The sequence below is a fragment of the Sylvia atricapilla genome, chromosome Z (genome assembly GCF_009819655.1).
Source record: "Sylvia atricapilla isolate bSylAtr1 chromosome Z, bSylAtr1.pri, whole genome shotgun sequence".
In the NCBI taxonomy this organism is placed as follows: domain Eukaryota; kingdom Metazoa; phylum Chordata; class Aves; order Passeriformes; family Sylviidae; genus Sylvia; species Sylvia atricapilla.
Genome location: NC_089174.1, coordinates 10387167 through 10530108, shown reverse-complemented (window position 1 = coordinate 10530108; position 142942 = coordinate 10387167). Strand labels below are relative to the sequence as shown.

Below are 142942 nucleotides of genomic sequence, written 5' to 3'. Positions count from 1 at the left end.
TCATGCGACGACGAACCGTATCAAAAGGGTACGAGGTCAAACCAGCGACAGCAGTGACGGTCTGTGCAATCATCCAGCTGACAACAATGTGGGTGTTCTTTGGGTCTGGAAGCATGCCTGCAGAGAGAGGCTTTGCTGAGAACCGCAGGTAAGCCACCAGCACTATCGAACTGCGCTACAGGCATGTCACAGCCCAGCATCTCCCTTGTAGTGGCATTTTCGTCAACCTACCCTTCGCAGTGTCGTAGATACCAAAGTAGGCGGCTCTGTAGATGATGATACCCTGGACAGAGACACTGAAGCCCTGGTATAAACCCCTAATGCCATCTGAGCGGAAGATTTTGACCAGGCAGTCACCGAGCCCACTGAACTCCCGGTCGGCCCCGGCTTTACCCACATCCGCTGCCAGGCGGGTTCGGGCAAAGTCAAGGGGGTAGACAAAGCAGAGGGAGGTCGCGCCGGCGGCACCCCCGGATGCCAGGTTACCGGCGAAGTACCGCCAAAACTGGGTTCGCTTGTCCACGCCGCCCAGGAAGATCTCCTTGTACTTATCCTTGAAGGCGAAGTTGAGGGCCTGAGTGGGGAAGTACCGGATCACATTGGCCAGGTTCCCGCGCCAGAATGAGAGGATGCCTTGCTCCCGCGGGATGCGCACCACGCAGTCGACGATGCCCTTGTACTGCTTCTCGGTGGAGATCTGCTTGCTGGCGTGTTGCACCTGCAGGGGCCGAGATGCCGCTGTCAGCGCCGCTCCCCCGCGAGCCCCCGGCCCACTGCCGCCGCCCCCCTCTGCTTACGGACACCCGGCCGCCGGCGCTCACCTGCAGCAGTAGCTTGACCCTCTCGATGGGGGCGACGGCGGTCTTGGAGATGGCGGCCGCCACCCCGCCGGTAAGGAAATCCTTGGCGAACGACACGGCCGCATCGGTCATGGCGGGAGCGGAGCGAGCGGGAGACGACGCCGGGCGAAGGAGGCGGGAGGCGACGCTGAGGGGGCGCCGCAATGGCCGTTAATATAGGGGCGGGAGCGCGAGCGTGGGCGGGGCGCGCGTCCCGCTCGCCCATTGGCTGCGGTAGTGGGCGTGGCCGCAGCAGGGGGATGGGGCCGCCGTTGGAACCGGTTGGGGGCACATGGCCGCGATGCCGGGAAGGGGTAGCGCGACACGCGGAAGCCCCGGCTGGAGCTCCCTGGGACTGGACATCCTGGGATGGAGCACACTGGGAGGGGGCATCCCGGCATGGAGGATGCCACCAGCACCGCGGGTGGGACGTACATGCGGCCTCGCCACGGTGACACCGCCTATTCCTACCCCGGGAACCCCACATGGCGGTGAGAGGGCCATCCGTGACCACGACCCCCAGCCCCTCTGCGCCATCCCAATACCATGGCGAGAGCAGCCGGGCACAGCACATCCGCGACGCAGGCTGGAACGGGGCGGGCTCTGAGGCTGCCTCATCTGCGGGCACGTACAGGCCCCCATCTCTCTCACACGTGGCCGAGACCCGCGCTCACAGAGCCCTGGGGATACCGTCACCCTGCACACGCAGGGCTCCCGGAGTGACAGAGCCCCTTCTGTAGTCACAGTGCTGAGCTCAGCTGAGATGCTCAGACAAGCATATCCCAGCAGATACTACCTGCCCTCCTATCACACAGTGGCATCCAAACGTCACTTGAGTAGGACTTCACCTATCCAAGAGTTTACCCTTCCTACTCACTGATTCTTCAGGGTCACACACCATTTCACATGTTAGTGATACACTGATGAAAGGCTTTCTCTCAGTGACATCTTAAAAATTTTCGTGCTGCCTTCTGGGGATTTATGAGGTGTATTTGTGATTACAAAGGACAGGCTTAGTTGATAAAAAGGTTAGCTAGCACTTGACAGGTCATAGGAGTGCACTTTAATACAAAGGTGGTTAGTAGCACATCAGAAACAAGTTATCTCTAACTTTTTGACTCAACTCTTACAAGGTTTGAAGAGCTGATCAGACACTCATATGTACCCATTCAATCTTTAAAATTTAGAAATACAGTGTTAGTAAAAAACATACAGGTATGCTTGGGCAAGGCAAGAAATCCATTCCTCCCCAACATGCTTACAATTCACATCTCCACGTTCACTGAGTCTCAGTATTATTACCTGCACTGTGCCCACGGGAAAACTGAGGCACAAGAGAAACATGGTCACTAGGCAAGTTGATTAGAATCAAAAGCACTTACAGCCTCATGTGATGCATGAGCCACCATATCTGCTTTCCACCACCCTAATTTTTTGCTATCTATGCTTGCATTTCTTCACTGAGAAAAAAAAATCAGTATGAAAGCATCACTGCAGCAGAACAGAGCAAGTCCATTAAGAGAGATACTTCAAGACTTCAGCTGTAAGATGAACAATGAGTTCTAGGAGCAAGGCAGGTGTTAAAATTATCCCACATCTTTCTGCAAGTTTCTCTCTACAGTTACGGACTGTTCCTGCATGGATTTGCCAATGCCTCATCCTGCTGTGACATGTTCTAACCAAGCAGTTTCTGAAATTTACTTATTTTCACCCATCAGGGGTTATAAAAAGTGCAAAAACACAGATGAGGAACAGTGTAAAGCAGCAGATGCTGTGCTGAGCCCAGGCTGCTGCAGCTCAGGCTGGAGCTAGTGTGCACACACCTTTGTGAGCTGTGATTCTCATGCTGCCAAGGGCACAGCCAGCTTCCCACATGGACATGGGGTTTGGGATTTATATAAAAAGGCACTGGGATGGGGCTGTTCCATAGTTAAACTTCTGCAAAGGAACTGGAGCAACACCACATTTCCTCTGGTATAACTTGAGATGATCTTTTGCTGTCCAAAAGCTCCCAAGAGGCCCATTTGTTGCAGTGGCACTGGCAGTAACCTGGTGCTCCTGCAGAGGTTCCTACCTACAAGATCTGTCTGCAGCCCCTGAAGCACATGGTTCAAGTGGATCAATCAAGGTGGTGTGCTTGGTGCTACTCTGTATGCAAATTCAGAGCAGCACAGTAGGCTTAGGCCTGTGCACTGGGACTAAAAAGTGCTCTAATAAAAAAATAGAGCTTTAAGAGTACCTAAACAACATGACAGAGTTTGTGGCTCTGAAATATCTACCACTTTTAAGAACTGCATTTTCCAGGAAGTATTTCAGTTAGAGAACTTCAGGAAAATTATTTTTTGAAATGTGAAGTAATTCACATACATGCAGTAACAATGCATGAGAAAATTGGAGGAATATTTTTGAGTATGCAAGTTTGCAAGATTGTCATTCCAGTGTATTACAGTCCATTTTGCACATTACAGTTCTGTCTTAGCAAAAGCACATTGGCAGCAGCATACATTCATCTTTATGCTGGAGATTCAGACAAAATTATTACTCTCCAGTACATCTCAAAAACTGAGGAGCGTATTTAGGAGTGTCACTGAACTAAGACTAATTCTGACTCTGTAGAATGACATGTTCACACAGTATCATTAAAAAATGGAGATTTCAGTAGAAATTCTCGCATGTTGCATATATTTTATTCTGTTTTATTATTTCTGGCTGACTTCGTATCTCAGATTGCTCTTTTAAAGATCCATTTTCTTAATGTTTTTGAAGACAATTTATACTCTCATCTCTATTCTCTTGCCTTTCTGCAGCTGGTTTAATTTCAAATGGCTATTCTGTATTAAAAAGCACCTAAAATGATGTCATTTCAAGTTCCAGTAGTATAGAGTATAGTTGCATCTTTCCTTTTCAGTATGTGCTTGCCAGTCATATTCTTTCTATCCATTCTGCAAATGCAATACAGATTTATTCTTTCCCATCACAAGTGTCTCACTACAGGAACCATGCAGTCCACTGAGATGTCAGTACCTGTAGCTCACATGTCTTTCTTGTGAAGTTCCTTAAGAAAGGTATTTGTATATCTGCAGTGGTCATTCTGATGTCAGTTTTCAAGTGCTGATTTCCTTGGCTCAAAATTTTCCCTCCGGAGGAGCTTTAACTCTCTCAGTTCTTGTGGGTGTAAGCTCTGGTCAACGCCGGGTGTTAGCTTGTAATTTAAAGGAGATTCAATATAACCATTTCTATACAGACAAACTCGCTTGCAGAATTCAAAGGTGCTAAACATAACACCGAAGTATGGCACAATCTGATAAAAAAGCAAGATAAGAAAACATAATTAAACTCAATAGTAGCATCCATAGTTTATATGTTTTAAAAACAGGGAACTTCTAGGATTTCAGATCTGATCTGCTAATAGACCTTGTCCTCATTTATATAAAATCAGAGCCTCATCTCAAACTATGCTGGCAGTTGCAGAGTGCTAAAAGTAAGAGTTTATTGTTGTTATGTAACTAATTATAGCAATATTGTGAGGAAGAAGGCCTACACTAGCCTATAGATCACCAGAACTTGTCAAATACCCAAGTACATCCTAAGCAATCTCAGCAAATCCTGTCAGGAAATGTGGAATTCATTCTACATACACTAGAATGACTCCACAATTTTCTTGTTTTACCCCATGCAGAGCCTGCAGGTACTGGGTTTGTATTAGCCAAGGTAAGGCCATCACAGGCAGGCCATCACAATCAATCCCACTGTCACTCAATTAGCACTCATTAGCTGACCTGTAGTACTCTAGTAGGTAATCCTCATCACAGCACTACAAAACATATTTATGTAAATTAAATTACCTTCTGTTTAAGCTACCATGCTTTATTTCATGTTTTCAACTCAGCAAGGGCCGCAGTAATTGATTCACATGCATTAAATAGCTGGCTGAAAGCACTGCTTTGGACTTCTGAGCAAGTGGCTAATACAAGCACACATTTTTTACAGCTCACAACAACAGGTCAAATTACTGAACCTCAGGTCAGAAGGAGAACTTGTTTAGCTGTCCTAAGTGGATTGCTTGCAATCCCCCATCCATTCCACACTTTGTGGGTTAGGAGCACCCCCTTCTTCACAGACTTGAAATGAACTTTCAACATCTAGAAGCCAAGCTTGCATTTGGGGAAATACAAACCAAACAAAGTTCCAAGGCTGGTTTATAACCTATTTTGTAGTTGATTCTGTCATGTATAAGCTATGAAGTACAAAACAATGTCATAAGCTTTCTATCCCCAGCTGTCCAAAACTGCCTTGATTCCTTCAGGACAGTTTGACTGGAATGAAAGCAAAACCTCACCTTGAGCAGACTGGGTGTGAGTCCACTCCAAAGTCCAAGCACACCTTTGTTCTTCACAGTTTGCCGGAAGCAGTCAGCCATGCCAGTAAAATGGACATCAACTCCTCCATAGTGAGGAAGCCAAGGGCTCTGGGCCTGTCAAGAGACACCCAGGAAGAATTATAACAAGCAGAGAAAAATGAAGTAATTACTTTCTCCATTCAGGTATATAAGTCAGCACCAGGCTTCAACAGATTGATCTTGATTCTTCCCAAAAGTATTTAATTTGCATTTAAATATAAATTTAAAAGGGCAAGGACTCACCTTTTGATAGATATGAAAGTGAAGAGTAATTTCACACACTCAACAGTAATTTCACCTCCTTTTGTGCCATTGTCGTAACAATTAATCCCACCATTGTGAGGACAAACCATCCAAACCAGAGCCACATATCCCATCAGCCCCATGCCAGCTGCTCAGGTCAAGGTAGAAATTTTTCACATTCCTGGCATGGAACACTGTGAGAGGAAAGTTCAGAGCCACACTGCCTTTCCTGTAACTCTGACCAAACCAGCTGACTTGTCTCTGGCTGCTGAGGCTGTGTCTGCATTGCTGTGAGAAACAGGAACCACACTACAGGCTTAGGAGCAGCAGCACAGCAGAAATGGAAGGATGGAGATTTCAGCCCAGGGTCTTCAGGCTACCAAGGGCTGAAGGTGAGCAGTTGGTGCCTATGCTCCCATATCAATGTGTTCAGTTAATAGAGACTAGTTAAAGTTAGCTGGGGAGAATCCTGTTGGCTAGCAGCTGAACTTCCAACTGCAGTACAGTGTATGTTCACATGGAGGAAGTGTAGTTGGTAATTTTTAACAGCTAAATCCTTTCTTCATTAATCTCCTACTGAGTTAGCACAGACAGGATAACCTGACCTTGAATAATCCCATCCTCATCCATCTGTGCACATGCAGCCGTGGATTTATTTTGCATCAACAAATCAGGGTTTCACTCAAACACATGGCAAGTGACACTTCAGTGTCAGGGGCCCCAAGACACAGGTTGATGACTTGCAAAATGATCATCCTAAAGTAGAAGTTTAATAAAAATGGGTCTTTTACAGTTAACTGATTGATGAACTTGGGTATCAGGATCCCCACATTGATCTGAAACACCGTACAGTGTAATGATTTTTCTTTCCTTGTTCAGACTAACCTGTAGCTTCTCAGAGCTGCTAACCCTATGACAAGCCTCATCAACTGACAAGTGGTGATGACACTTTCTAGATGCCTTAGTGGTAGCATTTCAAGTACTTGGCAACTGAGATGCTGGAAAGGCAAACAGATCAAAACTCATGCTCTAAGTACGTAAGAGAAATTGCTAATCAAATAGTTACTGGCAAGCCTACTGTTAAAATTTAAAGGCTGAAAAAAATCCTCCTGATTACCCCCCACACAAATGGCATAGTCTTCTTTGTCTAAAAAAAAATCACAGATCATGATTTTTTTTTTCTGCCTCATTGAAATGCATGTGAAATACCTCTTACTGCAAGTAACAGGTAAAAATCTTCTGCACAAAGACTTTCATGTCTGTACTGCAGAAGACGCTGAATGCTCTGAGACTTCAGAAACCAGTTCAATAAGAATGGTGATATTAGCACCAGCAATGCTTAGAAGAAAACTAAAATTATTAAAATGTCACTAAAAATTGCAGTGGCAGTCATAGGAGAACTGCATCCAAAACTCTGTTCTGCCTTCTGAACAGTCAGCCAGGTTCCACGAGTTTGGTTTTTTTTTTTTTTTTGTTTTTGGAAATGAAGTTATTAGCAGCCAAGCAGTAAAGAAAGACAAGTCTCTGAAATGTTTCAGGAACACAGGAATGCTATTAACATGTGATTCCCTTCCTTTTTCAGTCCCTTTGTGGTGGGCAGGGCATGGCTTGCCAGAATTTACCTGGGTCAGTTTGACTTAATCCCCTTCATTACTGTACACTCTGCAAAGGCACAGATCAAAGTGGGTTTTTTTACAGTACTCTTGCCTGCAACACCAAAAGAAGTGACAAATACAGTGCAGGTTTCAGTAAACATCTCCAGAAAGCAGTTCAAAAGGAACAGGTAAGTCAAACCTCTAGATTTCCAATCTGCCCACTGATACTGACCTCTCAAGAGATTTACTGAAATTATTACTGAAACCATTCCCCACAGATAGAGCTGTTTCTAAGACTTCAGTCTGTGAAATGAAGTATGTGTTGCCAGCCTTTCTGATTTACAGGAGCTGTATGCTTCTAGGACCCTACACACAATATGTAAATAACAACTGTCCACAGAATCTTAGAATCACCTACTGCAAGAGGAAAACTAAAAGCTGTATCAGTGTGTAAATAATGCTTCAGTATTTTGGAATATAGCTGAGTGAAGTTGAAATGTATTAATAAAAGAATAATACTTTAAATGTGTTTCATTTGGCACAAACGTTCATGAAAAACATTTGCCGTGGGTTTTGGTGGTTCCTCATCTAAGCATGTCTACCACACTGCAACCCTCAGAACCACCCTATATGGCGCCAGAGCCAGAAAACAGAAGCAACAAAAGAGATCAAACTGGTTTCTCTTGTGCAGAAACCTACCATGACATATAAATCAAACAGCTAATCTCATTCCATAAAGGGAGGGTTTAGGACAGAGAATTTCATGCACTTCAAAGCAGCTGAAATTCCTTGCTTTTGACACCCCTTGACACTATGGGTTGCTGCATGGAAATCTTTTTCTTAGGAACTCTTTTAAAGACTTTCTTCCTCCCAGCTGCATCTGTCTCAAACTGCAGGAAGCTGGGGACACAGCTCCCTGTGCTGGTAACAAAGAGCCAAGGTGTTGCTCACAGTAGTAGCAGGGCTAAGTTTCTTATCTTTTTACCTCTGATGGACAGTGGGTTCTCTAAACTATTAAAGCACATCAAATGCAGAACTGTCTCCTCTTGCTCTCTCACAAACACAGTATTTTTATATCCAGAGCTCACCAAGTTGAATATGTCAGTGTAACACATCCACAGTTCTATGGCAACATTCTAAACCCAAGAGAGATGTACAAAAAAATTCCCAACTACCTGCACTCATAATCTTTGAAAATAAACAAAATATTTAAATAAGGGTGTAGTCTCATGACTGCAGGTTAATTGTCATAGTTAATTGTTACCTGAAGACTCTTCAGCCACTGTCTCTCCCATTTTCTGTATTACAAGGTGACTGCCAGAACAACATAATCCCGTTTTGGGAGCTGATCTCACAAACCTTTTCAATGACCTACCTCAGCCACTCTCCTGTGCAGATAAAAACTTTTCAGTTGCTTTTTGTGACATTTTGGTTTGCAATTATTTGTATTCACATGTATCAGAGACTATGAATTCATGTATTTAATTCATGTACTTCCCTCCTCTGCCCTGCTTATAAAGTTTGTTGGTACAAATATTTGCTATTAATTTTTTTAGTATGCAGTACTCTTGGCACAGAGAATAGAAGACAACAAACAATGAGAATAGCTACCATAAGTGGTATGCTTACCCTGATGGTGGATAGAGTAAAATTGCTTGTTATTTACATACTATCAACAGATTCAGGTGTCATACACATCTGACCACTTTAAAAAAAAAAAAAAAGAAAAAAGTACAAGAAGACACTTTACACACAGCTCAAGAGTTCACACTCTTAATCTGGAAGCTAAAAAAGGAAGTCTTTGCAGTCTGGGTTAATAAGGGCACATGCTACAGGCAAGTGCAGTTGTAGTTTAACGGAAACTGAAAGTCAAGGACTATAGTTTTTATTCAAGTTAATACCACTCCAGTCAACAGAAATATCATTGAAGTGAAGACTGGATGCTTGAAAGAGTGTTTCATTCCCCTACAATGAAAAAAAATTACAATGTAAATATGTGTTAATATTTTGGGGAAAAAGGCATCCTCTTGGGCTTAGTCAATCCTTCATTCTAAAGGTCAGCCTTATTCAGCAGTCATTCCCTGTCAGTGGTTTGGTAATGCTGATTTACTCGTGGTTAAAGTCCACCCAAAGGTATTCAGGCACAGAGGAATGTAAACCATGGCACACTATCAGGATACAGTCAGTTCAGAGCAGTACAGCACAGCTGACCTCCAGCGTCCCGCACTCCAGGAACACCCTGTCCCTTCCCCTGTAAACCTGAACTGGGGCCAAGTCATGCCTTCTGGGAAGAATGCCACCAACTGAGCAAAACAGCTTCATGCTTGGTCAAAACCTTGACTCTTTGCTTTAAATATATATCACCAGGCCTGTTGTACCCTGAGACTCCACAGTTTGTGAAGAATCCATCCTTTGCTGCTGAGCCTAAGCCTCCTCTGTGCTTTGACACCTGCTATGTGAAGAAGTCTTTAATACAGAATATAGAAGTCTTTTTCCTCAAGGCAGTGCAAACCTCTTGCATGGGCAACTCTGGGTGGCTTCCAAAGCTGTCATGATGGTTCAGCTCAAGCCCTACAAATGGGTGCATCATTTTCATGCATATTAGCACTAATTTATTTAAAGGTGCAAACCCTTAGGCAGACTGGCTTGGTCCCACACGTCATACAGTGGATGGCAATGCTAGTTCCCGCATCTCTTGCTGCCTATCTAGGAACTGAGGAGAAAACTAATCTTTAACAGGATTGTGGCTTTTCACAGGTAATAATTTCATTTACCTTGTGTGGATGAATTAAGGATTTACACCAAATAAAAAAAAATCACCTATAAAAGAATCACAGAATGAACTAGGTTGGAAGAGACCTTTTGAGATCATAAAGTCCAACCTATGATGTAACACCTCATCAACTAAACCATGGCACCGACTGGCACATCCAGTCTTTTTTTAAACATGTCCAGGGACAGTGACTCTACCACCTCCCCAGGCAAGACGATTCCATTGCTGAATCGCTCTTACAGTGAAGAATTTTTTCTGACGTCTAACCTAAATTTCCCCTAGCACAGGGGAAGTTTAATTTAGTCTTAAGACTATGTCCTCGTGCTCTGCCAGTTGTCACCTGTGAGAAAAGCCCAACCCCCAGCTGACTACAACCTTGCAGGAAGTTGTAGAGAGTGATAAGGTCAGCTCTGAGTCTCCTTTTCTCCAGGCTGAACAGCCCCAGCTCCCTCAGTTCCTCACGGGGTTTGTGTTCCAAGCCCCTCACCAGCCTCGCTGCCTCCTCTGGACATGCTCAAGTGTCCCAATGTCCTTCCTAAACTGAGGGCCCAGAACTGGACACAGCACTCAGTGAGGCCTCACCAGTGCTGAGTCCAGGGGAAGAATGACCTCCCTGCTCCTGCTGGCCACACCATTCCTGATCCAGGCCAGGATGTCATTGGCCCTCTTGGCCACCTGTGCACACTGCTGGCTCATGTTCAGCTGCATTCACCAGCACCCCCAGGTCCCTGTCCTCCTGGGCACTGTCCAGCCACACCATCCCCAGCCTACAGCATTGCAGGGGGTTATTGTGGCCACAAGAGTGTCGATCAAGTTTTAGCTCCCTGTTCATGGAATATTTTCCATAATTAGTCACCTCACATGTCATAGGCATATCACTCCAAGCACAGACAAGTGGATACAAGACAATCCTGTAAAACTGATGCAAAAGTACCCAAGTCAGGGTTATCAGTAATAGCTGTACCTCCAGAGACATTATTGTCTCCTGGCTGAAAGTTATGTCTGTAATAGCTGTGTGTGAAGAGCAGGTGAAGCCAGCCTGTGTCAGGTTCTGTTTGCTGGGTGAGTTTATGGAGTTTAAAAATGTGGGCTGGGTTAACCCATCTGATGTGTCCCAAAGCAGCTTAAAGAGTTCTCACTCACATCACACTGATGACAGAACTGAGGCAGCTGTAACAGGCTGGCAGACATGAGCAGCTGGCACTACCAGATCTCAGATTTCAGGCATTGTGGCCACTTTACTGTCCGGGAAGATCATTTGAGAGAATTGCATTCTGCCATCCCTCACACCTCCTGCACTTCAAACAGGTGCAATGTGTTTTCCAGCTTTTCTTCAGCAGGCCACTGTGTTACAGTGCAAAGCTAATCTACCCCAAGGTGAGTACTACATAATTATCACACCACAGCTTCTTGGATGAACTGGTTTAGAGTCAAGGCAGACCTCACAGTTAAAGCAGCCCAGTACTGCTTCTAATTCTTGATCTACAATTTCTTCTTCTTATCCAGTTTTTCTACTAACATTGTTCAGTGTTTCAGCTTGACAGACAATCAGCTCTTATGCTTCTCTCCTGCAGAAGTCTGGGGATCTAAAGGAAATGCTTCTGAGATTTGTTCAGATTTATAAAAGCTGATTTAGGCTGTTACACAAAGCAAAGCCTACATTATGCTCCATAGCTTTTTTGAGGCTTTGTCTTGACCACTTACCAGACCAAATACTTCCCTAAGCAGTAGAGCAGTACTCTGCAACAGCTTCAGAAAGTGGTATAAAATATCTTTGCAACAACATCAGTGAAACAATAAAAATTGCAGGTAATCCAAAGTATTCAGATATAGTAAAAAAGAGAAGAGAAGAAGGGATTTTACCACAACCAGAATCTGTCATCTATTACCTATTTGCTGATAATCAGAGGAGCCAGGCCTGTCTCAAATTCAAGTACCACTCAGGACACAGGAACCTGGCTGATGCCTGAACCCCAGCAACAAGAAGAAGATGAATGTGAGATCACAGAGAGAAGTAAGAAAAGTAAGAACTAACACTACAGCCTCCCCCTTAGAGATGAGACTAAATATTTCACCTATCTGTGCACTTGTTCTCACAACACTTGATCGAAGTTCATATCTCTGAAACCTCCACTCTTCTGTCAAGTTTACTTGAAGCTGGGCAGCAGAAGCTAAAGTTATTGGAGGCAAGGACAAGGACAGACAGCTAGCAACCATATAAGCCTCACTGAAGAAATCATATTAGAATTGGTAATACTGCTCATTTGTTTCCACACTATGGAATTCGTGTGATCAGATGGCACAGTTTCTGAAAACTTTTGTTTCATGCTGTTGACTATTAAAGCATCTTCCTGCCCAATGTCTCAGAGCACGTATGCTTTTGAGATGATGTGTGAACTACACGACCCAAGAAGAATTCCTTAGACCAGGTCATGTCTCCAGTAACTTTCATATCAGAACACAGATCTCACCCCCAGCAGTGACACTACAGATTGTGAGCTCCCGGAGGCGGCACACCAGCCCAGTGACTGTCTCAATGACAGAACTCTGCAAGTCACTCATGCTTAAGCAAAGCAGGAGCACTGCTCGTTATCTCAGCAGAGAGAACATTCATCATTCTCTTTTTCAATACTTTACAACCCAGCCCACTGGGCTCTTGCTAGACTGACTTTTACCATGCAAGGGGAATATTTTTAAACAAATATTTAAATAACAGTATTCCTTTCAAAAGAGAGGCTTTTACTGTGAACAGGGTAACTCACAAAAGAAATTACTGTTTAGTTTTCTTCACATTATTAATGCATAGCATTTCCATAACTTACAACAGATTTCACATTTGCAGAGCATCTTGTGTTCCAAAGAACAAAATAACCCAACAAAAAACCCAAAACACATTGCAGATTTATAGGCAGCCTAGGCCAAACTGATTGAATTTGAAAAGAGGCCACTTCTTGAGTGATGCATGGCAACAACCTACACTAGCCAAAATCAGTAAGCCTGTTTGTTTGCAGGAGTGAAGCAAAGTCAAAGCCTGCATTTTTGAAACAGAAAGATCAGCACTGAACAATGCTTTCCCCACAGAGATATCCTCACAGCTCGAGGATGCAGTGCAGTCAACACCAAAAATGAGCTGAATGCTGCACTTAATTAACAGTGTATTTATTCTGTATTATAAGGGTTTGATGGCAAAGCTATAACTGAGTAGCATTTACTGGTGAAGGAGAGTTTAAGAAAGGTTTTAGTCAAAGATATTAAAATACGGACACAAGGCTGAGCTTCTGAAAACCATGCCAAGTTTGTTCAAGCAAGCGGGTGAGGAGTAGTTGTGGAGTATCTATGAAGCTTTAAGGACATCTCTCTGCATTTTGCTTAAAAAACTACTAAGGTCACAGGTCATTCTGGGATGGAGGCTGGGAAGTGCCACTCAGGGCACTGAGCCCACCTCTGCATGTCCTGAGCACAGAGAGATTGGGTTTGCACTGACCATTTGCGTGTTTGTATGTTTTCAGTCCCATACATAGCCTGGGATGGATGCCATTCTAATAATAATCTTCTGTACAGCCTGTAACAGCTTTAAATTCATCTTCCCTTACTGAAAAGCCACAGCTCAGTCCAATAGGCACTTAGGAAGGTTATCACTGTACACAAACAAGGAAAAGTAGAAACATTATCAGTGCTTCCTTAGACTCAGAGTCATAAAAAAAAAATTTCCCTGCTAAAGGTAGAAAAAACTTGAAAAAGAAAAAAGTGTTCTTGTATGCAAGTCTGCAAGGTAAAAAGGGCAGCACTTGAATATGGCTTAGAAATTGGATTTAACAAAGAACGCTACATTGTGATGTAAGGAAGGAAAGCCAAGAATAACAGTCAAAATGATATAAAGATCAGTAAGTTTCTGTTCAGAAACTGATACATGATAAAAGTAACTCAGGAAAACACTTAATATAGAACATAACCCTCTTTTTCATTAATCCCCTTCTACAGATGTATAATAAAAGCCATATTTCCATGCTGAAACATGCATACAGTACCTCTGAATTCTCTAACATGCCAATCAGGAGCAAAGTGAAAAAAGGAAGACAAAGAAATAAAATTAGGATAAGCACAACATAGAGGACTCAAATATTCAGTAAGATTCACTCATATTAATTAACATTTCTTTTAAGAAAAACATTCAGATGTATATGCAGCAAACACAGCATCTTAAAAAAAAAAAGAAAAGGTTAACTGGCAAAAGCTAATTCTAACAGCAAAGGCAGAAGAAGCCATGGTTACAGTGCAAATCTGACATCATAAAGCATCACCAAAACACAATTCTTCCTTAAGAATTGTTCACTGACAGTCAGCTCCTACTCCCACAGCTGTCAGTGACAGAAGCAGCCAACGTCAGAAGTGTAGGATTTCAGATATGTCAAGTGAGAAAGGATGAAGCAAGATTATTACAATGGAGATAAAAATAGCAACTTATCCTTCCTCCCATAACAGAACTGATTTCATAGTCTATGCAAATAATTCAAGCATTGTCCAGATGAAGGGATGAATGGAACTAACTCTTCTAAAATTGCATAGCATATCAGGTAAAGATCTGAACTGGGTGTCCTGGTCTCATGTTTATACTCCACCCCAGAATCAATGGAGATTGCCTTCTGTCCTAGTTTCTCAGTTTTTGAAGCTTCTGAGATTGTTTTACAACTCCCTGGCTCCCCATCACCAGCAGCTTCACTGGAAAAATCTTCTTTAGCAACATACTCCCTCCATTTGTCAGACTGGTGGGACAAAAGGCGGGGAAAAGGAATCTTACACTGACTTCCACAGTGTGCTGGGTTCCTCTTCATACACCATAAATCCAGCATACACTGCTTCAAAAAAGCCCTGCATGTCTCCATGTGCACTGCAGAGAACACACAAGGCCCAGAGGTAGCTGAAGGCTTTGGTAGCCTTCTTTTTCTGTCAGCCAGAAAGTTGAATTACTAAATAGAGGCTGTTCAGAATAACATGTCTGAGAAAAACTGTGATCAGAAGTATGTGCTCCCCCATTTTCTACAGAACTCTGAAATGTCCTGAAGTTCTTTTCCTTTCCTTTATTATCCTCCATTCTAGGTCAATTCCTTTGCATGATACTTTTCCTGTCGCTGTACTAGGCATTTCTCTCTTCTGACCAGCACCCCAAAAACTGCACTGACGAGCAAGCACAAAGCAGAGCTGATCTCTGCAAATCTGGGCCATACCCTGGTGCTAATCGGAAAACCCAGATTTCTTGGATAACCTTGCAGGAGTTCCAGTGCACTCTTGGTAGCAATGTGGGTGCAATTTTCAACACATCTCTTTCCTGGACAACTCTACATGAATTAAGTAATTTCCAGTAGCCAACAAATTACAGGATTTTGCACCTAGGCAGCTCGTTCTTTTGAAATACCTTTGCCTCTTCCATGCCTCCAGAGTAAATCACTGAACAGGTGTTTCTTTAAGCTCAGAAAATCACTATTCGGTGTTGCAATGCACTTACAAGGAAGAAACCCTCTCTGTTGATAAGCCTTTTGTTTTCATGCAAAGTATTTTCAGCCTCTCCACGTCCTACATATTTAGGCAATAAATCCAGCTCCTCTATTGCTGGAAGCACCAATCAGATGATTAAGCCTCTTCGGTGGAAGAGCACGGCCTACTGGCAGGAAAATGAAACACGGAACTGCCCCACTTCTTCACATGCCTATCACCCGTCACGACGCAGACTGACACAAAACATCACACCAGTTACAGCCAAAGCCTGCTTTTGAACTGATCACAAAATCAGAATGTTCAAGTAACTGTTGCATCGACAGAAAATATTAAAAGGGAAACAGCACAGTAAATGCCCTAATTTTCTTTTATTCTTCAGGGCAACAGTATTGCTGTGAGACTAAGGATATAAAGTAAAAGAAGGCTTGTAAGAGAATTTGCTTTTCATAGACCCACTGGTACAGCTGGATAAAATGACCAACTTTTAGTGCTCAGAATCTCTTTCTTGTCTGAAATATTTTATAAGATACCTGATGAAAGCAATTACTCCTTCTGCTGAGGTTCTCTGCTACAAGATAGAAAGGGGGCAGGGAAGGCTACTGTGACACAGCATCTGAGCCCTGAAAAGGGAGAGCAGGAGAGGGAAATTCACAGTTTCACTGACCTTTTGCTACCTTGTGACTTGCCAACCAGGTTACCACTTGATGAAAGGGACAGGGATTTACATAAGGCTGCCACAGTAAGTGACTGTTTTTCTAATAACATCACAAAAGCTTCCCTTTGTGATAAATAAATAATAAATCTGCATTTCCAGGAACTAGGCTGAAAACCAGACTCATCTGCTCCTGCCAGAGAATGAACATATGATGAAAGATACTCACTGTCTCCCTGCTGATGAAGTTCTAATGGAAAGTCCACAACAGCAAGTGAATTATGTCAGTGAGATGGAAGCTGTGGGATAGTGGTTGTTTTGTGGGGTTTGGGTCTTTTTTTATATCATTATTTTAAAGTTCTGGAGAAAGGATCAGGAAGATATCGTAACTCTCATTCTGCTGATGCACCAGGAAAACAGCAGCACCCGCAGCTGGTAAGTCACTTGTTAACCAGAGGAGTCAGAAGTAAGAACAAGGACAATTATGATTCTTCAGACAATACTGAGGAAGTTTGTTTTGTGGTGAAGCATAAATGGCAGACAAACAGGCTCTGAAAATAATATGATCTCATTCATCCCACCTATCACTAAGGGGATTTCTTCAGCTGGCAAACTTACAGCCTGTGTTTATTTCATCGAAGGTTTGCAATCTGAAATGTGAGAATTTGATGGAACTGCTATGAAAAAGGAAAAAAAAATAAAGCAACAGAGATGGAGTCTGAGAGCATATACATATCCCATGATAGTACCTGAAATCACATTAAAGGTATAACAACCCATTTGTAGCAATGATTTCCAGACTCTAAAAACAAAACAATAAACAAAACAATAAACAAAACCCCACAAATGAGAAAAATGCCCCAACAAACCCCAAACCATAGTCTCTGTAGCCTACTGCTAAGAAAAATAAAGTGGCACCCATGATCACCTAGCTAGTCTTGTCCCAAGCTCTTGCACCAAGCACCTATGACAAAGTACTGGTAACTTGAATATTCTGTACCTGCATCTTCCTCTTGACAGTCTCAAAGGGGAAGGAAAGTGTCTGTGCCACTCCAGCTGCTACACAACCATTTATGAAGTTCTGAAGAGGAGTGAAACGAACTATGGGTTCTTGCCAGATTTTGTCCAGACTGATGTAAACAAAGAATGAGCCTGCAGAAAATGGGACAGCACCTACAAAGCAAACCAGACAGGATTATATCAATGCATGGTACACTAAGAAAAGAGAGCTGCCTATCACATCTAGAAAGATGGGAAGAGCCATTGCCAATTTACACCTCACAATCCACAAACCTAATCCAGATTTTGAAGAACTTTACTCTTTAGTCCCTGGTTTACCACGAAACACCCCTATTGTACCATCCAGACATGCTGATAGAGGCATACATTTACCTATCAGAATGTGCATGTTGTCAGAATCATTAACTGCTATAGTCTCATGACAGTCAGGTGTTTCTCCAGGTTCTCTCTGTGACAAGCTCTTTCCCAGTCCAACTCAACCCTAGCATCTGTACAGGTAAACAGTCAGACTGACGAGGGATACTTCTGGCCTCTTTTGCTTGTTTCATGCTCTTATAGTTTTATAGTGTGATTATACATTTATTATTATTGTTGTTGTTACACATTTTATTTAATGTTATATTGTGACATTAAATTGACTCAGTTGAACGGCATTTTAAAATGCTCTGGAGAGTAAATAAATAATTAAAAATTAATTTCAAGTAAAGAGGGAATATAATTAATCTTCACTTTTCACACCTACTATACACTACAGCTCATGTTGGTTTCACTGAACAGCTCAGGAGATACTCTCACACCCAACAGGAATTACAAGCAGTGTGTGCTTATCTATATAAATGTTTTTTAAGAGTTTAATGGTGAAAATTGTGCATCCAAGAGTAATTAGATCATCTATAAAAGAAGGAAAAAAGTATTTTGCTGAACACTTAACCAGATATAAAATGCTACACACTTGGTCCTAATTTAAAGTAATAAAGCTGCAGCAAGGGTTATCAGTATTGCAGCACCTTGCAAATCTCCACATCTTCTAGAAGAAAACATTCCTATCTGCTTTTGAAACCAAGTGAGCAAGTAAACACCTTATACAGCTGCAACAAAAACCAGGCAGTGAGGTGATTTCACCCCAGTATGTCTTACCTAATATGGCAGGTGAAACACCACGATAGAGTGCACGGAGCCCTTCCTGATGATGAATCTTGTAAAAAGCGTGAAAAATTCCTTCGTAAGATGGTTCCAGCCGGTTCTGCACGATGAGCCGTGTTTTAATCACATCGGTGGGGTACGTCACGATGGTGGCAACCATGCCAGCCAGACTTCCTGCCATGATGGCTCTCCAGTGGGAGATATGGCCCAGCTCATCCATGAAAAGGGTAACAAGTCTAAAGTAAACACAAAAAAGAAGTACTATTAATGACACTACGAAGAAAATGCATGAAAAATTAGGGTGGATGATTCTTGGTGCAAATGTTCTTCTGTCCACGAGCCACTTTAGCAGCAGGAATTGAAATTTTAACATGTGATTCATCCAAGATCTTATTATATATAACACCACATAAGCATCCATCTACTGGATGAAAATCTTTATTTTATATTTCCACATACAGGATGAAAATTACCATAACTTAAAATACATCTGCAAGAAATTATCCTATCATCAGTTTAAGACATTGGTCCAACCTGCCACCAGTTAAGATTATCATGTAAGAGGAAATGTTGATAATTACATCACAGGCCTTCTGAAAGCAACTGAACCTTCATCTGTTACTTATGTTGGGACAGGAAGGTTGACAGGGACACGCCTTTGGAGAAGACTTATGTCCAAGCATAATGCTCAGGAGTTTAAGTCTCAATTTGAAAATTTGAAATTGTAGTACAGTTTTAAAAGCTACACACAAATCATGCATTTGTGGTGCACTGAAGGACTTTTCTATGACAGGAAAAACTCAGGAGTAATGTCCTGGAGGCAGCAAGAAGCAAGTAAAAACATTTGAGGGTTTTAGGTGGAGGTAAAGAAATATATTATTTTATTTTGGAAGCACTAACTGAAACATCTAAACAGGACATCTGCATTTAACCTGCATGGTGTAACCATGTGCAGAACAAAACAATTTGCAAATATTTACAAGTCACTGCTCGCTCAGTTTATGTTTTCTCACATGAATGTGCATTTTCCACTGCATGACAAATCCCTGCATCTACTTGTCTCAAGTCCTGGGAGTGCCCAGGGCAGAATGCTCAGCCAACAGAAGCAAAAGGGTATAAGCCTTTCTTCCTGTATGTCTTATGCAGTCCCTGAACCCACTCAGCCTAATTTTGCTCTGTGTGCATAAATGCATGGGAAAGGTGGTGGGGCATCTCTGGGCAGTACCTGATAACATTTAAAATGTTAGAAAGACAAAAGCCTGTGCAGAATAATTGCTGAGGGGTGCTGACTGTGCTCAGTCCTGCTCCTCCTGGGACTGCTTACCCAACCTATAATATTTCTCTTTTCGTGTTTCTTGCCTTTATGCACACCATTTTCCCAGTAGAAAATACTTTCAAAAACCTCCAAATAGGGGCTCAAGGATTAAGCATAGGCACCTTGTATTTAATTTCCTGGTAGCCTACTTCCACCTGTAATTCAGAACACCCTGTACAAACTAGACACAATCTTTAGCCATGCAAAAGGAATACACTGTTTCAAGCCGAACAATGAAGTTATTTTGCTAAAAATCAACTGCTTTATATTGGTGCAACACCCTGCCTTTTCTGTGAACTTTCAAGTACATTTAAATTACTGTTTGTGCCTTCCCACTTGCATTATCTCACTCTTTGTTTGACCACTGCGTCTATTACGGCACAAAAAAGCTGCCCAGTTTTAGGGACACTTCATTTGTGGTCTCCTGAAGGGTGGAGGCAGTGATGGGCAGGAGACTTGCTGGGGCAGATGAGTGACAAACCCAGCGGGTTGGCAGCACCAGTGAGGCTGTGCTGCTGCCCAGAACAGAACAACTCATCGCCCAGCTGGGTGGAAATGTCATGTGCTACCATGAGCAGCTGACAGCCATTAAATAAAAAAAAAAAAAAAAAAAAAAAAAAGCCCAGCCCACAGTGGCAAAACATTCTGGTGTGTGCAAACAGTCAGACACTCCCTGCAAAGGCTGAGAGATTCAGAGATACTGGCAGCAGAAGGGAATCCTAGGAAACAGCACAGTTGGCAGAGCTCCACCAGCACTGCTCCATGTTCATCCTGCTGCAGTCCTTCTAGCACCTACCTTAGTTTAATATCTGTATATTATCAAAACCAAGATCTTAAAACAAATAATGTCACATATCAATGTCAAAACCGATCAAATTTACTTAACAACTCCTGCGTGATAGGGTAAAATATCTGATCTATGATTTTGTTATTTTCTTTGATACAGGCAACATAAATACTTGAGAGTGCATGAATTAATTAAACAAACTGGCTGCAAAGAACAGATGCGACAGCCACACCTGCAGGTTGCAATGTTACTTCATTTCTAAATGAACCCAAGCAAAAAGAATTTTAACAGACTATCGACTCTTCATCATGTAAAGAATATTCATGACTTTAGAAGCATTTGCTGGCATATCACCAGGCCCTAACAATCGCTACGCGCTGAATAAATTAGGTAAAAAAAATTATAAACAAAGGTCCGCGTCTTTGGGGAGAAGGGGCGGCCATCCAGCTGACCAGCGGCAGAGGCATCAGACTGAACTCGGCACTCTCCATCGCTCCCTCCGCTGTTACGAAAGCCGCGGATCCCCCGCGCGGGCCGGTCGCTTACCGGCGGGAGGAGGCGAGCTGCAGGGCGCTGTAGGGGCAGAGGCGCAGGCAGGCCGTGAGGTTCCCCTTCCAGAGGGCTCGCACGCCCTCGGTGCGGCACAGGCTGAGCCCGGCGCTGCGCAGCCCCCGCCGGCAGTGCCAGGTGCCCACCTGCGCCAGCACCGTCAGCAGCTCCAGCGGCGCCGTCAGGCTGAGGCTCAGCGCGCCCGCCAGGCCGGCGCAGCCCAGGCGCTGCAGGGCGGTGACCCGGCCGTCCCGGCGCAGGGTGGCCATGGCCCCGCCGGCCCCGCCGGCGCGGAGCGGAGCGCACGGAGCGGCCCGGCCCGGCCCGGCCCGGCGGGGCGCGGCCACAGCGGGGGCGGCGCCGCCCGCCACGGCCGCCGGGGGGCGCTGTGCCGCAGGGCTCCGCGCGCCCCCGGTGCGCGCTGCGGAGGCGGAAGGAAAACCCGGAGCGGATATCCCGAGTGGAACGGCCCTGCCCGCGGGCGAGCTCGGACTGCGCCCCTACCCCTATTTGCACCTGAATTTATGGATTATTACATTATTCCCATTTATGTAGGCGGAAAAAAATACCCTCAGTGACCCAGCTGCACTCAGGACACACCCGTTTCTCCTTACAATTAAACGTAGTTCCACAGCGAATGCAGCAACGGCACAACTACACAAAAAAACCCTTCGTTCTGCTTCTGAAGCCCTCTGTGTTGATGCTGGAACTGAGTAACAGAGTGAACCTAAGATTTACGAGGTCAATTAGTTCAGGTTTTCTTGACGTGCTGCCAGAGGGGGAAAAAAAAAAAAAAAAAAAAAAAAAAAAAAAAAAAAAAAAAAAGACACAGGGACGGGAGAGACGTAAGCGGAAAGGAGATACAAGTTGAGACCAGAATCTGTGGAGCGAGGAGATGACAGCCAGTACGGAGGTAGTAACACAGATTCGTTCCAAAACAGGATGTTCTGTTCCTTGTAATATAAAACTCCAAACAAAAAACTCCAATCAAACTGAAAGCTGTATTCAGTATCTTCTTACAGTGCATCCCACAGAACAGTGTCAGATGACTTTTGGCAAGAATGCTCTACCGCTGATCCAACAGACTATTCCCAGATCAATAAAATACCTAAAAGACATCTCTCTTGAATTGCATCTCTCTCCAGGAACTCAACTACTTATGGTGTTGTATTTTCTTGGTGAGAAGAAACCATTCAACCATTAAGAAGCAGAAAAACAAAAATAAATGTTTATAACTTGCTATACATTAATAGTGCTTGCAAACAGAATATTGCAAACCTTGCTTTAAGAATTCAAAGAAAAGGGTGATATTTCTTCCAGGGTTTTTCTTTTGTTGCTCATCTGCACAAGACAAGACTCAACTTAAGATTCTTACTGAGCACTGGTATTTTCCATACAGTCTTCCCATTTTCATTACTCATTTTGTGGCAAGTTTATACCTACTTCTTCTGGCTGATAAAAAGAATCACCAGATGACCTAAACCTCCCACAGCAATCCTTGGAGAAGAAGGTGGTTTGTGTGACTCTCTGTTGCTTTTTTTCCCCCTCTGTTGTAAAGGCACCTCCCAGAATAAAACCAGTCATACATTAAAAAATTGGACACGTTCCGAGTCAGGTTGGATAGAGCTTCGAGGAACTTGATCTAGTGGAAAGTGTCTGTGCCCATGGCAGGAGGGTTGGAACTAGATGGTCTTTGAAGTAGTTTCCTTCCTTCCTTCCTCCCTCTCAGCAAAATCATCCACTCACATACAAAGTGTTTCTGAAGTAACCTTCTTGCAGCTTAAACCTATCACCATACAGAATGATTAGAAAGTCTGGACGAGGAATTTAGACACACTGAAAAAAGCAAACATCACCAGGTACTTTCTAATATTACCTTAAACACATATAAGCTTAACAAGTTTTCTGTACAGCCAGCTAGAGGATGGCAGCATTCAACCCATTGTTCACTTGTTCCTTGCTAGAAAGCGATCGTGTAGGTGAGCTGCCTCTCGCTCAGTAACTGATCACATTAGTATCTAAGGAAAGGTTATTTCAGACAGTTTCCTGATTGAAACCTGCAATGACAGCAAACTGCAGTAAGCAAGGTCGTGTCATTGTTTTTTATGAAACAAAAGTATGTGAGTTTTCTTACTGTCTCTTGGAACAGGTCTTAGTTTTCTATTTCAAAATTAAATACAACTCTGATGTTTGGGTTTTCCTACAGACTGTACAACCTAGAGGCAGAGGACCTGTACCTATATTCTCAATCAGGAAAGTTGTCTTAGCTTTTAAATTACTTCAGTGGTATGTGACATCCAGATGTATTTCCTGGAATGACATTACCAAGCCACAAGCAGAAACATAACCAAGAATATTCCTTTTACATGTCTAAACAAGCTTTGTGTTCAGAGTTTCTTCCAACCATCTTCCTCCCCAGCCTAATCCTGAAGCTTCCAGAAAAGTTTGTCTATCTGCCCTGGTTGCCAGGTTTTAAAGCGAACTCGTTTGGTTGTGATCTCACTCAGTGCATTCCCTGACTCCTTTCCCAGAGGAGCCCTCCATATACTGCTCCAGCTCCATGCTCAATCCCAGCAGGCAGGGTATTACACAATGGAAAAAGACAACAGTTTACAGTGGCTTGCTCCCTGAAATATAGAATATAAAATAGATTGTATTGACACATAATTTGCTTAATCACAGGCAATGAGCTGGTTTTCTGCATCCAGGGGGCACACTCTCAGATCTTGAAAGAAATATCTTTGTATGGCTACATTAAACCTTTTATTCAAGGGCTAAAACATTAAAGTTTCTCAACTTGTTGCAGGTTTGGAAAAGCAGTAGGGGAATATAATGACCTTGCTGCTGCAAACTGATCTCAAATGCCAGTTTTCCTGTTTGGGTTTGGAAAACTATGTAGAAGGAAAAAAATCACATAACTTAGAGAGACTATATTGGAAATTTGTATCAGCGAAGCACAATTTTATCTTCTAAGATGAAAACCCTCAAACAAATGTCAGCACATAATGATTCCTAGGAAATTTTTCTAACACAAGCAACAATAACTGTAGAGAAGGCAACCAGACACCAGAAGGCCATTCATAGGTAAGCATAGAATCTTCGTCTTATCAGCTTGTATAGTGAGAAAGCACAGACATACTTCTTGGCGCACAAAATTCTAAAAGAAATACACTCCCACAGTAAATCTATGTGTAACCCTTGGTCTCAGGCTATAATAGCATACATAACAATTAGACAATTGCAGAGTAGAAATGGTTGGTACACCCCTTCTGCCTGCAGCCCCTAGCCCTGTGTGTATCCCACGATCATCACCTATCCTAGCCATAACTATATAGGTCCAGGAGAAGAGGTAAAGCGTCTGTTTTTAACAAGATGGAAGGACATAAAAGGGGTGTGTGTGTATACATATGTATAAATGTATACACACACACACATATACATAAGGTTGTACAACTGCATTTAGAATAGCACAAGAGACAAAAAACCCAAACTGAAACCTGAGGGAGCATTTGAAAAACTGGCTACCCTGCCTTGAATCCCCTCTGGGATGCTAAACAACCAAGGAAGTGAGGACAGTACCATCAGCAGCAATGAGCGAACACTGCACCACTGGGAGACGACAGCCGTACCATACAGACACAGACAGCGTTTTCCCCCCGAGAAAACACCTACAAGGCAGTACTAAACCAGGGAAAGGCTGGCATAAAACCTCACACACTTATCACACGTGAGAAGTGGTGGATGAACTACCATTGCTACAGGAGAAAGGAAAACACAGTATTGCATCACAATCAAGCCTTTGCTCCGCCTGAGCGAGGCATCTGCCGAGGAGTAATTTTTGGCTTATTTTTAATACAATGCCCACACACGATGCCCACAGGCCGAAGATGCCGGCAGCAGGCGGCTGCAGCCAAGGCCGGCAGTGCAGGTCACAGGCGAAGGGCCGGGCAGGAGGAGCAGCCACCGGCACCCCCTGGGCCTCGCCTCATGAGTCGCTCCTGAAGAAGGCCCGCGAAGGCCCGCAGCCCGCACAGCGGGGCGGGCACAGCGCCGCGTTCCGCAGGAGGCGAGGCGGCGGAGCCGCGCCCCGGGGCGGGTCTATGGCCGCCGCCGCGCTCCGCCCCGGGGTGGTGGCCGCAGGGCCGGCGGAGCCGCGGCGGCCGGAGGTAAGAGCGACCGGCCCCGGGGAGCGGGGCGCTGCCGGCGGAGGGCGCTGCGGGCCGGGGTGGGGCGAGGCGGGCCGTGCCGGGCCGTGAGTTCTCGCTCCGCCAGCGAAAGTTGCCGCGGCGGCTGGGGCGGCTCCCGGCGGCTCCGCTGGGTCTGCCCAGAGCCCGCGGGCCTGCCGGGACGGGGCCGTCAGCGCTCCCTCTGCTCCGGCCCCGGGGCGGCGGCGGGCTGGGCCCCGGCAGCCCGGCCCGTGAGGAGGGCCAGGCGGGCCCGGGGGTTGCCCGGGCCGGGTCCGCACCTGCCCGGGGCTCGCAGCCGGGGTGGGGGAACGGGGTCGCGGCTCCCGCTGAAGCCTCCGAGGGCTGGGCCTTGCCCGCCGGGCTGTCCTCGGCCGGCTCTGCCCGCGGCGCTGCCGGAGCTCGGGGACCGCGGCCTTCAGTGGCTCCTTCATTTGTTTTATCCTCACCTCAGACAGCGTGGGGCACAGCGGTGCTGGGAGTGTTCCCTTTTAAACGCTCTTTTATTGTAATGTTCGTGAGAGCAGCCCCATTTCTGATCATCACTCCTTTTCAGTTACTTTTGTATAGAGCAGGCTGATAATCTCATTTGTTAAAAATCAGTTTAAAGCTCTTCTTTAAACTTCTGCAAGTGACTTTCTGGTAAGTGCTTGCCGTAGAATCGCTCGGGTTGGAAAAGCCCTGTGAGATCCCCGAGTCTAACTAGTAACATTTACTGTGATTACCGCTAAACGATGTCTCCAAGCACCATATCCACAAACCACTTGAAGACTTACAGGGATGGCGTTTCCAGCCTCTTCCAATTCCTTATCACTATTTCAGTGGAGAAATTTTTCCTCATATCCAATCTAAGCCTCCTCTGATGTAATTTGAGGCCATTTCCTCTCACATTACTTGAGAGAGGTGGCCGACCCCCACCTGGATCCAGCCTCCTTTTAGGAGATTGTAGAGAGCCATAAGGTCCCTCTGAGCCTCTTTTTCTCCAGGCTAAACAACCCCAGCTTTTTTTCCCCTGCATGATAAACTCTGCTGATGTGGATCAATACATACAGTTGCCACACTGCATTAGCCTGTAGTGCTCCTGCATACCCGTCTCTGTAGAATTAAAATATTTCCTCTGGTTCAAGCTTGCCTTCACCTCTGCTGGTGGGACTGCCCAGGGGCTACACTGTCTATGAGAGCAGGGAAACAAAATGTCTGAAAAGTAAAAATAAAATTGCAAAATATGATTTTTTTCCCCCTCTTCAAGATGACCGTCTTTCCTGACTTGGTTGATGGTATGGTCCCTGAAACTGTTGTGATGGCCCAGGCCCTGGCATGAGTGACCAGCTGGGAAACTGGGGATGGTAAGAACTGTTTGAGCTAGCAGTACAGGGAGCAAATGAAGTGAAGGGTGCCTTTGGAACAATTATTCCCACTACTTGCATCTTGCTCATATGGACTGTGTGAGTGTTTCAGGTTGGATATTGCCAGGTTGTTAATTTTTCCCTAAAATTTTTGTTTTAAAGTATGAACTCAGATGACACAATTTAGGGTGTTGTAAGATAAGGACAATTCAGCCTGCAGTTATTGTAGTAAATGCTAGTGCAAGGGCAGATGTGTTCCAGATATTTTTACTATGGCACAATTGCCAAAAGGAAATAATAATTTGATAAAGGGGTTGAACCTCAAATTCCTTGTGATTTGTCAGTTGCAAAGGTTAAAGTTAAGGTAGTGGCTTAGTGATATGTCAGGATTGATTCCAAAAGTCCATGCTGCTGAGCAGCAATCCAGTGGATCAGTAAACAGTACATAATTCTGTGCTTTGTACACAGTTACATAGTGAGAAATAAATTTCTGATGCTTGAAGAGCTCCTGGCTGTGAACACAAGTGGGGAAGAGCAAGGCTAATGGTGTGCACTAGCAAATCATATAGCTTACTCAGCTCTTTGAAGAGACTTTAGGGCTTTTAGGTGATTTATTGTGGTAGTAGGAAGATGGTTGCAGCTGTGATGCTGTAAAGATATATGTGAAAGAAGATTTGCATGGGCAGGATAATATATCAGTTGGTTTAATACAAGATGTACTTGCAAAACAGAACAAGATATTGTGTACACCAGCTGGTCTGCAAGCCTGACATTCATATATCTACAGGTTGTAACAACAGTGTCCTGGTTGTTTTAATCTGCTGCACCACAAATATTACTGGGGTGGCAGAAGTTTGGCACTAACTTGGTGGAAAGCTTTAGGAAGCTCTTTATCTTGGTGCACAGTGGGCAGAAAGGACTCTAGAGATTGCTCACTGCTTCAGTTTTTTAGAAAGTACTTTGTGTATCTACTTTGCTTAGATGGGACACTGAAGGTGTGTCTGTATACATACGCAGCTATGTGCAGCAATTAATCCTGAGAGATTCAGCCTTGCCTGACAAAGTTACAGTTAATCCTGAGTGCATTTGGCAGCAGTTCCCCAAGAGAAGCGATTCAGTGCTGCAGTCTGTGCTGTAGCTGCTGCTTCCAGAGATTCCTGGTTATTTCATGTTAATTGCACTAGCTTTTTCTCCAGTATGTATGTGGGATTTTTTCTTCGTCATTCTCAATAAAATGTAGTCACCCTCATTTATCAAATAGTTTCTGTGCTTTTCTTCCCTTGTACATTCCCATGTTGAAAGCAAAGAGGCGTTTTTCAAGTAATAATGGTATAGTTTATAACCTATGAAAACCATCTTACAAACTTTTTTCATGTTTCTTCAGCAGAGGCCTCTGTGTGGCCCTCTTGCAGTTGTCTTTGTATATGTATCTTTTTTCTCCATTTGATTTAGTCTGTATTTATGTTAAAATGGTGCCTATAAAATAAAGAAAAATATAGCATATGGACAGCATTAAAATACACTTAGCTTTACTTGTAATTTGGTGCTGACACTTTGTGGAAGAAACTGGCACAGAAGTTCCGAACTTCTGTTTCTTTTTCCTTGAATTTGGGCTAAAAAGTCGTTGATAACCAGTGGAGGCTTCTCTGTAAACTTTTTGGACAATTAAGGATGTGAGGGGCAAAAAAGCCCTGTGTGATTATCCTGTTTATACTAGATGTAGGTATACTGGTATATGGAGTTTCGGTGTCTGAACTTAACTCTTTTAATCAAAACCAGCATTATACTGTTTTGATTTCTTGGAAAGTTTCTCCGGGTAAGTGAAAGGTTGTCAATATTTTCAGTGTAGTTGGCACTGAAACTGGGAGTGATCTCAGGAACTGATGAGACTCTGAAAGATACTTAGTTTCTTATTGTTAAATATAAAGTAGTTGTAGCAGCTGCAAGTGATTCTTGGCTAGAAAATGGTACCTATTCTCTTCTCTGTACCTTTTGTTTAAGTGTAATGAGAGATGAATCCACTGAAGTGTTATCCGTAGTGTTGCATTATGAAAGAAAATGTGCAAACTGTAAGCCTCATTTCAGCAGCCTATTGGTTTGCCTCCATAAGCACTTATTAGGGAGTAATAAGCTGTTTCATTTTTTTCTCCCAGCTGGTAATTTTAAAACTGACCCTGAAATATCCCTCTGTGTTGGAAATAATACTTCCTAATACTTATTTTTTTCAGTATAGGTTGACCTCGATGCAGCTTGCTTGAGTGTTTTGTTTTCATGTGCTCAGTCTGGGCATTTGAAGCTGATGAAGTGCACCACATATCAACAGAATCCATCAATTTTTAAGCAGGCAAACAAGCATTGGATCCAAAAGATGTTGCTCTAAGAGTGAGCGAACTCTAGTTTTTGCAGATGCAGCTGCATGTCTCCTGCAACTAGGAATGCTATGTTGAACATGCTGAACTTTGAGTCCCCGGAAAAGCCTACCAGCAACACGCTTGGTCAAAGGTGTGATGTGAGATTGTGAGCCCCTGATGTCACAGCAGGAGGAGAGGTTTGGGAGAGAGGAGTTTGAGCTCAATTGACAACCCAGTATGATCTTCAAAAATTCTGGTGTGTCAGGGTAGAGAGAGGCATTCTCGTGAGTGTAGTGGTATTTTGGTAGTCACTTGGGGTCTCTCATTTGCTCAGCGGGTTGTCTGTGTTTGTATAAGTACACAGCAAACTGGGCTGCTAAGTCTGGTTCTGCTTCTTCTGTGACAGGTGGCTTTTGACACAACCAGATTTTTTAGTGATGGAGCCATAAGACAGAGAAGCTTGGAGAGACTAAAGCTGCAAGAACAGGAGCAAATTCAAAAAAGGGAGAAGAAAAGAGAGAGGTTTGAAAGGTGAGGGTATATTGAGAGAATGTCCCATTTTATTGAAATTTGCTACACTTCCTCATACCAAGTCAAATACAGGAAGAGTGACTGTGTAAAAATCCTGGCTTTGAGGAAACAGAAGTTGGAGAAATTGGAACAGTACTCTGCAGTTGTTAATTTATATATTAGAAAGAAAACCATAATGATAATTCTGCATGTAAGGCATCAGATGCAGGGGTCTGGATTATGAAAAAGGTTGGACTGGAGATATGCCAAGGTCCATTTCAGATTGGATTATTCTATGATTCTGCAGCCTACAGTGAAATCAGAGAGCTGTTACTCTCAAACTGTTCTGAGGATTGATTCCTTAAGGTTTTGCACGTGGGCTTTTTGTATTGCTTTATGCTGCAACATCTTTAATCAGTGTCCTTATGCCCTGAAATAAAAGTAATGTGATGTACATTTCTCAGTGCCTCCCCATTGACTGGAAAGTCCAAAGCTATGAAATGAATACTTTTTTGTCTTTACCCATATTTGCATGTTATTTTTTATTGTTGATATCTTTAGTGCAGTGTTCTTAAATTTGAACATAAGTAATAGTAGTATATTGAAGTTTTATTTCTTAAGATAATGTGTTTGGATGGCATCCTAAACTGTCACTAGTAATCAATCATGTTATGCACTTTCTTGAAAAAAATGGATACTCAGAATGCAGATCACAGTCAATCTAGTGCTAGGTCTCTAAAAGCATTGCTATGCTTCTGTTGCTAATTCTTCCTCATTCAGATACTTCTTAAAACACTAATTTGTGTGAACACTGTTCCTTGAATTTTCTGGAGGTTTTTGTGATATATCACGTTGATTATTTGGTAGAGCTACTTCCTACAGGGCAAAGTTTCCAAAAAGTGGTGATAGCCTGCTGTGGTTTTAGCCCAGCTGATAATTAAATCCTACAACAGCTGCTCACTCCCTCCGCTCTCCCCAGTGGGAGAATAGGAGAAGAATCACAAAGGCAAAAGTGAGAAAAACACCAGGGTTGAGATCAAGACAGTTTCATAGGTAAAGCAAAGGCCAAATGCACAAGGAAAGCAGAACAAGGAATTCGTTCCCCACATCCCCACTAGAGCAAGGCTCCACCCCACATAGAAGTGGTTTGGGGAGACAAACACCATCACTCCCAAGTGCTGCTCCCCTTCCTCCTTCTGCTCTTGCTTTATTGCTGAGCATGAGGCCATATGGTCTGGGATATTCTTTGGGTCAGTTGGGATTAGCTGTCCTGACTGTGTCTCCTCCCATTTCCTTGTTCATCCCCAGCCACCTCACTGGTGGGGTGTGTGAGGAGCAGAAAAGGCCTTGGCTCTGGGTAAGCCTTGCTCAGTGATAACCCCTGAATTTCTCTTGTAATACTTCTTAAATGGGACCCTCATGCTAATCTGTAGAAGAGATTTGTTAATTTAAGAATTAGATCCAAATTATTAGTCTGTAGTTGTGTCCTTGGGGACAAACAATCATGTGATGCTGTTATATTGGCAGTGCTTATAAAAACTCCCAAGGATACAAACTGTTTGAGAAGAGAACTTTCTGACTGTGGGGATCAGTTGGGTGTGTGTAATTTACGGTTTTTTCAAAATGTTATTTGAGCAAATGAGATTCCTTGTTAGTCACATGTGATTCTTGACGAGTGTTTGCTTATTATTAGCACTTCAAAAACTTGCATCCAGTTCCCCAGGACTCAAAATGTAAAACGAGTGTCATCTAAATTGTCCCATATTGATAATTACCTAGAAAAAGACGTGGTGATGAAAAGAAGTTCAAGAGAGAAAAAGGAAAGCTAAGCGCAAGAGGAGAGAAGAGAGGCAGATAGATGGAGATGAGGAACATCCCCCAAAGCAGCAGAAGGCACCAGCTGAAGAACAGCAGTGGCCAGAGAATATGCCTGAATGGGAAGAAAGGAAATCCCTGCTAGCTCAGAGAAGAGTGGAGTCTGTCAGACTGCTTACAGTGCTGTTAAATCGTGTGAAAGTAAGACTGCTTTAAAACATATTTTGAATTTTTAAGGATATTTATTAGACCTTGAATAATTCACTAGACATTTGATATCTGGATGCTGTTCAGAGGACTGCTTTGGGGCTGACTTAACACTGAGAAGGCCTGAGGCCCATGTCTTGTGACAATCTGCTCTCAGTCTTGCCCTGAGAGCAAACATAGTGCATTTTCACCCAGAAACTTTGCCTTTGGTACTTGTTCGAGACTTTGTCTTTACTGAGTAAAAAATAGGGCTGGAAAGGCAGTATTAGCTCTTATTAGACTTGATCCAGTGTTGCAAGCAAGGAATTTTAGAGTGGGGATGTAAGTGATGCTCTCTCTGCTTGTTTTCGTCTCAGATCTGTAAGTGACTGACTTAAACTGGCACAGATTATACCAGCTGCATTTCTAATTGCCTCTTCTTTTTCTTGGCCAGCACTCATTACAAGGCTTATTTCAGTTTGACTCTGATAATGTCTTGAGAAAGTCAGCAGAGAAGTGATAAAAATTTGAATGCTTTGCACACAGATTCATGTTTGCAGGTTTAGCCTTGTGCTTTGGGCAAAAAAGGTTTCGAATGAAAACAGGGGTTTTAATTTCTAATATGCCTTTGTCTCCTCTATTTGTAGAGAAAAATTTGCTTGTAGCTTTTAACAAGTGTGTATTTTCCCCCATCCTTAATGTACAAAATTTTTAAAGGACTGTAATTTACTATGAGCTGAAGTTAGAAGTTAGAGGCTACCTTTGCCATTCTGCATGAATTTTAGGGCCCCATTACATCTGACATTTGCCTTCTTAATTGCGAACGTGGTGTGTTAAATAAATTTCTGTTTTCTTGGTTTCACAGTTGGCAAATCAAAAAGTGGATCCTTCACTGGATATAAAGAAGGATGATTCATTTTCTAAAACAGCATTTAAAGACATACAGCAGGAGCTGATTAACTCCCTTTGTCGTACGCACAAAGAGCTGAAATGTAAGGAGTTTAAGTGCCCGTTAACCCAAAAAGGTAGTAGTTTATGTTGTGAGGAAGGAGATGTGAGTAACTTCCAAGCACCTACTTGTCACCTAGTCAGGACAATTTTAAATGATCCCTCTCCAGCCCCGAGCTCTGACGGACTGCCCGGCAGGGATCTGTGCGACTCCGAGGGCTGTGGGCCCCTGCTGATCACGGTTACCCCGGACGGCAGGGTCATCAAACCTCTCCGTGGGAGGCACCGCACACCACTGGATCTAGTTCACATGCAGACAGTGTCTGAGGAAGATGATTGCAAAAAGCAGAAGGTTTATGAGACTGATGAATTCATCCATTATTTACTGAACTACTACCAGACACCACACTATGCACGTGTTTGCTTAGAGCCAAAAACCACTGCAAACAAGTCCCGATGGAAGCGAGTGGTGTCTGATGATGGTAGTGGGTTTGACATCAGCTTGAGTAACAAACGTGGTCAGCACTTCAGAGAAGTGAGTCCTGTACAAAAGCTCCACAAGAGAAATTGTAGTAGTGATAGTAATTTTAGGCTGGTGGTCACTCTCGGGGAACTTGAGTCAACAGAAAAAGTGTTAGAAAGCAAGGTCCATGGGGGCAAGCTTGCAAAAACGCTGCAAGTGCAGAGGAACGACTCACTAACTGTTGATAACTTAGCACATGCTGGACTGAATCATTCTTTGGAGTTCACTACTGTTACTCATAATAAGGAATTCAAAAAAGAAGATGGTAGGCATGAAGGCACTGTACCATATGGGACATGTAGATCTGCTTGCAGATTAAAGGATTTATTGGAAGAGCTCAGTGATTCTGAGTACTTTAGAGAGGCATGTGGCGGCTCAGTGAAGAGAGCAGAAAGAAGGTATGAAGAAATTTACAGCAGTTGCAATAAAGGGTGCTTGTCTGCAAGAGCTGGGGAAAGAAAATTACTAGTTTATCCTAAAAATGTAGCTCTGAAAGGTCAAGAGAAGGAAATCAGCCAATGCAACTCCTGTTCTAATTCTGCCTGTGAGGGTTTGGCAAGGCAATGTGAACCTAAACTTAAAAAGTCATACAAGAGGTCTAGTAGTAAATTAAGATATGAAGGAAAGAAAAGTGAGATACAATCCAGGGAAAAGGAGAAAAATGCTCATAAAATGAAGAAAAAGCAAAAAAAGCATTCTTCTAATCTTTTATCTGATGAATGTGGCTTTTCAGAGATGGACAGTTGCATGCAGCTGGAATCACTCAGAAAGATACAGAGAAAATGTAAGAAAATGTTGCACAAAAAAGTGAAATTCAAGACACATCACACCTCTATGGCAGGACCAGATGTTTCCCCTCATGATGGCTCACCCCTTCAGGAGACTCTTCAGAGGAGAGGTGAGAGAGTGGGACCCCACAACTAAGGGGACTGAATTTGAGATGTCTGTAGCAGATTAGGTTGCTACAGTTCTTATATTGATGAATGGTTTTAAAACGTATAAGCATGGCATTAAAAAAACCCAGTGCAACTTCTCTGCAGTTAAGGGTTTGATCAGTTTAGCTCTGAAACAGAGCTACAGCTGCTGCTCAGGAGTAATATTTGTCTACTTAATTGAGTAGCACAGTATCTTCCCTGGCTGTTAGCAGATGGGTGGTTATTCTGTTAACAACATGCTTTAGACAACTAAAATATTAATAGACAATTCAATGTGTGGCACAGGCATGTGGGATGTACTGTCTCAGGTGAGTAAATTTTTTACATAGCTACAATACATCTGATGTTCATACAGGATTGCTACTGGCTGTTCTTACAGCATTTTTTACAATTTACTGTGCTTCCAGTTGGTTGGTGGATACCCTTACAGCCACCTCCCTTTTGCTCCCTGTCCACCTGACAAAATCATTTCAAGAAACGTTTTTCTTACCTACAGGAGATGAGAGGAAATTAATGTTGAGAAGAGAGATGGATGCAGATGTCAGAGGATGCCCTCTATTTCCTCTTGAGATAATTCAGACAAACCCCTTCTCAGATACTTTTTGTGGAGGAGAGCCCAGAAGAGGATGCTGAACAGCTTCTGTATTATAGCTCTGAAGTTTTTATAAAGAAGTGGGAGAAGAAAGCCCTTTGATTATTAAAAGGTATATGAACTACCTTGTTGTTGGGTGTTTGTTTTTTTTTTTCTCTTTTTTTTTTTTTCCCTTAGGTAATTCCTTTGGTTAGAATACCTAAACTTGTGTAGTGAGTCACAAAAGCAGAATCTGTATTTGCCTTTTGGATAACAGGACCAAAACTTTGCAACTTTCCCCAGAGCTAGAACAAACTTTCATGGAATAGTGGTTAAAGAACTTGAAAGGACACAGACATCTTGGAGCATTACACTTTGATTGAATGCAGAGAATCATGTAAATTACAGTATTTACTAATAATGAGTCATTGTGAAAAAACATAATTGTTAATCCTAAAGCAAGCATATGAAGTGCCTCCTCTATCAGAGTGTTACAAGGACGGACCTGGAAGGTGAGGTGAATTTATACTCAATTTTGAGAAATAATAGATTTTCAAATGTGAAAAAAGTGCCATCTTCTGTAAAATCCACACTAAAAGAATCCTTATTTTCTATTCATAATGCTAGAAGTGTTTCTGAAACTTGCTAGCCTATGGGAGGAAGGATTTCACTGAACTGATGCTCAGTGTAGTGCTTCCAGGAATCTGAATGATTGTCTTAAGCAAAGCTCTGCGTGTTAGATAATGAAAGAGCAGCGCATGCCAGCCTGCTGACAGTCCCCATGTAAATGCAGGTTGACAATTCACAAGATTTTGAAGGCACATACAGTGAGGTAGCTGTTTAGTATGAGTTTCTTACAAATGCTTTCCAGAGGAATTGCGAAATGTTGCTAGAGTTGTGCTGCATGTAGATAAAAATGTGAAATGCAGTCTAGGAGCTTGAGTTACATCCGTATTTATTCATCTGGCTGTATCTAAAAGACAGCCACAATTGCTTTTGGACAAAGTCCCTCAGCAAGAGGGAAGTTCAGAGTTGGAAGTTCAACGCACTGATTATTGCAGCTTTCATTTTATGCTTTATTTATTACATGTTAGTAGATGAAGTTAATGTAAAAATGTTGCCTTCATTGCATAAGATCTTACCCATGTTTGTAACTTCTGCTCTAATAAATAGTAATAAAAAAGAATAATTGTAATTGTTCGTGGTAGATAGGTTTTCCCCATTTTTCAATACTGGTGATTTCCTACAGGCTTCAAAGCCAGGTTTTATCAGTCTTTCTGTTCATATGTTCCGATGTTGAGTGCCTTTTTAGGATCATGAATGACAAATGGTTGCTACTCAAAGTACTGTTAATCTATTACTTTTATCTGAAAAGATGTTATTTTCTTGACAGAAACTGACTATTTTGGAGAACATTTAGGCCCCTCTTAAGCCTCCAATTTAGTATTTTATACAGTTATAATGAAGAGGGACTATTGTATTTGTTGACTGTGTGAAATGTTTTGAGTTGCACTTGTGACAAACCAAGGGTGTTTTTTCTCTATGCAATATTTGCAGATTAAAGTCCTCTCTGTCAATCTATAGACAGTTTTGTATCCATGAGTACCCATTTCCCATGGACAGGCCTTTCGGTGACAGGTGAGGAAGTAATTCTTTTTGTTAATCTGGGGGAGAAGGAACTAAAGATTTCCTTCAGTGTAAATTTCCAGTGTTTTATCAACATGCTGTCACAATAACCAATAACAAATAAATACTCCATTTCTGTAATAGTTCCATGCCTTCACCTGTATTGACTGAAACTGATAGAGGATTTGCTTTATCTCCCAAGTTCTCGTTCCATGTAAAACATTGTTAGTTAATAAAATGTGCACGCACTTTAAAATGTGAGACATTATTGTAATCTTCATACCAAAATAGAACTTCCGTGTTTCCTATTTGACATTATGTAGAACCTGATTTCAAGTGTTTAAATAATGATTTTACTTTTCACAAAATCATAGAATAGTTTGGATTGGGACCTTAAAAACCACCTTGTTCCAACCCCCATGCCAAGGGCATAGGCACCTTCCACCTGCTCCAAGCAGTGTCCAACCTGGGCTTGAATATTTCCTGGGATGTGGCATCCACTTTCTTCTGGTAACCTCTGCCACAGCCTCACTATGCTCACAGGGAAGAATTTCTTTTTCTTGTCAGCACATTTAGTACGAGCCCCACCTTTTCATACACTGGACTGTTTAATATAATTTTATTATCCTGAAGGCTGATCTTTAGATTCATGTAACAGCTTTCTTCAAAACTTAAAATGCATGGCTTTGTAGATTGGATTGTAGTTGTTATAAATGTCACATCCCACATATGAAAATTACAGAATGTTTTGGCAATTAGAACATTTATTAGATTAAAAGATGCATTAAAAGCAGCATTTATATAGTTCCACAGTGGAAATATGGAACATTTCTGACATAATTTCACACCTTTTGTTTTGAACCTGACGTGCTCAGCTGCTGTTTCAAGAGGCTGTGTGCTTTTTATGGAAACAGTTTACTCTGACATGTATGAAGTTGGACCCTGAGACTGCAGATCTTGCTATCAAATCTAATTTTCTGTAGAGAACAAGTGAAAAATGCCTTGTCATAGAGCTGCTGTGAAGAGAAGTTGGCTGAACAATGCTTTGTTGCTGAAAATATGTGACCTGTGGGTTTTACCTTGTGCTTAATACTGAAGTCAAAATCCTACAGGCTGGTTTTAAAACAGAAATACACTAGGCCCATTATTAAATCAGTCCATCTGCTTGAAATACAATACAGCAATTATAATATAAAGCCCTTTTTTCTTAATCCAGGGATTCCAGGCAATGCATAGAAATGCCTCACCTTTCATAAAACCCCTTACATAACTTTCAACAGAAGCATTCAATACTGAACTTTCTCTTGTTTAACTGAAACAGCAGGACATAAGAGCCAATAAAGGTGATTAAGGGCAGGTGATGTCCAGGTTAAAGAATAGCTGAATTTTACAAAGCAGTTAACAGTATGAGTTTTTCCTGGCTGGAAAGAAGATATGACTCAATTGTTTTGATTTATCTTGAAGTAGATCTTTCTGACAGGTCTTGGACATGTCAGATGAGGGAGATTAGTGACATTTTCTGCATTTAATTGGTCATCATGTCCTACCTGATTAAGGAACAGACTCATAAGCTGCCTGATATGGTTCTTTTTGCAGTCATTGCAAAAAGACTGCAAAAAGAACATTGCACTGTTGAAGCAAGGGTTCAAGTTGTAATGAAAAGTCTAGAAAGGAAGCTAAAAATACATCCATTTTCTTCAGCACTTTGGAAGAAAGTAAAACTCATGCCTGGTGCTTTATGAGCAGCTTTTGTGACATGCTTCTCCTCCTTCTACAAAAAATTCTCTGTTTTCCCTGAAAAAGTAACAGTCTTACTGAAGTGTCATACCTCCTCCCCAAGAAGTATTAACAATGAGCTTTGTCTTCTGTTACTGCCTGTTTTCTCCATCATTTTTGTTACTATTTTTCTTTATGATGCATAACGTTCTGATGAACAGCTTAATACTTAAAATAGTGTTAGTTCCTCAGGAGACCTTATGGAGTAACTTAAGAGTCAGGGGTTGGGTCCACTGAAGGTTAGGTTACCCAAAGCTCCAGCTTTTGCTCAGTATTAACAATTACTTGGGTTTTTTTTTCTGTCTAACAGTTTTTGCAATAGAGCGTGTTCTCTATTTAATATTCTGTTAAAGTTTTACCAGCAAACTGCATTTACAAGCATTCCATTAGAACATATTTTACTCAATCTATGCATTGGATAATGTGACACATTGGAAAAGGACAATAGAAAACTTGAAACATTAGGGAGTATTAAATATAACATTTGGTTGCAGTAAATAAAAACAAACACCACTGTTATGCAAGAGTATTTTATTTTCTGCCTTAAACAAATAAAAGCACATTTCCAATTTGAGGTAAATCATTAGTAGTAGTTTGCAAGGAGTACAAATGTCTTTAAAAATAAAATAGTGACACAAGGGTCATGACAAGGTCTACACATGTCTCTAGACCTTTGTTAGGTAGTTCATACAGTACCACTTTACACAAGTTCTCTGGCTCTAACAACCTCGATCTTCATCAGAAGTGCAACCAAAGAAAATCCCAGGACAGTGTTGGGACTGAGGGAGAGTCAGTTGTTCTCACCACAGATGGTCTCAGGCACTTTAATATGTTGTGTTAATTTGTTTATGAAAGCTGCTGTTGTGCAACACACTCTACTTCTGAACACTTTTGCCTAATTTACACCTTCCTGCTCAGGACTCAGTTCATCATTTTGGTCATGTTGCCAAATAGAAATAACCAGACAGCTGAGCCAGAGAATTGAAATAGAGGGAACTACACCATACAGGCACCCTGGAGATTCTGTGCTAGCTGAATCACCTGGACAAGTTCACAAGTGATCAGCAAATCATTATTTATCTTTTAATCTATAAGAAAGTTTTAGGGAAGTATTTTGGATGATGAACATCTACATTTTTGCTTGGTCATATCCATTTACCCAGCCATCTCTGGTAGGAGGCAGGTCACTTACGAAAAAGCCTAGTAATTAAGCAGAGATAAGCCAAGAGAGCAAATAAGTAAAAAGCAACTCAAAGGTCAGGTCCATGGGTATAGCATTGCTGGTTATGCAGAGAGAGATTGTGCCAGTTCTTTTAATGGCAACATTCCAAACCTCCAAAGGCCTCAATGCAGAAACAGCTTACACTGTTTTATTTTGTACATAACTTATGTAAGTTACATTGACCAGAAATGTTTTTCCACTAGGTAAAGGTGCATGTACAAGAGCACTTGCTAATCATTCCATGTGGAGTCCCTTGTGCAATTAAAGGAATTTCCAGCTGCCTTGCCCTGGAAAAGCGAAGATTACCCCTCCCAGTTATAACAAAGGCTTTGCCCCCATGGCTCCTTGCAAACATTGTGCAATCTTCTCTTTGGGTTTCACAAGTCCATCACCCCCTCCATGGTATCCCCTTTCCCTTTTTTCCCATAGGCTATGGTCACTTGCCCCCTGCCCTGCCCCATCTACCACCCAGGAATCTAGGACACTGTATAACTGATAGAAACCATATGGTCTCTCTCTTTGTCTCCAGATTTACCTTCAGCACATGGAATAAATGCTTGCTGGAAATTGATCTGGGGCTGGGAGCCTTCTGCCTCTCTGCTGACCTAGCCTGGTAACCTGTGTGGTTGTTGTGAGCTTGAATTGCTGCCTGAATTCTTCTCAAGCAGCTTCTCTACGGAGAGGCTGACTGGGGCATAGAAAGGCCGTAGGTGCACTCCAAAAAACCACACTGTTACAATGCCATACCAGCAACGTCTTGTTTTTTAGACCTAGGAATCAAGAGCAGCTGATCTTCCATGTTTAATATAATTCCATTAACATTCACAGGAGCGCTTTTTACTAACAAGGAAATAGAATGAACAATAGTCAAGTCACACTTGGTGTACCTTTAGGGATGCCTAGTTCCACTCATTATCTAAACTTCTGCAACACTATAAAAGTGCTTTAAAAGTGAACAGAGAATTTTAGTCTAGGCAGAATTATGCATGTTGAATACATCAAGCATTCATTAGTCTTTATTCAATATTTAAAAGTGATTTAACCTCTCAAAAATTCTTAATCTTTTTTAAAAGCAGTTAGTGTTTCATCTGCAAGTCACTAATGTAACACCTTGAAAGCCAAAATATCTTACATGATAATGAATTACAGTGCACAACAAGTGAGTATGATGCTTTGTGGAAAAACAAAATATAGTCCCTTTTCTAAAGGAATTACAGTCCAGGGGGCAGATAACACAAAAGATTTAGTGGTGTTTGTGTTACATACGTGGTTATTCATGTGCTTGTGTCCACAGTGCTAGGTTGGTAATGAAAAACTTGATTTCAACCTATTCTGCACTAAATGGTGATAGCAGAAAAATAGTCCTTTATTGCCAAAATTGCAGTTTACTTTTGCACAGACATTTGTCATGTGTACTTCTTATTTATGTGGGTTTAAAGGAAGACAGATCAAAGACCTTCAGAAGCTTCCCACTGAATTTGAAATCTTTGAAAAGAAACCATCCCCTGTACCTCTGGACCTTTTGTAAGCCTTGCTGCTGCTGCACCTTGTGAAACAGAAGTGGAATGTTACAAATGATCCTTTATGGTTCAAAAACAGATTGTTCTCACTGCAACATCTACTCTTTCTTTGCATCTTTTTCGTCTTCATCAGAGTACACAGTGGGTTCTTCTCCCTCCTTCAGCAGCTTACCAACATGATGATATTTAACTGGGGAAAAAAAAAAAATCCAAGTAATTTTTCTACCCTGAAGAGACACCTTTTAAAACTCCTCCAACTGTTTTCTGAATGAACAGGATAGCTATATTTTAATAAAAAAGCTCTGAGCAACTTCTTCCAAACTCTGGGGGAAAGGAGAAAAGCTAAAATCAACTATTACCCAACTACTATTACTGTTGTTGTAAGAACTATATGAAGTGAATGTAACTCTCATTTCATTGCCTAAACCAAAAGATGAATAAAAACAAACTGATGGACTCACCCAGCCAAAGAAACAAACTCCTAGATTATTTCTCTTGCTAATGCCAAAGCTGATTTTTAACCAAAGGCATTGTTAGACTATTTACATCTATTAAACACGCACATATGTATGTGCACGCATATACACAACTTGGAAAGGGTTTTAGGTTTTATTTTTTGTAGTGTGTATAAAGAATAGGACAGAAGGGAGATTCTTTCTGCCAAAGATAAAGATGGATCTGTTATCCGATTATGTGATTAAGCCTTTGATTTATTTTATAGCTTCTTTTGAGCATGTAAAAATGGCAAGATCATATAGACGTAGGGACTGAGAGCTATACTATGTTGCCTATCTGTCAACCTCAATAAAGCAAAAGAAGCCCCTGATTACAGGTATTTCAGACTAGCAATGTTGTTATAACAATTTAAAGCAACTATTTGCCATATTTAATAGGAACACAGCAATAAAAAGAGTGGACTTCACTGTCAGTCCTGATGCTCAACTCTTGTAAAGGTAGACTTTACCAACAGTTTAAGTCAGATATTTCATAGCATAATTCTGGTTATTGCAACAAGCTTGTTAGCATAATAAAACAGCCATTCAGTGTGGCATGATTAACAGTCTTAATTAAAACAGGAAGAGGGCCAAAATAGTAGGGGCACATCAGGTCAGGACTGAGATTTCTAAGGACATCATGTGGAGAAAACGCCATTGTAGCTGGTTATAGTAAATCTTTCAACACTAGATTTAAAAAGAAAACACATTTTATTTCCACTATACTAGTTATTGGTGTATGCAATTTCCATCATTTATATATATGATGCTTCCAGCTGGTTAAAGCCTTTTAACTATTGCTTCCCCTATTACCAGTTAACTACTTATTTGTAAATAGGTTTAAAATTGCTTACAAGTGAACTGTGACTCCCAGTCCCTCAAGGTCTCTTGCTGTGTAGCGTTGAGATCAGAGAGGTCGTCATACGTATCCCTCAGTGCCTCCTTATCCAGGCAGAAAGTGGCAAGACCTCGGGATGCATCTCTTCCAGCAAAGATCCCATACGGGCCCTCTTTAAAATAAAAACACAGGCAGCATTATTGCAGAGGAAATGGATACTACGTTATCTTTGTAGATCAGAGTCTCCAAACTAAAACAGATGGTGAGTTTCTACCCTGAGCCATGCATCAGGTGCCTCAAGCTTCTGAAATGTTTTAACGTTTTATTCTAATTGGTAGTAAGAGAAAACAGAGGAAGAGGACAAGAAATAAAATCATGGAGAAAGATATTGAGGTTTGCTGAAACATCACGACAACAAACCACACAATGGTGCATGGCACATATAAACAGGGTAAGGATAATCATACAGACTGGGACACACATACTTGGAACAAGAAACAGAGGAAGGATTTCTATGTCTGCGGTGAAATAAATGTTTTCTAACAGATACTCCTGACCTGAGATAAAAGGATGGCTTGACAGAAAATATAGTGGAGGCACTAGAAATTATCAAGTTGGAGGAAACATCTATTAAAACAAAATGCAAGATGAACTCAAATGATCAAAACATGCAGCTCACAGCAAATCAGAGACATCAAGATAAACTCTTGCTAAACTTCATTAATGATTAACTTGCTTGCATGACAAGCCAAAAATTGAGATGCAGCATATTCAACTAGACATTCAAAGTTCTTTTAAAAGGAGCTTAAGGAAGTTAGATGTGAACTCTGCTTTTTGTAGAGCATGTGCCCAACTCCCAGAGTGTGCTTTTTCCTGGATTAATCAAAAGAATCTTACTTTTCCATTAAAATGAAAAACTAAACTAGCCAAGCATTGTGGTGAACCATTCAGCAATTACCAAGTCAGGTGCAACAGGCAGCTTTTACTGTCATCAAGGAAGGCAGCATCTAAAGCTTGGACCTTATGTTAAGTGGGTTTTAGTTTTCACAAATACAATGCCGCACATCTAACTCGCAGTACCTATCATCCTGACTGCTGCAGAATGCAAAGTTATAGCCTGGCATCATTCAGTGACAGTCCTGTCTATGTTTGGCCCATAAGTAGTAACATAATGCTTTCAAAAACATGGTGTCTCCTGCATTTTCCTCCTTGTCTGCAAGTAGCACTGGCAGCTCACTACTGCAGCTACCAGGCTGCCTGGAGAGCTCAGGAATGGTTATGCCAGGCAGATCCTGGTACAAATCAGCAAGCCTCAGTGAGCCGTTTTAACAGGCAGCCTCTGATAAAATCCTCTGCCCTCATGGAGGTGATAAAACTCTTTCACCTGGGTTCACATATTCCCATCCACATCATCACTGCCTGCTCTACGAGTATAGGCTGTTCCATTTTTGCATATTTGAACTATGCTCCTGGTAGAAAGCCGGTTAAATCTAAACTGCCAAGTATTTGGTATAAATATTATGCAATAGAGTGATACCCACTGAAAGCTGGGAATGCTATGTCAACACTTGGCTTCTGCAGCCTGCCATCAGGCAAAGGCAACCCAGGCCGACAAAGCCGCCCAACCCCTTATGGTTCCTGCAGCCTGCCACGGGAAAAATACCGAGAATAATAAGGTAAAGTGGCGAAGCTGGAGTTCCTACAACACCGGGGCCCTACTCTGGAGCCCGGGCGGCAGCAGCCACCCTTGCCGCCGGCTCTCCCAGCGCTGCAGAGGCGCGCAGCCTTCCTGGCTGCAAGCAAGCCGAGCCCTTTCGAAATCCCCGCATGGGGACCAGGGCCGGGATGGGGTCAGCGCTGATCCCCGCTGAGCGAAGGCGCTGCCGGCCAGCACCGGCCCCGACCCGCCCCGCGCTCCCCCGGGCACAACGCGCCGAGCGGCCGGGCCGGGCCCGTCTCGCAGCCCCCGCCCGCCCTCACCGGGCCCGTAGAACTTCCTGGCGCGGGTCACGTCGAAGACTTTGCCGTTGACGGCCATGAGGATGCGCGGGTCGCTCACGCCGTCGAAGGGCCGCAGCTGCTCCAGAGTGAAGTCGCGGCGCTTCATCTTGGGCAGCGGCGGCGGGTCCGCGTCGCCCGCGGGGGCCGCGGGCCGCTCGCCCCGCAGGATCTGGTAGAGCAGGAAGAGGCAGAGGCCCAGCAGGCTCAGGTTGAGCGGGGAGCCTACGATCTCCAGCAGCAGCCCGCCGCTCTCGCCCGCCGCCCCCTCCTCGCCGGCCACCACCACCTCCTCGCGGGCCATGGCGCTGCACTGCGCGGCGCCTCGGCGGGCTCGGAGCGCGCAGCGGCGGCGCGGAGCGCACCCCGCCCGCTGGGGCGGGCCGAGGGGCGGTGGGAGGGGAGGGGCGGCGGGGCCGAGGCGAGGGCGAGGGCAGGGCTTGCCATGCCGCCGGCGCTAGGTGGTGGTGCGGGCCCGGCCGTGGCGGCGGCTCCCCGGCCGCTCGCTGCCCGGCGAGGCGGCCGCGGGTCGGGTCACGCAGGCCGCTGCGGCGGCTCCGCGGCACACGGTTCCGCAGAAATTCTGGGAAAAATGACCTCGGGCTGGCGTTAGACCCGTGTCAGGGCTGCCGCGATGGGCTGTGCGAACCAGCCGGGCCCCGATGGATGGAGGATGGAGCCACGCTCAGCTCCGTGGTGCCAAACACTGAGACAAGAGGCGACGGGCAGAAATTGATGCCCGGGAAGTTCCACCCGAACGTGAGGAAGATCTTCTTTGCTGTGCAGTGACTACGCAATGGAAAACTGACTGTTCTGAGAGTTCGTGGAGTGTCTCTCGCTGGAGAGATTCAAGAACCATTTGGATGCAGTCCTGGGCCTCTGGGCCGACCCTGCCTGAGCAGGGAGGTTGGAGCAGATGACCCACTGTGGTCCCTTCCAATCCTGCACCCGCTCCAGCTGGGCTAGTGCACATCTTTGTTTTCTTGGCAAGGCAGCAGCTTCTCTGACTACTCTAGAAATGTTGTCAAACTTAACATAGAAGAAAAGGGAAGAAATTACCAAACTTCTGGGGCTTTCTCATTCAGATATTACCTCCAGGCCCCACAAAACTACAGAAGCAGCAACCACGATTTACTAATATAATATGAAAAAGAAAGTTGTCCTGTCACAGAGTCTGTATTCATGTTTTTTCTTAGTGGAGGCTTTGGTAAATTAAAACTCAGGCCAAAGGAAACACTAAGGTGGATGTATCAGCTGGGTATGGTGTTCGTATGGTGGAGCAAATGGAAACCCAAATATAGGTAGAATACGACTGGTGACAGCTGCTCCTTCGTATGAAGTGTGAGAAAGCATAAGTGATGTTTTGGGTCTGAGTAGTTGCTTCTGCAAATTGTGTCCTTTAAAAAGAACACAGACCAGTGCCCTGCCAGAGTATCATCATTCCCTCTACACAAGTCAGTACCTCAGGGTGTAGAGAAGAAATGCAGTCTACCAGCCCTGATCATAAAATCATTAATGTTGGAAGAGACTCCTGGGATCACGAAGTCCAGCTGTTAACCTGATCTCACATTATAGCTTGGCAGATAGTTCTTCAGGGGAAAGAAGGCAGCTTTTACTGAATGTAGCACTGGGACGTGTAGATAGAGAACTGAAAGAAGTGCATTTCATTTACTTTCTAATTCTCAGTGTTAGGAAAATTTTTAACTGTGAGTCACTGGATATGGATGAAGTTTTGCCTTTTGAGATACACCAAGGACTTTGAGAACTAAGATGTTTAGACATATTTGCTCTTGCAAGGGAGGGTGTTTGGTCCCACCTGCTGTCTCCTTTGGGAAGCTCCTTGTTTTATTGATCAGCACTTCAACTTAATTCTCTCCTGTCATGGTATGAACTGACTTTTCTTTTGCTTCCACCTGCTGTGTAACTTGAAAAACTCCTTGTTTCGTTGATTTAGTTACTGAGATCTAGTTACTTGTTAATAAAGTAGCTCTGCATTTTGACCCTATTTTGGATACTAGAGAAATCTCTGAAACTTCAGAATTATTAAAATTGTGAGCTGTATTACCTAGACAATTCTGTTTAGTGTAGATATGACACACTTCATTGTGTTGATATTATCTTGTAGAGGAATAGACGTAGAAAAAAAAGCAGAAATGTGGAGGGATATTTTACATTTTTTTTTTCAACAGCAAGAAAAAAACCCCAAGATTCCAAAACAATCCATTCAACCTTGAATTTGACCTTGAACCAGACACTAAGGTGGGAAAATGAAGCTTTTTATGCCTAGTATCCAAGAGAAATTATTCAAGAACACTTCATTCTTAGATTAAGAAGGGCCAGGAAACATTGCCAAGATTGATAGAATCTCAAGTTATTTGCCATGCAAATGCTGCTACTAGAAGTTACAGTGGCCCAACTTTTCAGCTCTTTATAAAAAAATACTTGTATGCCTTAGAATGCACCTTAAGCAAAAAATAAGAACAGATATTTAGAGATAAAAGGTATGACTAAAATTATAATACATCGGTTGGAAATATCTAAATTCATGAACCTTTGTTATACATTTCCCTCTAGCAAGCCTACTTGGCAATTCCTTTAAACATAACTGAGGTTCTAGTCAGAGAGGAGTTGGCTCTAGCTCTAATTAAACACCACTGGCATTAGCTATGCACCCGCACAGATTTCCTTCTCCATTTTATAGACAACAGTGGCCTTCTCCTTGCAACTATTCTGTTTACATCTATGAGATGTGTTGATAAACTTCAGCATAGTGTTCGGCATAGTATTAATTATAAATTAATAAGAAGATAGCATTATACTTCTTATTAATTATACATTTCTTCTTATTAAAGAAAACAGTGGAACTCAGACAACTTTCATATCCTTGCAAGTCAGGATAGTTCAAACAGTTTTAAAATACTCCTACTTGTGTTTTATAATAAGCAGCATAGATCTGTTAGAGATGAAGCAAAATTAGCTTTGCTACACCTCATCATTCTTCTTACTGCACTATTTCCACCGTGTATCTTGTCTGGTAGATTTAATTCATCTTTTAGAACAAATTTAATGATTCTAATCAAAGTGTGCTTTTCCTGGGATCCCCATGATACTGTTGTTGCCAAGCTAGTTTTGGGCCTCACTTTCTCTCATTGTTCCTTTGGAAGCCCTCACAGGAATTCCTTTCTCTGATTTACCTGATTGACCATTTTAATTTGAACTAAGGCTGCAAGTTTGCATAGATGTTAATGTATGCAATTCTCATAGATGCTAATGCTCATTTGTATTACTTGTGACTCTCAGAACTGCTGGTCACCTGGAACTATTGCTGGTCTTATTTGACCTGCAAGGGTCCAGGGTTTCCAAAGTAGAGAGGAGGTATCTTAGTCTTTTAAGTTACTGAGAACTGGTGAGGAATAAAACCACTAGCAAGTTAGATCTTTGCTGCCCAGACTGAAGTCTGATTTGTAATGCCTGTTTGAAAATTTGAGACTTCCAAGAGGGTGTTATAGGATTGCATTGCAAACAGCTTGTGATACCATGTAGCAAATTTTTGCCTTGTGGTCCAATGGCCTTCTTATATGAAATGGGTCCTGACTTAAGAACGCCCTGAATTACATCTAGTCCTCTTGATCAAAAGCACGGGCCATCTTTTTGCTGGACTTGCTTTTTTATTAGTTTTTGTTTCCATTTTCATCACATTTCTGTTGGTGTTTTTTTTTTTTTTTTTTTTTTTTTTTTTTTTTTTTTTTTTTTTTTTTTTCCAGTTGCATCTGCGGGCTTTTTAACTGTGCTCTCTGTGCTCTCTGTCCAGTAATGTGCAAGGGGAACGGGCTGTGTAATGTGAAGAAGACACTATGCTGAAGGCTATCAAGATCCTGTTGTTCCTGGAGATAAATGTGTAAACATCTGCAGCATAAAACAGCTCCAGATGGGACTTTTTGCCAAGCTTTAGAAAATGGATCAGAGAGAGGTATTGGAAAGGCAGACTACTTGTGCTGGCAAACAGCTTTCCTCGAAATATCCTGTTGTGAGCTTGCAGCTAAAATGTTTCCCTCACTGGCTTCATATTCTCCCCTTCCAGGACTGTAGGTTTCAGTTTGATCATGTCAAACAGGACTGAGAGTCACTGTGACAAGGACGCTTGGTTGGTCCCTATGTAAAACAACTACACTAGGAAGTTTTGGATGTGTCTTTTAACTGCAGATGAGAATCCAGGTGTCAATTCCCAGTATTGGCTCCTTTTTTTGAAAGGCAGCAGATATCAGAACCAATCTGCACAAGCTGCAGATAGCTCTGGAAGAGGCAAGGAAGAAAGGAAACATAAATCCACATGTGATTCTTGCAATGTAAGAGTCTTAGTATCCCTAGGAAGCGCACTCATTGACACTGAAAGAGTAAACGAAATCCCTGACTTCCTGAAAGTAACAGCTTGGATTTCCTTCCAGGTCTAATAAGACAGAAGGATTTTATATATCAGAAGTAACTGGATGATGTGAAGGAAAATTGTCGCACACCCAGATCAAGTCAAACCAGTAGCACTATTAGAGGGATGAGGAAATGTTATCTTTGCTCCACTAGTGTTGGATATGGAAATGCTATTCATGGCATGTACACATGTTGTTCACAGGGACCTATTTTTACTTACAGTGGAGATATTCGCTTTGCGTTTTGGAACACATGAGCTGTCTTCACTTCTGTCACTGCATCCCTGAAGGAGGGCCTGTTACTTCTCTGACAGAGTGATGCAGAGCAGGTCAATCTGTTCCAATGGGAATTGGTAACTAACTTCAACATTAATAGATTCAAAGATTAGAAGATGGGAGTTATCAATAAAAAATGTGTTTTCCCAGGTGTAACCTTGCAATATTTTAGTTGCATAAATTCAACAAGATAGATGGATTCTTATATCACTTTATTTAGCTGAGATTAGTTCAGACACTGAACTTGATTTGACACAAACTAAGACACTGTGTAGTGATCCAGTGGAATACAGTTTTCAACAGGCTAAAGAAGCCTTTGCATTGATTTCCCAGCCTGATACATTTCCATCTGTTCTAGTTACACCATGCCCTCAAGTCATCCCACAGCCTGAACAATGTTACCTGAATCATGCTGCTGAGAAGATCCCTCGCACTGTGCCTTGAGTCCTCCAGGTAACATGCTGAGTGTTGACTTAAGTCAAGCTGAATGTTTTCCCCAGACACTGTCTCAGGAGTGGAGCCCCAAAAACTGTTACTACCATCACATGAAGCTGAGTCAGGGAAGGTTTAGGTTAGATACCAGGAAAAGGTTCTTCACCCAGAGAGTGGCTGGGAGCTGGAACTGGCTCTCCAAGGAAGTGGTTACAGCACCAAGCCTGTATGAGCTCAGGGAATGTTTGGGCAGTGCTCTCAGGCACCTGATGTGATTCTTGGGGTGTCTTGTGTAGGGCCAGGAGTTGGACCCTAGGATCTTGATGGGTCCCTTCCCACTCAGCCTATGCTGTGATTCTATGGTCACGCCGTTGTTGTGTCTTCACAGCTGAGTTGTTACAGGTTTCTCAGGCTGGAGTCTGTACGATTCCATGGACCACAAACCAGTAGGAAGCCTTCGCGGTAGCAGGGACTTCCCATGCCACAAAGCCTTGAGAAAGAGCCAAAATTCCTTCAGCGTCGGACGGCTCCGTTTTGAGTAAGGTGCTCTCCGAGGCCACGCACAGGCTTCGGGCGGGGCCGAAAACGGAGGGGGGCCGGACCGCCCTGCGGTGTCTGCGCTCCCGCGGAGCGCGGGAGGTGTGGCGATGCCCGGTGCCCGGTGCCCGGTGCCCGCTGGGCGGCGGCGGCGGAGCGGCGCGGGGCGCGGGCGGCGGCCGGTGAGTGGCGGCGGGCCCGGGGGCCGCAGGGCGGGCGGTCATCGGGACGGGCACGGGCCCAGCTCCCGGCACGGGAAAGGCGCTGGCCCGGCCGGCCCTGGGCTGCCGCCGTGCCGGGGAAGCTCCCGGGCGGGCGCGAAGCCCCCGGCTGGCGGCGGGGCTGCGGTAACGCCGGAGGGTGCTCCGCGGCGGAGCTCTCCGTGAGGCGCGCTTTGTTCCAGTGGGGTATCCTTGTCTCCCTACGGCTGCGAACGGAAAGGCTGGCGGGCTACTGGTGGGCTACTGGGATGCTGGTGGGCATCCTCATCCCCAACTTGTAGTCTTGCAGTCTTCCAGTGTTGGACCTCTACGTTTTATGCTCCAAATCAGGTTTTTAGCTTGTGTTAGATAGCTGGAGTTAGGCAGCTGGTTGTTAATAAAAACTGGACTTTATTTTGTCCCTTGCGTCGTTTGTGGAATTACAGGAACTGGTGGCAGTCTCTCAGCTGTGTGGTCTTAACACTGGTGAGGAGGACTTGGGAGAATCCACGTGATATCAGAGCTTCTGTGCAGGAGCGATGTGAGAGAAGTAGTAGGGTCTTGTAAAGGGTCAGATCCATAAACTGTTGTAGAATGAGAAGACCTTGTGTCATTTCTTTCATTATTATTTTGCTGATACACTTAATTGCTTGGTCTTAACAAACAGCTGTATGCAGAAATAAAGCCCTAATTGCATAACAACTTTGATGAATTTTCTATGATAGCTGCACTTTTACAAGTCAGAGTGGCGTATGGAAGGGCAAGTGCTTTCATCCAGCTGACAATCTGCAAGACAGGGTACGAGCACAAAATGTCCAAGAACCCCAGCAAACCACCTAGAGTATTTTTCATTTTCTAGTTCAACACTTCTTTTGAAAATGCCTTTCAAAGTGACCCTTTTCCCTTCCACATATTGTGCTGTGTCCTTGTTCCATGTCCTGTGTCTGAGTGGGCTTCTCTGCCTAGATCTACGTACTGAGCAGAGCTTGTGTGATGCATATTTGGATGGGGTCTTACTTTTTTCAGACCTGGTGTAGCAGACTGGAGAAATTAGGAGTTAGCCTAGTATACACATTTTGGTCCATTTGGGATTACAGTCACTGTGGATCTTTTACACTTCATGTGGTCTTTCTGGTATTTGACAGAAACTGAAAGCAGTTACAGGTAACTTGAAGTGTACTGTTTGAAACCTTTAAAACAGAAAGGCAAGCTTGGTGGCCTTATCTTTTATTTACGGCTTCATGAATGTGAGTTTTCTATTTCTCCCACAATATAATAGATGATAATTAGGACTCCAATACCTTTGCAGATCCATTGTAAGATAGGAAATGGAAATATATATTTGCATTGCTGTTATACAAAAAATACAGTGAAAGGTTAGTCCAGCAATTTCATAGGCATGAGTACACTTTTGCACTGTTTGCTCGTCTGGTTGTTTGTAGTTTGGATCTCTAGCTCTATAATACATGGACCAGTACATTGCTAATGCTTCAGGCCAGTTCCTGAAGAATATTGTACCAGAAAATTTACATTGACATAGTGAAATTGCTCATCTCTTTCCAAAGAATGTCAGTATCATAAGTATATCATAAGTAGATGACTTATCAAGATGAACACAGTTACACTTCTCCAGACTGAGCTCCTACACAGTCATAAGGAAATGCAACCCTATCACACAGAGACTGTGAGGTTTGCAAGGATTCCAGAACTGTCCAGTCCAGTGTAGGATTTTGGTACATATCTGCAAAATTAGGAGTTAACTTGGTTCTCACTATGGTATAAGAAAGAGTAAAGCACTTCTTACCTTGGATTTGAATTGCCTCAAGTTTAGAATATATTTAGATATTTTAAGCATTTATTTATGTATATAAATGCTTTTTTAACATACAAACCCAAATTACTTGGATGTTATATGAACAACATTTTTTCAGATCACTATGAATTGGAAGGCTTTTCCACATAAGATGTTTGCTTATGATTCTGTCAAAGGTTTGATGGAAGCTTTCAAAAAAAGAAATTTTACAGATTCCTGTGACCACAGAGAATGGAGACATGCCTAATGCAAAGTCGATGGTCAAAACTCTTTGTCCTTTGGAACCCACAGTACAGGGTTTTTGGCTGCATTCAGACATTTGGGAAGCAGATCGCCTTTTAGACTTATTTTTAGTTTTCCTGGGAGCAATTAAGTGCAGACAACCATCAAAAGTTAAATTTTATCACTTAAGAAGTTTTACTGGCACTGATTCTGTTTCAAAGTTAATACTTTTTCCAATTGTAATGGTTCTTAATTTGCCAGTCAGAGAATTGATTTTAGACAAATGTGCAGCTATATTTTCTTTCACCAGAAGATGTATGGCAGTCAGAGAATAAACAGGAAGTTGTACTTGGTCCAAAGACTTGCTCAATACAGGCTCATTTATTTTAATTCTAAAATCTTTTCTTTAGACATCAGTGGGTACTTAGAATATTTCACAAGAAAGCAGTAGCTGCAAGTGCAAATATTGGAATCTTGCATAAGCATTAAGAAAGGGGCTAAGATGTTGCTCAGTTTTGAACAGCTGTGAAAACGGGTACTTAGGAAACAATACTTTGTATGTGAGAGTCTGATACGTTTAATATAAACAAACACATCTTTAGTTGTTCCTGTTAAAATCTGCTAAAATCCACTACAATTTTGACTGGAATGCTTCCTGTATCTGGTACTATTGAAGTGTGTTCATTCATTCATAGATATTTATTGATTTATATGAAGTGTCTCTCTATATAAATGAAAAGAAAGTACACATAATATGTTAAACTGGGGAGCTGATTTTTTTTTCTCTGCTGAGGATTTTCAGTAATCCTTATGTTTTTACTGTGGACAGTGTGCATGGTGTGATTGGTCTCAATATCTTTAGTTATATAACATAAACATCAAGCTGTGCTGTAAGTCAAACAGGGGACAAAGCAGTGTGACTGCCAGTCTCTGTGGTACATCAAACTGCAAGCTGACTGCTATGATCTGAAGGGCTGAATTCAGTGGAAAGGCTGTCATTGATTTAATGAGCTCTGGATATGGTCCAAGCTCAAGAATCGGTGGCTTGGTTTTACTGGAGTGCCACCAGCGTCATGTTGAGTCATGTGTGCACAGATACATATACATCCTCTCAAAGTTTAAAAGGAGTGCCAGTGCCACAAGCATAGATGCCATTTGTATTTCATCATTTTCTTCTAAATGAGTTCTAACACACTGCACGAGATTTTGGTACCTGACATCTGGTTTAGTGGAAATGTAGTTCGCATCATTCCCTCAGATGAGTTTCTATGCCAGTTCTTCTGTCTAAGTTCAATCAATTGTGTAAGGTAAACATAAATAGATTTCTCTCCATTTGGAGAGGTTTATCTCCACATCTTCAGTTGACAGCTTGTGTGTGTAATGCTACAGGTTAGAACTTGAAACCACCTCTTTGGCAAGCAGCAGACACTCGCTGATGTTATTAACAAGGATTGTTTCAACTACTGTTCATCCCTGACTCCTGCTGACTATTGCAGTTCTCCCCCAAAATCTTGTAAGATCTCATGAAGTCACAGCTCACACAGTAAAGTGATCATGAAAGACTCTGAACATTATTCTGAGTAACCAAAACTGCAGCAAAACTGCCAAAATATGTACTCAGTCACAAAGCTTGAAAGCTGGATATCTGTTGATTCAGAAACTCAAAATGAAGAGCGCACTAGGTATTATTTCCAATATACCCACTTGTTTAAGCTGTCTCATAGTTTAGCTGACTAAGGAATGCTGAATTTGGGGTGGCTGCATTGTTCGAAGATCTTAAAACTGTAGGAAGTAATGAGGATCTTCTTGAAATTGCTGCTTAAAAGCCGGTGGGGGGCAATGGAGGTCAGTGTGCATACTTAGTTTGCATACAACTTTGACACCCTCTTTAGGGCTAACCTCAGCAAAATGACCACTCATTTTTCTTTCTGCTGAACATGCATTTCTTAGAATTAATCTTAGGGGAAAAAAAAAAAAAAAAAAGAAAAAAAAAAGAAGCAAGCTTCTATCATTCATAGGAGTCTGTTAAATATTAAATATTACTGGTACAATTTGCAGCAAATCATATTATAGTACCTTGTGGTCAAATGTGTCCTTTCTGTGTCCTTTCTTTTCTCCAAGTTAATGCTTCATGAGACTGTTTTTGTATACCACTAGGTTAAGTGGGAAGGGTACTTGCCAGCACACAGAAGGTTAATGCTGCTGTATTTGGCTGGTTCTTTGCCAGTCTTTGCTCTTTTGAGTGCCAAGACTTTTTTTTTTTGTGACTTTTACTTTTTCTTTTTCTTTTTTTTTCTTTTTTCCTTTTTTAGATGTATCTATCTTTAGTAGAGTTGAGCTACCATGCAATATGGGGGCATTTGTCTCTCTCTGAATCCTGGTGCCTGGCAAACTGATTTTCCCAATTCTATCACTCACTGCACAGGGCTGCAGTCCTGTAACAGAGATCTAAGGCTTTTCCTGGCAATGTCAGGATACACTTCATCCCATTGCTCAGGAAGCTAGTTTGTATATACCTAAGCACTAGTAATCACTGGGGGGAAATTTTGGAGAAGATGCATTCTCTGATCCTGTTGTCTCTCCAACAGTGTCAGGATTTCTGAGCTCTCCTGAATTCACCATGATTTTTTATATGCTAATGATTTCATTATCTCAGTAGGAGGAAGTGAAAGAAGACAGGAGTAAGGCTCTGTGGTTTGCTTGACATTTGAGAAATGATCCGAGTGTTTCTCTATAAATTTGAACTATGACTTCCCAAAAATGTGCTAGAAGCAGGGAGTGTTTATGAATGGTGCTTTCTTGATTTTCTTGCTTTTTAAATCTATGTTATGTTTGAGTCTGTCTTCAAATTACTTAAGATGTCATAGAGACCTTCTGGATTTATTTATTTATTTTTTATTAATTGACTCCTTAAATCTGAATTTAAAAAGCCAGAGATGTCAACACAATGTTACAGAAAATGAGGCACAGAAAACCTCCTGTGCGTTAGCAGACTAAACTTAGCTGCAGAGGGCATTTCAGAATTGCCTCGTGTACAATAGTAATCAAAGTTTTTCCAAAACCTTTGGTTCTTTGTTTATAGGTAGATTAAGGAATACCTTATTTACAGATGTATAAAACTTAAATTTTTAAAAGGTTTTTGTACTTTGAAAGAGGCATTGCATGCAGTCAGGCATAGCATAACATCAAAGTAAATTTCAAAATCACATTGCAACCTGTTTGTGGGCTCTTAAGGGTTCAAAAGCAGTACAATGAACAGAAGAACATGAGAATGTTTATTCACCTGTTGTTAACTACCAAAATGTACTTCTTTGGGCATTTTTTAGTGCTTATTTTCTTTTTTTGATCTATCATCTGTACATTAGCACTATGTTGCTACTGAGAACTATGTGCTGACTGAGGAGTGAATTTAATGACTTGAACTCCAGAAGTTGTGGGTTGTGCAATAATTAAAAGTGATACCTTATTGTGTTAGAAAATACATAAAAATGTTAAAGTTCTTGCAATAAATCAGCTCAAAGCAAGAAATCTGAGCCAAAGAAAGATGATAATTTATCTCAGTTTTTGCCTTTGTTGATTTGTCAAACTTCCAGGTTATGCAAAAGTTTTTATATTATCTTTTTAATTAATATCAATGTAAAATCATGTTAAGTAGACAAAAGAGGAAAGAAATGAGCAAACCAATAATTGAGGACTCAATTATTGTGATGAGTCTGATGAAACTATCCTATATCAATATTATCACAACTTTTGTGGATTGAATAGAGGAAAAAAAAAAGAATTACAAGCAATTTACTTGCTCTGATTTTAATAATTACATTTCTCCTGCTCTATTGGTCCTCAGACTATGGCCATTGCATCTCTTCTTCATTCCGTAGTTATAAGAGGGCTAAAAAGGGTTGTCTGGTGTGACTTAGATTTTATTCTAGTCTACATTGCTCAGCATCAGCACAATCACGTGTCCTCATTCCTGCAAAGGAAACATATTTCAGATTTTGAACAGGTTTTCATTTTGGTGGAATGGACGTTACATTTGTATGGTGTTTGGGACTCTTCAGAGATAAGCTTTTTGCTGTTTTTTAAATGAAAATGATCAAAATGAAAGCTTAATCATGTCATCACTAATATGATTTTAACTGTGACCAGTAGTAATTCCACAAGTCAGTGGCATTTCCTTTAGATGGTTTTGACAAATATCCCATTGTATTTAGCAACTACATGGTGAGAAAACTTTGCACAAGCTAAGAAAAATATCTAGAAGTCTTATTGTTTAGCATCTGTACCTGGTTGCATTTGCCTTTGTGAAAAATTAAATCTCTCTCATCTGTGGTGAGAAAATATTACTATATCAGTTTTGCATAATCAGGAAAGCACTGCAAATCCATCTTGTTAACTTAGCTCATCAATCTTCAGTGGCTTTTAAATCCTATCTAGTCCTATGTACATTAAATATAATCAGTCCTAAGTAGAAGGAGGGCTTACTTAGTATTCCCATGACCAAAGGGAGCTCTCAGAGTGCAGAACAAGCAGAGTTAATATTTGGCCTCACAGTAGCTTATCTCCAGGCAATATATAGAGTCCCTTGAGGACTCAATTAGTACCATGCCAGGCAGTATCAGTTATACTGGCCTCTGTGTTATATCCAAAGCAAATGTTTCATGACAGCAGCGGAGTTTGTTTTCTTGGGTAGGTGTTGACAAAATCTGTAGAAGGGTAGGTGACTTTTCAGCTCCATGGTGCATGGTTCCACTTTCTGTTTGAACCTGCAGTGTTGGCTGGCATTTCACTGTATGAATACCTGGGTGGAAGGATGCACTTAGCATCAAGGATGATGTAACACCTGATGTCAATACCAAGTATATTCTATTTAAAGGTTAGCTATAGGAGTGATATTTATCCTAGGAAAGCTGTAGGTATCTCCTAAACTCCATGGTAAAGCAGAAAGATACTAAAACAATGAACTTAAGTTTAACATGGGTCTTGACTGCAGCTTTTTTGGCTACCACTGATCCCGGGATGATAGATACACCCATTAGCTCAGCAAATAGCCTAAAGTGTCTGCCAGCCTCTGTGGCTGGGAAGGACCAAGCAGAGATTCAGTTTAAACATGTGATTATGGGACTTAGTGGCACAGAACTGTGGTTTATTCAACAGTTTTAGGTAAAATTCTTCTGCAGTTAGCTTATTTCCTGCCTCTGTATATGTATCAGATATTTTCCCTTCCCACTACTGTGGGAACAGTTCCAGCATATTTAAGAGACAATTGAGAGCACACTGGGATATTTAAAGATTGCCAGAACTTGTCTGAGTAATATGTTAGGCTGCTGTGTAAGGACTCTGATGTGCTATACTCTGGTGAAATTGGCTCAGTAAAAAATGAGGCATTTTTTGTTATGTGATGCAGGGTCAGATCATGTTGTGCAGTCACTGATTTCTAATTTAACTCAGCATTTTGATGCCAATATTCCTGTAAGTGTTCCCATGGGTCAAGGCTGGCTAGTGAATTTAAAGTTATCTTGGATATTTATAGGGTGTCTATTCTTGTAGGGTCTTTTTGGCTGTCCTTACTAAGCAAGGAAGCATGGGGAAAGACACTAAAATACAGTTTCAGTCACCAAGAACTTTTGAGTTCAGCTGCAGTTTGTGGATTCTGGAATAGTCACTGAATTACTCGTCCTCAGTTCTCCCCACTGTATCCCAGTATGGAATAATATATTCTGTACAGAGGGGCACAGGTCTGATATCTCACAGATACCAAGTGGTAGGAATAAATTTATTATTACTCAATATTTTCACTAATTTTGCTGATTGTGGAATGAACCTGATAATGTATTCTTGCCTTTACACAGCGGAAAGGTAACAGAGAAAACACTATGTTACCATTGTGTACTCATTTGAATGAGATGTCAAGAGTATGCAGTTTTGAGTTTAATTTTTCTGTTTATTTCCCCTTGGAGTAATAAAGCCTGCAGGCAGGATGTTCTGGGACTTCCCTGCCCTTCTCTGAAGGTTTATGGTCACCTTATCTTTAGCCTTGTGTTTGCAGGCATTGGAGTCAGACAGCCTTTTCCCCAGAGCTGTGCTTCTGCGATTTCCTGTACTATTGCTTCAGTCGACAGTCACTGAGATGGTATCAGAGATGACCTTCACTTTTGAAGTTTTATTTCAGTTGCAGCTGGAATTCAGGATGTTGATGGTTTTAGGAATATTATTTCAGATGTGTGAGTCCCTGGTTCTCGTCTTGCTTATATCTGGACAAACAAATCAGAAATAACTCTGTGGAAGAGGTGGGCCTACATTAGTGTTAAACTAATATACATGGGAAGTCATTAAACTTAATTGCTGTTCACAACACAGGCATTAGTGGCAGCGTTGGTCTGATCTGTCTCCAAGGGAGCTTGGCAAGAGTGTTTGAAGGACATTAACTGGATCTATCCCTAGAGGGGAATTCAGGAAGAATGGCACGTAGAAAACTCAATTCATTATTCACATCATCTCAGGATATTTGTTTAGACTTAGTGACTGTTACCTCTGATGTTCAACATTTAGACCAGGCACTGGTCCATGTGCCTGTAGCTACATACTGTGTTCTCACATTTCTTTCCAGATGGTTTCGTGTATTGGTGCCTGCCTGGACACTGAGAAGGAAAAGTTGTGTTGTTGGAACTTAATATTCTTTAACATGGTATTTTCTTAAGTCAGAATGTGCAGAAATAGAGCTCTTTTGTTCAGCTTCTGCACTAACCCCTCCAGGACAAAAGAACCACAGTTTCCCAGTATATAAAATATTGACCATGCTAGTATTTTCACATGAAATACCAGCTCTTCCACTGTGTCAAAAGTAATCTGTTTTTCATTCAGATTCTTTAAAATTTTAGATTTATGGTCCTGGATGAAAAAAGCAGAGATGTGAGAGGCAGAACATCCTGGTCTGTGTATACAGGGACACTGTTACTTATCTAAAAAGAAATAACATATTTATATGCAAATAAATCCTTGTAGATCGTAAAATGTCAAACAAGCAGTTCTATCTCTGGATCTGTATTATTTGTTAGGCAATTGATATTTTCTCCTACTGAAGTCTGAGGTTACATCTGTGATCCTGTTGCAAATCTAGAGGAAATTACCTTTTGAATGACACATGGCCTGACCTTCATCTCCAGTTAATCCAGGAAGAGTTCACATTTGGCTGTGGGGACACAAAGGATAGATTTTGAGTGCCAGTATTTTTCTGGCCTTATTTTAGGATTCAGTAATGCACTGGATACTTATACTAAAGTTTTTCTTCTCTTCTTCCTCAGAGGAGAAAACAGTGTGTTTGTAATAAACTGCCAGAAACAATGAAAACTCAGAATTACCAAACACTGGAATCAAAGAGCTTATATTATTGCTGTGGTCTTTGAAATACTCTTATTATTGAAGGAGGTTGTAGGATGTCCTTTTAACATGGAATGACAACAACAAAAATCCCCCAAAGCCCACGCATTGTGCACGAAGTGTGAAAACACACATAATTGGAGCAGCATAGAGTAATTAGACTCCAGAGCAAATATCATAGCAAATTCTTCTGGCATGAAGAATTTACTCATGTATATATAAGTAAATGCAAAAATTAAAAGCTGACATAGGGCATAGTTGGATGCCTCTGACTACACCCTCTATTTTCAGCTTCAGAGATAGGCTTTGACCCTCATTTTCCTCGTAATATTAATCACAGATGGATGTATAAACTCTGCAAGGCAGAAATCCTCTTATCTGCACTTCTTTATTGTCTGCAGACTACTGTGTTTGCTTCTAACCCTGTTTGTTTAAAGCTGTGATAGTGCATCTTTTAACAGTGATGCATGTTTAGTTGTTTCTTTAGAACTGAAGAGTTTTTGCAGAAAATTTCTAAGCCTGGACAATTTTCCAGCCTGGGAATTTAAGGAAGCTGAATCCATTTCTTCTTCTTCAGCAAAGTGTTTCTTGAGAGCCACATTTGTGTTGTCACACAGTTGCAAAGTGTTGCGGGGGTACAAATGCGACTTGCTTGTAAGGAACACACAGAATTTTTATGACTTAAAATCCAAGTGGGTCGAGGATCAATACATGATGGCTCACCATATCACAATGTGACATTTACCTTGCTAAGAAGAAGTCAGTTCAGAGACATCAAGATACACCAGAAATCTGAAATGCTACTGTCTACCAGTTTGGTGTAGGATTTTTACTCCTACTTCTAAATTTGTCTAGTGAAATGCTCAAATGAAACTTCTGTCCCTTTCTGAAAATAAATTTTAAAAAATGTAAACCAAACACCCCTGTTTAAACACAGTTTGTGAAACGTGTGATTTCCTAACTGTGTGGCGTCTGGTCCATTCCTGCTGCTGTGCCCTGTGTGTCTTGATGCCAGGCAAGCCAGCTTTGGATGAGCATTTAGTGAAATGTGTTTGCAGTCAGCGAGCTGGGGAGGCAAGGGTGTGGTTAGTCCTTAGGGTTCTAGTGGCAAGAAACTGCAAGAAGCAGAGTAGCTCTGTCGGACATGAAACATACTCATTGCTGGTTGTGTGTGTAGCTCCTAACACCTCTGCTGTCAGGCTGTTGGCATGTACCCTGGTTATTTGTAATAATATATGTGTATTTGAGTTTCCTCCACTGGATTAGTAGTTGTTGTTGGTTACTTAAGTTGAAGAGGCCTTTTTCACAACGACTCAAGTGACAGTGCGTGTGAAACAAATAGCTTGATGATTTTAGGAGCTGTATTTTGGTGCAAGGATTTCTCAATGCTTTGGTGGCTGGACCTTGCTCAGTCTTGCCTCCCTCATTCCCTTTGGAGAAATTAAGAAACTTGTTGGGAAGTTTACCAGGAGCTGTGAGCTTGCTGCTGGTACCACTGTGGGAGGGCAGGTTTCCCCTGGGACTGCTTGTTCTTTGTGTAGGGCAAGGAAGGAAGATTTGGATGTGCAGTGATTTGAATGTGCAATGATTTGGAAGTGCAGGGGGCTGGTTGGGCTGTTGAGAGAAAGCCATGACAGTGACTTTGAAGAAAGCCATGGTTTTCAAATGAAAGGAGACCTAGACTGGGCTATTACAATCAAGTCAAGCCACAAACTTTAGAGGAAATCCAGATCTGATTGAAATTTCAGTTGTTTCAACTTGCTGTCTTCCCTATCTTTGAAGAACCATCTTTGCTTTGCTGAAGCCTGTGGTTATTTTGGGTTCATCTACCTCCCAGCTGAAAGCAGCTTCAATTAATTAACTGGCATCAGAGCAGCCTGTTCACTTTAGCACTTGACAAGTGAGGAGCAAATGTCAGTGCAGTGATGTCTGGCTGTCAGAGAAGGTACAGCACATACCTAATTGCTTACACTGGTTTTCCTGTGGACACAGGGCCATGATGTTTATCAACCATAGGGCCATGATGTACCCAAAATGCTCAGTGTGCAGCCATTTGAAGCCATGCTAGTAATAAAGAGGCAGAGCAGTGAATAAAATATCCAGCATAATGTGCCTGGGAGGGTGATATGAAGATAGAGAATCAAAAAATATTAAATCCTGAGGTAGGATAATTATTTTTAATGACTGTTTACTATTCCATGCTTCTTGGAAAGTAAGGGGGTTTGAGATGGTGAAATGTGTTTAGCTGTTGCTAAACAGCTAGTTGCTGAGGACAGGACTATGTTTGACCTAAATGGAAGCCAACAGATGAAGTTTTGCATGAAGTTCAGGTAAGTAACTTTAAGAAAAAATGCACAAAAGAAAAAAACAATATTGAAAGGAAGCATATTCTGAAGGCAAGCCATCTGAGGATGTTTGGAGGCAGGAAATATGCTTTATATTAGCAAAACCACTGATTTTTTTGAGGCTTCCAGGCTGTATTCTACACCAGTTAAAATGATAAAATTCTTCCAAAGTCATCAGGATTACACCCTTCCGCTAGCTTTAGGGATTGTACCTTCCCACTGGAAGGCCATTTGATCTTTCTTGATTTTAAATATAAATATGAATTTCTCATGAGGTCTCCTTCATTTCTTACTGTAGTATTAATGTTTCTGTTGGCAGCATTTTTCTGAACAAAATGCCAAGCAGATTTCAGATGCAGTTCTACATCCAAGGTTTTGTGCATTAAGCCAGTCAGAAGGTTTCTCCAGTAATCTCTAGGAATTCCTTCCTGGTGGTGGTTGCCCAATAACTGAAGCCTTGATTTTGCATTTTTTTTCCTGTGGGCTTTTTCTGATGGATGGAGATTAATGCTCTCTAGTGATCCTTTTTCTGCTGGGATTAAGAGTTCAGTGTGAAGTCATCGTGACAAGTGCAGTAATTCCCAACAGTGAAACTTATTCGGGCAAAACTTCAGCTAGTGCTACTGTATTTTTACTGCTTTGTCTTTTCCCAAGAGGCATAAAATGTATTATATCTGCTTGAGATCAGCTTTGATCTGCAAGTCCAAATGCTCTCTCTGAATGATATTAAAGTTGGCTGCTTGTAGAGGCTTTTGCTTTCCAGCTAAGTGGGGAAACTGGACTAGAGTATGATTTGTTTTGTGTTTGTGATGGCCCTTGCAACTTGTCATCATCTATTATTTGTGTGACAGCTTTCCTTTGTGTAGGGGCCTTTACAGAAAATTGAGAAGCTGAGTTGCCCATTCACAGATGTCAAACTCATGCACTGTTAGAAAACTGCTGCAGCTGAGCCACTTATGGAACTCCTCACCAGCGGTCCATTTCTCAAACTATATGTGTCTCTTATGAGACAGGTATTAAAATATTTTTTCCAAGTATTCAAAAATCTTCTCCATTGTAGGGCTGGTATTTCTACTAAATGTCTTTTAAAACTTGTATAGAAATACTTCATAATACTCCCTCCTACTGGCTGGCTAGACTCAAGTATTCAAACACTACGTACCAGCTGAGAAACACCAATAAATGTGGTTTTTTTCTGATCTCCTAGGAATGACTGTAAATAGCCATGCTATTATGACAGTTATGAACCTCCTACTTTTAAATATCTGTGCGATTTTTAAATCAGGAGCTGATATTCTTAGCAAGCTGTGTGACTCCAGGACCAAGCTCACACTATGGCACTGGCTGCTGCTACTCCCTCCCTGTGCAGGCAGCACAAGCAATGTCTTGCTTCCTCTTTGCTTTTACCTCAACAGAGGCCATTGATTGCCATGACGCAAATTCATTTCCATATGAATTTAATGCAATGTAATGCCAGAAATGTGTACAGCTATGTTGTCCCCAGGGACTTGGGTCACCCCTCTGAATGAGGCTCCTTGAGGTTTATGTTCCCCAGCATTTACCTGTTTCCACATGCAGTGAGTGCCTCCTTAGTTGTGATGGTGAGTAACAATTGTTAGTATATTGTCAGACGTCATCACCAGGCAGTAAATTCTGTCGTATGGGTGTGCTGGTTAATTTAAACTCTAGAGCTTTTTGCCTGACCTTGCAATATTGCAGGGATGCAGTTGTTTGGTTTTTTTTTTTTTCCTGTTAATATGCAGATAGCTTTTTAGAATAGATTGTGATTTACAGTGAATTGGGATAATGCTTGTTCTGAAAGATCCTGTGCACCTTTTGTGCTGGAGAATAACTACAGTTTTTAGTCATTATTTCAAAGATGTTGGTAACATCTTCTGTATAGCTTTCCTCTGTCTAAAAAATAACAATACCAATTAATCTCCTCAGGGCTTCTTCACATCCTAATTACCACCAAGCCTCCCATTAGTTCCACAGGGAGACGGAATCAAATGCCATATGGTATTTTACACTTCGGATGCTGTGCGCACCAAGAGCTGGAAGGAGACAGGGAAAGGGGGAGTTAACAATTCATAACCATTTATGGAGCAGGCACAGCCCTCCTTGGACCCAGTTCAGCAGAGTCCGAGCGCCTCAGATCAGGAACTTTATCTGGCCAGGAGCTGGCGCGGCGCGGTGGTGCTCCCGTGCGCACATGGAGCAGGGAGCGCGCTGCGCCGTGGCAGAATCCCTGCGCTGGCATCCACACACAGAGGGATGAATTAAATGCACACACGCCTCCCGGGAAGCACCATGGCTGGGTTCTACGGGTGCCTGAAAAGTAAAAAGTAAGTGCCATGCTGAGCCCTCCCCTCCACCTTCCCAAAGGGAGCTGAGGCTAGTGGGTGCTTTGAAATTCTGTCTTTGTTGTATTGCAGCTGCAGCATTGAACGAAGTGGTTGTGCCTTAGGTCTTAGGAAGTACCAGCCTGAGCACGAAAGCGCAGAAAATAAGTCCTGGCTAAAATATTAGTTTGGTGAAAATTGGTAATTTTGTTTTTCCTCCTTCAGAGGTATAAACATGAAGTATTGAAACAGGAATTAAGAACCTTTTCCTGTTTAATTGTAGCAAGAGGGAAAATGCCCTCTTCCCTAGTGATTAGCTACATCGTATTTATATTAACATATAAAAAAAGAGAAATACAGAAATTCACTTTGGCTTTTAAAAAATGTTCAGCTAGAAGTCTGGCAGTAAATGCTCTTTAAGAACTTGTTGAGCTCAGTTTTTCTCTAAGCAATCTGAAGTTTGTTTCTGTAATTGCTCCCAGTTGAGAGATTTGGTTGTATTTAAAAGAATTATTTTTTATTGCTTCACTGGCTTGTTCTGCTGGAGTAGACTATCAAGGGAAAAAAGAATGAGAGAATCCATGTTAGTATTTGTGCTTTAAACCACCATGAAGATGCATTTTGTTTTGACATTCTTCCTCCTGAAGAATGGAACAAGACTTCCTGGTGCCAAACCTGAGGAGTGGTATGCTCATGTTTTGCAGCAGCAGACTGCAGAGGGCTCTATTCTTGCACCCGGTGAGAGATTACAGGCAGGGAACAGTGGAAGGCAAGTGAAATTGTGTCTTGAGGCTTAAGATGTGAATACTGATAGTTAAATGTTAAAACTGGAGCTGGCAACTGGCTCTTTTTCCTTCTCCCAAAGGTTGTATCCCTCACGCCAGCAGTTAGTCTCACATTACTGTGGTGGAAATGTGCGTTTTCAAAGGCACACCACTCCTACTGGATTTCAGTTAGCATTTCCACCCCATATTGACTTCTTTCCTCCTCTGAAATTTGTAACAGGAAACTAATATTTGTGAGAGAAATTTGCTTTAGATAAAAGGAGACTGTGCCATCAGAATTAGTAAAAGGGCTATGAGTGAGTCCTGGTGAAGGCATGTGGATTGGCACTTGACTTGACAAAAAGTACTAAATTATATTGTTTGATCCAACCCCCCCCAAATCCTTCAGAATTTACTGCACAAAATTGAAATTCAGAGGGAGGTTATAAAGGCTTGATAGATGAAGCTTTTTTACATGTGGTAAACCATCTTTTATTTTCTGCCTGACTTATGAGGAGCAGGGTTTTTTTTCCTTCAACAGATTCTTCTTTCTTGATATTCTTCAATTAAGTCTCTACACCTGATATATATACACAGATTATATTTCTCAGCCTAGTATTTCAGCCCTGTGATGGTGAATTAGGGCAACTACTAACCCTTTGCAGTCTTTACAAATTTTATATTTTGATTTGGCTGTGGTTATTGGCCAAATTAAGTTCAAACGAGTTCAAGACACCAGTTGCAACAATAGTGATGTTTTTAGCCTGAGATTAATTTTCAGTGAAATTTGTTTGAAGTTTAACATGAAGTATTTTTCTTTCTGGACAAATGTGTCATTGGAATGACTTCCCCAGATTCTCACATAGTCATTTGACCTGCAGGAGTTAATTTGCTTTCTGAATGAAAGCTATTTTGGAATAAAATTAGTTTTATGCTTTAAGCAATTGGCTTGGATACCAGCAGGAATTTGGCCAAAGAGACCTAGAGCTCAGTACCTGCAAAGAAACCTGCCATGGACTTTGGGGAAGGGTTTCCTCCAGGGCTTTGACCTGCTGAGTACAGCTAAAGCACTTGGAGTGTTTTAAAAGCTGCTTTAGGTGGTGCTCTCCTGTGCCGCTGTCACATTTATCCCACTCCCCCACATTTTACAAGAGGAAGCAAAGGCTCTGCCTTGCTACATTTCATAATGTATGGCTGAATCTGATTTTTGTACACACAGTCTTGTCCATGTGCTTTATTAATGTCCTCTTATGAAAAGAAAAAAAAAAGAACCCAAAGCGTAATCCAGGTAATTCTTCATTACAGTCCCAATCTTGCCTGCTACTTCGCTGAAATAAAACTTCTAGACTGCTTTCAAATTTCTCTTTAACCAGCATATACAACCTGAGTAATCTTGAATTGTTCTGCTAAGTTCATAGCTCATCACACTTGTTGCACAGTTCTGGTTTTTTTTTTTTTTTCTTGCTCCAAGCATTGTGCCAGAAAAAAAAATATACCTGAAAAGACATGATAAAGTTTCCTAAAGCTTGTTGAGGAATCTTTTCATATGCTCCTCAGTTTTTGGGACTAGCCAAGTATGTTGTTATGAGCTGAAAATGTGGTTGCTTGAATAATAAGGTTCACTGACGGTCAATGCAAACTGCCAATTTCCAAAGACAAATATAGTGCGTTAGAAGCTATATAAAATATTTGGCTGAAGGCTTTATGCGCCACCTCAGACTGGGTTTTCTAGCAGACTATAAGAAAATGTATTTAACTGTATTTAATGTGGTCACTCAAAATTTCATGTTGCCTTTCACAAACCATTCCAGAATTATGGACATTTCAGCTTGAATGTCTTCTACGTTGCCAAGCTTTGCACTTCCAGTGGGGTATTGTGTTCTACTATATTCCATGATGTTAAAAAATGCTGATGTGCACTTTTATCCCACAGAGAAGTTCAGCATTTGGATAAAGCAAGTTGATCAAGGAATGCATCAGTAGAATTTTCAATATATTTCTAGACTGTTTGAGATGAAAGCAATTGCCAATCTAAAATGATGTTACGACCATGAAATTGAGTAAAATATGTTTTCTGGGTTGGGTGCTGTTGCTGTATTTTGTGTTGTTGCCTGTTCAGGTGTGTGTGAGGAAGAGATTGTGCTGATTGCCAGGCTTATTCCAAAGATGGAACAGAACTGTCCACCTGGATAAACTGTCTGTTCACTGCCCCTGCAGCTTCACCCCAGCCTTCTTGTTGAACGGGCTCATAGGGAATGGTGGAAACCCCTTTGTTCTTGAGGCTAGTTACACTTTTTACAACTTCTACATGTCTGTGTGATCCACAGCAAGCAGCTGCTGTTTCAGCTTGGACAGTGACAAGTGGATTGGAAGGGGTTTAAAGCTCCACCAACTGCTACTGGAGTAGCAACTTGACACGTGGGAGCTGGGGCAGTTTAAGCCTGTTGGTTCTTCTCTGTCAGCAGCTCGTTTGCCTCCTGTGGCCTCTCTCCCTTTCTGGAGGCGTGTAATTGCCACGGGGGCTGAGGAGCTGCTTTGCTGACTGACTGCAGGGAATGATGCTTTGCTTTTTGGCACAGTTTTAGACATGAAGCATCTCTCCAAGACTCCAGTACTGTTTAAAGTCACACACTGAGTTCCCTGGCCATCCTGCCTGTGGCATCCCCCAGCATCACCTCAGCCCAGCGGTGGTCTGTGGGCTCAGCTGGCAGCTGTCAGGAGACTGTGCAGCTTTGGGATCAGTGTAGGTCTTCTGGGAGCTGTGGCAGAGTCACTGCCCCTGTGGTGATCTGGGATCTGTCTGTGTGGCTGATGAATTCAGGAAAGGTGAAATGCTTTCCACAAACACTTTGGTATTCTGAAATATGTCTGTTTACATATCTTTTTATTGTACATCACTTTAGCATATTATTTCACAACAAGAGCAAGAATCACTCCTTAACAGCTTTTCAGTGTTGGGGGATGAGATGAAAATATCTGAGTATGATAAGTGATATCTGCCCAGCAGAGCAAGTTCACCTGTGTAGAGACAATCCTTGGATGAGTTTCAAGAGATAGCTTTTGTGGAAAGTGGAGAGCTCTCCTCACTAACACCAAATCAGAGAGTGTGAACTGAGGTGAAAAGACACCTCAGATGTTGTGAGTCTCTTGGAGGTATCTTTCAGCACACACCCTATGAGCATGTTCCTGCATTTGGCATTTACACAGTGTTTGGACATTTGTGAGCATTTGTCTTCAGCCCACAGGATTCATTCAGTTCTCTGTCTGGTATTAAACGTGTAGAGGCTTAAGTCCTGTTTTCTTATTAAAAAAAAAAGCAGAGAGGGTGAAAAAAAGCAGTTAGGAGGTGTCAGAGCCATGGCACTGCAGGCAGCTGGGCACTGTTAGTACAATGGTGCTATATTATTAACAAAAAAATCAACTATTTCTCTTTGTGATTCATTCTGTTTGACTCATCTTTGTGCAAGAAGTTCAGTTCTGGCTTAATGCACCAGTGAGTCACTCCCATCTCCTCATTCTGTTCATGCTTCTCTCTGGATGGTGTTTGTTTTAGCAGCCACAGTGGTACAGTGTGTTTGCTGGCTGTAGGCAGAGGAATTCCAAGCAGGCCTGTTTATTTGGTTTCAGTAGAACAGCCCTTTTGCTATCACCAAGGTTCTGAGTATTTGGCAGATATGCTGTCAAATTGACCTCTAATGCTGCCTGTCCTACATCACTAGCAGTGGAGCAGAAGCTTGGATTGGGACAATCTGCTGAATGTGAGTCTCACTCTTCTGCATCATTTGACTGTCAGTTTTTTGTCTGCATTATTTTGCCAGACTGAGCCATGAAAACATCTTGTCATAATTTACCCTTGTGTTCTCTTCTTAGACAGAAACTTCTGCTGCTCCAAGTATCTAGCTTTGTACCCCTAGAACCAACTGGAGAGATTAATTTGCCATTTCCTCTTGTGCTCAGGTCTACAAAGTTTTAGGCTTTCACATCTGCTGTGATGTGAAGGCATGGAACTGGATGTACAAGCTGAAATCTGATGGTATATGGGACAAAAATGCCATGGGTTCAAGTTGTATTTCCAGTAGATAACCTACCTAAGCTGGTGTAGGGCAGCTAGAGCTGATTACCAGCCAAATTTGAGAAAATCTGAGATAAGTTTGTCCATGGGGGAAACAGGAAAAAACCCAAGGTAATTCCAAGGTTGATTCCCTTCCATTCCCTAGGTTTCTCCTGCTGTAAGAAAACAGGTGAACAAAAGGTGTTCTACACAAATGTGATTCAAGCTTAAAGTTCTGCATTATATCTGTTACAGTCTCAAGGTTGGTAAAACTATTGTGGATTAAGTAGTTTTAAATATTATTTTGAATACAGCAAATACTAACTGAAAATTCTCTTATTTTGTTGATCATGTTATTTTATTAATAATGATTTTTTTAAATTAAAAGGTGGCCTCCCACTTCATTGTGGGAGTCGCTGTATAAACAAAGAAAAACAAAACAACCCAGTCAGTTGAAATCCTGTCTGATTTTGCTTGCAGGCGTTGAGCTGTCACTGCTCATCACTGTGGCCAATAGTCAAGGTTGTGCCAACAGCCCAAGGTTTCCAACACAATGTGTGTGAAAAGGGCGTGATCTGGGCCGCACACATCATTCTTCATTTCTTTAGCTCTATTGTTATAGCTGTGTGTGCTGCTGCATTTGGATAAGTGTACAGGTACCAAGACATCCTGTGCTCTCTTATATTCCTATTTCTATGCTGTAGCATGTGGGTGTCTTTGTGACTGTTGTGCTTTAACCCCAGAAATTAAACCCTACAACAGCCACTCATTCACTTTCCCCTGGTGGGACTGGAGAGATAATACCAGGGTAAACATAGAAAACTCTTGGGTTGAAATCAGGACAATTTAATAGGTAAAGCAAAGGTCATGCACACAAGTAAAGCAAAACAAGGAATTTATTCCCCACTTCCCCAGGGCAGGCAGGTGTTTAGCATCCCTATAACAGCAGAGCCCCATTGCATATAATGGTGACAGGAAGACAAACACCATCCTGCCAAATGTCCCCCCTTCCTCCTTCTCCTCCAGATTTATATGCTGAGCGTGAGGTCATATGGTCTGGGATATCCCTCTGGTCAGTTGGGAACAGCTGTCCTGGCTGTGTCCCCTCCCAACTCTTCATTCACCCCCAGCCTCCTCACTGGTGGGGTGGGATCAGGAGCAGAAAAGTTCTGGGTAAGACCTGCTTAGTGATAAAGGAAGCATCTCTGAGTCATCAACACTGTTTCCAGCACAAATCCAAACTACAGCTCTATACTAGCTGTTGTGATGAAAATTAACTCTAGCTCAGCCCAGACCAGTGTGCTCTTAGAGGGAATTGTAGCACTCTCAGTCAGAACAGGGAAACTTTGCTATGCAGACGAAGAAAAAGAACCTTGGCTTGCTTTCTAACCATCCATCCAGAGCCAAGGTGGCATTCCAGCTTCAGAATTTTGTGGTGGTTGTTCCTTTTGGCCTCTGAGATTAAAGGATCTGGTTTTAATTAGTGAACTAAATGTTTGACTTGTATTCCTGATGAATTAATTTATGCTTGTACATTCTCAGGAATACACAACTGTGCACTTCTGCTGGGGCTTCCAGGTATCACTTATCTAACAAGGCACTTGTGATCCACACAGTAGTTCTGATGCAAATGAGGTGTATTTGAGTGGTCTAGCTCAGAATTAGGATGGAGACATTGTGGTGACCATCAAGCTATCTATGTACATGGGAAAGTACAGACCTTATGAGGTGTGGAAGGATTGTTTGCTGGTTCACTCTAGCAGTCAAACTGCTTTCCATCATTTCAGTTTTCTGAAAAGAATGTTTCAAAAGCTTAAATTAAAAATATGCAAATTGTCTTATTGCTTCCTTTCTTGCAGCCTTGGCCTGTGAAGATCTTACAGAAAGTCTGTTCCCATCTGATTCTCTTCCCCATGTGCCTGCTAGACACTACCCCATCTTGCAGTTCTTGTTGCCTTTGGTGTCACACTCCTGCCTTTTTCTGTTGTCATGTACTGTCTGTGCTCCCCAATGCTACTGTACCACTGCCTTAAAATACAGTTGAATTCAGCTTGATACCCCATTGGTGCAAAACAGCATTAGCTCAGATAATCTTATTTAAGATGATCCTGTTTTAGAGAGATATTTGTGTCTGGAGTCCCAGAGAAGCAGGATCCCTTTTTAGTAGTTGCTCATGCTAGAGCAAAAGGTCGGTAGTTGCCCTTGGGACAGAAATGGCTCAGGAGCCACTTTGAGCACATGGATGATCTCCCTTGGCTCCAACAGTTCTCCACGTTCTTCAAGACCAATTGTACTTCAGGAGCTGCCTAAGGCTACAGAGAGAGCAGTTGGGAGAGCAGAGCAGACACAGCAGGAGGTTTTCTTTAGAACAGAAAAAGGGAGGGAAACCATCAAACTTCACGCACAGCTGCAGAAGAGCCCCTCTGCAAGCACGGAGGCTGCCTCTGGCCTTCCTTGATTGGGAGTCAAAATGGGCTCTGGACTGCAGGAATGCCCAGGGGCAGTGGGAACTCGGGGTTAGCCAGCCAGACACAGTGTATTTCAACATAGGAAGGAGCTGGCCTTGTTTTCATTTGTTGAGTGTACAAGCATTAGATACTGACAAATAGGTTTTGGGACTTCATATGAAGAGAGATTTCCTGAGCTCCCTGCCAAAGGCAGCTTCTGAGACCACAAAGCCTGCATTTTATTTGCTTCTTTATAGCCAAAAGATGGCTGACTGGTTTTATGGCATTTTGATCTTCAGAGTGAAGATTTATAACAGTTTGTCCCAGAATTTTCTGTTTGCCTCCCTGCCCCCTTTTTTTTTTTTTTTTTTTTTCAGTGCACTTTGAATTTTTAGCCATTAAATGTCTATATTGTCTCTTGTCCTGAGAATTTCATTTTATCTGAGGACTTTTCCCCCCCGGTTTTTAAACTGCTTTTTAACCAAAAATTGAGGGACAAGTGACTGTTTTGGAAAAACCTTTAAAAAAGAGAAAGCTTTAGATATTGCCTAAAATTCCATATTTCAATTCTGGTGTTCAGTTCTCTCTTGTTTCAGTGTCATTTTTCCTGCAATAGTCAACCAGCTTAGTTTGGTAAAAATGCCTCCACTCTCTTTCCTTTCAGGCCCAGGATGTAATTATTCTTCCCAGTTTCTGAGAAGAATATATTGGAAATCACCATGCCTCAAATATGGGGCATGGCAGATATGCAGATTACTCTTGTGAAATTTTATGGTGTTTTCTTTCTTTTTTTTTTTTTTTTTAAATTTACCTTCTGTGTTGTTCTAGCACTTGTGTCATTCCATATGGTTCCAGCATGCTGGGCTCCTGCAGCAGAGGTGATAATTAATCCTTCCATAGGGCTCATTCAGCTTTCCAGGAGTTCAGTGTGACCACTGTGATTCCACAGGTAAAGAAACTCATGGCTGAGTGATAAATAACTTGGCTCTTGTTAGAAATCCAGTAATTTGCCCTGCTATTCAATGATAAAGGCAGGAAAACCAATGAATTTATCCTAGTCCCAGCCCAATAGTCTCCATCTGCTGAAATAAATTTAAGAGACAAGCTCTGTCTCACAGATTTTGCTGTCTAAACTAATACCTGTCATCTTCAGAGTTTGCAGATATTGGCAATTTCCATGAAGTTTTCTCAGGCTCAAAGTCTTTCAAGCAATGTACAGCAGGTTGAAGTCAGGTGATGGCAAACCTCTTCCCTTTGCCACCTTTTGCTGATCTCTACAAAGCAGCCCACAGACTCCAAGGGCTCTGCACCCCACAGGTCAGATCCCAGTCATCTAACTTTATGATTGAAGTCTCCAGGTGAAACAAAGTTAATTAGGAATTTGGAGAGATGGCAAAAAGCACATGCACAAGCTAGGAACTAAATATACCCACCACCAGATCCGGGGTGGAAAATTACAGTTACTTGTTGAATTTGCCACTTGGAAAGGCAGAGACAGTACGCTTGGCTTTTATTCCCATACTTGACTCTCTGACATCTTGACTCTGCTGGCATGAGGCATGTCTGCTCTTCAGTGATAGTGGCTTGACATTTCCTGTTGCTTTGCCTTGAAACCATTTCCAAAGGCAGTAACGCACACTGGGAGTAGCTCCCTAACTGGCAAAGGCAGCCTTTGGTTGCTTCCCTGTTGGTTTTTAAAAGCCTGTTCCTCCTCCTCCACAACTACTTCAAATGTATCCATGTCAAGTGGATCTGAGAGTGTCTCCTGCTGCTGGCAACTGGTTCCTTTAGTGTGGTTGCTGGAAGACTTTGCTATTCTTTTTCTTCTTTCTAGGAAGAGTGGGAGAGAGCCCCATTCCAGCTGTTTCCTGAAATTTCCCCAGTGTGTTAGTGTAAAGGAAAATAATTACTACGTGAGAAAAACTTACTCCTATGCTAATGCCAAATGGTGGAATTTAGCTGGGTCATTAAGTGTCCATTCTTTTAAAATGGAGACAGTCTGGGGCCAAAATCTTGCTGTGGCTTAGATCTTGACTGTCTTTACCAGTCTTGATTTGGGCAAGTTTCTGTCACATTTCTCCTGATTGGTACTGACCCACAAATACACTGTAAAACCTCTGTGATAAATAATTGTTAGGGATGGGCTATCAAGAACCATTTTCCTTGGCTTTTGGCTAAGAGACAGATATTTTGCTCTATTGTCTGAGCTGACACAAACTTGCAGCAGAGACCTTGCACGGACAGCAGCTACCCAAGATCGTGCTAATAAGCACAGCAGAGTAATTAGGTGCATGAGGGCAGCTTGAAGTGGCACCAAAGCAAGTTTATGTCTGGCATGGGTGCCAAGTGTTGCAAAGCTCTGGTAGCTTCAAGGACTTCAGTTTGGCCTCCTGAGCTGAGTACAAACCTGCAGCTGCCCTGCTGCTGCTACCTGCCTCAGGTTTAAGGTACCAGCTCTGTGCTACAGTCCAGTCCTCACATGCAGCCACACAGTTCTCTCCTATTAAATCAATAAATGGCAGGAGTGCAGGGAGGGAGGGAGCCTGGGAAGATGGGGCAGCAGTGCAGGAGGCATTGACTCTCTCAGTTTTTGGACTAGTAACAGACTGCTTATGAATTTTTCTCATTTACCCTTCCCCCTTCTTATCCTCTTGGCTTCTCACACAATTACAGAATGAGTCTGTGTGACTGTATGAAAGGCATTTCCTCCTCTTACTTTTTTTTTAAAGTCTGCTTCAGCCCACCAGCTGCTTTCCATTAGTGTTACACACACACTCACTAGGAGGGCAGGACATAATGCTTCAGGCACTGTTGAACAGCAGAAATCCTTCAGAATCGCTGTCAGGCAGAGGCTCCTCAAAGCAGATTGTAGCTAACAGGAGTTCAGCACATTGGGACCTGTCTTCTGGTGAGTCTTCTCAGAGGAGCTAAGGTGTGGGGACAGAGGGGGGTTGGGGGCATTGTCTGAATGCAAAGTGTGAGATCTGTGGACAGATCTCTCCATGTGGACAGTTGTTTGCTCTGGATATTTTGTCAAGGTTAGCAGCTGCATGTTGTCTGTTGCTGTGGGGAGTTACGACCCCCTGCTTGATTCTGGGAATATTTTATTGATATTAAGTATTATCTACATGCTTATCCAGTCTTCCTGGTGGGTACTACTGCTGTATTTGTTATTTGTGATCCTTGGAAAAGGCCCTTAAACTTCCTTTAACTATCCCTCTTCAGTGAAAACTACAAAATCAATATTCATTAACTTTATAAACTCTTCCCCTCACCATTACCAGTGGAGAATGTAGCAAGAATCCTGGTGTAAACTGCTTTTTGTGCTGTTCTTTTATACCTACATAAAACAGTAATGGGAGAGACCACAGGGGTGGCACCCCATGGGAGATACCAGCTAGGGACTGGCAAGAAGCCCTGGGAATTTCATCCTAGAAACACTACATTATAGAAGAGCACAATGGGATCAGCTGTACAGGGTCAGGTCCTGGTTCCCTCTGTCATGTTGGCTTGTACCCTGTTTCAACAAAGCTGTTTGTGGAATCCCATGCTGTTCAGCATATTCCGTGACCATGGGCCTTGAAGTGCAGGTCACTACTCTCACGGAGAGCAAAGGGAGCTTTGGTTGCTGAGTTTCTGATATGCTCAAGGGATGTGAAAATTGAATAGAAATCTTGTTGGCTATGCTATTGCTGTATGATTGACTCTGAAATCCTGTTCTGTGGACTTGCAGAGGGTAAACTTCACTTAGCTGTCATTGGACTAATGAGTTCATTGATAGCTTGTTGGGTACCCAGAGATGGAGGCCATCAACCACACTTTGTCAGACCAAAGTCCTCTAATGTGCTTTAATAAGAGAGAAGAAAACTCAACCTCTCAGTCACTTTTTGCTGCAGAAAGTAATCTGAATATTAAACCATCTTGCATTGCGTTGTTTTTGAACCTCGGTTTTCAGGAGAAATAGAGGGACTTTCTCTGAGGTCCTGGAATAGCTTGAAGTGTGTTCTGTGGGAGGCTGCCTGCAGGGTGGTGACCTGAAGAAGGACCAGATGACGTCCACAGGATCCATTTTCCTATGCTGTGCATCTTGCTGTGAAAACTGTGTCTCCTGAAATCTGGAGCATAAGCTTAATTTCTAATAATTTTAGTAGCATGGAGGAAATTGGTCTTTAAAAACCCTGGGCAAAAATTCACCTCTTTCTCTTGGCTGCTTGCCACTGTGTGTCTTCTATAGGCTATGAAGATGCTAACTGAATGCAGTGCCTCACATTCTTGAGACTTTATTTCCTTGAGCATTTATTTGATAAGAAAGAGGCTGTTCAGGGTTCAGCATCTCCTTTGATCTCTGTGTCATAAGGCCTTCTGGAATGCTTATGCAGAGCCATGGGACTGAAGCTGAAGAAACACTGAAGGTGGGGTAGGAGCTTGCTTGCTGTGCAGTTTCCAAGTCTTCTGCTCCACTGGAGAGACAGCAAGGAGGCTGTGCCCCTTTTCTGAGGCTGAGCAGAAAGCGTTTGTCTTGGACCTTTGCTGAATGCAGGAAACTTGAGTCCTGTTCAATGCTGTCATCCCAGGAGTCCTTAAACACACAAACCAAGCAGTGAAAGGGAATTGTCTTTTATCCATTTAGCATTCTCCCACCCCTCTACCCCCCCATGTACATACTAAGTCTTGTATTCAGCTCAGCAAAGCAAATGGTCAGAACACCATCCTGGAGCTTTATTTTCTTTATCACTGCCCTCTTAGAGAGTACTGCAAATATTTATCCAGTTGGTTCAGTTTGTAAAGGGGACACAAGGACATTTCTCCTGTTCCTGGAGATTGCTTTTTACTTTTCAGACTCATTAGTGCCTGTAATGAGTTGAAGAGCTCCGAATGAATGCAACATAGTAGGGTTATCCATGGAAATTTTGTATGGGGTAGCAGAGAGCCTAGAGCTAAAACATCAAACCAAGTGAGTGTTGTGGTGATTGCTAAGTTCCATTATCTGTTTTGAAGGTAAAGCAAACCTTACAATTTTGTAGAAGTTTACTTGCTTTAAAGTACACCCTAGCAATGCAAAGAGGTGCTGATAATGTCAGTATTATTTTTGTGATTGCATCTGCACAGGAAGCCACTCTTTGCAAGTAATTAATTAATTCACAGTTGTGATGATGCAGCCCATCACCCTGTACAGGCAAACTCAATGCTTTTGGTAAACTTTCAGTCTTTTCCATGGCCCTACACAGGAATTGATGCAGTGGACTTACTGGCCATGGCCAACTCTGGCTTTTGAGGGGTGTGGCAGAGATTCAACATCTTGTGTGCCCTGTACCTCTGCAGCAGGAGGTTTGTGCACATGCAGGGATTGCAAATACTGTTTGAGATCGGATTAAGAACATATTAGAAAGCTGTAGACTGGGGAAATGAGCCCATTGTTCCACTTTTAGTGAGAAGCAAATAGTAGCTGTGACTTGGCAGCTCTCCTGTCTTGGCTGGCATGTCTGTCCCTGCTCCCACACTGAGGAGAAGTCTCTTGCATCCCTCTGCAAGCATCTTCTCTCAGCTGTGTCCTGTACCATCTCAAGAGTATCAGAAATGCTGCTCTAAAAGGCCATTTATTTAACCTGGTATTTTTATCACTGAAAATCAATATGCAGACAGTATTTGTTTAAAGCTTTGTCTCTAATGGTGTAATGCTCTGGTAGAGCTCACAGGGTGTTAGTACAGCTGATTGAACTGGATGTACATGGTATTGATACATCCTGACACTGTGTCTGTCTGCTGTTATTAAGGTCTGGAAGTGGCGAATATCTGGAGGTTCGATTGGTTAATGCCTGTGCTTTCACATGTATTTGTGTTGAAGGGGTTTTGTCCTCTTTTTCTCCATTACACTGACCCCCAGGCTAGGGTTTGTTGCTCAGAATATTTGTTAACTGTTCTTTGTAAAGTACTACTCACTGCCACCAGAATTTGAAGTCTAAGTGCAATCTAATTGCTAACTTTCCTCTAGGTATGTCACCAGGTTTTTAATGGTGGAACCTCCACTCTGCTGGTTGAAGACATCATATATCATATGGGGTTTTTTTCCTGTGATTCAGCTACTTCAACAAACTCAAAGCTTGAGAAAATCTGTGATGTTCAGTTCACTGGAAAAAGGTGATGAGGTATTTATTCAAAGGCACCAAACCATTAGGTCCTGGATGGGGCACCCTTGTAATTGACCCTTGAGCTCCATGCCCCCCAGAGAACTTGGCTATAAAATTGAGCTAATGCTGGACCTGATTTGACTGTGGAGAAATTGCCTCAGAATTGAACTGCTTTGCAGTTGTAGTTTTACTTCTATGAAAGATACACCAATTGGAAATATATGCTTGCAGTTATAATAAACGCTGTAGTCAAAATACCTTCAAAGGCTGACAGGATTCTGAGTGAGCAGCTGGGATGCTTGAGTGAGTTACATATATGTTGAACAGACGCAAACAAAACTGGATCTGAAAGCATCAATTTTCTCTTGCTTTGTTTTACTGAAGGTGGGTGAAGCAGAAGTTAGTGGTCTAGATGAGCCAAATGCCAGGTCCACTCACATTCTGTGAAAATAAACTCAAGTCTGGAGGCTTGTCGATTTGTCCTTGTAAATTTGTTGAACGCATTATTGATATCTTATTTCAAATGCATTTCCCTTTACCTCAGAAAAATCTAACACTGTATGCATGGTGTATAAAGTTGAGGGGAAAATTGGAACCAAATTTCTTTTTAATATAAAAAAAGAGTCTATAAGAAAGTCTACTGATGACTGCTTTAAAGAAAGTATGCAGGAAATGCAAACATTTTCACAGATAATTGATGACATAAGGGGAAAAAAGGATAAAAGTTGAATGGTTATGAGCATCCAGGGGGAAATGTAGAAATCTTATTTTTTATTGCTTGTCAACAATGTCTGACAATTGTTTCAAGAACAACCTCAGTGCATCTCAGTTAGGAAAGGTGTAATCAGTCCTGATTGTTGCAATGACTTTTTAAATTAGTTTTTAACAAGTTGAAGTGAGATTATTTGGAGATACATTATGTTTATGCTCTCCTGTCCCCAGTGCTCACAGGAGATCTGTTTGACTGCACTCTGCTTGTCTTATATACCTCCCGAGTTCCTCCCCACAGTTCAGCAGCTTGACAGTTTACATGGCTGTGTGACTGGTGCTGGGAATGCTTTGACTCCTTTTCCTGAAAAAATGGCCTCTTTTTTCATATGAGCTCTGCCCGTTTTACCTCCGTGAGCTGCTCCTTTCTTTTCTCTGACAGACATCTCTGCCTCTGATTTTGTACTCCTTATCTTTTAAGACTGTCTGAGGATGTGGGCTCACAGAAAGGTCCCAGTGCTTTTGGACATGACAGATTTTGGAGTATGTGGGTGATACAAAAGAAATGGAAGACTTTAGTGCTTGGCCAAATTAGTACAGAATCACAGTCTTGTTGGCTGTTGAGATACTTGACTTGGCTGTATTGTTACATCACTTAAATGTAGCAAATTGTTAGATGTGATCTATGCAGAAAAGAGCATGATTTGGTTTAAATATTTCTTACTCTTTGAGTCCTGATGGTGTATGGGAACCTCTAATTATATAAAAGTATCACTGAGATATCTTCCAGAACAAAGGACAGTATTTATGAGCTGCCCTGCTAAACTGTCACATTTCCATTGTTGCGTGACATTTGTACAGTAACTCTTGTGGTCTGCTGCTTCATTCTTTTGTCTGTGACAGACACCCATTTGGAAAATACAAAGTGGAGGCAGTTAACACTGAATGATCTTAAAACTAGGCTGAACTTCTGTTTTCATCAGGGAGGAAGATGATGCCATCAGCTAATTTGGTTGATCAATAGCCCTGCTGGCGATAAGGTTTCAGAGCTTGTGGTTAAAAGCTGATTGCACTGGATCCAAAATTAATTTGATCTATTGGTTTCCACAAATGTAGCATAGCCTGGAATGATGTTTCAGTGCTGATGCTTAACTGGTTTTAATAATGATGACAGACTAGACTGGTGCCTGCTGTGAGGACAGCAATGCATGAACCCTGAGCAGCTGAGCACTTATTTTTTTTACAGTAGTGTGGAGCTGTCACTCTCTAGCAAAGGTTCGTTATTCTTAGACTGGGAAGGAAGCATTAGAGTGTTTGCTGAGCAAGTGTAATGACATCCTTCCTAAAAGCAAGCTTTGATTCTGGTCTCCTAATAAGAGAGAGGTGTTGGCAGTGATTACACTAGATTGTTAGTTGTCACTGGAGAAATAAGTGTCTCTGAAAACTGAAAAGTTCTGTGGCCAAAGTGCAAAAAAGCGTGCAAGGCATGTTTGTGATAAGCATTTGGGCATGTAGTTGTAGAAAGGATTCAGCTGTGTTCTTTCTTCATAGAAAGCTGGGTGGAACCATATTCTGCTGGGGAGCGCACTAAAATTTAACAGATGCTTTCATCTCTGTTTCAGTGACTATATAATGGCTACGAGACCCACAGAGGTCACACAGTCACCTGAAACTGGAGACACAGTTGAAGAGTGCACAGGTAAGCAGTTGTTCTCTGAATGTATAGCTGATTTGGAAGATTTATTTTCTTCTGTTAGTCAGTTCTGTAGTGACCTGCTTTGCAGTGTTGTTTTTTTGGGGCTTCTTTTACAGTAAAAAGAAAATTCTGTGTGTCTTTGTCAGCTGTCAGTATTATGGAAAAGATGTTTTAATGTGCAGCACTGGAGTGACATATTCTCTTGGAGGGTATTCCTTTTGATTCTGACTTGGATTTTAAAAACAGGATGTTAGAGTTTTAAGGGCTGATTGTTGTGCCTGCATTGATGTATTCTGCAGAGGTGGGAGCCTCTGTCTGTGGGAGCTGTATCAGTACCCCCAGCAGCCTCTTTCTTTCTCTGCTTCTGGCCACAGAAATAAATTAGTTATTTACTCTTTAATCTGGTGGCATGGTCTGATGCAAACAGTGTGAAGGGTTGGAATAATAGGCAAGAAAGGAAAATATCTTACTTATGCCAGGGATTTGTCTACATTAAAGGATAACCCCTTTGCCAGTTTGAATATGAGGAATAGCATCATGTGTGAAGCATCCCTGGAGAAGTGCCTGTCACACCATTTGATTTTTCTCTCTTTTTTTTGGCTAATGTTTTGTAATAATCTTAAATGTTTGTGTTTCAAAGGTCATCTTCCTTTATCCTTTAGAAATATATTTGCCACTATCAAAATATTGTTAGAAGAGATAAGCAATGGCAAAGAGACTGTTAGTTGAACTCTGCTTGGCAGATGGATAGAGGTGAAGAAAGTGTAGTGATAGATGCTCAGCACTCTCTGGTTTCTTAGATTTATTATGTAATTTTTCACACAGTCTAGTGCTATCCCAGCAAACTGGTAAGCTTGTGTGAAGTCCATGCATGAAAATTTTGTATTCAGGTTCACTAGAAGATTCAGAAAAGTGATCAAATTCTGACCTGGGAGATAGGAAAAATCCTGTGACTGAAGTGTTTGCTCTAAATCCACTAGGAATATTTCTGACCCTTAATAAGCAAAACTGTAAATAGTTAAAGGCTGCTGTGCTATTGCTGAGGAGTTCAGGAGGCACTTGGCTGGACATGGATAAAGCCATTTTAGAATCTTCTATTTACTTCCTATGTAATGGAGGATTGCCTCACCTCTCCCTCTTCATAATTAGCTCATGATGTAAATGTTCTAGGAGGCTAAAATCCCCACCCTTCACAGCCCAGTAGATTAGACTGATTTCTTGAGGTTTGCCTTATTATCTGTAGTACAAGGCTTCCTTCTTTGCTGCTCCTTCTTTGTGGCAGAAACCAGGTTGCTGTCCAAAGACTGTCAGCACCCAATGTTAGTGGCACTGAATTCCATTATTTTATTGCCTCTGTAGACAATATCTGGTATTTTTAATGAATCATGACATTTTCTGAGAATCTTGTCTATGGGTGGCAATTTTTTTTCAGGTGTTTTTAATATTGAAACTCTCTAGTCCTTGGATTTGAGGGGAAAAAAAATAGAAAACATGCCCTGACTGCATCCTAGGAAGTCAGAGACCATAGAAGATCCCCAAATCTTAATTTAAATATGATTATTGACCTCCCAAATCAGATGTCTCCTATGCTTTTTTGCAGTTTCAATTTTTGCACTGGGAGAAGCATCCTTTTCTATCCTGTTATAGGGAAGAGCAGAAGTTAATTCTCTCTGTGCAGAGGAGATGCAATGAAATAGACAGTACACAGGCAGTAAAAAATACAGAATACACAAACTTTACAGAGAAAGGAAAATGCTTATTACTGCTTCTTTTCTGTTACAGTTGGTTAAAACATGGCATAGGCAACTAATTTTTGGAAAGGCAAACTGATTTTGCCTTTGGCAACTAATTTTCCTTTTTAGGACAGTAACCTAGAAATAAAGTATTTTGTTTTTAATGCCATAAAGCTGAAGATTGGCAACCATAAGATTACAAAACTCACCAGTGGATGAAGGAGAAATAAGCATAGTTGTTTGAACTTGGATTTTTTGTTATGCAATGATTTTTTTTTTTTTTTCCATTTTGAGTATTAAGGTCCTCTTGTCTTTTATGAGTTGAAGTATCATTGAGCATTCTACCAATGTAGTGTTATGTTGGGGTGCTTCACACTGCACTGAGATGTAGGCACCTTTAGCTTAAACATGGCATCTTTTTAGTGGTGTGTGAAGCCAGAGCATGACTCCATGTCTGGAGCAGGAAACAAACAAGAGCATTTTCTTTCTGAACCATAGAACAGTCCCACAGTTTTCATCTGCACCCAACACTGAATGTCTAGTCGTGATTTTTATTTTTTTTTACGTAATAATATGATAAGTGCCAGTCTCTGGAACTGCAGGGAAACTAACTGTCTTCTCATTCATTTGAGGCAACTGAATGTTTGCAGCTGAGCAAAGCATGGCTGAAGAGGAGTTATTGCTGGAGGGGATGTACCCAGCACATCAGTAATACATTAGAGTCTAGAGGAGGCACTGCAGTAGCTGATGTGTCTGCATCAGATACTCTCTGTTGCACAATGGTACAAGTGTTGTCCCATGCCAGCTGGGGTTTGCTCGTTGGCAGAGTTTGGAAATCCTTTCTGTAGCCTCCATTCTAAAGTTAGTGCCACTTCTGATCTAGACAAGTATTTGGAGTAGTACCTCGGCAATGTTTGCTTTTGTGGCAGGACTTAGGTCTGTTTCTCTTAAACATCCTTAGGATTACTTGTTATTTTGTGGTGGGTTTTTTTCTGTGCGTGTTTGTTTGGTTTTTTTAGTGCTCTCCTGCTTCTCTGGAAATACGCACATCTAATTAAGCTCATCAGTAATGCTTGCATTAGAATCCAGCTTGTTTTCTGTCTGTACAACTGACAGAAACTGTGTACATGACCAAGGTACACTGTTTCTCATTTAGATAGCTTTTGAGTTGCAGAGCTCCTTGCCTGTCTCAAAATTTGCTATTTTGTTCTATGAGTCATTGACTGTGTTAGCAGACATTGCGGAATTGATATGTTTGGGAAACTGCTTTCATTAAACTGGTGAAACTTTTGTTTTGCCTAAGATAAACCAGATCAGCCTTGACAAAGTTTCCTGGAAGAATACCATACACATTGTCTAATTGCTGATATGAATGACAGGAATGGTAGGATGTGTTTCTAAATACTCTGAAGCACACTTATCATGCTTTTTTTTACTTGAGAGGCTCTGTGTGCTTGCTGTGTGACCTGTCTTCTCTTGCCAGTTCTTGCTGTGGGTGCACCATGAAATTCATTGAGCCCTGTGGGAGCCTTAACAAATCCCAAACCCTTGGGATTAACTCTGTTGTCTGAGCCACAGCAATACAACCTGTATGTGTTCTGTGACTGTGTCATTCACTTCTTGCCTCATATGCAGCAGTGGAAGATAAAAAGTCCTTCCATGATAAACCCTTCCTAAGAGCATCCACATTCCCATTGTTATTGAGACGAATGGGACTCCAGTGAGAGTTCAGGGAGTTCCAGTCTCAGAAACAGCCCAGGTCAGCAGGGTGCAGGTCTGTGGTGGCTCTGCACAGGGGTAGCTGTGTCACCAGGCCATGCTGGACACTGTGGCAGTGTCCTTGTGTGTCCTGACACGTGGTGCTGGCACGGGGCTGGGGAGCAGGGAGGAGACAGGGGGAGTGGATCTCAGTATCATTGTTTGTTTCTCAAAGTGGCCACTGTCTGATGCAGCTGTGTGGTGGCACAGTTTCAGCCCTGATAAGGCCCACTGGCAGAGATCTCCACACGTACAGGGCACACGTTGAGACAGAGCATTGCCAACTAAATCATTGCTGGGAGAAGACAATAATTGTGTTGAAATAATGCCTCACTTATGAAAAGACTCTCCAGCTGTGGGCATGTATTATGCCAACTGCTGTAAAGTATTAATTGAACAATGAAGTTGGCTCAGATATGCAATGATGTTATTGCTCTGAGTATGTTTTCAAGTCAATCTCAGGGGTCTTAGTACAATAGTTTGGCCCAAACCACTCAAAGTGACCCCTCAGTGCAAGGGTCAGAGACAAAATGCAGTACTTGTGTGCTGAAGGAAAATATACATAAGAATGTTGAAGTATTTTAGATTATTAAAAAAAAAGAGATCAGTGATGTTTCATGGTTCGGGGTTTTTTTTGGTGTTTTTTTTTTGTTCTTTTTGTTCTTTTTGTATTTTCATTCAGACTATGGAATTAACAGTTTTCCAGTTGTGTTCTTAGGGCTGTGTTTGGGGCTTTCATGTCCTGCAAGACAATGTCTTAAATTAAAGTTTGCTTCTTTGTCCCTGGAGAAGTTATTGTTTTTATTTTGGGACAGTTGTTAAATGTGGAAATGGATATTTTGGGTTCAGAGTTTATGAATTCCTTTTCCAGTTTTAATCTTTTTGCCATTGTTGAATGTCCTTCAGGTGTTGTCTCCGCTGAGCACTGAGTAAAGGGTAAGCACAACTAAACCAAACTAAGTAAAGAATATTAATAGCTAAAGACATTGACAGCATTTTAAATTGAAAATATCCCAAGTATGATCTCTGTCCATTCGTGGATAGATACATTCTCCATAAAAGGTATATTTTTGCATAGACTGGAACCTAGGTAAGCACCACTATTGTCAGCTTAATGCCAGTGTTGCTTTATAGGAACCAAATATAAGAATTGAAGCTTCACCTTTCACTGGACTCCAGCACTGAATTATTTACAGAGGAGCTGACTGAAACTGAATGGGCTGGTCTAGCTTTGAGGCTTCCTCCAGAATTTAAGAGATAACATTACCCAAGCTAAGCAATACCACCACCTTTCAAAATTTTTCTTTTTTTTTTTTTTTTTTCATGTTGCAGGAAAGAAAAAATCCAAATTTCAGACTTTCAAGAACTTCTTTGCCAAGAAGAAAAGGAAAGAACCTCCACCTCCCAGGGGAGAGAGTAATTTAAAACCTTGCCAGTCCAGCAGCGATGTCAGCATCGCTGTGCTCGACACTACTGCACTTCACTCACCGAGGGAGGCTGGGTAAGCTGGCGGGGAGGGAAAATAAATAAAAGTGGACCTCTCACAGCAGTAGGGTGAAAGCATGAGTTGGCCCCTTAGGAGCAACCTCTGTCCAAATTTGTGCAAAACAAGCCCTAATGCTGATGAAGGAATTCCAGGAATTTCCTCTTTCTTTGCTAGTGCTTGAAGAGTCAGCCTGGAAAGGAGGGGGAGGGCAGCCGGGGGCAGGGGTGATCCAACCTCTTAGTGTAAGACTGCAGATTGCTTTGATTGTTCTTAGTGTTTGAAACCTGTCTAGGAAGGTCTGACCAGCGGCAACTTTACAAGAGGATGATGACTGAATACTGCTAGTGCAGAGAAGTGTGAAGATGTGTGGTTGTTTTTCAGCATCAGTGATTCCCTCTGTCGTGGCTGCAGTAAAGAGAAAAGTATTTCTGATGTATTATCAGTGTGTGATTGCTTCTTTAACTTTCTTACCCAGCCCTTTAGGCATAGATAACAACTGAAGGCCCCTGTTTTGTGTCATCCACCCCTGGAGGGCTGTGCATGTAAGTGAGGTTTGTAAGACCACGAGAGCATTTCTCAGCTCTCTGAATGATGTTAGTCCAAAACAATGCTGTTTTCTCAGTCAGTGCAATACAAACTGTCAGCTTGCACTGCAAACACTGCTTCACTAACCATCTTTAGACCACCTAACTACCCAACACCTCTGCTGCAGATCTGTAATTGACTCTGAAACAACCCTTTGGTCATGGTCATGGAGTGGTATCAGGTAACCTGTGATTTGGCTGTTCTCCAGCTCCCCTCCCTCCTCATCCTCCCCTGTTGGCCACTCAGCCAGGCTTCTCTCTGGGTCGCTCTAGGCCTTGGGTTGTGGAGCCAACACACACAAAGTGTGGCCAAACACTGGCTGTATCCAATGGTTTGCAGTGTTTTGCTGGAGGAGTCATTGGTTGGAGGTCGCACTAACAGAGGGCATAAATAGGTGAATAGAGTGGGACATGCTGAAATCAGCACTGCTGCCAGAGGCTTTCTATCATCAAACAAGGCATTTGGTGGAGCTGGACACTGCATTTCTTTGGTGGAAAACCTGTAGATATTACTTTCTCATGGGTGCTTGTTTCTCCTTGCCCTACCTTTCCCCACTTGCTCTGTGTGTCATGGAAGTGATCTGGGAATGAAACAATTAATTTTGTTTGTTAGCATAACAGCCACAGATTAAGTGACCACACGACCAGTCTCCTGGGGCAAGGGAAATTAGAGTCAGCCCAGTCCAAAAAGCTAAGGAACATCTAAACTTGCACAGTCAGCCCATAGGAGGGATCTGGCTTAAAATCACCTGTCTGCCCCAGAGGGACCATGGGTGCCACCTCTTTTTCTTTCCCTTAACCAAATATTTCAAGTCCAACTACTGTTTACCTCAGTCCTATCTTCCAGTGATTATGAACTATTGTGTAAGATCAGAGATCAGGAAGTGAGTAAAACCCTTTTTTATTTTTTTTTCCCTTAGAGATAGGATAAGAGGGACTATCCAAAAAGCTTAGGGATATGTCTGTGCTACTTGAAAACCTTGTCATGTACAGACTCTGCATAAACACACTTTGTAAGTACCTAAAGAGACTAAACTACATAATCCTTTATAAAACCTGATCCTGAAAGCCACTGGAAATATAACTTCTGAAGGGTTTATAGCAGGACCCTGAGCTTTGCAATTTCTGGCATGCAGAATATAAACCCCAGTTCTAGAAAAATGCTGCTGTTTGCTTGTTCTTTAGGCAGAAGCAGTGGTTTCCTTTTTCTTTTATCTTAAAGCATGTGTGGTAGGCTGACACTGCAGGAAATCAGGTGCCCACTGATGCTACTCTGTCACTCCTGTCCTCAGTTGGACATGGGAAAGAAAAATTTATGAAAAGCTTTTTGGATCAAGATAAGGACAGGATGAGATCACTCACCAATTACCATCACAGTTCGTCCCCCAGCTTCAAACACTAATAAAAGGAGTGGGGTTGTAGCCACAAGAAATGGAAGATGGAGCAAGCTGTGATGGGTTTGGGAATCTTGCGGCTGCCTGTAGAGCTCCATCATTTCCTCTGCCTTGGTGGGAAGCTTGAATGTTGATACACATGAATGAAATGAGCATTGTGTAGGGAAATCAGTGTGGACATACAATGCCTGAAACATCTGGGCTTTAGTTAGTGCATCTTTAGCACCAGTATAATTATAGATATAGATATAGATATAGATATAGATATAGATATAGATATAGATATAGATATAGATATAGATATAGATATGCTGCCTGGAATTACAGAGGAATGTATATCTGCACATAAGAGACTGATCTGTACTAAAGCTGCAGTTAATTCTGATTTAATCCTATGCTTTTTTATTGACTGCTAGAAGAAAACACAATAATAAAAACACATATGATTCATATGCAGAGAGAGAAAGAAAGAAAGAAAGAGATCTTGTACTGGCAGTCTCAAGAACAAGGAGACCTCAACCCTTATGGGTAAAGAATTCCTCAGTTAGAAAGGCACACACATCCTAATGCAAATGCATCCTTTGCTATAAGTAAAATATGCCAACTAATAGTGAATCTACATTACAGTAAATAAAAGTTGCATGACTTTTTTTCTTAATGCAGTAAAATTATGTCTTGCTCACATGGAGTACCTCTCATGCTGAAAAGGACAATAAAATCAGACACAGAAGGATGGGATGCCTTCATTAATCATGAAATAAGGTATATAGAACCTGGAACTTATAGAACTGCTGTCCTGTAGACTAACACAGACATTAACCATGATGTATAATGGGAGGAAGCACAAACTCTGCTATGAGAGAAACAGCTCTGATTGCCTTTGACACAGCATAAACTTAGAGCAAATTTATTTTGCCCTACTGTGAGCCTGTGTATAGCTGTAGACTGACTGACTACACCTTTGGGGAACAGAAGGGTTAGTCCAGCAGCTAGAGGAGATGTCCCTGGAGATGTAAAGAAGGGGGTTCAGGAGGAAAAAGAGAAAAAGAGTAATTAGTTTTGTTTTATTTACATAATGTATTTACCTAATGAATCTTCACAGTCTTTCAAGGGTTTCTTCTAAATAAAGTGATAATCTATGCTTAGGCAAATAGCAGAGACCTCTTCTATTTGATTTCCTTGCAGAAGAACTTTGACATACTGAGCTTTTCTTGTCAGAGTTGTGTTTCTAATTATCTTCTGTATCTCAGAGTCAAACTTTCAGAGGCAAAGCATTGCCTATGCAGCATGTGAGCCAAGGAATCCTTGCAATTTGTATTTGTTAATAGTCTCATGGCCAAAAATGAGAGAATATTCTATGATGTTTTCCAGTTCAAGACTAGGATGAAGTCCTGGTAGAGGGTATCCCTGTTGTCTTTTGTATTCATTAGAAAGTAATGAAAAATGGTTCCTGCCTATGCTGATGGAACTTAGCTAATAAATGATTTGGAGCCTTCCTTGTTGTGCCACTCGAGTGCAGAATTTGCTCTCCATAACTTAATAGCCCGAGCCAAATCAATCTCAGTTAATTGCAACTCAGTTAAGAGCTGTTGTGGGAACTCATCATGCTTCACTGGGCTGAACACCCGCTGAGCACAGAGACAGAGCAGGAATCTCTTACCTAGGCACTTTAACCTGGCCATCAATAGGTCTGTAACTGCAGCCATGGACACTTGTCCCATCTACATTTTCTTAATGTGCTTGGGATCTGATGATATTTAGGATATGAGTGAATGCAACTGGTTTTATTGCTGGACATGAGAGGATTGGAATCAATTTTGTTAATATATCAAAGTTAAATTTTCAGCCCACATTTGTGTGAAGGGAAAAAAGCAATCCATCATCTTTGGCAGGTATGCCACAGACCAGACAGCAAAAGTTGTATCCTGAACGTCTTGTGCTAGGCACACTGCCACTGAAGGAGGACAGGGGACTCCTGTTGTCCCTTTCTGCACTGTAGAAACCAGTGTTTCTTAGGGTGGTTTGCATCCACCTAACTCCTGACATTGGACCTAATCACGCTGGACTCTCTCTAGTCCACAGACTGACCTGTGTGTTCAATGCAGATGCTGAGTACCTTGCAAAGGGACATCTGCGTTTGATCAAATGTGTTTTTCCTCCCTTCTGAATATAAAAGAAGCAAACAGTGACTGTCTTAAACATGCATAAATCTGAAGTTAAGCCTGATGCATACCACTCTGGCCTCTTTGTCATCCTTTCTGCCCTGGTGGAGTGGTGTGGGGAATGTATCCAGTGCACTGACCACTTGTCCTTCTTTCCTTCCTTTCCAGGCCCAAGGGTAGCATGGGAAACAAAGCCTTGTCCCATGACAGTGTCTTCATTTTTGAGTCTGCACCAGGAAATGTGACAGGTGATGTCTTGTCTCAGGAAAACATACCTGGAAGAGTGAAAACTTTGCAGGTGAGAACATCATCCCCTCATCAGTTGTGCTGCTTTTTGTCAGCTGTTTCCCAGAAAAGTCTGTTGCTTGATTCCTTTGCTGTTTGCCTTAGGATTTTGCTGACTAAAATAACCAAAGCCAAATTTGCTACTTTTGGATCTATTCTTCTTCTTGGAAGCTGAATTTTTGAGCTGTCCCTGTGCTTTCAGCCTTGCCCAGATCTCATAGTGTGTGATGTCAATCCAGTTCATGAACTCCTGGAAACTTTCCTTATTTTCAATGTGTCCTTTTCCAATGGGATTTGTATTCTTTACTTCATAGCTACTGCTTTTGGATTAAGGCCATGTATTTATACTGTAGTGTGTCCCTCACACTGTTATTCTTGAAGTATTATCTATGTTACTCTTTTTGGCAGTTCTGGCTCAGATGTTTCCACTGTACATGGTAGTACCAGTGGCCATGTAAGTGTGTGGGATGATGGATATGTCAGGATGCTCTGACAGCTTTATTTATATAATTATTCTTCTGATCTCTGCCAGCAAAAGACACTCGTATTTTGCTGGGTCATTTCCTTCTTCCAAGGCAATACTGAACCCTCCTTGACAGCTGCCTTATGAACTGTTGATTATATTTCTTGCATTTCACTAACTGCCAAGCTTGGAACACTCTGATAAAAATTTAAGGTTTTTCCAGAGACTGAATACAAATGGTTGATAAAGGAGCCAAAGGTCATTGAAATTCTTCCTTTGCTCAGTGTGAGCTTCATGTTGCAAAAGACAATTGAGTCACGTGTTAAGTAATAGAAGATGCACAGAGGGACTTGTTCTTCTCTAAGACTGCAAAATAGGCAAAGCTATTTTTTGTATAACAAAAGGAGTAGCAGAAGACATCATGTTTATATGTTACAGAACATTGTCAGGGGGAGGGAAAGCTCTTTTCATGCTGTTTGCAGTCCACTGTGCCCCCTTCTCATCCATCATGCTGCATAGTAATGTAATACTGCTTGCACAATTTTTGTAACTTTAACAGACAGGCTTTTTCTGTAAGCTTGACTCTTGTCAGAATAAAAGCCAAGCATTAATAAAAACAGTTACTTTCTTAGCAATGTAAATTAACTTCTACCAGCAGAAGACAGAATGCAAATTCAGTTTTCCCCACACCACTTTGCTCTCTGCCTGTAATAAATTTAATAAATCTAAGATTATTGGAAGTTGTGAAAAGAGACTAAAGCAAAACTGTCTTTCTTTCTTTTCCTTCTCATTAGTGCACACTTAAGTTGTATGCCTTGTATTGCCCATAAATTACAGAATTACAATATATTTCCCATAATTTGCAAAAGAAAGCTGTTTGAATGGAGGGACTGGCTAGACATTGTGCTACCCTGTGTGGCAGCCAGATCTATAGGAATTATATTGCAAATTAATCCTGCTGAATAAAAATTTCAGCTTCTTAGGTCTATTTTACAGAGGTGAAAATGAATGCCTGGATCACAGGAAAACATAAAACCAGGATTAAAATTACCCAGTATGGTTTAATAAGTGAAGAGACAGAAAAAATAGGTCTGCATGTTTATCTTGGGAATATCCTGTTGAGATGTTTTCCATTGAAGGACAAAATTTGTGCTCGGACCTTGTTTCTTTTCCAGCTTTACCACAGCTGACAGACTTAAGCCAAGAATTTTAGTAATGGTGTTTCCTGAGATCTGAACATTTTTAGTTTGAGGGAGCATCTGGCTGCTTGTGAGTTTGCAGACTTTGTTGTATTTTTCTGGGGTCAGGGCCTGCCAGAGCATTCTTTTGTGCAATCCTGGAAAAGAATCCACATGCTCCTTTACAAACCAAGTTGTTCCTGGCTGCTGTTCCCATTCTTGTTGTAGACACAACCAAGCTGTGATGATGGAGAAAATTAACAAGCAATTCATTTGTGTGGACCAGAAATGAAATTAATTTGGTATTGTATAAAAATTGTGACTCAGCTACTTGTGTAGGAGAGTGTTGTAGCTCTCAAATTTGGAAGAACTTCGTGAGGCAAAGGTGACTACATAAACCTGGGATTGGGAATGCCAACTGGCAATGTTTTGTGTGACTAAATACTTAAATTTATGTGACTAAAGAATTAAATATATAACTTTGAAAGTTTTATATTTAAACAGAGTTAAACTGTAGTAAATGTTCTGGAATGGTGATATTCCTCTCTTCTTTTGGTAAATTCCTGAATAAAACTGATTTTGATTTTAATTTTATACCAATACCTGTTTTAATGATGGGTCCTTGATGAATGTAGCTGGATAAAATTTGTCAGAGGCTCTTTTCTATAAATGGTCTGTTACTTCAAGTTTTTCTGTTAACTAATAGATTCTGCATATCTAATAGGAGCATCTGGGTTACAATGTTCAGAACATCACATCTCCTTTAAGTTGTACCACTGAAAGTTTATATTCTGTATTTCAACCTCAGCTTCAGCTGCAGCAGAACGTCAGACTCGGATCACCTCCTCTGGTTATAACTGGGAAAAAACTGGAAGATGCAGGTGCTGTTTCTGAAGATGATGGCTTACCTAGAAGCCCACCTGAAATTTCAACCCTTCATGAAGTTCTGACAGATTCGCCAAACAAGGTATAATTGTCATGTCAGCTTAGTGACCATCCATACAGAAAAGATAAAATCTGCCTAGAGGAGGGAAGACCTTTTCGTTTCCTTGTGATAAAATGTGACTGTACAGATCAGTAAGAACCAGAAGAAATTACCTGGATGGATTATGGACTTTTCACTCTGAGGTGTATCTAGAAATTGACCCCGCAAATACCGTTTCTGGCTACAATTTTCCATGCTTTTATGTAGACCAGGACTCTGACCTCTATCATTAGCAAATGCATGATCTTAGACTTCAGTGAACTTGCGAGGATTTGTAAATCTGATGATTTAAAAACAATAACCCCAGAAAATTTTATAAAATATACTGCCTCCTGTAGTCAACCTTCCTGGCATATCTCAGTGGAGGAGAAATCTCCCCTGCTTTATATTTGATGCCAATGAAAAAATTAAACCTCCTGTGTAAGACAAGGACCCAGTGAACCTCCCTTTATTTTTCCTCTTGTGTTTTCTCATAATTAGCACTGGATATCCAGCTCAAGATAATTCAGTGATACTTCCCTTGACTTACCCTCTTCCTCATTTTATCCCACAGTCCTCCAACCCTGTTCAGCGTCATAGCTCTTTGAGTTTAGGCGGGACAGACAGTGAAGATGAACAGGTAAATAGCTCCTTTTCCTGTTAATAAATTTCCCTGAGATGGCACATTTGGACTCTATATGGAGCCAGTAAAGTGATTTTATTTTTTAAGATTTTTCTGGATACTGTGTAACCCAGGAAACAATTCTTTAAGAGTCCAGAGTGAAGCAGATGATACTTAAAATGTACCTCTCAGGGTTTTGAATAAGAAATAAAGACAGGCATGAATCTACTGGCAAGTGGGTTGTGTGAACAGCATAGAGGCAGCTCTGTGACACAATATGAATCTATAAAGTTACACAGAAAATTGGACCATGCAAAGCACTTCAATTCTGCTTCCATGTCCCAGGGCCCCCATACCAAATAATCACATCTTCCCATCAGTAGTGCCTTGTGAACAATGCCCTTCATCTTTCTTATCATGGGAAATGATTGCAGGACCAACCTTTCCTGATGGCAGGTATTCCACAGGAAAAGGTGTGTTTTAATTTGCGATTTTCTTGGGATGATAAATGATCATGAGACACAGCACATTCTGGTCTCAAAACAACACAGTCCTTGACTGGATTGGAAAAATTTACAGAGGTCATATTTTTTTGATGTACCTTGACAGTTTTTGTAGATGAGATGTGAAGATACTTTTGATCTTTAAAACTTCATCAGCATACATGTTTGAAGTGCTGTGTTATATCCTAAGCTTAAACAAAACTAAATTGAGAATGCCAGGCACAGTGCAATGGCTGTGTGTCACCCAGCTTTATGAATGAATCCTGTTTGGCAGGTCATTTTGCAAGTGTTCCAGAAAATTTAGTCTGCATTTCAAAACAGTAGCAAAACCACTCAAACATCATGTTTAGGGGCTTTTCTACAAACATTTCTGTAAACCCTCTATTTTGATTGCACAATTTAAGGTTACTGCTGTTCAGTTCCCCAGAGCAGCATTGCTGTGAGGATGAGATCCACATCATTGTCTGGGAGAAGTGTTTGGTATACTGAGAAGTGTTTGATTTTCCTGAAAGTGGATATTGAAAGAGAAAAGTGACGATGGCAGCTTTCTTTGACATAATGAGGAGCAAGCATCCGTGTTATTTCTTTGGCTTTTTAATAATGTATTTCTGCACTGGGTCGGGTTACTGGGATGAAAAGACAGCCATACAAACTGCAGCAGTGTCTCCTGCTGGTGTGTGCACATAGTGCAAACGGGTTTGCAGATGAGAACTGGGGTGGGGACAAGCTGAGGCTCTGACTGCAGCACAGACAGGTATTTCTCCTTCTGTGGTACATACAGCTGAACACACAGAATCGAGTAATCTCTCTGCAGAGGTGACTTTAGGCATGCAGTTTAAAATGAGGATTTATGTCCAAAACTACAGCTGTTTCAAGTTCTAAAATGGAATGAGCTAACAAAGGAAATGTTCCAGAGACGTGGGGAAGTAAATCAAAATATATAGAGCATTGTATTTCTGTTTTACAGATACCTTCTGGAGCTTCCTCCAGGCCCATCAGTCCTTTATCCTCTGCCACTCAGGGTACCCCCATCTCAAGAGGCAGTAGCTTCCTTCCTGTTGATTTTACCATTCCTGCCAGTCCCCTTGGCTGCCTGGACACCTCAGCAGCCAGGCACAGGATTGCCATCAACCCTCGGAAACAGAAAGGCTTTACCAACAAGCATCAGCAACCCCTCCAGGTAGGTGTTTTCTGGAGAAGAATCACTGAGCAGAAAAAAATGAATGTGGTTTTTAATTATTATTTTAAATATTTAAATTTCTTTTTTCTATCTTATCCCTTTACTTCTTCCATTGGAAGAAGGGAAAACATCTCTTTTGCACCAACCAACCAACCAACCAACCAACCAACCAACCAACCAAAAAAGACTCTGAAAACTTCAATATCATGGAAACTGAAGAAAGTGCAATTTTTGGTTTTCATTACTTAGCCAAAAATTGTGGGTTATACTTCATTTGTAAAAACACTTCTGGTGTTTGAAAAGCTAAATGTCAGTTTTAAAGAGGACTAAGTCTATTTTTACAAATCTGTTTCTTAACTGGAATAATACATTACCCACAGTATTAGTAAATCACAGATTGGAGGTTTTATGTCTATGATTTGAGTATTCATAGAAATGTGTCTGTATAAAGTGCAATTTTTGTATGTGATTCTTCAGTTAAAGCATCTTCACTTCTTTAGGTGGAACAGCTGGAAAATGAAGCATGTCTTCCTGCAGCTCCAGAAAAGAAGGGAAATTCAACAGAATTACTTGAGAGTGATAAACATAAAAGCAATTGGGAAGGTAATGAAGGCATAAGTATTTCTACTTTGAAATACTTAACATTGACAAGACCTCTTTGAATTGTAAGTCCTTTCAAACTAGGCATCATTTGGTTCTATGACATAAAACCAACCCTGGCTGCTAAATTGTTGCGATGGAAAAAGTCAAGTACACTCAACAAAATGATGCTGAAGTGGTGTACTTTGAGGGCAGCATTAAAAAAACATGAGGTGAAAGCACTATGTTCAGAAGCACCTGCCCTACACAGCTGGCTGGACCTCAGTGGATGTGAAACTGAGTTCCTTGACACTCAGAAAAACCTTAACTTTGGCATTATATGTTGTGTGTCAGGTGACTTTGATTGACTTCTGTTAACTGCATCTTCCTTTGCCACTCACCCAGAGAGAATTTTCCCAGTCATTGTCGATGGCTTTTCTAGGCACATACATGCAGAAATGTCTAGGGAAATCTGGCTACTAGTCTTACAACTAAGGGTATGCACAGAAAAAAACTGAACAGCAGCTAAAGTGGTACACCTGAAATAGATAGCAACTTTCAGTCATTCCCTGGTCTAGGAATGTTCAAACTAAAACTTTATTAGTCTCTCTCTTGGACAATCCATTTCTAAATAGGCTCTAAACAAGCTTTTTTATCAGTCAGCAGTACCCAGACATGGGACATTCATGTTAAAGGACTGCACTGTCTGAAATGCATACAGATGGTGTCTGACCTGCAACCTTTAAGTGCACACTCTTTTCCTCTGTTTAATGTAGGATTATCAGCCCAGGTGGGACACAGTGCAAAGGGAGGTGGTTTTAAGGAGACACCAGGTGTAAGAACTCCCACTGATGCTGCCTCTGACTCTCATGACTCCACACTTGTGGTAGAAGACCCCTGTGCTTTGCTGCAAGAGGGTGGGTGCCTTCCTGATGTGGACCATCACTATAAAGGAGCCACACTCCTTCTGAAGCCTGGGCCTTCTCCAGTAAACATGGAAGAACACCACAGAGCAAAAGTGTTGTACTCTGCACATGAGTCTGCTAATGAATCAAAATTACATCAACAAAGTACTGGTGCTGAAGTACCTGCACTTCCAGAATTGCAACAACTTGAAGGAGAAGCTGTTGAATCTCCAGATATACCAGCAGCTGACTTGTTTAGCAGTGGAGTGGAAACAGTGGGCATAGACATATTGCCAGATGTTGCACAAAGATCCTCAGTAAATTCTGTGGATCTAAAACTTAAAGTCCAGGTAAAAGGGGATCCACTGTTTACTGGCAAAGAAGAACTCTGCTTTGGTATTACTGGGGATCATTCTGACCATGCTGTCTCAGGTACTGCACTGAGCACTCCACAAGCTGACTCAGAGTCTTGTCCTGACATCAAGACAGTGGCTGTTTTGAGGTCTGAAAAGAGTTCAGTAGCAAAAAATGACAAAAAAACTTGTGAAATTATGGAATTTCAGTTATCCAAGGACAGTGTGGAAAACAAAATAGGCACTGCTGCATCTGTCTCAGAAGCAGTTTGTGAGGCACCTTGCAGTAAATTGGAAGTATGTTTTAAAGCAGAAATTGTTCCTGTTTCAAAGGGTAACCAAGGCAGTCAACAGGCCAATGCATCATACATTTCTGAAAAACTTTCCATTGGGTGTCTTGCCTCTTCAAGTTTGGCTGGCTTGAAGAGTAATATATCTTCTGATGCTGACAGTAAGTCGTACCAGATAAGCAGTACAGGTTCCCACAGGAAAACAGCAGAAGGCAATCAATCATCCGAAGAAAACGTAAAAAATCCAGTGAAGACAGCTTCTGCTAAACCAGTCAGATTTACCATTGCACCAGCATGGCAAAGATCTCTCTCAGGGGGTTCAAATTCAAAGGAAGATTCCTATTCCAGAAGTTCTCCAACATCCCCTATAAGACCAGAGTTCTTTGAAGGAATGACAAAAGAACACACACGTTTTGATGCAGTTGTGCAGGAATCAGCAAAAACAAACTCAGATAGGTTTGATCGAGATTGTAAGGACAGAGATCTGCATTTGAAATCTTTTATGGAGTGGGCTGACCATGAAACACAAAACTTTGAGAACCCGTTTGGAGTCAGACTGAGAAGAACATCGTCTTTACTAAAATACCAGAATGAAAGTCATGTAGAGCCTCCAAAGCTGATCCCCTCAGCTGCTCCAATTGCTTCTTCTGCTTCAGTCAAGGAGGATCAGAAATTGATGGGGACTGGGAAGCCACCTCCAAGCCTCCCTGTTAACACAAAATCAGTTATTAAAAAAACAGATCTCCTAGAAGACAAAAATCCTGCCAAGGCAAGACCAGAAGAAGGGCCGAAGAAGCAAAATAGTTATAAATCTTCAGGTATTTATGCTGTATTTGTGTCCAAACTTTGTGGAAAACAGTGGTCATGTAAAAAACCTTGCAGAGTGGCAACAACAACAACAAAAAAATCCCTTGGCTAAGAGCCAAATTCTGCCTTGAGTTCATCACTACTATAATTTGATTGGCTTGATGTTTTGGCCAGTCAAGAGAATTCTTGGCTTATCTTAATGAAGGGTGTGTTCCAGTGAGAATAACAACGGAATAATAGCTTGAATGCCTCTGAAACATTTCTAGTACGAGGTATTTGTGCATATAGTTGGAGTTTTAACACAGCTTTTTAAAACTTGCTGCAATTTTGTAGTAAAAAATTTAGACTGCAGCTGCTTAAACCTTGATTAGGAGTTGCATTAGGTGTGAAATTTTTTAAAACAATGATTTAATTTAAAATATTTTAAAAATTACAAAGAAGCCTGGATTTTACTGCCTACATGACAATAAGTCATTATTGTAGTACTCATTTAATCTGCAATGGAAGGATGTTGTTTCAAAGGCAAAATCCAGTTCAGAATGATCTCAGTGGGACATCTGCCATAACTTAGGCAGAAGCACAGTTGGGTCAAAAAATCAAGAATAAACAGAAAAAACAGTTATTGCCAAGGACAAAATCATCAGGGAAGGTATTTTTATCTCCACCATTTTCACAGAGTATTACAGATGCTGCAGGATTTAAAATGTGAAGTGCTAGCTTTAGGCTGACTTAACCTAAATCCCTTCTTTACTTCAAAAATGCTTCTTTTGTAGAAAAAGCCTCTCCATATTTGGAAACTGCTTCCTCTGAACCAGCTTGGGTCTCTATGGCAAAGCTAAAACAAAAGGGTTTCCAGGACCATCCTCTTGCCAAAGAACATAAAGATGAAGACAAAGCTTTGACCAAAGTGGATCGAGGGGAGGTAGAGTACCAAGTGATGTTGAATGGGTGTGAATCTTGCCCCAGGTCCCCTGGGTACTTCTGCAAACTGTTCAATATTGTCTTCATGGGAGGTGTGCTGTGAGCTCTGCTCAGAGAGAGCTTTGCAGGCCTGGCCTCCAAAGCACTGAGACAGATAACTGATGCAAGTGAGCATACACCTGTGACTACACTGTCACAGGGATTAGTTTCAGAGCTGAATCATCCTATATGTTCTTTTGCACTCCTCAAACCTGATCCTTTTCAGTGATTTCTTATTGCCCAGAGAATATTTATGTAGCTGCTTTGAGTTGCATTAACTTCCTCACTGCCTTGTCCCTCCCTCCTATAGGATGTTCCCAACCATCCTTCCCTGGCTTTTGCTGCATTCCCGCAGCCAGGTTTGAGAGATTGTCAAGGTGAGCTTTTTGAGTGCCCGTGGCTGGCAGTCAGTTGCTTTTTTCCTTCTCTCCTTACATTGCAGCAAGACATCTGTGCTAGTGAGAACACACTGAAGAAGAATATGCCTTCCAGCCCTCAGGACAAGAAAACACAAACGAAGACTGGTGTGTCTGCAGCAGCAGGTATTCTGTTTCTTTATGCAGTGGCCAGTTTGCCCCAGTAAGTGGTGCAGGTGGTAGGTGATGGGGGAAAAGGGACACCATTTTTATAATTAGCACACTTTATATAAGGCCTGTTCAGACCACGGCTTTTGTGTAAGTCAACATAATGGCTTGTTTGCTCAGCACAGAAAGCAAGTGAGGAATTCTTATCTCCACTGCCAGTTCATGAAATGGCATGTAAACAATCTGGTGATTTATTACTGGCCAAAATCAGTACTAAAGAATAGCAGTTGAAGTTGGAGGGTGTCCAGAAGAGAGCAGCAGAAAAGGTCAGTCTTCTAGATTGCCGGTCAGCCAGGAAATACTGATAGGAGTTGTTTAGTCTAGAAAAGACAACTAAATTTTCCTTACAGAACGTTACTAGTCTTTATAGCCAGCATGAACTTAAAATGCACCAGGAGATGTTTAGCTTAGATGTTAGGAAATACTTTCTAACAAAAAGAGCAGAAGGGTGTGTCTTGCGTATGGAGCGTGTGCAGTTTCCATGGCCAGATGTGTTGAACAGATAAATATGTATCAAGAATAATTTAGGTAGAGTCAGTTTCACCCTCAGGTGAAGGCAGGAGCTGGATGACCCCTCTCTTAACAATTAGCTGTGTTTCTCTATATTAAAGATGCAGGGGAAGAGTGTGACTCACTTGGTGACTCACATTACCTCTTCCAAGACCTCTGCTGGGCTGCAGCTTCTCTCTCCCTGCTCACTCAGTGTGGTGCCAAACCTCAGAGACACGCTCCAGTTAGATACAGATAAGCCAGTCCTTCAGCTGTGAAAGCATTTTGTGCTAGCTGAAAGCTATTGATTGCACATACTGCCCAAGTAGATAAGAAATGCACCACTGTGTCAGACCTGTGGCAACAGATGCAGATTCCTGTAGCTGACACAGTGAGAGATGCTGTCCTAGAGAGAGCCCATGCACCTGGCCCCTTTTCTTTCCCTGTGTAATCCAGCAGCACCCAGAGTTCTTGTACTAGAGATACTTGAGATACCTCTATTCTTCTCCCTGTAGGAGTTATTGCTAGAGCTGTTAACCATTTCTGAATCTACGGGTTCTGCAAAATTAGCTTTCTCCCTTACTACAATGACTGGCTCAGGATCTTTGCACTTGCACAGAGGCTCTGATGTCAGTTGCAGCTAATTTTGTATGTGTGGTTAAAATACCACGCCTTTTAAAAAGGATTCTGCTACAGGCCAAACTTGTCTTATGGTTTTAGGTACAAAGTGAGAGATGAAACATAAACAGCCCAAGATTCTTGTTCAGATGAGATCTTCCTCTGAAAGGCTGGTTTTCTGGATTTCTGGATTTCTATTTATCACATTATCCTAGCTTTGGAAGCCCAGCAGCCTTTGGTCAAAATTCAGAACTTCACAAATTTCTCTTCTACTCATTTATTAGAACTTGCAGTCTTTATGGTGCTTACAGTAGGATTACAAGTTTTGGTGCTCTACCTCTTCCCCAGAACTGGCCAATTTCCTGACACCCAGTGACTGTTTCCTCTCCTCCAAGGTAGCATTTATAGGCATATTCTGGTATCCCATGACTTGACCATCACAAAATTTCTAACTAGTGCTGATGTTTAGGGAGAACACTGCTCTTCTGCTGCTCAGGAAGCCTGGCCCTATTGTTTAGGAAATGTTCAGCACTATCTATACATGAGTAGGAAATTTGAAATCCCAAATGTAAATGCTTTTCTTCTCTGATTTGGTTCCCATTAGCCTAACCAGGACTTTGTCTAGTTGAAAGTGCTGATGGTGGGAAGGATGAGAGTTAATATCTAGAGGAGTCATTAATTTGGATTGTTGTGCTTATTATGAAAAATGTTCTCTACCAAAATGTGGAAATTAATTTTCAAAATCATAATTTCAGTAACACTTGAATTCCTACCTCATCTTAGACATTTCTGAGAATTTCTTGTGTCTATCCTTCCTCCAATATTCTAAAGTACAGTTTGCCTCCTGCAAGAATAGCAACCAGCCAGAACTTTTAAAAGACCAGAGGCCTCCTAAGTGAATGTAGGGAGCTACTTTAGCTCTGCTTGTGGAGCGTGACTAATGGAGCTGATGGATACTTTCCATTGATTTTGGTGCAAGCAAGATCAAACTTCTTGTACTTAACATGGCTTAGACATTATTTTTGAAAAATTTCAAACAAGGTGAATGGAACAGACTTTTTCTAAATAGGAACTGAAAGCCATCAAAGAAGCATTATCTGTATTCCTACATCCTCTGTGAGTATGACAGGCATCTGTTAGGCTGCATTAAGAGGAACACCTAGTACCATCAGAACCCTACCATCATTAGCTTACAAGTGAAAGTACATAAAGCACTGGTTTTATTCTTACCTGCTATTTAATAATATTGCTGGAGCAGTAGTTGTGTTGGCAGTGGAGACTAAAAAATTCCTTAAGTCTTCTCAATATTGGAAAACATAAACCTTTAACTCCACAGCAAGCCTGGGGTAATCCTTATCCTGCAGCTATTTTGTTTGTGTTTTCCTGCATACTCAGGAGTCTTATTCCAAGATTTTCTTGCTCTCATAGAGCAGAATTAGTCTGTGGAGCTCCTTGCTGTGCACTTTAATAGAAATCAAGGGTTTGAAAAATTAAAAAAATAATTAACCAGGAATATGAATTAGATAAATTGCTGGGGCAATAGTCTTCACACGCTTCATGTGAAGATTTTTGAAAAATTTCCTTCATCTGTCTGGGCTTAGACACTTGTTGTTTGGACTGAGGAGGTTTTTTAAAGGCACATTGCTAACAGTTTAGCATCAATTTTCCTGTTGCAGTAGCTTGTCCTCACCATTGCTGTAGCTGGACCAGGGTGTCAGCCATAGCCAATTAACAATTCCTTGGGCTTATGGGTGAGTCACAAGCATTTTGGGTGGTAAAACAGGTTATTTTGAGAGAAGAAAATGTTATTAGCAGAAATTGGATTTTTAGCTCTCTCTTTAAGCTTCTGGTGAGTGATGTATATCTTCTCATTGGCAGGTAAATTTGGACCAATTTCTCAGGAAGCATCTGTGGTTCCTACTGTTGAAAAGGAAGCAAGGCACTCCTCTAACCTGCCAATGACACCCTGCAGTCCTGCTGAACCTCCCTGGCTGTCCCTGGCCAAGAAGAAAGCCAAAGCATGGAGTGAAATGCCCCAGATCGTACAATAGCAAATGACACGAGCATCCTTCTTTACATTGCCAATAGCTGTGTTAACTCCATTTAATCACTTCTTTACTGTGACCATTTTTTTCTTTTGAGAAATAAGAGCCTTAAAACTTTTGATCAGATTGTTGTATGTAAAGACATAATGAAGAAATGCCACTGTGGGCTTAATTTGATGTATTAGAAAGCTGAGCTTTTCCTACTACCAAACACTAGGAAAATTTGATTCACTTTTATATACTTACACATCTGATGGTGATGTTCTAAGAAGACATGCTTCAGGTTTTTGAAACATTTCTCTAGCAAAATATGTTCTCAAAGTTTCTTTTAAAGAAACTTATTCTTTTAAAGACCGTACAGTGTTTTGTACTGTTTGGCTTTGAGCTAAGAAGTTAACGTATGCTTTAAATAGATACAATGCTGGGCACTGATGCATCATGAGTCATGGACACTGATGTCATGATGCTTCTTTCTCTGGTGCTCTGTGATGGGCAGCCTGACTCTGCTTCAGATTGTTAATGGATCTGTTTTGTGATAGCTGTAACATCTAAACACATCATGAGCTGGAGTGATTCTGGCTTTTGTGTGATTTGAAGTCTCAGTGCTGTTGGTCTTGTGCTTTGCTCACAGACACCCATTGGAGTGGCCCAGAGCTGCACACCTGTTCTCTCCCATGCACTGGAAAACCACCACACTGTAGCATATAGTCTGCTCTTAGTTATACCTTTAGAAATCTGGGTAAATTAAACATTCTGCTGAAAAAATCCTTCCTTTCTTTAATTATGGCAAATAGTGATCTTTTTTGGTGAGATTCCTCAGCCAATTGTCCCTCTTAAAGAGTGTGTTGAGGGGAGAACTTGCTCCTTAGAAAGTGGCATCTTGTTTTCAAGAAATGCCACTCTTCATGTTCATAAGGATGTATGTTTAATCAATTGAACATAATGTTAGTCATGAAAGGGGCATCTTCTTTCCTTCTTGTTTCACCAGTCTTAAACCATTAACTCAACATCAGTCTGAGAAAGTGCAGCTGGAGCAGGATTATTCTCTCAGGGCCTGGCCTTGCAGTCGCTTAAACTCACAAAAGTTTTGCTATTGGCTTTGAAGGATGCAGATATTTGGAAAATAAGCTTTGTGAAATTATGTTGGTTGCTTAAGAGGCAGAGGCACTTACTGGGCCTTCCAGTTCTTACAGCATTGCACGTTTATGTAGTTTTGTTTACAGTCAGTACAAAATTTGATGGCTGATGGACTGTTTTTAGCTGGAAAGTTGGTCAGACTTTTTAAAGGAAAATATTATCTATTGATAGGATTAACTGCAAACCAAAGAAAATTGGTTTCAGATCAGCTCAAACAAGATTTTAATCTTCCCATCTTGGCCTGAATTTAATATGTAGCTCTTGCAATTTGAAAACAGTATTAACTAGGAGATAGACTGTGATTTTAAAGGGGTTTTTTATATAGGTGAAAACTTACTTGGCCAGGAAGGCTCAGACTCTATAGATACTATTATTTATTCTGGACTAACACCAGAAAGAGTAGGAGTTTCACATTGTCTTGGTAATCAATGCCTATTTTGTAACTTGTTCTTTCTCTGCTTTAGGAAGCATATCTTTCCATACAAAGAACTGAAAATTTGTATTTCTCTGAAACCTTTGAGTGTAATGTAAAAGAATATACTCAGCTTTGATTCCTGAAGTTTTGCACAGTTGTCATCTCACCACAAACTTACTGACCCTGTGTAAAATACAGGCCTTTCTATATTTAGCAAACTCTCTTTTCATTTTGTTAATGGGGATTGTGACTCTTCACACGAAGTACTGCAATGGATACTATAATCTATCTTTCCCTGTGTTTCCTTTTGATCTTAATATTGTTCCTGCCTTTTATGTTTGGTATGTATATATGTTTTTGTAATCCTTGTCTTGAGGAACCCCTTTTGTATTCCATTCCTGTATTTGGTTTACTATTAAATGCTGTCACCAGTGATGATGGTGTAATTTCTGGGAAAAGAAGAGGGATGGATGGCCGTCATGCATTAAGGAAGAAATAAAAAGAGGTTTTTGGTCGATGTTGACTCTATACATGGATAAACTGCATAGATTTGGTTCTCGGGTGATTTTGCGTGACTTAAGACTGATCAACACATCTGGTCAGACTAAGGAACTTTTCTAAATGTAAGTTTAAAGCATCATGAGAGAGCTGATGGCTCTCCTGTTGTTCTGGAGTTATTGCTCCTTCAGTGCAGGGTTGGTTTGAAGGCAGGTGCATGTGTCATAGGAAGCCTTGAACATACTTGTTTGCATGTGTTCAAAGAAGCTGCTCTAGGGCATTTTTGGAGTGTTTTAACAAAGAAGGAAAACACAAAAGAATCATGTGATGTGTATTTGAAATTCACTTGCAGTCTGGATTTCTGCAGTTAATGTTTTCAAGTCTCTCTATGCAACTAAGAGAACAAAAAACATTCGGAGAAAACATCAAAACAGAGTTTCATGTAATCACAGGAGGTTAGAAGATCGGATTATAGGATAAATGTTGAAATATTAGTGATTTATTGTTGCATTTACAGAAGTTGGTAACTCAATCAGCATGGTTTTTATTTCTTGTCCTAGTGTAGATTTTAGGTGTTCAATGAGTAAAAATAACTAATATAATAAGCTCATTTTCGGTGAGTTTTTCTAGACACAGTCACTGTCTTTGAAAATAAGTTGTGTTGAAGTGAAGAGTTCATTGCAGAACATCACCGTGAGGTTTTGTGGCTCAGAATCTGTAGTGGAGGGTGTAGGAAGCTGTCTCTCTGGAATTCCCTGTGCCTGGGACTTGGCTTTGACAGCAGAGGGTGCTGGTGCCATCCTTGAGCAGCACAGGAGAAGAATTCCAATGTATGTTTGTCTGTGCACTGTTAAAATGAGAGGAAAGCACTAAACACCAGCTTTCTCAGGTAGAAGTTTGGACTGAGAGGCCCCCCCCCCCCCCCCCCCCCCAATATGTTATGTCTCTTTGAGGGCTGTTGTCTAAAATAAAATATGTAATTTGTTTTGAAACATTACAGTAGAAATTCTCAGCTCAGAAAGGCTGCAGTTCCTGAGTATGTGCCACCTGCTCTCTTAAGTGCTTTTCAGATCAATACAGGAAAGATTAGCCCATGAGGGTACTCTGTCCTTTAGAATTGTTTGTGGAAGCGGATAGATCTGAAGGATAGAGGAAATGAGAGATATGATCAGCAGCCTAATAAAAAAGGCAAGCCTTTCTCTTTGTCTTTCCCTCCAGTGTTTCTAACATACCTAGAATTTTGTTAGAGATTTATCCTGGTTATAAGATGTGACCAATTTGTCACATCAATCATCACCAAACTGTTAGTAATGATGATGTGGCACCTCCTGGGGAATCTGAGCATCTGTTTAAGATTCTGACCTTGATTTGCTTGTTGTACCATAGAATTCTGTCTCCTTTATGTCGTCAGGAAGTATTGCACCCAAAGGATCAATATTTGTTACAGGCTACAGCCTGGGATAGTTCTTGGTGCAGAGATTCACTGAAACCTCTGCTTTTCATTGAAAATTACTTTTTATGTCTTTTATGGAAGCAGGCAGGTGAAATAAACTGTGAATTCTGGATTTGGAACACAAACCCATGCATCTGCCCAGAACAACAATGTTACTCAGGTATTTCCAGCTGGGTAGTTGAAGGAATCATGGCTAGATCATGAGTGAAAGTTCAGCTTGAGAAATGAAAGGCTTAGAGTGGGAGGCTACAATTCAAATTACTCTTTCATAGTGGGATGGGTCTAAGCCCAAGGAAGGGCACTGAAAGGGACCTTTAAATAGTGGCTTTTCCTGCATTTCTCTCTGCACATAAGGGATACCAGACTTCGTTTCTTTGAACCACATTAGGTAGGTGAGCACCATGACTGCCCTGCAGATCAAAACCTCTTGTGATGTGCTCATCAAGTCCACAGCACTGCAGCACTTTAAATGGAATTGCTGTATGACCTGTGTATTAAAAATGCAACTTCTCAGGGTGAGCTAAGCCAAAGTTTAGCAGCTTCCTCTGCCTTGAGGGGCAGATTATTGACTATGGAAAATGCGAGATGCTATTTTTATTCTCATTGTGCTAGGAGTGATTTAAAAAGGAGCTATTTTAATAGCTGTTTACTTTTTAGACACAGTTCAAAGAAGAAGAAACTAGAGGCAGATTATTTTAACAGGATTATTAACTGTCAAGTCCTGAACTGATCTGTAAACTAAGTTAGTCACTAAACAAGAAGCAGGTATGGAATGAATGAACTGCAGAGTATTTAATTTATATAATTTTGCATGATGTAGAAATAGAAAGACAGAGAATGAGAGTGATAGACATGAATAACCTACATGGAAAAGGTTGTTTGGTACCTGGAAGCCTCGTTCCAGCCTTTCTTCTCTCTGCCTTAGAATATATCACTTCCCAATCTAAGCACTCAATTCATTTGGGGGATCAAACCCAATTTCTCCTTAACCTGTTTTGTAGTCTGTCCTATTTTACAGAATTCAGATGAAAAGCTGACAAACTCAAGATCACACACCTGTTAATACTGGCAACCCTTGTTCAAACTTCACCCTAATCTACATGGTTAAGCTAATACTTCATTGCATTTTCCCTATTATTTCCATAGTCATTCTGACTCGAAATTAGTTTTGATTTACAGCTATTTTTCCAAAACAGAAGGGTGGGATTAACTGCTTTAAAATTAGAGCCTTTCCATATTACTTAGGAATATGTTTCTGTGGCATTGAGGTAACTTCTTCCGAGTTACACAATAAGTTCACTGTGGCAACTGCAGCAATGCATGGGAAAAGGTCGAAGTCCTGAGGCTGTGTTGTGTTTCCATAGAGTTTAAATTCCATGCAGTAGCTTCTCCTGATGGTGTCACTGGGAGTGCTAAGAGCTGACAAAGCAGCAGGGGATGGTGCTGGTTGGCTCCTCCTGGGTGACACTCAGGCTGTGCTCAGTGTCTAACGTCACTGATGATGTGGGCAGGGGGTGTAAAGTGACAGTCACTGAGCAGCAGTGCAGGGGTCACTTGCACCCCAAAGGTGCAGAGTTACCAGTTATGCCTGTGGGATAAAATAACTTCACTGGACTTTGTGAGCTGTAGAAATATGTTTTATTCATACAGGAGTAAATAAAGTGACATTTCTGTCACAGCTAGATGCACAAATTAGGATATATCTACATTAAACTAGAGCTGTGTTTTAAACACAAGAGGCATTAACTCAGTTTGGATCCTGAGTCATACATATTTCAAAGAGGAGGAATAAATATATGTTTTAGTACAACATTTAATTCATAGAGGGTGTTCTGCCCAAAGATGAGTGACCTCATCTGTAGTTGCATGAAAAGAAATCAGAACAGAGCCTCATTTTGTGGGGGTTTTTCTTCCACTTTGACAGAACAATTTATTACATAAGCATCCTTAGTGTTATGATAACTCCTCCTTACTTCACATTGTTTATAAAATAAGAGCTTTAGCTGTGAGATGTAATACATATTGTGGTAGAGTAATCACAAAATAATTGCGTGTAAAGTGCTAGAAGAATCAATATCAGTTCTTATTTGCTTTTTATTTAATATTTAAAAGCATGACTTGCTACTAAAGCCCAAATTTTGCAAAGTACTCCATCACTGTTCAGTGTGGGCTAGGGCTTGGACTGACCCTGTGGGGCCTGTCCAAAGGTAGACTGTGGGTCTAGTCCGGCTCCTCACTGGGCACAGAGGAAATTGGGTTATGCCCCTTTTAAGAGATGTTTAAGCAAAGTGCAACAAAAGCTTTCAGAAAAATGTGTTATTTTTGTAACAGTGAACCATGTCATGCAAATTCAAACGATGTAACTCAGGGGTTGATATGGCATGGGCTGATGTGACAAAGTGTAGTGTTGCAATCTAGAGTCTAATCATACTTGGATGGGGGGAAAGTTGGGTCTTACCGCTTACTCCTGGGAATCCAAGCCTGGTAACCAGGCTGGTGTGGTTCTGGGGCTGTGCTCAGTCTAATGCCTCTAGGACATGTGTTAGACACTGCCTTAGGCCTGCTGAGTGTGAGGGTCTTCACTTATCCCTAGGTAATGTCCTCCCAAATGGTGTCTGAAGTGGTCAGAAGTTCCAAGCAAATGCATCTTCTCTAAAGTCACATTCAGCAAGTCACCCCTAAGAATAATTTAAATCCCAATTTTGAGGATTAAGCAGTTGCTGCTCCATGCAGTGAGTTTGCATCCGTGCCCAGAGGAGCCCTGCAGGTTTGACTTTGCAATCAGATAGCACCTCCCTCCTGCCGTCCAGCACGAGAAATGTTCCTGCAGCTAGAGTTTAGGGGCTCTCTTGAGAGAGCTGTGGCCAGTCCCTACCCAGACAGGTGTTCCATGGCATGTTTGATGAATCTGGCTGGGTGGGTTTCCTACAGTAGAGCTGTCTTTATGGCTGCAAGCCACTGATGTGGCCCAGGGCACTCAGTTTACATACAGAGTTATTTTACAACTTCACCAGAGTCACTGGAATTGACAGGGACTGAGTGAATGTAATTTGCTTATGTTGGTTAAATGTTATTCCATCCTTGTATTGTGGCTTTCACCTTTGAGGGCAGTGGCTCGAAGGTGAGAGTATACAGACACACTGTTCTGACTAATTCATTTTTAGAGCATGCCACTCCTTCAGAAGGGCGGTTTGTATCTCTCGGAAGCTGATGACACAGCAGAGGGAGCTGGGGTGGAATGGTAGGAGACTGGACCCCTCTGTGGAGACATACTTTGTGGCAGAGCCCATTTCCTTCCCTGCTTGACCTTCTGTGCCCTGGCCAGCAGCCTGAGACGTGGCTTGGGAGCTGTGGGGTGGAGCAGGAGGCTGGAGCAGGAGGCTGGAGCATCCCGCCGCATCCCTGCTCTGGGCGCTGCAGCCACTGCCGCTCTTCCCGGCGGGATCGATGGCCCCGCTCCCAGCGGACGCTCCGCAGGCGGCTGCGGCTCTCAGGCTCAAAGCCCTGTCGCTTATTTACCCTCCCCTGGTGCTTCCCTCGCTGTGCTGATGTAACCAAGGCCGTTGCATAATAACCTAGTCCTGAAAATTACTTTCTCTTTAGCTTTTGCCATGTGAAAGGAGTGGAGCCTGCAGTGCCGGCGGTGTCCAGAGCCAGAGCTGCTGGGACATCTGATTCCTTTGCCTCGGACAAGCAGCTTGTCAGACTTCTCACTCTGTTAATAATGGGAGTTTCAGGAGGGTGTGCACACACTTTTGTATTGACTGAGCAGATAAACCCAACCATTTTCGAGACAAAACTCATATTTTGCTAGACTTTTGCATTTGTTTTTATTGACAGTGTGGGTCTGTAACCCACACTGTTTACTGCAGTAAATGTTTTTTTTTTTTTTTATTTTAGGGACTGACCTAAACAACAGCCTTAATGCAATTTTCCAGAGAAATGTTAAATAACAGCAAGGATTTCAGTGCTAAGTGGCACTTTGGGCTTTCTTTCAGATCTGAGGAATAGCTCTGTCAGACAGGAACAAATCTGCTAAAGCAAATGGAATTAGTTTGGTCTAAATAAGATTATAATTGGGCCTTTTTCTTTCCGCATTGCTCAAAAATAAATTCCAGTAAACAACTTGAGGTCAAGTCTCCTCCTAGCTATGCCAGAACTCTGTTGAAATTGGGGGAAATTACCACAAATTCACACTGTCTGATAGCCTACTGCATAAAAATGGTTGAACATACCTCTGTGTGTACTTGGTAGCCTTTTCAGAACCTGACTAGTAATTAACAGTTTCTAGTCTCTTACTAGAAATACTGTTTTGCTGGTTTCTTTGACTTCAGTGATGTCACTGCTGACATTCCTTCCCCTCAGCTGTCCCAGGGTGGGAGATTTCACAGGCTGACCACAGCCTGAATTTGAGGATTTTGTTCTGTGGGTTGTGGAACTGTAATGCAGAGATGCTGCTCTGGTCCAAATTTTGATCTGAACTCTCCCAAAGTGTGGGGATATTTGGAGGATTGTTTTTGTTTTTAAACCCATACAATATTCTTGTTCTTATACACAATGTTAATTTTGGAGTCGCTCTATTAATATACAGCCTAATAGCAGAATAGCTGCTACTATCAACACAGAATGATAAATATTTTTACTAATAGCCCAAGCCTGACATTCAGACTCTAATTAATCTGATTGTGCTTAATAATAAATTGTAATAATGCTGCGAACATATTTTTTAATTGGTGAGGCTGCTAATCAGTTTGGTAAAGTGGCGTTCACTGGGCTAGGGATTTACCTTGCTTGAAGGCAGTATTAATCCCTGGCTAAAAAGATGACTATCTTTGTATTTCTGGAATCATCAAACTTACCTTTATTTTTCTTTATCTTTGTAGTGCAGTGAGGTGCATTGAAAGAAATCAAATTATGAGAAATAGTCTGTCTACAGAATGAAAAATAGTTTTGGGATAGGTCTTAATTTATTTTTGCTTTCTGAAGTCTTTGATGAGTAAAGAGCTGTGTGCTTAAAGCACAGAAATGAGAGCTGAACTGAATGACCCGTGACCATTTGTTGTCACAGAGGCAGTGAAGTGCCTGTGTCTAATGCAGGCCTGTGTTTGGAGGCAAGTTTTCTCTAGCTAGGAAGGGCTGAAAAAAGGAAGCTGGTTTCCGTTCTGGTTTCCCAGAAGAGTGTGTGTGTTTTGGCTCCAAAGAAGGCAGGGCGTAGACATAGAGCTTTTGCCTGTTTTCTACAGGACATCCCACATCATTCTTGCCTGATATGTTCTGCATATTTGCCTTCTAGAACTGGTTTGATATGGAAGCTTGTCCAGCATCTTTTATGCTCTGGTGAGACAAGGCTTTGTGAGACCTGTGGACTTGTGGGTGGTTGGCTTTGGCCAATGTGAAATGATGGTGTCAAGTTCAGTGCCTTTGCTGAACCACTACTGATGTAAACTGCCTCCACAGAATAAGCCCAGTGTAAACTTTTCTTAAAGGATTGAGGAAAAAAGTTGGTTTCTGGCAATGAAATGCTGTTTTTATTTTAGGCATCTCAATGTCTGAGTGAGGAAGTAATCTGATTAGCACATTTGCTAGAGAAATGAACCAATGGGAAGGTGAAAATATTAATAAAAGATAGAGTTGATTTATACTCAAACTGGCCTTTAAATTTGCAATATATGCTGTAAGAACATGCTTATATAACCTCTATTTCTATTCATAAAGGTTTATGTGGGTCTATATTGAATTATGCATTTAAAATTAATCCACTGAGGCAGCCCACTGAGATGCCACTTCTCATTTAGTAACTGCATTAAGAACTTTGTGCTTCATTTAGAAACTGTGAGAAGCTTGCTTTGTGCTGTGGAGAGGAACTGGCCTGCCAGATTCAGACTGGCTATTATAGGGTCTTTAAAACAACCATCTCTCTGTCTCTCTCTTTCCAAGTTACCAGTAAAACTCTATTCTTGACTTGTATGATCCGACTCATGCAGCTTGGCTGAACCTGACAGACCCAACCGACTCGTGTCAGGTTCTTAGAAGAGATTGATGGAGATTTTCTTCAGGGGTTGGGAACAGCTGATTCTGCCTGTGCAAGGCTGTGGGGACTCAGAATGAACTGATGCATACATTAGGGGGTTTTACCAACAGCTGTAATTCAGATTTATTAAGTGTTTTGTTTGTGTAGCTTTCCAGTTCCTCAGATATTGTAAAAGGATCAAGAGGTCTTCTAGATGGATTTTGTTCTAAGAAATCTTAGACTCTTAGTTTGTCTGATCTACATTCTTCAGAGTGCAATTATGCTACAAAAATGGTATTGTGAGACTCTGTTTTGTGTCTGAACTGAACTTCTTTGGCTTAAAAATAAAAGAGTACTAGTTCTGCATATCCACACTGGTGCAAAATACAGATTGACATATCTACAAAGCCTATCTTATTCATGACAAAAAAAAACTTTTTGTGGCAATGGGTGCCTTTATTGGCTTTGGGCAAACCTGTTGCTCTCCTATTCTGCTTCTGGTTATTATTATTATTATTATTATTGTTATTATTATTATTATTAAGATACTGCTTTGTGGCCTTAGTTTGAAAAACTTGTAAAACACCTGGCAAGACTCAGTTTATATTTTTCATTCTGGGAACTGTGCTCATACTGCTAAAATATTCAAGTATCTTCTGAATAATTAAGATGTTAATTCTGTGAATACTGACACTGAAGAAGTTTTCTCTCAGACAGAGTTGTTTATCTTCTCTTCCATATTTCCAAGTGCATGGTTCCCCATCCTTTGTATGCTCCACTCCACCTTGCAGATAGTCCAGAGCCACCTGGAAGTTCACCACCTTCTCTCTGTGTGCACCTGGATGATTGGCTGGCAGGTTGAAATTTGAAAGAAGGTGGTAGAAATATGTATTTAAAAAAATGGTTAAAAGCCATCTTGTTTGAAGCTTCTCAGAGCTGATGGACATGCAGGAACATATGGTAAGTGAAGTTCTGTATAAACCCAGGCTAAAAGTATAAATATTTGTAAGAAGAACATTCTCTCACTTTTACATTGTCTCCTTTTACAAAATGTGTTTTGTTTGCTGCTTTATTTTTTGTGAGAGAATTAATATGTGTGATTTACTAGAGGGAGGCTAAGTTGAAAAAAGGGATTTTTATGTAAGTACAGAAAGTGCTTATTCCCCTGATCATTTTTATCTGCTACAGGGTTAAATTCCATAGTCTAGATTCAGCTGTTATAAAAAATTTGTCTCTTGCATGTGTGACTATGCTCTACTAGATGAAGGTTTCACTGCTGCAGGGTGTCATGAAGCCAGTCCCAGAGAGGACTTTGACTCCTTCAGGGTAGATACTTTAAGTAAAATGCAGTAGGTAAGGTAAATAACATCTATATATAATAGACATTATTTTAAAACAGTCTAGCCTTTGATAGATGCATGACAAAATTAAGAGTAAAATCCCCCAAGTTCTTTAGGTGTCTCATTAATGCAATGGAGAACAGGATGTCTGAGTATTTAGGGACCTGAAGTTAAATCAGAAAATAATGAACATTTTGAGGAAAGTATTATCAAAGATTAAAATAGAAACATCTTCCTTTAAGTCTCACCATTTTAAGAACTCCTTGAAGGTTTATTTGTGTTTAAATTAATGGTAAATAAGATTATAAAATTAAATGTTCATTTTGATATGTGAAAAGCAACTGGTTGCATAACTGTCAAGTTATGAAACCTATATTTTTGTCCTCTGCATTCTGAACATCTGTGGCCTATATTTAATTGTAGTTTTCATCTTCAGTTTGAAGAAACAATGTTTAGCCTGAAGACAAAAGTGATCTGTGTAGTAAAATCAGCTAAATAGTGTGGCTGAGTCTCACTTGCTAATGGAAAAGACATTTTTATACATATTCTAACTTAGAAATTTTATTAATTTGATAGTTTAAACACAGTTAAATCTACTCTGCTATTCTGAACCATGTGAAGAATTAAAGTATTGAGACATGGAGGAATTGCACATCAAGAGGAACAGGTGCATAAGGATAAAAACATGGGCCCATATTGCAGCATCAATTTTTAAGCAGAAATCTGTACTGATTCCAGTACGAAGTAATTCTGGTAAAATATTGATGAAATGATGTGATATGACCCATAGGCAGGAAATAAGGAAATGTGCAAAGTAAAGCAAGCCAGTAAAAGTAGGGAAAATAATATGAAATGAAGAAACAAAAGGAATGAGCAACTTCAGATGTAATACTCCTGAAAAGTCTGGAGAATGATATAAAATAAAGTTTTGCATAGGGTGGCAACATGATAATATCATCACCTTTTCCTCAGCAGTCCATACAGCCAGATGCTTCAGCCCAGACTTGCAGCTGTGGCCTGTGCTTTGCAGTTGGTCCTTATGATGGACTGGATAAGGATTCCATTTCAGTCAGCCTCCTTTTTTGACATGTAATTCAAATCCAAATGCTAATGCATTTGTGACTCAGAAATCTCTAAGTGACATCCTTACCAAAGAAAGAAAAGATGGAGCCTTCATACGTTTGAAGGATGTTCCTTAATTTTTAAAATGCAGGTAGTCAAGAGTTTCTGAGATGTTTGTGTTCAGTTTACTTCCACATTATTGTACATGTTAAATTCAACGTCTCCATAGGTTTCTTAGCCCATGTCTGAGCTGCAAATCAAGCTGTCTGGAAGTATACACAGCTGAAAACAAAGCAGATTAGGAAGCATTACTTTTAAAACAAATTCTGCTCTTAGACGTAAATCTCAGGTTTCCCAGGTGCAATCTTGAGGAGAGATCTTGAGGTAAAACTACAACTTTCTCTGAACACAATATGATTTATTTCCATGGAGGTTAGGGCTTCTAAACTCCAGTTTCTGCCTGCACATATCAGGAAATAGCTACCTGGTTTGTCTGGCTTGGGATGGGCTGTTCAATTATGAGGTCTTGTTCACAGCCAGGGCATTAAAGAGCCTTATCAACAAGATGTCCCAGTTAACTGAATTAAAGGTGGAAGTATTACCATCTGCTATAAAAATGTACCTTCTCATATTGTGCCAGAGACATAATAAGCATTTTGAGAGTTTTCTAACACATTGCCATTCATTTCCCCATATTGGATCTGTAGATTGAAAAGAACACAAAAAAGGAACCCTCAAACATACGCCAAAAACACATGCATATTTATGCAGCCAGCAGTTCCCTTGTTTAAGAAGGATACTCAAAGAATTAAATTTCATAATTTTCTGAAATAGCAAGGACATTTAAAGAGCATCTGTGGATTAGTCTGAGTAAGTTCTTTATGTGAATTGCTTGAAAAGAAAACAGACTCTTCCTAGGTATTGCAACAAATTGTTCCCAGCACTTCAGCTTAACACAGTAAATGAAAATTCAGACGAAGCAGCACAACATTGGATGAACCTGCCTCAGAACATTGGCTCAGGCCACAAAGCAAGTAATTAACAAGCTGAATGAAGCATTTAAGCCCACGCCTTATCATTTATGTAACTAACCTTTGAGTTTTGGACGCACTGGTATGCTGCAGTGAAGCCTACACAGTGTTTCTTTTATGTGTGTGTATTGAGCAAATGGGAAATGCATACCCTGCCATTTGTTTTTCACATTTTCAGCACTTATCAGAGTTCTCTGGCTGAGTGATCTTATATTGCAAAAATGTACGCCTCTTGCTCCTTTTTTCTGTAGTGCAGTATGAATCTAGACAAGCCTCAGCCTTGTTGTGTGTGTGGGGATGTATTCTACTTTTAAGGGTGCTTATGAGCTTGTTTAAAGCATCATTAGTAGCACTAGAAAAGAATTAATTGAATGGCACTTTTCACCAAAGAAGTGAACAACAAAAAGAGTGACAAGGATTCTGCAAAATCCTTGTTTGTTGAGGCATCCTTCAAAACCAACTTTGGAAACTAATCAGGGATGCTGTGAACCAATGAGGTCTCAAAAGATGTAGTTTCCATCCTTGCCACACATCTGTTTTTCCCATCCTGAGAAATACTGGGCATGTTAGGAATGATGAGACTGCTGATGACAACATTAGTTTCCTACAGAGCTTTTGAGACAGAAGTGGAGTGTAACATCACCTCTGCACTTGGGAAATGAGTCATTTTGCTTATTAATGCTCTCACTTTTGTTCTTTTCTCCATCCCTTTATAACCAGACTTATTTGGAACTCTTATGAGACAAACACCGTTTCTCCTTGGTGGGAGAAAAATAAAATAGCATACTTAACATGGTTATATAACACACTGCTACGCATGCCTAAAATGAGGTCATTTTGATTAATATATTTATCTGGTGTGCAGCTGTAACAGGACATGTAATTGTGATTAAAAGACCACCATTTTTGTTAGTCTCCTTGCAACCCTTTGGTTTTTGTAACTAATATCCCTGAACCTGATGGGAGTTAGTTGCTGGTTATGTCATAATTTGTGCCCTTGAGTTATGGTCCTAGCCTTCCAAGCCTTGGAAAATTGTTGTAGTGCGGAAGCACAATTTCCTTCTTCTCCTCTTTACTCTGTCAGAAGTTAGGTAAGAATTCCACACTATTTATGTTTCTTAGAAGTCATGTAGCAACATACACATACCAGGAGGAAAGAGAATGGGGCAAACTGGAATCCTAAAGTTGGAAATGTTGCTGGATGATGGACAAAGTAAAAAGATGAGTGATAAAGCCAATTACAGTGAGCCAGGAGAAAAAGTGGAGCAGCATGCTGCAAATGTCTCTAGTATCATCTGTGGGAAAGAGAGAACCGGTAGAATCTGCTTTTGGAATACAAGCAGATGTATTTTTCTTTTGGGATGTTGAACTGCCATTCTTCAAAGTTCTGACGCATCCGGTTCTATTTCGGTGTGATGACTCCTAACTAGACACGTTAGGCGGCTGCTGCTCAGAAGCCAGCATTTAAAAACACTGTTTTTCTGTTCGACTCTTTCTGGCAAAAAGCTCGTTATTCAAGTACTTGCTCTAACCTTTAGTTACCCTGGTTGCATAACTGGAAAGCAGCATCCCACCATGCACTTCTGTGACCCAGTTGTGCCTTTCCAGTAGTGACTTTATGAGTTATGAAAGGTGTGTCTGCCACATTGCTACAGAAACATTTACTCTACTGACCCTGATATCCTTAATATTATATAGTCATTGTTCACTAAGGAGTAAAAAACAATGTAAAAGCATGTGGAAAAAAGCCCCCTGATTCTGCTATGTTGAAAATCCCTGTGTTATGCTCTTTAGCCTTGATAGTGTTTGGACTTCTCATTGATAAAAAAAAATACTTGTAGAACCAATTTTAAAATCATTAATGCTTCAGTAATCTTTCAAAATGAATTTCAGATGGTACATTCAGTACTAATAGTCACAGTACAAATCATTGACTCATCCAAGGAAGGGAAGAGCCTGAATAACAATTGCTTTGTTGAACTGATTTGCAGTCTAAATTGATGTGCAGCTTTCACATTTTCTAGACTGTCTGCAGACTTGCTAAAATCCTTCCACATTATCATATCATCTATTACGCTGTATTCTACTCATGATAAAACCTCCCTGTGGATGAGGATGAATTTCTAATGTCACATAGAGAAAACTGTTTATTGCTAGCACTACTTTTACAAAATCTTTCTGTAGCTCAGAAAACACAAAAGAGACATGTGCTTGGTTTTCTTTGCCATCACATAATACAGCGTAAGTCAGTTATATAAATAAAGTCACTTACATAAATAGCTTAATTCTCCTTTCATTTATGTGGAATTATAAATCAGGAGCAGATCTACTGAAACAAAAGATGTTACACTGGCATAAAAGCAGTATTGACAGAATGTGCATACTTCCATTATATAGATTCTTTCAGCCAGTGATTTTTGAGCTTTAGCAACTTGATAATCACCCTATCCTAGGAAGTATTTAGTATGTGTCAGCTGAAGCAAACCTTGTTCTTTACATCAGTTTTCTAGTAGCCTCTGTATATTAATTTTTGGTATTGATTTTATCTGTGTAGTAAAAATATAACATTATTCTTGTCTACTAAGCAAGAGCTACTCTTGTCTAGTTCTTCTGTTATGTAGATTTTAGTGAATTTGATATTAGTGACTGATAATAAAAGCCTGTTTGAAAATCAGAAAGATGTTTAAAAACCCATCCTAGCCCTACAATAGTTCAGTAAAGAAGTTTCTAGTCTTCTTTCATCTGTACATGTGGCCAAGAGGCTGAGACATGACCTTCCTTACCTTGTCTTTGGTTTTGAGTTGTATGGAGCAAAGACCAGGCAATCCATGGTTCCTACAGCAGAGGCTAATTAACTGTTAAAGCTAAGAAGTCAGCACCTCTTTTGAAGATACAAACTCTTACCATTATAGCTTTCACCCAGTCACACAGAGAACCATGGCATATTATGAAATGCTCCAAGATTTTGTAGTAGAAAAAAAGCAAGTTACTGGCATTTTGAAGCTGTGGCAGTTTACAGGCAGGAGCTGTCCCATGGCATGCCCTTTCCTTTGCCCAGTATGGCACAGGATCCTGATCCCATGTACAGCAAAGTAGACACAGGATCCTGTGTCAGGAAACTGGAGAGCAAAGGCTGGCTGGAAGCAGTGGCTTTCCATTAACTGCTTTTCAGGATAAAAATAACCTAAAATTGCTAATGATCATTTTAATATGAAGCTTTATGTAAGGGTAGATGACTTAGGCATATTTCAAATACCATTTGAATCAATCTGTGTAGGTACAGTGTTATAAAATGAGGACATAGTGAGAAAGTAGTTAGGAAATATTTTGCTATCCTATATTTGGGTTAAATTCTGTTTCATATTGCATCTTAAGCACTCTTTTTTATAAACACTCCTAAAGCTTTCAAAACCAAAGTTACTACTTAAAAACAATAATTTTGATCAATACATTCCCAAGAAAAGCTCCAGTTTTGACTATTCATTATTTCCTTATGAAAATGCACTTCAACCAAAACTTCCTCTCATCAGACACAAATATATTTTCTTACACATAACAGAGGCCTTGACATAATGAGTTGTAGGCTCACCATAGGCCTTAGCCTGTGCCCTGGATTCTAAAGTAAATGCAGATCCTGAACAAGCTTACCTAACAGGCCAGCAAGGCAACCTCTGACCGCAGCAGTGGCTGGGCCTTAGGCAGCAAGTCACAAGCGTGCTACATTTTGCTTAAATGACAAGGCAAAAGAAGCAGCCCATACATATGTAACTTGCAAAAAATTTTTAATTCTTCATTTTTTTGTAGAATAAACTTTTGATAGTAGGTCTATGAATAAAGGTATTCTCTAGCTTTCTCAGTGAAGCTGAGATTGATAGCCCTATGGAACTTCTTAAGTGGTCATCACTGAAAGCAGTCCTTTTATCACCACACAGCTTAAGTATGGCTGGGATGCATTCCTGCCTGAGACTGTAAATGAAAAAGTATCCTGGTCATTGGTTTAAATCACAGCAACCTGTAAAGCAAATAGCAACGCATCAGAGGAAGCAAAGCTGGGAGAAGTGCAGGGTAGAGCAGTAACCCAGGCCTTCTTCAGTTCCCATTCCTTTTGCTTTACCACAGCAACAAAGGAAGAGAGGAGGGGGAATAACCAAGCCCCAACCCCCCCCCTCAAACCCCAGCATCACTTTTTGTCCTCTTACAACATCTGAGGTTTGAACAACCTAATTTCTATGGTTTGGCTTCTTCACTTCAAGTGTTGTTGTGTGACTGCAGGATATAGGAGTTGTTCTTTGTTATTTTATCTAGAACACCAACAAAAAAGCAGATCCCATGTAATTTTTGTTCACCTCTGCAGTTGTTATGCAAGCCAAAGAGTAAAGAAGACAAAAATTTTAATTAGGAAACAACTCTCCACACAGACTTGTTGGTACAACATAGGTATAAGTACATCTACAAACACATACAGGTTCTTTGGACTATGAGTTTTTAAAATATATTTTATATGACAATGCAAACAAATCTGGAAAAAACCAAATTACTTCAAACTTACTTAGAGGTAGCTGAACAGTACTCTGTCCAGTGATATGAGAGTATAACTTAAGTTTCATTTCAAGTTCATTACAGTGCACAAAAAGATGTTTTACAAACAAATGGAATATACAAGTCCACAAAACTTTTTATTTAAAATGGCTTGATAGATATATTTCTGGCACTCTTGTAACCACATAGCTTGATGGAATTAAATTGGACAAGTATATGGTTCCAAATTAAGACATCTTACACAGATAGTCTTTTGCTCCTCATTTTTGTACTTCTCCCATTCCTTATCAGGGAATTATAGAAGCTATTACATTGTTTTTGCTACACTTCTGCTCTGTAAACCTTTGTTCTGCAAATTGAATGTAAAGATTAAAAGGTGCATATGTTTTATATTTATAAAATATATGGCTATGACTATTTAAAAGCTCAAGAATGGCAATAACAGAATACAGGCACTTCTATGTGAGGGTTACTTTAGACCTTATGAAAATCCAACATTAGTAAGCACTTCACATGATACCTGGATGAGCAAGTCAATGTAATAGTTCAGGTTTTTATTATCCCCCATTTTAATCCTCTCTAAGCAGATTAGTTTCTTTCTTCTTTCATACAATATTTATTTAGCAAAGTGTTTTAAGAGAGTGACTTTGCTCAAGCTACCATTTTGCTATAGCCATAAGACTTCCAGTGATTCCCTGGGTTTTGGAAATAAACCCCACCCCCTAAACTACATACTGCACTAGTTACAGTTTCAGTTGTGAATTAAATGAGAACTAAGCAGGGGTTGAAAAGAGAGAATGTGTTCCTCTGATGTAGGACCTGGGGGAAATTGGGAGCACTACCCTAAGTGCATATAGGTCCATGGGTTTTTATGCACAAATCCCCTATAGTTAATTTTAGCTTTTTTATATAAGTGTTTGTGAACATGTTCTCCATTCCTAAACATTGCATTTAAATACAACTTCTGTCATTGATTTAAACACCAGTAAAACTTCAGCACCAAGTAGAAATCATTAAAAAGAAAATTTTTCACAATGAGAACAATCAGCCATTGGAATAATCTTCCCAAGGAAGTGTTGGATTTCCCATCACTGGACATTTGTGAGATTTGGCTGGATAGCCTGCTGGACCATCTTGTCTAGACCTTGCTTGTGCCAAGAAAAGTTGGACCAATTGATCCTTGAGGTCCCTTCCAACCTGGGATTCTATGATTCTGTGAAAAGACCATCTAAAACAGAACTCAACTCTAGGAAGCTCTTTCTCTATAGCACAGATTGAGACATACCTGCTACATCCAAATCCACTTTTTTTTTTTTTTTTTTTTTTTTTTTTTAGGATTAAAACAATCTTTGGATTAATAAATCCATGGTTAAGGTGTTCTGTCAGTAAGCAGTCGCACAGGACAGGACGACAGGCTGAGCAACACTTCAGCCATTCATTTTGACAGCTAGTATCTCTTATTGCTACATTGTAATGGAAGATAGCAGCACTTAAATTACAAAAAAAAAGCAAGAGGAACTTTTACAACTAACACCAGAATGTCACTTAAGACTTAGTATAATCACACCATTTTATCATTTCATTATTAAAACTACTGAACTACTGTCTAAGCAGCCTAGGCATTACTTATGCCCCCACAACAATTAATCAATACTTCTGACCGCACAGGAAATGCAAGTTTGAGTCATGATTTAGTTTGCTGGGTTTTTTGTTATCAGCAGATGAGCAAGACTCGTTATAAAATTGGGTTTGGTGCCTAGAAAAATGTGAGCAGCTGAAATAAAATATTCCCCCAATTAGTATTTTATCTGATCAATGCTATTTCTATAATTAAACTGAAGGTATTTTTAAATCTGTTCAGCTGTTTATTCATGCCTGTGATAAATGTTGCATTTACATCCTTGTACTTATTTATGCAACTGAAAAAGTCAGTCATAGTGCGGCATACCTAGGTTTTTTTTTTTTTTATTTTAAACATCATTACTGAAATTTTAGCATCTCAACACAATGAAGGCTAAGGGTATTCCTTGTCCAGTTTTTCCTGGACAGGTTTGTGTTCTTTAGCATACATCTTTCTCAGTATTGGTTTTCATTTCTGATGGAATTTGCAGACATTAGCCATTAATCTAGGATGTGTGGCTATAGAGTATCCCCAGAGAAATTGCTACTGTATCTGTACAGATGGAATTTCGATTTGTTGTGCATATGCAGATCACCTAATTGCATTACATGCAGTAGGTTCAGCATTTCCAGGCTGCAACAAATGCACTGGGTGTTCACCATGCATGTACACAAGTCTCTGCTTGGAAATTCTGGCAGCTTTACTCAAGGCTAATAGAAAGAACCAATATTCATCTCTAAAATAAAGGATTCTTTCCCTGACATTTCTAAAACAAAATAGGCAGAATGAGTATATAGAAGTTACAGCATGCAGGATAAAAAATAATTACATCAGTGAGAAAACAGTTTAAATTAGTATTTAAGATCCTTTTATCACAGATAAGAGTAACAAAACTGGAAGCTTTTTTCCTGTGGGAGCAATATGAGACACTTATGCTCTGCAATAGCACATAATGGTTTGTGGAAGCATTGCATTTAATGCAGCTTCACTTCCAAACAAATAGAAACCACTTTGCTGTTCACTTATGAAGACAAAACACCATAGCAGGCGTCATCACTTGGTACTGTTCAGAACATGTAGGTGTTTTTATACATTGTTTACAGCACGCCAAGTACCACTCATGGAGGAAGCACAGCAAATCCAGCAGTATGGAAGAAAGTTACAGCATTTCCAAAGTAGCTCAATGTAAATAGGATACAGATTCCATGTGTACCACAAGGGTAAAATATGTTTGTCTTCCATTTGTTTCTTTGGTACCCTTATTAAAAAGTTCTACAGAATTTAACAGAAGTGGAACAAAGGTAGCTTCATGGAAACTACTTTTAAGTAATAAATATTTCTGGTGAGATAACGGGAAAACATGAACGATGGAAAAGCATGCAGAAAAATGACATTAAATTAGACTGCATTTTTTTCATAAAGGCATGAAATGGCAGAGTGCTGTCCTGCATTAAAAAATGCAAAGAAATTTATAGCATTCCATAACATTCTCACTTCATTCTAGTTATTGCCACGGAAAAGGAAAACAGTAGCTTAGAATAAAAGGCCCAGGTTTGCTCACATTGAAATCAGTGAAAGTCAAAATCAGATGGACGTAAGAGCAGTCCCAGAAAGTGGTACACTGTAAGCAATAAAAGCAGCAAAAGAAGTATATGAACTGTTGATTAAAAAAAAACCCGAAACCAAGATACTTCCTGTTCTCATTTCTGCCCTATTTTTACCTGCTTTATAGCTAAAAGTAATCACACTAAAATTTATTTGCTTTCCTTGGGAGATAACTATTATTAGCAACACTACCCAATCTCTTAAGAGAAAAGCAATAGCTGGGTAGAGACTTGAAGCTAACAGAAACCTGAAGATTGGGGTGAAATAAATAGCATTTATTACAATATATACCTTCTTATGTGACACAAACTACCCTCTGAGTCCTACAGTTCAAAATAACTCCCCCCTCCCCATCCCATACACACACTCCAAAGCCAAATCCCACCAAACAATTAAAAGAAAAAAACCTCATCTTAACAGCAACAAGAGTTGATGGGGGAAAAAAAATTTCTATGTATTAACCCACAATGAAATGACACCAGTACTTCCAGTTTTCTCTAGGATAAGCCACTTTCCATATATTGCAGCTCTTCCTTTGCAGTTGTTTGAAGCCATTGTCCATTTTTGCAAGAAAGAGTTCAGATAGAAATTCAATTTCAAGTTATCAAGTTATTCTGTTCTGTGAAATATTAGGGGATAGAGCCTTCTGTCACCACTATGGTCAATTCCCACTGACATCATCCATCAGTACTTGAATTTACCCAAGCACTTAAACACATGCCTAAGCAGGTGCTTGACTGTTTGGTTGTATCAGGAACCTCACCATAAGCATAGGATGAACCTTCAACAGCTGTGCTTGAATTAACTCAGACAATCTGTGTATTCAAAGACTTCAAGGCAGGATGTTTTGGGGGCGTTCTTAAGCTACAGTAGAACTGGGGATGAGTAGAAAAACATTCAAAGTATTTGAACACAAAGAACTGAAAAATTATCAAAGCAGTTGCTTGTGCACTGCTAGAATCATCATTTTTGCCCCCAGTCATAAATACAGGGTAAAAACACTATAAATAGAGCAGCTCACTTTCCTTTAGTGAATAAACACATAAATAATATACATTTTGAAACAAAAAAATCATAGTGCAAAAATAAATTATCAAACAGAAGTTGTGAACATTATTTTACACAATGCTATATAAAACCTGAACCATTTGAATAAAAGACTTTGCAGTTCACTGAAATAATGCATTAACCTTATTATTTCTGCTTCACATTAAACTGCACAGTTTATCCTTTATCCACTAAAAAATAAAAATAAAATAAATTAAAAAAACCCTTAAGATTTTTTAAAGGTTTATGGCAAACAAGATCACTTTTTGTTCTATCTCATTTGTTATTAATTTAGCAGTGCAGTGATTGAATACTCATCTCAGTTCCAAAAGGAAACTATTGAAGTATCCATAAACATCCCCTATTATTTATAACTCATTCTCTTTGAAATTCAGGCTTGAAACACCCTGACACTCAAATCTGTAAGACATTATTGCAGTTAGATGAAGTTACAAGAGACAGTCTGCAGTCAAAGACTGTGGGAGACTCCCCAGCTCTCCTCCTCACCATCACCGCGATCTCGTACGAGACATGAACGTAAGGACACGTCTGATGCCATTCAAGCGGTCTTTGAGGGATTTCATGGCCAAGAAAGGGAGCTGAGCTCTGTTCTCAAGTGGAAGGACAGCCAGGACCCACCAGCACCAGGCTGGCCCATTGGGGTTAGCCTGCAGTCAGGAGGAAAAAAAAAAACCAAACAAATTAAAAGGAAGGATTCATACAGCTGGTAAGGTCCTGTTTTTGAGGATTTAACTCCGAAAACACAGTTTTTGGTAGCAATGTAGCAAGTTGATAATTTTATTGCCAGCCTAATGGCTTGTGATTACTGATTGGCCTGAATCAGACTACAAACAAGTGGCATCTTTCCTAAAAATAGGATGTTAAAGGCATTTCTATTGCTAGAAATATTTTGGATGTTTTAAAAGCTATTTTTCCTCCATGTTATTACTGACCCAGCTCTTTAGGATTCTTGTCTTCCTTCTCCATACTTTATGAGACTATATCATATTTAGCCCTTGTTATATTCTGCTATTTTAGGACCCCACCATTTGCAGTCCTTTAACAAAAGTAACAAGTTTTCAGTTGCCTATTTACTCTCAGTCATTTAATTTGGGAAGCAGAGCAGGCAAAAAGGCAGTTCAGTCTCCTGAGATTAATACAGTGAGATAAACAGTCTCAGAAAGTTATCAACATTAAATATGAGCTTTTTCTTTGCAACTGTGCTACCACTGGTTTGTGGCAACTAAATTCAGAGGCTCAGCTTACGTGGGGTAAATGCAGAGTATTCATATTTTCATCTTAAAACACAATGCCTGCCAGCTTATCGGATATACCTACTATTTCTGTCTCTAAAATTACATAAGCCACTGACTCTGGATACCTGTGGGTCAGGATCCTTAGCTGGCATTGGACCAAAATGACTGAGAATTCGACTTTTGAGTGCTTGCTTGAGGGAGTTAAACCACATATAAGCCTGATCATAGACAGAGTCATGGAGAACAAGTAATGCAGCATATTCTTGTCCTTGCACCTGGAATGAGAAATGAGAGGTGGAAGGTTACTGTTAATTCAGTTGGCATGTTGGGGAAGGCATAGGATTTTCAGGGTTGGGTAGGGGAAAGGAAAAGAAAAAAAAAAAAGGCATGCCAAAAAGGCTCTGGAATAAATACCGGAGCTCATTTAGTGTTTCCCCTTCTGATGCCCCTCCCCTATGCAAATTCTTCACTTCGACTGTATTCTAAACCAAAAATATCTATTTGTAGAATTTGCACTCTCTGGATTGTTGTATGAAAAAACCTTTACACAAACATTGTACAAAGCTGGAAAAAAATCATGCAAAGATTTTTTTTTTAAATCAGTAGAGCTCCAGAGTAGACATTTTATCTTCCCATTACACACCAAAAGCTCTTAAGAATTAATGCAAGCAATTTTGAAGGTTATGGTGCACACAATCCTGCTGTTTCTTACATGAATAGGGATTTTCTAACTGGCTTCCATACAAATCATGTCACGTTCTCCCTCCACCTTCTTTGTGAACTGCAATTATTCTGTCTAGAAGAGCAGTAAGATATCATCCTGGATTCACTTTGTCTTGTTCTCTGATAAATACCTCCAGGAAACACTCTTCAGAACATGGGCGGTGTGTGTGCATGCTTGTGCTAACTACTATGTGCCCCATCTTTACCATGACCTGTTATTAGATATCACAAATTCGTTTTATCAGAAACTTCTAAAGAAAAAAGAAATCATAAAAACATACATGCTTAGAATTTTGCATGCAGTACAACTTAAATGAAGTACTTCTAAATTTACCTTTTGATCCTCAATGTACTCAATATCTGCTGTATTATATCCATCACGCTGGCTGTGCTGAATCACCTTAAATCTCCTTTTGCCAATGCTGTCTACAACAGAACGACCATCAGCAAAGAATTCAACATTTCTTATCTCCAGAATGCAGCCATAATCTGCAAACCTATTGAAATCAGAACAAAGGCAAGTAAACAAGTCTTATTCTCTCCACCCTGAGTTCCACAGAGCTGCCATACAGCCAGCCCCTACCACAAAGGTATTTACAAATGTCAGCTCATTTCTATTGTTCATTGCACTGACTTGCTGTAGTTCAAATTATTCCACAATTGTTTGCAAAACTATCAGGAAGATTCAGACTGTCTAATCTGATTAATGCTAACTGGATGTTTTGAAATACAGGGAACATCTTATGAAACTGGAAGATATACAAATCAGAAGCTTTCAAACTTTCTCCATAATCCTAATATGTTCAGTCAATTTGTACAGAAGGACAAGTGCAATTCAGAATACTAGCATCATGGAAGGACTAGAAAATCTATGAAGAAAAAATGTTTTGCACAATATCAGCAGATTTTACTTGCCAGGAGGGTATTTTCTGCACATTGTACTTTTCACAGAGTATACATACCCAGTAGGTTACAGCACAAAAATAAGGGAGAAAAGCTAAATAGAGAGTCAAACACTGAAGTCAAATTACCTCAGACTGGCTGTAAATGGCTCAATGTAAATGCTCAGCCAGTCCTTATGAAGGTCCTGTTATACTTCTGCAGCTTCCACTATATTCAGAACAGGGAGGATATAAACATATCCCATAATTTAAGGATATTTAGCCCAAGAACATGCTTTACTGTAATTTCAATGTCTTGTGCCAAAACATTTAGCAGATTTGAAAGCAGAAGAAAAATACACTTTCTTTTCATGTATTGATGGGAGATCTGCAGCTCAACCACATGTGACACACATTCAGTTATGAGTGTTTTCAGAGAACAGACATTATATTAATCATATTAGTCAGAATCCAAGTGCTCAAGAGAAAAACTTCTGTCTCCTCAATGTGTTTAACCTGCATGATTAGGAAGAAACTTTCTCTACTGGAAAACTACAGCAGATATTACAGCCATGGACCTTTCTGCACCTCCCCACTGGCTCCAGACTAAGTGGGTACCTCACATGGTCCAAGCTCTTCACTCACCCCTTGACAGGGTCGCTGATGCACATCCCAAACTGTTTGGTGCCAGTCTCCATGCACCTCCGGATCATCAGCCGATAGCATGGCTCAAAGATGTGCAAAGGACATGGGACTGTGGGATAAGCCATTGTGCACACAAATATGGGAACATTCTTATTTAGGCTGTAAGAAAAAGAGGAAAAATCAGATATGCCATCTTACTAAACTACTGACACATGAGTCTCATATTCTTTAAAATTATGTCATCTTAAAATAGAAATTATGACATCCTTAGAATAAAATTCTTAATGGAATAAATAGAGCTATTTTCCCTTTAACTGAATAAATATTCTAGAAAATTATATACCACTTAATAGCAGACAAATTTTTCATTAAACTTTCTGGATTTGCTAGTAAAAGCATTATTGTATCTCTAGTATTGTTTTATTTATTTTATTTCCCTTAAGCCCATTTCGTCCCTATCCAGTATATTCCAAACCCCATCCTGTCAGACTACTTCTACCTACTGTCTCACTCTGCCTTTCATAGAGGTTCACTGAAAGCAGACACATTGCTTTGTACTTGATTTATAAAGCAACCTTCTGGATTTCTTCTACTTCTCTTTATGCTTTAGCACAGTGTCCAGTTCTTACGCTCACTCAAGCACAGTTGCACCTGGACCCTGTTCCCTGGAATCACGTGATACAGAGAAAGAAGCTCCATCAGCAACTCAGCTTGTGCTCCACAGCAGCCAGAGCCATTCACAGCTAACAGCAGCAGAATTAGAGATGGGACTTTACACAAATGGATTACATACTTGGAAAGCTCTGCTATTTCCTCTTCATAAATCTTTCTCCTTTCAGTGAGTTCTTCTGGAAGATATCTGGCTATCAGCTCCTCCATTAGGACTGTTTTACAATATTTCCTCATAGCCAAGCACTGCAGTAAGAACACACACAAGCAGTTAAGAGACAGCATCCAACAACTTACAGAGTATGGTGCCTGTGCAAAGGGCATCATCCATTACCATTTTCTGATGTCTGTGATTGTATCATCTGCTAAACTTGTCACTGAAGAGTTGTTTTTTTGAACTATTCCCTGTGTTACAAACATTTACTTAGGAAATCTGGAAAATAAATATCATCCACAGATTTTTTAAGTATAGGCCTGGTCCTAAGGTTTGAACAGAGACTAGCTATGTTTAGCAACTAAAAAGAGCATTTTAAAAGTCACATTCTTCCTGAATTATGTAATATTTCTTTTTGTGCTGGGAAATATCAAGGCTGTCTGAGGTGAAGTTGTTCCTATCACTTGCACTTGAACTTCTGCTGAAAAAAATCCAAGGATTACCTCTGAGAGCCCCTCCTTGCACAGGGGACATTTTGGGTTGTGATCCAGGCATCTCTCCAGACATTTGAGGCAGAAGGTGTGTCCACAAGGTGTAGTGACAGGTTCATAGAAGAGCCTAGATTGGAAAATCCAAGAGCAAAAAAACAACAATATCGTGTACTAAAGTAAAAGAAAAATGTTGCTACCAAAAAAAGCTGAATTCATTCATTAACTTAACTACTGACTACTGCAGGGATAAAGTTCCCTCTTGCTTTTAATTTCTTCAAACAACTTTTGTATTTATTCAGCTTACAGACTTTTTTATTGTCATGCAACATGAAAGGCATCCCACAAACTCTGACTTCAGTGAATGTGAGGGACAATACTGCCACAAGACAGCATTTAATTCTCCTCTGTGTGAACAATAAACAGAACCAGTAGTTGGACCATCTGACTTCTCTAACAAAACTGAGACTCAATGCAATTCTTGCACAACTATTACTGAAATTCTGTGATTATTTGTATGTGTAGAAGTAAGCACAAAATACCTATTTGCAATAATAGCCCATATCAGTAACTGCAATAAAATGGGACTTGGCAGATCTGGAATAAATGGTGGAACTCAAAGATCCTGGAGGTCCTTTCCAACCTAAACAATTTTACTATTCTATAATGCCAGCTCTAATAGGTATTAATCTTTTTTTTTTTTTTTTAGCCTTCTAGTGACTGCTTTTCTGGAAAATGAGTGACAGGAGATTCATGTTTCATCTGGAAGAATATTTAAATATATAAGACCAGGTCTTCAAAGTATCATGATGTCTATCCTTTACCCATTTCAAGGACCACTATGACACCTATTCTCATGTAAAGTTTTTTTTTCGTATGATTACGCAATATTGCAAAGTCATGCCTCCTTGTCAATAAAGACCTTAAGGAGATAGAAATAACACATAAGTTTTTATAAAAATAGAAACACTTCAAATCCAAAAACTAAATTGTCTGGAATATACTGTATTTTACAACATACTGTCTGAGCATTTTAAGGTCTCAAATACTAGTCCAATTATAATCTAGGTCAATTAATAATTTAAAAAAAAATTAGTTGATCAAAACAGTACACTATGTTCTATTAAACATGTGGAAATTACAATACGTAAACTTATGTCTGTTAGCATCTTTGACATCTTTGACTGTATTTAAGACTGCAATCGGCTGTTAACAAGACTGCTATAGAGAGCTTATTAAATGTCATTAGTTACCAAAAACATTGACATTTAAGCAATGGAACATATGAAATAGTATCTAGAATGCCACACCTATCTTATTGCAACTTGATGGTGTAATTGAAAGCACTTGTTAACTGTTTCATGAACAGAAACCTCACTTATACTACGTGAAACACTGAATTCTACCCCGTGTTCAAGTAAGTACTGCATTGCATATATGATTATTTGGTAGGGACTGACTTCATCTGAAATGTTGCATAAAGTCAAGATACTCCTGCTAAAATTCCTGAGTCCTGCTCTCACAAAAGCCAGCATCAGCTTTTCCTAACCACTCTTAAAGGACCTGGACAAGCTCCATGACTTGCAGAAAAACACTACACAGCAAGACTCCTCATGACATTATTTTGAGCTACTGTAACATCAGAAACTAAATTGCTGTCGATTAATGCTCCTTCTTTTCTCACCAGTATGTTGCTTTGACTACTTTGTATTTTCTGCTTGCTGCTGGAGCAAAGGTAGATAAACCATCAGACAAACAGGTTAATAACAGCTCCTGCTGTTAATTGTGAACAGGTCAGTAGGTTACTAGGTAATTAGTTCAAAGTATCCCAGGAACCAAATCCCCAAAACATTTCTGAAGGACGTGGTAGGAAATAATTACAATCAGTCTGCATAAATAATAAGAAAGATCTTAGGAGAGCATTCCTGAGCACAAGCCTTCCTTGAGCAGTGGTGTTACAAAGCTAACATCCTTCTGAAAGCAAGGCCTGCAGTTGGGACTACAGTTTCATCCTCTATGCTCTAAGGGAAACAGTAATCCCTGGGCTACTTCCTTTACAAATGTATTGTAGTCTGGCTGTTTCTGATTTAACAGAGGATGAGAAAGTGGGATTAAGTAATTTTATTGGAAACACCTGAAAAATGCTTTGTGGACAACCATGATAAACAAGCAGAATCACTAAACCATCTAAGACTAATTGTGTGGCTTTCTGTAAAAGGAAAGTTCTGCTCTTTGCACTACTGAGTGTTTTGACAGCTGCATAAACTTTTACAACATATTTTAGCTGTAGACAGGCAGAGGGAGAGGGGGCAGATCTGATTTATTCCAAGCAGAAGCAAATTAGACAATACAGCAGTTGGTCCTCAAAGCTTTCAGCTTGTCTGAAACAAAATGAAGCCTCCTCTTCTGCATACAAACAAAATCCAGATTTCTCAAAACACAGGCCTTCAGAAGTAAATCCTTAAAGAGGCTATCTGCTATTTAAGAATTTAAAAATATTCTTAAAAATGGGGTGAAAAACTAATCCAAACATGAATTATAGATAAATTTGGGTAATTAAAAAACTCAAACAACCTAAGCAACACTCACTGCAGCAAGTGAAACACCTTCCCAATATTTCTAAGTCACTAAAAACACCCCACATAATGTATTTGCCAAAGTTAAAATGCTTTGTACAAAACAAGTAATAAAATAGATGCAGTTGACAACTCCTACTTGTTTTACTAAGCCATTGCTGTTCCCGAGGATAACTGTTGTTTAACTGGAAGAAGAAATCTTCAAGCAAATGGAGTGACTGCCTCAGCAAAGAGAGGAACACATCTCTTCAGCAAGAGAGTTAAAACATTCTCTTGTTTACTCACAAGATCCTCCTATTGCAATAGCAGCAACACAGTACTTCACATGTAAGCTCAGAATATTCACTGAATGTGGCCTCTTCAGGCATTTTGTGCTTTTTGTGACAAATAGCTCTACAAATTGCCAGATAATAAACTGTGCGTTTGTGCACTGTGTCAGTGGCTGGGTAGGTATCACTACCACTGGGTAGTGGCTGGTGAGAGCAAATCTTTCAGACACCTTCACTAACATGCTTAACCCTCATATGTGTGACTTTTCCAAAGCAATCTCTAGCCCAGAGAAGATCAGAGCCCCCATGCATCAAGAGTGCTCAGAACCAAAGGTTTAGAAATGTATAATTGGAGTAAAAATCACAGTAAAAGCTAATTTCATGATAGAGGCAAAAATAAGAACCAAGTAAGCTAGAAAATCTCTAGGTCATAAAAGCAAGGAAGATACAGCTAGAAAGCTACAGATATCTGTGAGAAAAAACACACCTCATACACAGGGAGCAGTCCAAATCTGATGGATCCACAACTTCAAATGGAATATGTTGTCCAGTGCTAATTTCCTTAGTATCAACTACATCTATCAATAAGGAAAAAAAAAGAGTAATTGAATAGAACTATGTAAGCACAATGCTATCTCATGTATTTATGCCAGCATCTGATATTTAAATGTGTGTTGTATATACTTGCCACATACTGAGCATGAAGTACCATTACAGTACTTCTATGCAAAACTTCAAATTCAGTCTTGGCACAAATCAGCACGTGTTCCCCTAATTTTGGTCACATTATACCCACTTACAGAGGATTCAATCTGGCCTTGCATTAGCAATCAATGTCAAAACATTTTTTGTTAGTGCTGAAAGTCTAAAGTGAGACAAGTTTTTCTCTCATACCACTGTAAATGCACCCCACAGCATGAAAACAAGAGCAGATATCAAGAACAAAGAGAGTTTGCACTTTAAAACTTTAAAAATTGTTATAGAAAGTGCTAAGATTATGTGCAACACTGATGTTCTTTAAAAGATTCAGAGCTCTGCTGGGTAAAGCATATGACTCAACTTTCTTTGCCCCTTTTTAGACTTTTTTCTCTATATACATAAGAGGAAAAATTCCACAACATGCATGCCTTGATTAGGCAAAAGAGAAAATATAAAAGACAAAGTGTAATTTGGTCCCTCTTGTCTGAATCCTACATAAGAAAAGTTTCCATGGGTTGTGTGCCACGGAACCTGCCCTGTGTGTAATTAAACATACCTTTCTTCATCAGTTTGCAGGGCACCTCAGCATTTCGCATCTCCTCTGAGCAGCACTTCCTTTTCAGGAGGCTACATTTCTCAGAGATGAGAAAAGTAGACTCTGGCATGGAGGTGAATTTGTTCTCCTCCTCTGAGCAGTCCTTTTTGCTCTCTGTAGTTTGTATAGATTTCCTCAAACTACCAGAAGTAGTTACATTTGGTTCCTCTGGAATGGAAAACCCCTTTTTCTGTTCCACATTGACCTGTATGAAGAGAGGACTGACATTAGACCAAACTTCCAACAACTTGGTATGGAAAAAAAACCTCAACCTGTCAAAAATCTTTAATGTTATGGATCATCAGAAAGGACTTTGTAGGTCAAGAAGCAAGAGTCTGAGAATTGCTAAGCCTAATTAAAAAACCCCAAACCCCAAAAAGCAAGCAACCAACAAACTTGATTTCCCCTCCCCACCACTGAGTATTTCCAGCCCTTTTGTGTGGCTCTAAAGCTTGAAGGTTGTGAAACTGGATTCAGGTTAGATTTCATATTAAACATATTGTTATCATTGAACCTATGGGAAAATGCATATTACTTATATCATGGTGATGGCATTAACCAACAGGAACACCAAAACAACATCAACTCATTTTAAGGAAGCAATAAAAACACACAAAATTTTTTAAGAGGGAAAATGTCCAGAGCTTCCTCTTGCAAGGCAGATTCCTTTCTCAGAGGATAAACCGTTCAGGGTTTATCCCATTATGGCCACAGGACATCCTGTGTGCAGCCACTGCACAGAACATCACCTGTCAGCTTTGCAATATCACCTCCTGGGATGGACCCCAAAAGAGACACTGAGGATTGTGATGTGTAACATGCAGGAAGATGAGTGAACTGTGCCTTGAATGGCTTCGTGAACGAGTCATGCAAAAGGGTTTCTTGTCAGAATATCCTAACAACGTTTCCATGGGGCAATGTCACTGACTGTTTCTTATCAGTCTCAACATGGCAGCTCAAAAGCTACCATTTTTATTTGTAAGGATTAGCCAAGTTTTCTCCTAAAAATACAATAGATGCAAACCCTATCCCAAAGTTCAGGTTTCAGCGAAGCAGAAGTGATCCTTACAAACCTATGACTGTAAACCTTTGCAGCCATTTACAAAACTACAGCAAAACATAGCAAAACCAAAGCTATGAAGTAGCTAATATATTTTACGTAGCTCTATAACCTCTAAGTATTGTACAGACTGACTATAGAATGACTTAATTACTGGCATCACCAGTTACAGCTCAAGTTAAAGTTCTAGATTTTAGCATTTCACAGCTTTTGAGGGTATCTAAATCAAATCCACAGAGGCCTTTTTCCACTACCAACTACTTGAAAAACCTAAAGAATTACAGGGGCAGAACCAACTCAATTCTGACATAAATTTATCAGAACAACAGAGGAGTTCTATTAAAGAAAAGAAGTCAAATAAGGCAACTTCAGTAAGTTAACACTGTTTTGTATGTTCTGAAACTCAGTAAAAATTTGAGAAATGTACCCTCCTATCTCCCAGAGGCAAAAAGGAGAGAAGGCTTCCCAATGTGAACACAAAACACACAACAAATTAAGAACCACACATCAGACTTGATCTTTACCTTGAGCAACCTTTGTAGGTTATGGCTGGTGCCTCCAGATCCCACTGAATTTAGAAGATTCCCCTTTAATCTAGAGTGATGTGACAACAGCTGCAGGATATCGGGTAAGTGTTCCTGAGCATTTCCCGGGATGAGTGAAAACAAACTAAGTAGAAGCTGTGATATAAAACAGAACACTTCACTGCTTAGTTCCTTCCTTGCAACCTCTAAATGAAAAAGCAAGTAAGGGAATAGCTGAAAGAAGCATCCAGGGTTTTGTTAAAACCATTTAAATAGCCCTTCAAACTACAGTAGGAACGAAAAGTGCAAGAGCTAATGCAATACAGGCCAAACAGACAGCAAGAAACGCTTTCAGAGTTAAACAAGCCCACGGAGTTATTAACCATTCTCTGTGATGTGACACACACATGCCTTTGTCCTCTTTGTCCTGCAGTTCAGGGCTCACCAGAAATTATTAAAAACTTTCTTAAATGTTTTGGGGTTTTTTTGTGCACATCATCTTTCACTGGAGTTTACTAGCACAGAAAGCACTCATCTCACAGGCTTAATCCAAGATCAGTTGGGTAAATGCGTCTGATATTGTAAACTGCAACTATTTTTAATTCACTTATGTGAGAATACAAAAAAGGTAGGCAGTAGAAAAATGCTATTTTTTCATTTGCTATAAGAAAATAAATGACTCTGTTTCAAGTAGCAGCTTGAAGCCCCTTGTATGGCATAGATTATCAGATGAATATTTAAGGAAAAAAATAGAGCTGAATAGAAGATTCACACTTCAAAAACTAATTTCAACATCCTACTGAGGTGATCCTGCTGATGCCTGAGGGAGCCACATGACAGCTGAGATTTCTATTTAAAGCCAAAAAGGATTTCACAGGATCACACTATGTCCAAACTAACACAGGCAGACAGCTAATACAAGCAGAACATCACAACTACACCCAAAGAATTTGGTAAAATGTAGTATGTCATTGTTATGAGAATAGCCTTGGAAATGACCCAGTAAAATATTGCATCATGGATGAACTCTGTGTCTGATGAGTGCACAAGTAATTCTTTCAGTCATAAGCAGCCTAGTTTTTCTCAGAACCCCACTGCTCAGAAATTAAATGTCTTAGAAATGGCTATATGGAGTCAGAATTTAGAAACATATCTGTTTTTTTCTGGTCTTTTTGCTCTAGTTCACAGAAAGTCCTCCAGCATGACTTTGAGCACAAATCATGACATAATGACAATGAAAGACTGCGTGTAACGCATTGGAGAAAAAAGCAAACAAAACCTTCAAACATCAGTGACAAAAAATCCTCAAGAGACTGAAATCTCAACCATATATAAAATGAGATAGAAATTTGATTTCACTACAACCATTCAGGTTATACTCTGTTACCACCTTTATGAATAGAGGTTTACTGTAAGAAGTCTCCTGTGCTTTTAGAAAGCCTTATATGCTACAGGACACAGAAACCCTAATGTTCCCATCCCACCAGTGATTGAGAATGACATAAATACACTGCCATAAAGGAAAACAAAACTATTATATTTTTATTGCCATATGTAATCACTGCAACTCTGAGCCTTTTAAATATGACAACAAAACAAAAAAACCCATGTCAAAATACTGATTTTGACAAAATACAGGAAGAGATTGAGGGGTGGGTAAAATAGGAGTATTCACAAATGCCATGTAAATATTCACACACATTGTAGGTTGCAACTGAAAAGCCTCACTGCAGATCTATTTTGTTGCTTATTTAGCATTAATTATTAGCAACCCTAAAAACCTGTTTTAAAACCAATCTTCCTTTGTTGACTGCTTCCTCTTTCACACCTCCTGCACGCACTGACACTTGGGCAGCATGACTGGCAGTAGGAAGAAAGCTGCTGCTCCCAAGTGGAGTTCAATGAGTGCTGCGTGTTGTGTTCTGCCAGTCATTGGCTTGATACATCATTCAGTAGCAACTCCCCCTCTTCTGCACTCCATCATTGGTAATAGATTGGCAGACTAGGAATCAGATTAGATATCTGAGAATCACAATAGTCTGTGGGTGGCAATTATTAACAATTCAATTTTCCTTCAAAATTGTTGATGCTAACACTGTTTGCACTGAATTGCTGCTGAGTAAATTTTCTCGCTACCTTCCTATCTTCAGATCAGCAATACACGACTCAAATGTGAACAACAGTCTGGATTTGTATCTTCATCCAGCTCTCTGCAATAATGAGAGAGAGGAAAAGAAAAAAAAATCTTATCCTCCTTTGTGAGAGGCCACTGCAAACAACTGTGCAGTTCCAGATGATTTAGGGAACTCACCTTTTGTGCCTCAGACTTGGCTGTCTTGTTCCCAGTATCTAAAGCAAGGCAGAATAGAAACTCCCTTAAAGCTTCTTCTGTTTTCCCCAGATTAGCTAATGCTTGTCCTTTCCTTAGGTGACCCTGCAAGGAAACACATCCACAGCTGCAGCCACAATGACAGAACAGAAGACCTTTCTGAAGAAGGAAAAGTTAAACAGGAAAAATCACTATAATCATATCTTACACGTAGACATCACCAGTGTCTGGGTTTCTAAACACAACAGTCCTGAAAACCACAAGCATAAACAGGATACTCTTTCACTCATGCCAGTATGATTCTCACAGCACCTGGCCCAAACTGATACTGGAAACATCTACTTCCCCTATATCCACCTTCCAAAATAGTAATTTTGTCCTTAGCATTCAATTTTTAGAGATTTCACAAAATGGATACTCATCCAAGTCAAAGATAATAACCTCAGGTCGTTCTCCAGGACTAGCATTCGTGTCCTTCACCCCAGGAAGCTCAAGAACATAATGGTTAAATGTCTGTAAATTGCAGGAGTCGAAGAAGTTACAGGACTTAAAGCTTCCTCCAGATTCCAATGTCTGACCATTCTAACCATTTCCCACCAGGGCAGTATCAAGGTTTTTAAAAATTACAACTGGAGTCAGAACTTACTTTCAACCAGTATGGCTGGAGCCTGCACGCTGTTTCTGCATCGTGCAATGCATCTTCACAAGCTTTCAAAGTAGAGTTAATCTGGGACCGGTTGCTGTATAGTAAGTGGTCATTTGGAGCTGTAGGAAAAAGTGTAGATTAGGTAAAAAGAAATTAGTTACATAAGCTTTATTCCTTAGTTTTTAATTATTTTAAACCATGTTGGTGCTTCCAAGTTGCACAAACCCACAAAACATCCAGTTTGAAAATAACTATGTACTAAAATAAATCTGGAAACCTCTTTGGGCAACTCCAGACAAAACGCCAGCTATGTATTATATAACTGCAGAGAACATTGCATAAATAAATGCTGAGACGCTCACACAATAAATTACCAGCACTGACTGAGGATCAGATGGTTGGTAGAGACACACAGGAGGCATTTAACACAGCAGCAGGAATGCTGTCACACTGTAGGGACGAGTTTCAAAATTGGTAGCATCAAAGTTCTTAAGTGATAAATAAGGGTCCTTTCATGCCAGAGCTCAAAACACAGGAAAAGAAGGGACAGCATGAAGAATCAGGTAGCGCTACAGTGATCACCGAGTTACACAAACTGCAGCATGGAGACACAGCGTGTGCTGGGGAGAGGCTGGGCACTTTTCTTGGGAACGCTTTCATTTAAGTGAAACGCTTCCCTGTAATAACTTGCCTTTAATTTCTAGGTAGTACTTGCAGCGGGAGTCACTTTTTCTTTTCCTCAAACTACATGAAAAGGACCGCATCACAAGTTCTCCCTGCACAGCCCCGTAGGCGCTTCCCGGGGATGGGGAGGGAGAGCGGGGCCGGGCAGGCCGGGGGTGCGGGACACGTATCCCCTCCGCTGCCTTCGCGCTCGGCTGCGAGCAGCTCCTCCACGCACAGGGGGTGGTTTGCGGGGATCCCCCGGGCGCAGAGCCCTTCCCGGGGCGCGGCGGGATGCCCAGGGCGCGGCGCTCCGCTCCGCTCCCCCCGGCTCCGCCGGTTACACAACGGCGCCGGCCGGGGGGAGCCCAGCCGGACCGCAGGCTCGGGCTTACGCAACCGCTGCTCTCCTGACCCAGTTTCACCGCGGGCCGAAGAGCCGAGACCCCTCCCTGGGGCTCTCCTCCAGGGCTCTCCCGACGCCCGCCCCAGGGCCCGGCCCGGGGAGCCGGCGGCCAGCGGGAGCGCGTTCCCGGCACAGTCCCGGACACCGGGGTATCCCCGGCTGAGCCCAGCGCTCGGCGGGACGAGAGGCGCCGGAGAGGCCGCCAGCGAACCGCGGCCGGTGGAAAGTTATCTCCCCCAGCGCGGAGCCGAGGACCGGCAGCGAGGAGGGAGAGCCCTTACCTAGGCTGACCGCTTCGTTGTACTTCTGCAGGGCGGCTTGGAGCTTCTTCTCCTTGTAGAGGAGGTTCCCTTCATGCCGGAGCTGCGAAGCCTTCACTTGGCAGGGGAACCACTTGGTCAGCAGGTTGCTGAGGATGACATTGACCCGCAGGAGCTGCCCGGCCGCCGCGCCGCCCGCCTCCTTGCACAAGACGCAGCGGGACTCGGGCGCCCGGTCCCTCTCCAGGCACTTTTTGCAGAACGTGTGTCCGCAAGGCAAGGAAACGGGCTCGAAGAGGAAGCCCTGGCATTTGCGGCACCTGAAGACGTCCCACTCGCGGGGTGCCGCGGGCTGCCCGGCGGCGGGCAGCCCCTCTTTGATCCGGACGCTCTGCGCCAGGCACTCCACCAGCTTCTCCAGCTGCTCGGCGCGCAGCTGCTGGTGGCGGGACGCCAGCTGGTACAGCGGCAGCGCCTCGTGCAGCCGCCCGCCGAAGGCCAGCGCGTCCGCCCGCCCGAGCAGCACCTGCCACTCGGGCCCCAGGCCGCCGCCCGGCGCTTCCAAGTTCTGCGCCTGCAGAGCCCCGGCCGCCAGCTGCAGCACCAGCTGGGGCTCGGGGCGCGGCGGCAGGTGCGAGCCCATGGCGGCGGCTCTAGCGCGGCGGACGGCGCGGGACGCCGTGAGGCGTGGGCGCGGCGCGGCCCGGCCGGCCCATGGCGGTGCTGCTGCCGCCCCGCGCCGGGAGCGCCCCGCGCCGCCGCCGCCGCTTATATAAAGGCGGGCACGTGACGGCGGCGGCGGCGCTGATTGGGCAGCGGCCGCAGGTTGTTACAAAACCAGGCGGTTTTGTAACGCTCCGGCCGGCCCGTGCCGGGAGGGGCCGCCCCGCGCCGGGCCCGGCGCCGCCGCACCCCCGGGAGGGCTCCGCCGTGCCCCGGACACCCCGTCCCGCCCGCGCTGCCCCCGGGGCGGGGAGGTCTGAGCCGTGCGGAGAACCGAGGTGCTGGGCTATGGAGCGCTGCACACCGGGCACACCGTGCGCGGAGTTGGGTTTGACCCGCTGGGCTGCCCGGGCGCCTCGGTGAGACACGGAGTTCGTGCCAGGGTTCGGTGTTTTCGTACGGCCGGTAGTGCTAAAGAAACACTTCGGCTCGAAGTGGTTTTGAAAAGCGAGAATCCAATTTCGAGCTAGAACAGGAATCGTGAAGCTTTGCAGCTAATCATTCTCTTTAAGGGAATCTATGTAGTAGTGAAGCTATTTTAATGTCAGATGCTCCCGGTTTAGAGCAACTAAGGCAAACATCAGAAGCAAAATGTTGTGTTTATTTAGTTTCGCAGTGTGGCACGTTGTCTACCTGTCCGTGCCAGATTCTAGATGAAATGCACATGCCTTTTGATGTATCTTTGTTTCATTTAAGAGCAGCTCTGTTGACCGTTTCAATCTGCCTGTTCCTACCTATTCTTGCTAAATGAGAGTTGCACTAGTTGTGTAACTGTCTGTTCTAAATGTAGTCTAGAGAGAAAATCACCTGTGCTACTACAGAAAACAAGCTGTTCTAAAAGAAGTTGTGTAATGCTTTTTGTTTGCAGCTTTATGCATATTTACAGTTACCAGAAATGTCCATGTTATGTATACACACACTAACATTCTAAAAATATAGATCACTTTTCACACTGTCTTAAATTCCATTGCAGCATTTGAAATTCCCGATTGTATCCTATTACTTATATATCAGCATCCTCACGAAGCTCAAGGGAGGGGATGAAGGAATTAATTTCCATTTGCACAAGTGTCTGGACTCCTCAGTTTAGACTGCATGAGCTAAACAGGTATTAGGGGATGAGCCCTGCCTGTGGAGCTTGAATGGACAGGAGAAAAGATGAAAAAAAGGAGAGGTAACCTGAGTCTTGCAAGACCTTGTTTAGGGAAGATACTTGAGAAAATTCAAACGACCTTATATTTAAAGAGAAAAATCAGTTTAAAGCTGCTTAAAATGTGAATTTTATCTTCTAAAAATACACACTAATTTTATGATGTTTGTGTCCATGTGCAGGCAACATTATGCTTATACAGAAAATCAGATATGTACCTGCAAACAGAAGCCAGCCATCAGATCCTTCAATTGTCTTTTGATTCACAAATCACAATTATGATGTGAAGACATTTTGCATCTGCCAAAAATTTGGCCCTTGTCTCTAGTGTTCTCAAATATTAAAAAAAAAAAAAAAATGAAAGAAAAAGTTTAAAATCGACTGCTGTTCTCAAGCAAGCCTTTCAATTAGAAAAAGAATTGAATAAGCACTGGTTTCAGTACTTTTTCTGCCATCATTTAAATCAGACAATAATCCAAAGTATGGCACAGCCTGCCAGCAAGTAATCCAAAGAAAGGTGGGACAACTGAAGTACTTAAAATTTCAGTTAAGCAGTGCTTCAGTAGAGTAAGAAAGAATGAGCATTTGTGTTCAGGAGTGTGGGGTTTTCCCTCCAGGCTCCAGCTTGCTAACATAAGAGTTCTTGTTTTCCAAACTTCCATGCAAGAAAATCTCATGCTACAAAAGAATAAAACCTTTAAGAAAAAGAAGAAAAATGCTTTCTTGTAGCCTTGAGGTCGACAGTTGTCTCTATTGCAAAACTATAATCTCGGCAATCCCTCAGTGTGTTATTTTATAACCATTGTCCTGAAAACCACTATGAGTCAAAGCCTATTCAAGCGAGGGAAAGTGACATAACCACTGGTTACCAGTAGCAATGCAGTGACAATCTCTATCAGCGATACACCACCAGTATTTACATAGTTACATAGCAGACACTTAAAGAGATAAGTCACAGTATAAAGGGAGGATTTCTAGCAGCACATAAATTTGAGATAGGGAAGGGGAATAGATTTATCATAGCAAATGCAATCAGCATTTGTGCTCTGCAAGGAACTTCCACAGTTCCTATTCTCAATGTATGAAAGCATTTGCAGAGCTGGCTGGCAGTCTGAGCACTCTGGACTGAAAAGAGTCTCAAAAAGGCACTGGGAAATGCACTTCTGGGAATTCTCTTCTACCAGCAGGACACAGCTGAAACATTTCAAGGGAAAAGAGCAGCTGTACTTATGAACTACTCCCCGTGGTAGGAACTGTGTGCTTAGAAGGGTTCAGAACATGTACCTTTATCCCAAGCCTGCAAATAGTTAAGACCTTATGACAGACGGCCCATGGGCAATGATTCTGTGACTTCTTAGGGGAGAAACCAGCTGGCTCTGCCTCTCCTAGTTCCTGGTATGTGTGGTGTTTGGTAAATGTTAGTACTTGGTGGGGTGTGACTGGTACAGAGTGAGCTGTACAGTCACTAACAGCAAAATACTTTAAAGCCAAGATACTAATTTACTGTTCACTAGAAGTCAAACAACTACTAAATATTTGATTCTGACATCAGGCCTGGCTCTGCAGAGGCTTTTTTAGGAAAAACAGCTGTGTGAATTGATCATACATAATCTAGATATGCTGGGGTGTTTTTATATAACACATCCTGAAAGCATAGAGTTTTCATACATTCATACATATATTCATGGATTTGGAGCAGCAGTAGGTCATGAGGTGTACTTGATTAGAAGGCAAAAGAAAAAAAGAAAAAGGCAAAGAAGCACCCTCCTGCCTACCTGCATTGTTCATGAGATCAAGAACAGATTTATCCTTTACTTAAACAGAAAAAGTTAAAGTGAGGAGGTGACTCACGCTGCAAAAGCACATCTCCCTTGTATGATTTTTCTGCATAGAGAGGTTTAATTTCTTCTTTTTAATGACAACGAGCACAATACTGATCTTCTTCCAGCAGTTAATGGCTGGCATAACAGGTAGCATAGAGCATGACTACATTCTTCAGCCTTCCTCTGTATCTATAAACTGCATTAGGCTTTTAGACCACAAAAGCCACCAATAAACCCATGTCTCTCCCCTCTCAAACATAATGAACTCAAGTGTAAAATTCCAAACCACCAGTCATGCTGACAGAGCTCCTTCTCTAGTGGAAAAACAGATGTGAAAAGTCACATCACAAATACAGCCATGGATGGCTTTTTATTTCCATGTGCTCTGCACGTGCTGTAATAGTCCATAGCAAGAACAGATTTGGACTGATGGCTCAGGCAGTTGAGGCAGTTTCAAAAAAGCGCCAAGCAGGAGGCCTGACCATAATGTCAGGAAGCTGCACCAACTTATGCATAGGGAACAAGAGGAGAAGACACGTGTGTTCTTTTATGTTATTTTGCCACTGAACCTCTGAATTGCTTTTGGCAACTATCTTTACCTCTTCTTTTGCATTCTGCCTACAGTGACTACTCCTTCATGAACTGGGCTTCCTTGCTATCATACACATATGATTTTCGCTGAGTAACTATCAAGCCCAAGTTTTACTTAAAATCTGTGTAAAATTAATTAATCTTGAAAGAAAAGACATCATGTTCTGTCCTCTATAAAGGAAATTAAAGCAAAGGTGTAGTAGAGAAGTTTATGTTCGTATGCCTTGTTTAGAAAATCACTACAATTAAGGCACAAATACATGATCCAATTTAAACAAATGCAAGACACCAACGGAGAGAGCAATTCTATCACAGGGTGTTATTTCTCAAGGAAAAAAACCAACAGAGCCTGAAAAAGGTTCTTGTTACCTACTGGTCCATGAACTCTGTAATAAAACAACAACAAAAAAACCAACCTAATGCCCTTCCCACATAAACTCCTGCCTGCCTAATTGATGACTGACTAGTGATCAGCTTGACAAGACCTGAGGACCAGCAAAGCAAGCATCCCACTCAGGCTGTATCACTCACTGCATGATACTGAGAGGAGGAATCACAACATGCCCTTGAAGTGTAACCAAACCTAGAGTTTGGTTAAAACCTGGATAAAATAGACTTGGATAAAATAATTTCTCTTCAGCCATATCCAGATTCTTAGAAGATTACTTTTGTTCTGCATTGGAATGAAAGGGCTATAGA

The 142942-nt window shown here is 41.2% G+C and overlaps 5 protein-coding genes and 1 long non-coding RNA gene across 8 annotated transcripts in view; 2 read left to right on the top strand and 4 right to left on the bottom strand.

The window, feature by feature from the left end:
- SLC25A5 (solute carrier family 25 member 5) overlaps positions 1 to 1008 on the bottom strand; it is a 2035-nt gene extending 1027 nt beyond the window's left edge. The window contains exons 1-3 of the mRNA XM_066339292.1: positions 822 to 1008; positions 232 to 718; positions 1 to 117 (exon numbers count right to left, since the gene is read on the bottom strand). The exon at positions 1 to 117 is cut by the window's left edge and continues 24 nt beyond it. Coding sequence (XP_066195389.1) covers positions 1 to 117; positions 232 to 718; positions 822 to 932 — 715 coding nt within the window. The 5' untranslated portion in view covers positions 933 to 1008. The remainder of the gene's footprint in view (positions 118 to 231; positions 719 to 821) is intronic.
- Positions 1009 to 1868: 860 nt separating this feature from the next.
- Positions 1869 to 21146, bottom strand: SLC25A43 (solute carrier family 25 member 43). Of its 2 annotated transcripts, none has more exons than XM_066339291.1 (5): positions 20806 to 21146; positions 18152 to 18393; positions 16995 to 17167; positions 5179 to 5313; positions 1869 to 4041 (listed from the first exon to the last, which is right to left on the bottom strand). In XM_066339291.1, exons 1-5 carry the CDS (start codon positions 21075 to 21077, stop codon positions 3937 to 3939), a joined length of 927 nt encoding a protein of 308 aa, XP_066195388.1. In that variant the 5' UTR covers positions 21078 to 21146; the 3' UTR covers positions 1869 to 3936. The 2 variants fall into 2 exon arrangements, with proteins under 2 accessions (XP_066195388.1, XP_066195387.1); XM_066339290.1 differs by having other exon boundaries at positions 2000 to 4140.
- A 5099-nt stretch (positions 21147 to 26245) lies between these two features.
- On the top strand, positions 26246 to 34323 carry LOC136374118 (uncharacterized). The gene is made up of 4 exons (XR_010745831.1): positions 26246 to 26338; positions 30979 to 31215; positions 32066 to 33569; positions 34103 to 34323. It is a non-coding gene; the product is annotated as an uncharacterized lncRNA (long non-coding RNA).
- Positions 34324 to 39545: 5222 nt separating this feature from the next.
- Positions 39546 to 43991, bottom strand: PGRMC1 (progesterone receptor membrane component 1). Its single transcript, XM_066339893.1, has 3 exons — positions 43634 to 43991; positions 41670 to 41825; positions 39546 to 40511 (listed from the first exon to the last, which is right to left on the bottom strand). Exons 1-3 carry the CDS (start codon positions 43953 to 43955, stop codon positions 40420 to 40422), a joined length of 570 nt encoding a protein of 189 aa, XP_066195990.1. The 5' UTR covers positions 43956 to 43991; the 3' UTR covers positions 39546 to 40419.
- Positions 43992 to 63458: 19467 nt separating this feature from the next.
- On the top strand, positions 63459 to 103435 carry KIAA1210 (KIAA1210 ortholog). Its single transcript, XM_066339949.1, has 12 exons — positions 63459 to 63622; positions 79340 to 79416; positions 84237 to 84405; positions 88699 to 88828; positions 91265 to 91423; positions 91995 to 92060; positions 93513 to 93725; positions 94226 to 94328; positions 95081 to 96670; positions 97433 to 97581; positions 98062 to 98161; positions 101189 to 103435. The coding sequence occupies exons 1-12, from the start codon at positions 63561 to 63563 to the stop codon at positions 101359 to 101361; spliced, it is 2991 nt and encodes a 996-aa protein (XP_066196046.1). The 5' UTR covers positions 63459 to 63560; the 3' UTR covers positions 101362 to 103435.
- A 15240-nt stretch (positions 103436 to 118675) lies between these two features.
- Positions 118676 to 138685, bottom strand: LONRF3 (LON peptidase N-terminal domain and ring finger 3). 2 transcript variants are annotated; one of them, XM_066339030.1, is made up of 12 exons: positions 137978 to 138685; positions 136628 to 136746; positions 135964 to 136086; positions 133653 to 133808; positions 132030 to 132273; positions 131262 to 131352; positions 127945 to 128059; positions 127412 to 127533; positions 126619 to 126777; positions 125427 to 125589; positions 124495 to 124644; positions 118676 to 123781 (listed from the first exon to the last, which is right to left on the bottom strand). In XM_066339030.1, the coding sequence occupies exons 1-12, from the start codon at positions 138597 to 138599 to the stop codon at positions 123623 to 123625; spliced, it is 2223 nt and encodes a 740-aa protein (XP_066195127.1). In that variant the 5' UTR covers positions 138600 to 138685; the 3' UTR covers positions 118676 to 123622. The 2 variants fall into 2 exon arrangements, with proteins under 2 accessions (XP_066195127.1, XP_066195128.1); XM_066339031.1 differs by lacking the exon at positions 133653 to 133808.
- Between the last annotated feature and the right edge of the window lie 4257 nt (positions 138686 to 142942).

What these genes read in the sequence shown, in the direction of transcription:
- SLC25A43 (XM_066339290.1), bottom strand. Translation starts at nt 21,077, where the DNA reads ATGGCCACCCTGCGCCGGGACGGCCGGGTCACCGCCCTGCAGCGCCTG. An exon ending in CAGCTCGCCTCCTCCCGCCG is followed by an intron (nt 18,394 to 20,805) that starts GTAAGCGACCGG and finishes TGTTTACTTTAG; the next exon opens with ACTTGTTACCCTTTTCATGG. An exon ending in CTGTCAAGAGGAAGATGCAG is followed by an intron (nt 5,314 to 16,994) that starts GTACAGAATATT and finishes GTCTCTTGACAG; the next exon opens with GCCCAGAGCCCTTGGCTTCC.
- PGRMC1 (XM_066339893.1), bottom strand. Translation starts at nt 43,955, where the DNA reads ATGGCCCGCGAGGAGGTGGTGGTGGCCGGCGAGGAGGGGGCGGCGGGC. An exon ending in CAGGAAGTTCTACGGGCCCG is followed by an intron (nt 41,826 to 43,633) that starts GTGAGGGCGGGC and finishes TTTATTTTAAAG; the next exon opens with AGGGCCCGTATGGGATCTTT. An exon ending in CTGGGAGTCACAGTTCACTT is followed by an intron (nt 40,512 to 41,669) that starts GTAAGCAATTTT and finishes TTTTTTCCCCAG; the next exon opens with TTAAATATCATCATGTTGGT.
- KIAA1210 (XM_066339949.1), top strand. Translation starts at nt 63,561, where the DNA reads ATGCACACACGCCTCCCGGGAAGCACCATGGCTGGGTTCTACGGGTGC. An exon ending in AGCATCAGCAACCCCTCCAG is followed by an intron (nt 93,726 to 94,225) that starts GTAGGTGTTTTC and finishes TCACTTCTTTAG; the next exon opens with GTGGAACAGCTGGAAAATGA. An exon ending in AAATAGTTATAAATCTTCAG is followed by an intron (nt 96,671 to 97,432) that starts GTATTTATGCTG and finishes CTTCTTTTGTAG; the next exon opens with AAAAAGCCTCTCCATATTTG.
- LONRF3 (XM_066339030.1), bottom strand. Translation starts at nt 138,599, where the DNA reads ATGGGCTCGCACCTGCCGCCGCGCCCCGAGCCCCAGCTGGTGCTGCAG. An exon ending in CAACGAAGCGGTCAGCCTAG is followed by an intron (nt 136,747 to 137,977) that starts GTAAGGGCTCTC and finishes TTTTTCCTACAG; the next exon opens with CTCCAAATGACCACTTACTA. An exon ending in GCAAGGAGGGGCTCTCAGAG is followed by an intron (nt 127,534 to 127,944) that starts GTAATCCTTGGA and finishes TTCTTACTGCAG; the next exon opens with TGCTTGGCTATGAGGAAATA.